The sequence below is a fragment of the Convolutriloba macropyga genome, chromosome 2 (genome assembly GCF_964194025.1).
Source record: "Convolutriloba macropyga chromosome 2, txConMacr16.3, whole genome shotgun sequence".
Taxonomy (NCBI): Eukaryota; Metazoa; Xenacoelomorpha; order Acoela; family Convolutidae; genus Convolutriloba; species Convolutriloba macropyga.
This window is the reverse complement of record NC_134469.1, coordinates 10168629-10312807: the sequence shown is the minus strand read 5'-3', so window position 1 is coordinate 10312807 and position 144179 is coordinate 10168629. Positions and strand designations below refer to the sequence as shown.

Below are 144179 nucleotides of genomic sequence, written 5' to 3'. Positions count from 1 at the left end.
AGTGCAATAAATCTAAAAAAAAGGGGCAGTGTAATTTTTTGTGCCCGTGCAATTGAACGTAAGGATTTAAACCTGTTTGATCACTCAAAATACTACCCATAGTGGTTTAAATGTTGATGCAATTTTCACACCACTGCAGGTTTAAAATGTTTTTGAAAAATACAAATGATCCCTTCAAGTTATATCAGAATGAGTGCCTTGCAATTTTTGTCTAATATAGACAATCAATCTTATCGATAATAGAAGATCAATACACAATAGTATACCGAGTGTTTACCCTATAGATTTAACTACTACAATAGAGGGCTCTGATGGAAAAAAAATTTAGTCTCTAAAAGTGAGATTTGTATCAATAATTCTAAAATTTTCAACCTAAATGCTTCCTCAAATGTTTGTATCAATTTGTTAAACTTGAATGCAAAAAATGTATTTATTACGCTCGGGCGCAAATAAGATAACAGGCCCAAAGATTCTTAGACTGTAGTTTTTGGATCAGCAGTAGTAAAAAAATTAAACAAGTCCTATTATTTAGGTGTTACCATAGGCAGTCATTTTTTTCAAACAACAGGTAAAAAGTTTAAAAAAGTACATTTGTTGGCATCAAAACTATTAAGGCTCTACAACAAAAACTTCCCACATGCTGTTCCACGCACCTGCCATTAGTCTTTTAGGGTACATTTGTCAATTAGAGTCAATAGCAATTCCTACCCAATGGAACATGAGATGAGAGTCTCAATGATTCTGAGACTGTAGTTGTCAGAACAACAATAGTAGAAAAATCAAATCGAGGTAAACATTTAGGTGCTACAACAGGCAGTCACCTTTTTTTCAAACAAAAGGGAGAAAAGTTTTGAAAATTAGGTAATCAAAATTGTTGAAAATATTCAACACCAGAGTGTTGCTCATGCTTTTCGACTCAAATGTCATTAGTCATTTAGAGTACTCTGCATTATTTCTCTTCAAAATCAGGTTTTGGTGATTCTTTTGGCGAAACTGATGAATTGAGCTTTGAAGTGTGTGTTCTTTTGTTCGAGTATCAAGTTTTCAAATGCATTAAGAAAACGTAAAAAAATATTGGTCTAAAAGAGCTGACCGAGTATGAAGCTTTAACGTACAAATTCTAATACGTTAAGGACATGAATTGATCCTTGCATCAACATTTTTACTTAACTACGACCAGCTAAAGTAATAAACAGCATACTGAACAAATAATTTTTGTAGGGAATAATTGCTCTGTTTTTTCTTCTAAATCATTGTTTAATCATGTATTGTTGAAGTGGAACTCACTACTATTGTTCTTGCGAGGTAAAAGTGGAAGTTTACAGGTTTTCAAAAGTCGATAAACAAAAATCTGACAGAAGAGGCGATAGCAGTTCCTTGCCAAAAAGCCGGCACATGGCCTGAAGTCGGCTTCAAATGATCTGTGACCATTTAAATTTAAAAAAAATATTTTTATTCTATATAAATCATTTACACTTAATCTATACTTAGCGGCAGCTATCACAATGCAACAATTTAGTGCTCTCACTGTAAACAGGACAAAAGATATTAGCTGGTTCTCTTCCATTGCTTATTAGAACTCACGAGACATATTTTCGAAGTTAATAGTAGAACAAGAAAATGGTGTTTTAACAAAAAATTAGCAGTTTCGTTAATGGCTTTTTGTTCACATGCGGCTATTTGACATTGATTTTCCGTGTTTTTTTTTTGGTTTTAAATAAAAATTTTTTCTAAATGGTTTTCTCATTTCATTTATATATTCCCTTCTAGGTCCAATTTTTGTTTAGTCAACCAAAAATCATTGAATTGTACGGTAGGACTTTTGCTGCAGTTTTTTCCCGAATTCGTATCCATTGAAAATTTTTTTGTGAAAATTTCGTTTTTAATTTCAATAATTTCTAATGTTTTGCTGTTAAAATTTATATGCGTCACGTCATTTGTTCTGCTTTTAGGGCGAATGCGGGACTTACTTCATTAAACAACAGGAATCTGAATTCACGTAAAGAACATCGAATTCCTTGAGCATTTACTAGTTAAAGATCAATAGTGTGCATTTAAGTAGTGACAAATGTCTACACTCGAATTCTTGAGTATTAGATTCTTGATTTTTTGAATTCAAAAGTTAATTTTTAAAGAATTCTTAGGTCCTTTCCCTATAGAGCGTGTGTGTCTCAAAAAAATGACAAAAAATCTTAAACATGTGCAATATATAGCCTATGAGATAGAAATGTACAATCTGTTAGTGCTGTTGTTCACTAAAGTGGAAACGTTCACAGAATTTGAAGCACTCATCGAAACTACCTCGATTAAATAGCACACACGAAAATTTTTTCCGCAGAACAGAACTGCTGTATAACTAATCGATAAGTGTACTTTTGAATTATCCTCAATAAGTCGACCTTTCAAAGGATTCACTGAAAACATTACTCCTTTACACATTTCTTCCCTAAACATTAATATGAGGAAAAAAATGTACCTGGAGAGTGACAAGCATCTGTGGCAATGATAAGCTTCTAAACAATGCTTGACAGGTCCTGACGCACAATTCAAAGAATTTTCATTGACCACACAAAAATGGACATAGAACGGAGTATGAAAGAAATGGGGATACCCACTGAGAAAAACAGCCAGAAAAAAGAAAAAAAGCGAGAAAACGAATTTCTGTTCAAACACCAGTTTCTCACTCAACTCTAGTTTTGGGTAAAAAAATTAACGCAGCAAAATTATTTGCCTTTTCGCTCCATTTCTTATTTTGAGTGACCAAAATCACTTCTCCAATTTGACCTAAAAAACATGAAAATGTGTGAAAAGACCCTAAAAAGTACAGCGTCCCATAAGAATTTAAAAATATTGAATTTTAAAAAACAACGAAGTCCACAAAGTAGACGTCATTGCTTCTCAGTTAAAAAAATACGATGTCCCCAATAAATGCCAACATCGCTACAAAACTACTAAAAACACTTTTTTTCCACCAAAAACACCTCTGTTAAATTATGTTAACAGGTGAAAGAGAACAAGTTTATGTCTTCTGTACTGTTATTTTAGTAGTCTCTCGAGAACAAAATTACTGCATCTCTTAGGAGTAGGGATATCCGATGGTGGTCTTGAATTTCAGTATGTAGATAGGATTGTAATGAGACATGTAGATTGCTCGTATATGGTTTGTAAAAACCCTCAAATTGAAACGAGCAGAATGAAAAAAAATGCATACAAGACAATCCTACGCAAACATGCAGAATATAGTGTTGACTTTTAACATTTTTTTAAGTTTTGCAGCTTCTGGCACTCATTTTGTATCTTCTATTTCATTTTCCAAAATCCAGAAGCCATTTACTAATATTTCGGAATTTTTATTTCAATGGTGCTGACTGGTAAACCAATTTTGAATCCTGAAAAAAACAACACTAGGTGTCGTCATACGAGGTATACCAGAAACAAACTCAAATTCAGCAAACGACAGATAACATGCTGACAGAGGCGAAGCAGAAAAACTTTGTCAACATCTCACAATAAAAAGCTAACAAGGCTGGTTAAAAATGAAGTTATTAAACAGCATCCTAGAACACGGTTGATTAACAACAAAGACCGACTTAGCCGGGATTTTAAACTTCGAGCTGCGCACAAATTTTGAATCTTGGACTTCAAATTCTACGTCAAATCTTTTAAAGAGCTGAAAAATCTGAAAACATTTATAAACTGGGAAATTGATCAGCTTTTTAAGAAATCAAATATGAGCCTGAAACAAATCTGACAGAAAAAGATAAACAGGTTTAAAGAAAAAAACTTTCAGTAAAATAAACAGAGCATCGACAGTTGAACTGAACACGTTGAACTGTTGGATCAATACTTCGCATCGGATTCCAATAATTCTTGTTTACCCGACGAGAATTAAAGTACGAGTGACATAAACACCGTTAATTGTAGAGATGAAACTGTTAATGATTTACTACGCGTACTCAATCCCGACATATTAACCGACCGACAAACTAGGTAGCACGTTTTGGACATAATTCAACAAAGCGATGTGCAAATCAATAAAACTGCTGTCTCTAACGTATTTTCAACAAACAATATTTCCAAAACTAACGGAAGAAAAGGCAAGTAAAACCAACACTCATCGAAAATAAAAAAGTTGATGTAGATTGCTACCGTCCTATTAGCCTCTTCGGGTGGTGCTTAAAATTTCTGCTTGATAAAATTTGCTGCTTTTCTCGATCAACGTTTCAACCAGCTAAATACTGCTTCAGAAAAAGACAGTTGGTAACGCTACAAGTGATATCTTTCCTGAACAAATTATATAAACAGAACAATCTATACTCGAATCAGGGAATAATCGTCCTATATCTCGAATTTACTAAAGCGCTTGACAGTGTGTGATATAATACGCTGTTAACCAAACTTAGATCTCCAGGATTTGGGGATAGTGTCTTAGGAATCTTAAAATCATAGTATTCGCAAGCAATTTGTACGAAAAAATGGCGGAAAGTTAACCCTAAGATTTGTTACCGGTGGTGCTCCTCAAGATTCAATCTTCTGCCCCCCCCCTCGTATTTTTTGTTCATAATTGATCATTCTCATTTCTTGTCTGAAAAAAATAGCTTTGGGTTTGCTGACGATTTCAAAATAGTCGTTGCAGGTCAGTAAGAAATGAATAAGTCTACTGAAAAGGTAGCTAAGACCGCATGAAGTGCAACCAAACGCCAAGACGTCACTGTGGCTGAACATAAAAAGCGATCTTGATTCACATTTATATATAGTTAATCTTAAAAATGTACAATATACAGCCTATGAGATGGAAATGTACGATCTGTTAGTGTTGGTATTCACTAAAGTGGAAATTTTCACTTGAAGGTAATCACAGAATTTGAAGCACTCAATGAAACTACCTCGATTAAATAGCACAAAAGCAATTTTTTTTCGAAGACCAAAACTGCTGTACAACTACTCGATAAGTATACTTTTGAGTTATCATCAATAAGTCGACCTTTCACAGGATTTACTGAAAACTTTACTCCCTTACACATTTCTTTCCTAAACATTAATCCGATAACTAAAAATGTAATTGGAGAGTGACATGCATCTGTGGCAATGATAACCATCTAAACAAAGCTGGACAGGTCCTGACGCACAACTCAAAGAGTTTTCATTGACCACACAAAAATCTGGACCTAGAACGAAATATGAATGAAATGGGGATACCATCTGAGAAAAGCAACCAGAAAATATAAAACTAGCGAGAAAACAATTTTTTGTCCAAACACCAATTTCTCAATTTCTCACGCAACTCTAATTTCGAGTAAAAAAAATTAACGCAGCAAAATTATTTACTTTTTCGCTCCATTTCTTGTTTTGAGTGACCAAAATCACTTCTCTAATTTGACCTAAAAAACATGGAAATGTGTGAACAGACCCTAAGAAAACAGCGTCCCATTACAAATTAAATACTTTGAATCTTAAAAAACAACGATTACCACAAAGTAGACGCCATGGCTTCTCAGTTAAAAAAATTACGATGTCCCCAATAAAGGCCAACATTGCTACGAACTTATTAAAAACAATTTTATTCCACCAAAAATTACGTCTGTTAAATTATGTAAACAGATGAAAGAGAACAATTTTATGTCTTCTGTACTGTTTATTCAGTAGTCTCTCGAGAACAAATTTACCGTATCTCTTAGGAGTAAGCATATCCAATGGTGCTCCGTTATTGCACAGACCTGAATTTCAGTATGTTGATAGGATTGTAAAGAGGCATGTAGATCGCTCGTGTATCGGTTTGTAAAAAAGCTCAAATTGAAACGAGCAGAATGAAAAAATGCCTAAACGACAATCCTACATAAACATGCAGAATCTAGTGTTGACTTTTAACATTTTCTTAAGTTTGGCAGCTTCTGGCACTCAATTTGTATCTTCTATTTCATTTTCCAAAATTCAGAATCCATTTAACAATATTTTGGAATTTTGATTGAGATCTCAATGAGTTAGATCTCTCAGTTTTAAATCATCAACAGATTCAACCAGTCTGAGTCAAGCTCTGCCTGAGGACGCATGAAGTGTAGTCATACATATAGACTTGTTTTAAGCTGTACCAAACTTCCCAAAACATCAATGTTTCAATTTATCTTTCTTAATTGTTTATTCATATTTTTCATCGGGATTTTGTTTTAAACTGAGCCTAAAAAGAGCTATTGCTTGAATTGAATTGACTGAATTGGTAGAATTTCTAATAAAAAACGAATCGAATTTATTCAGTTTGATGCCTAGTGTGATATAAAAAAATATTTAAATTTACTCTACAGAACCTCTGGTTAAGACATTTAATGTAGGGTTTCACAATAAACAAGATATGAGCCTTAATTTATTATTATTGGGAAATACCGTTGTAGATAGTGTTAAAACTGTTTGGTTGAAGCTCGTTTAGATTAGAGAAAGTTCATTTTCTCAATTGCCCTACAGAGATGTCACCATTGCTGACACAGATCATAGATCTTTGTGATTTGATTATGGGATAGATTAGAAATGAAAATTGCCTTTAGATAGTGATGGCAGCCCGTAAAATTTCCATCAACATGCGCATGTGGAAAATTTTTAATCTAGCGCTTGTTCTTCAGTTTCCAAATGACACCCTCAAGAAAATGATATCATTGACTCTTTTGCAAACCTGCTCAATATCTGCGATGATGTCGAAGTGGACCCCTGTCCTAAGACTTTGCAAGGTGAAAACTTTGCAAACTGACGACGTTCGATTGGATATCAAAGCTAATGGCTTCCTCTATTCACATTTCAGAAGATTGTTTTTAGTGAAAATGTTCAATACTTATGCAAAGAGTTGCCCATGAAGCATACCGAATTCCTAAAAATATCACGCGTCCGTCAAGAAGCTGAAACACGAGCAAAGGATAGTCAAAGTCCAGAAAACCACATTCTGTCCTTTGATCTTCTCATGTACAGAAAGAATTGGTCCCTCAGCTTCAGAGGTTTGCCATACAGAGTTTCGATCTTTTTCTTAGCTTCAAACTCTGCCTAAGTGTCGCAGGCTTCATGCGAGGGCGACATGCAATAGAAGCGTCAATAGGAACCATTGTAGAGGAAAGGAGTTTGCTGTCGTAAATGTTTCTATATAATCTCTTCCAATCTTGATTTAAAATCACTACACGTTGCATTTTGACTGATAAATATCATATCTATTTCGAGTATAATTCTGAAGCTTCTGATCTTTTGCATCTGATGCTTTAACTTTTGACTACTCTCAGGATATATAAATATACATAGGAGTTGACTTGCTGCCCCTGAGTTGACCTCCTAACCTTTTAGAGCAGGTGCTTTCTTCCATTTGGCATTTTTTGTTCCAAAAATGCAAAAGACTAAGATTTGAGAATTTGAGAAGAAAAATAAGACAAAGCTTGATTTCGACAGTTTGAATTTGTTGATGACTTAAAACTGATAGCTCTATTCCTTGTGACCTTGATAAAAATTCAAAAATTTTTGATAACTGGCTTCCGGGTTATGGATAATGAGACAAAAATTGTAGAAACGTTGAAACTCAACACTATATTGTGCATGCTTGCAGAGGACTGTCCTCTAGTAATTTTCATTCAATCTGCTTGTTACAACCTTTGAATTTTTACAATGGGATCTACAAGCGATCTGCATGTCTCATATCAACCCAATCTACACACACAAATTCAAGGCTGTGCATCAAGAAACAGTAGCTTATATGCTGCTCCCGGATAGCTTGAAAAAAGATACAGTAATCTTTTTTCTCAGAGACTATTGAATAAAGAACCATCACATACAGCTTATTATAGCTATATTAAATATAGCCTAATTGTTGTGATAAATTTATTAATTAGCTTCTCTTGTTTAATAAGTCCCTTTGGATAAGCTGAAATTAAAACATCTAAAGAGATGGGTCACACTAAAAACTCTGCAATCAGTTTGGGCAGGAAGGAGGAGGGCAGCAATCTTGTGAAGTGTACTAGACCAGGGGTTGATGGGACTGAATGAATCATCTGGACAAACATCTGGGTGCCCACACTCATTCCCTAAAATTATCCTGACAAAGCCCTTCATATGTGGTTTCTGTGTTGTCCAGGAACTGGAAAAAAAGATGCTGTGCTCTGTAGGATCTGTCTTGAGTCAAAGAGTGTGACAGCATTGAGCAGTATGGGCGCAGGGAAATTGTGGTTATCTTTGGTGTGGATGAGAAGCCAGGTGAAGATGTCTTTGCAAAGGTGGTGATTGCAGCTGAGAAGGACGTTGTTATAATCACTTCAAATGATGTTCGTGCATGTGATCGCTGACGAAGTGGGGGGAGGGGAGGAATTTAAGGCACACTTACATATTTGTTAATGACGACCTCACCCCAAATCGTGACAAGATAACTAGTGTATTTTATTATTATTATTATTATTAGTTTCAACACCTTTTACAAACTCAAAAGTGCACAGCGAATTAAAACAGATAGGTTTTAAGAGCTTTACGGAAGCAAAGTTCAGTGGGGATTGACTTCAAAGAGGCTGGTAGTTTATTCCATTCCGTTGGTCCTATGTATCTGAAACTACGTCTACCATAAGCACTGCGGGTCTTCGGAACTTCCAAGTTGTACACATAGTTCATTCTCGTAACGCGAGTATTTCGTTTCAATAGCTCCTGTAGATATAATGGACTGTCCGATGGCTTGTGGATAGCTCTGTGAACAAAAAGCAACAGCTTGAAAAGACATCTTTGCTTGATTGGAAGCCAGTGCAATTGTCGAATATATGCTGACGTTGGTGTTCTGGCGTGTAAACAGAAAATACAGCGGGCCGCAACATTCATTACACGCTGGAGTTTTGAAATGAGCTTAGTCGGAAGAGATACATAAAGGATATTGCAATAATCAAGGCGTGAGATCACCTGCATTCTAATCAGCTCAATTAAAATGGTCCTTTCAAGGTGGTGTTTGACAGAGAAAATCTTGCGAAGGTTAAAAAAGCAGGAAGACACAACACGATTGATCTGCTTCTCCATCAAGAGATTCTGATCGAATTGAACACCCAGGAGTTTAACAGACGAAGATAATCCAGTTTCACAAGGTATAGAAAGCGGTGGTACAGTCACGGTTCCTTTGTCAGGTTTTTTAAGCCATAAAAACTCACTCTTGTCTTTATTTAACTTCAGACGGAAACTTGAAAAGAAAGTAGTAATTTGGTTCATGGTATCGTCAAAATTTTGTTGACTAGTGAACAGAAAATATAGAACTGTGTCATCGGCATACATGTGGAAACCGATGTTCCTTTGTAACAATAGATCTTCAAGTGGCAGCAGATAGCAACAAAACAAAACGGGTCCTAGGATGGAACCTTGGAGAACACCATACAAAACATCGGATTCGTCAGAAAAGACACCATCAAGGTAAACACACTGAGTACGTCCTATCAGGTAACTCTCTAGCATCTTCAAGGCGTCAGATCGGACACCGAGACGCATCTCCAAAACACGAAGTAACAAATGATGGTCAATCGAATCAAAAGCTGCAGAAAGATCTAGACCCATGTAAAGAGGAGAAAACCCCGAGTCCAAGTAGCCCAATAAATCATTAGAGATTCTAGTCAGGGCTGTCTCAGTAGAGTGTCTTCGGCGATAAGCGCTCTGAAACTTGCCATACAAAGAATTAACCTCCAAGTATGTTTTCAACTGCTCGAATAAAACTAATTCTAACACTTTGGACAGAAATAGGAGATTAGTAACTGGTCGATAATTGTTCAAGTTCTCCGGATCCAGCGAAGGTTTTTTATCAAAGGGACAACGAAGCCTTTTTCCAGGTTCTCGGGGAAACGCGCTGATCTAACCGTCATATTAATAAGAGATAACAAAGAGTCGCAAAAATGCAAAGAAGCTGTCTTGAATAGCGATGGTGGCATCGGCTCTTTTGGACAACTAGAATTCGATACTTGGTTGACATAATGAAGTAGAGTTTGGCTGCTTATTGTCATAAAAGAATCAAGTTGAGAAGTAGGCGACAGAAAATAAGAGGGAAAGTCTGACGTAGGAATTGATTCAACCAACTTCTTAACCTTGGCTAGAAAGAAACTATTGAAACAATTCGCCAATTCCTTCGCTGATCCATGAGTTTTCGGTAAACAACGGTGATTCTCTCCAAGCAAAGAAGCGAGCGCTTTAAACTTGAGCTTCTTGCACGTGCTGGAAATGGTTGAGCTAATGTACTCGCATTTTTTGACTAATAACAGGCGATAGTACTCATCAGTTGCAAGCGTAAATGACAAAAGTGAGTCACTACTTTTAGTCTTCCTAAATGCGCGCTCACATTTCCTCTTCTGTCTCTTCTGAAATTTCAACTCGTCGTCAAAATAGGGACAATTGTGTGACGTGAACCACTTGGTGCGTTTCGGGATTACTTGATCTAAAGCTTTTTCGATAGCAAATAGAAACGCACTCCAAGCAGAATCTACAGCCTGGAACGTGTCTTCAAAATGCAGAAATTGAATAAATGAATCAATGCAAAACAATTTCCAACGCCGAAACGCAATAAGTTGCCTCCACTTCTCCGCAACCCAGGGCACAGAGACACAGAACGATATGACATAATGGTCTGATGTTAGCAAGTTATCAGCAACAAGATTGCTTACTGTAAGTGATGATGTCGCTGCTACATGATCGAGGATATTTCCTGCAGTGTGTGTGGGAACGTTCACAAACTGTTCAAGACAGTGTTCCTCTAGCCATGACAACCAGAGTCTTTCTGATGGAGCGCCAGTGCCGAGATGAATGTTGATATCTCCCAAGACAATAACTTTCTCGTACAACACAATAATGTCTTCCATGAACACAGAAATGGTGTCCAAAAACACAGTGATGTTAGACCAAGGCACTCTGTAAACACCAACAGCAGCAATACTTGTGTTGTTAAGGCTTAGTTCAAAAAGAACAAGTTCACATGCATCGTTGAATACATCTTTCTTCAGAGTACATACAATGTCTTCATGATAAAATAAGCAAATGCCGCCACCTGGTCTAGCCAGACGGGGACAACTACAGTACAGGTACTTTGGAGGACAGCATTGTTGTAATAGAAAGCAATCAGAACTGTTATCAATAATCCAAGTTTCAGTGACTAACATTGCCTGACAGTCCTTCGCAAGAATGGAAGAATGTAATTGACTTGTTTGGTTACGGATTGATCGCGAATTAACTAGAGAGAGAGTGAGAAAGCTTTTCACAGAGACATGGGCCGCTTTCACGATGGTCGTAGATAGTCAATGTATTCTTAAGGATCGCAGCCAGGATCTACCTTCTTCATTTAGACGGTACCGATCAACTATCACATTTTCTGGCCAGAAATCAGGAGAGTCGACGGCTGAGTATTGGAAATCAAAAACGCAGTGATACGATCTAGTTTTGGCTTCGTGACCACTTAGCTCTCGAATATGCAGTAGTGGAGTATTATTTTCATCGCAGAATGCTCTAATCCGTTCAGCATCAACTTCTTTGTTGAGTCGACCAATGTATACATGTCGCCGCGGAGGAGGCTTCGGGGGTGCAAAAGCAGTTCCGCCAGACTTGTTAGTGCCAAAAACAGGTTTCTTCTTTCTCGGAATAACAACTTGAAACTCGGATAGTTCAGGCTGAGTGCCTGGGTCCACATGAGCAGCATTGCTAGCTTGCAAATCTTCAGAATCAGTACGCGATCGCTTGACTCGACTCGACGATTCAGATGAGGTACTTTCCGATTGTTTGTCATCAACCAACTGGGGAGGCCCACCTCCAGTTCTCGTTTTTCTAGAAACGTTTGCAAAATTTCGCGGTTTAATGGTTTTCTTGACAACCGACTTCAAATCTGCCACATCCGCGCATAGTGTGTCCAGTCTCTTCAGCCTTTCCAAGACATTGGCAAGCATATCAGTAACAGACAGAGAAGCACACGATTTGCATTTCCAATGGATGCCGCACGAAATGGGGTCGCCATCAATCTTTACGGTGAGACAGTCATAGTGAACAGATTTGACGCCACAAATGTCACAGTCAAAGTATTTACTATCGTCTATCACAATAGTGCATAAGTCACAAGATTTGGACATCGCAATCAAAAATAAAACTGCTCAATATGAATTGGGTGGAGGGGAATTGGAAAATAATTGCCTCAATCTAATCGTACACCTATGAATCCGTTTACCACTGTAAACGGTAGCTTAGTAACTCTGACAATAACAAATGAGAGCTGTAGACGATAATCCAAGTTTGTTCGTCTTAGATACCAATTTATTATCATAAACCAGATCACTAAAATCCCTTCGTAGACAAGGGCTACCCAAGAATAAAATCTGGTTCGTCGATCAAATTAACTGAAACACTACTTATTAAATAGCAGAGAATGCTATTTAATAAGTTTATCACAACAATTAGGCTAAGGAAAATGTTTAGGAAGAGGAAAATGTTGGTAATGTTCATACTCTTAATAAGAAAATTATTGTCTTTGTGCAGGACAACGAAATGATTGTTTTAGAGAATCTGTATAAGTTCCAAAAGTGGGATAATGAGCTGTTCTCTTAGGTTTGTAAAAAGTTTTTCTTCTTGAAACATTGGAATATCTGACGCTTCAATTCGCTCATCGCCATTTTTCTTGAAAGCTAATTTTTTTGAACCACTGTGGTGACGTCGAGGGAAATCCGGGCCCTAAAAAGGAATACAAAAAGTTTTTTCAAAATTTCGGAGAAACATAAAACAATTTAAGCGTCGCTCATATGAATTTATAAAACGTCTGAAATTAATGTTGCTCGCAAAACTCATGAAGTATTTATATGTGACTGAAGTGCAATAAATATAAAAAAGAAAGGGGGGTAGTGTAATTTTTTGTGCCCGTGCAATTGAACGTAAGGATTTAAACCTGTTTAGTTACTCAAAATACTACCCATAGTGGGTTAAAATGTTTGTGCAATTTTTCAAACCACTGCAGGTTCAAAAAGATTTTTTAGAAATACATATATTCCCCTCAAGTTATATCAGAATGATTGCCTTGCAATGATTGTCTAATATAGACAATCAATCTTATCGTTAATAGAAGATCAATACACAATAGTATGCCGAGTGTTTACCCTATAGATTTAAACACTACTATAGAGGGCTCTGATGGAAAAAACTTAGTTTCTAAAAGTGGGATTTGTATCAATAATTCTAACATTTTCAACCTAAATGCTTCCTCAGATGTTCGTATCATTTTGTTAAGCTTGAATGCAAAAAATGTATTTATTACGCTCGGGCGCAAAAAAGATAAGAGGCCCAATGATTCTTAGACTGTAGTTTTTGAATCAGCAATAGTAAAAAAATTAAACTAGGCCTATTATTTAGGTGTTACCATAGGCAATCTTTTTTTTCAAACAAAAGGGAAAAAAATTAAAAAAGTACACCTGTTGGCATCAAAACTATTAAGACTGTACAACAAAAACTTCTCACATGCTGTTCCACGCACTTGCCATTAGTCTTTTAGGGTACATTTGTCAATTAGAGTCAGAAGCATTTCCTACCCAATGGAACATGAGATGAGAATCTCAATGATTCTCAGACTGTAGTTGTTAGAACAACAATAGTAGAAAAATCAAACCGAGGTAAACATTTAGGTGCTACAACAGGCAGTCACCTTTTTTCCAAACAAAAGTGAGAAAAGTTTTGAAAAATAGGTAATCAAAATTGTTGAAAATATTCAACACCAGAGTGTTGCTCATGCTTTTCGACGCAAGTGTCATTAGTCATTTAGAGTACTCTGAATTTTTATCTACAAAATCAGTTTTTGATGCTTCCTTTGGCGAAACTGATGAACTGTGCTTTGAAGTGTCCATTTTTTCGAGCGAGTATCAAGTTTTCAAATGCGTTAAAAAAAGTAAAAACATTAGTATAAAACAGCTGACCGAGTATGAAGTTTTAACCTACGACTTTTAATACATAACGGATATGAAATGAGCCTGAAATCAACAGCTTTACTTAACAATGGCCAGCTAAATTAATAACAAGCGCACTGAACAAATAATTTTTGAAGGGAATAATTGCTCTGTTTTTTCCTCTAAATCATTTTTTAATCATGTATCGTTGAAGTTGAACTCACTACTATTGTACTTGCGAGATAAAAATGGGAGTTTACAGGTATTCAAGAGTCGTAAAGAAAAATCTGATAGAAGAGGCGATAGCAGTTCCTTTCCAAAAAGCCGGTACTTGGACTGAATTCTGCTTCAAGTGACATTTGACCAATTAAATTAAACAAAAAACTTTTTTATTTCTATAGAAATAATTTGCACTTAATCTATTCTTTGCGGCAGTCATCCCAATGCAACAATGCAGTGCCCTTTCTGTAAACAGGACAAAAGATATTAGCTGGTTCTCTTTCATTGGTTATTACAACTCACGAGACATATTTTCGAAGTTAATAAGAGAACGAAAAAATGGTGTTTTAACAAAAAATTCGCATACTCGTTAATGGTTTTTTGATCACATGCGGCAATTTGACTTTTATTTTCGTTTTTTTATGGAAATTTTTTCTAAACGTTTTTTTTTCATTTCATTTAAAGTCCATTCTAGGTCCAGGTTTTGTTGAGTCAACCAAAATTCATTGAATTGTACGGTAGGAGTTTTGCTGCAGTTTTTTCCGGAATTCGTAGCCATTTAAGATTTTTGTGGCCATTTTAATTTCAAGTTCGATAACTTCTAATGTTTTGCTGTTAAAAATTATCTGCGTCACGTTATTTGTTCTGCTTTTAGGTCGATTGCGTGACTTACTTCACTAAATAAAAGGATTTCTGAAGTCACGCGAAGAACATTGAATTCCTTGAACATTTACTAAATAAATATCAATAGTGCGCATCGAAGTTTTGACAAATGTCTATGCCCTAATTCTTGAGTGTTAGAGTCTTGATTTTTTGAATTCATAAATTAACTTTTAAAAAGCTCTTAGAGCTTTTTCCCCATAGAGCGTATGTGTCTCATAAAACTGACAGTCGAATCTAACACAAAGTCTAGTGGTCCGTTGAAAGACTTGTGCTCAATACAAGACTTGCGGACAAGTGTCTACCGGCTATGTTAGTTGTTGTTGTATTCACACTACATCTTTTGCTTGATAAATAACATGGCTATTGCAGTCGCCGGTAGTTCTATCGGCAATGGGAAGAACGTTACACGTTTCACCCAACGGAGTCCGCAAAAAATTCTCAATTGACTTCAGCCATAGATTTATCTTCAATAGTGTTATCAATGCATCCGAACATAAGCTGTCTGATTGCATACGCAATTGTTTTTCTGTTTAACCTGTTCAAATACCGGATTTCATCGATAATTTTGCTCATATGTATCTTGAGGCCATAAAATTCTGCTTACTGTGATTTCGTATTTCTCAGTCTCTTACAATTTTTATTTTATCCTATTCCTGATTGATTAATTGTATAAACTGTGAGTTATCTGTCTTTCCGTTATTTTTGTCAGCTCCTCAGTTTTTGTTGGTTCAGAGGTCTCTGATTGCCTTGATTTAACATGATATTATCTAGTTTGTCAATATATGTCCATTTCATAACACAAAACAAAACTATTTATCAAATTGTTAGGCCAATAGTTTTTACACACAGCTTTTTGCGAACATTTTTGATGTATCATATTGACGTAAAGGTTGTTTTGTCAGCAGCGTTGCTTTGGCTTCACACTAACAAGTCTGTCGACATTCGCCAAATGTTAGATTTGTTCAACTTATCCCTGACGAAATGCTTTGCACCTGAAGATAGTACGTCCTCTACAAACTTTGTAGATCCACGCCGCCGTCAAAATCAATCCTGAGAACCATTCCCCATTGGTCTGTCTTGTCTTTATCAGCTTTTCTAACCTTCTCTTGGAAAACATTGGGACCTTCGCAGCATAGCCCCCTCCTCCAGCTTAGATTTATTTGTCGAATAACCTATTTCACCAATCATTGTAATTATACCATAATGAGGAGGCTATAATATGAAAGACCCAAGGAATCTCTACATCTATAATCAAAATGGTAGAGAACTGTATAAAATTGTGTCACTACGGGCAAAGTTAAAGCGTGGATGAGACTAATATGTGGCCAACATGAATTTAATAGGCCGAGTCGTTACCCTAGTCTTAACTACTACGATAGCGAGCTCTGATGGAAAAAACGTAGCTTCTTCCTAAAGTGGGAGTTGTTTTGATAATTTGGTTTTTCAGACTAAATGTTTTCTCAAAGGTCAGCTGGTTTAGAAACGAGGTGCTGTCGAAAAGCCGAACATTTGGGTTATCTTAACCCAGATGCTAAATTGAGAGCTCACGACTGTCATGACGAACACGGACACGTTTGCTCGATCAAGTCAGAAAACGGAAAAAAATAAGAGAACGTGTCGCGAATATTAAAAGAAGATTTTGGTTGAGATAACCGTCACCGCCAATATTGTCTTCTGAGTCTGAAAGTGAAATGCAGTAAGTGATTATGCTGAATAAGAGGTGGCGGGGCGCTCCATTATCAAATTTTATATGAGATTTTTTTTCCATGCAAGATGCATTACCGTTGCCAAAACCACAACTGGAGCCGTCTTGATGGAAAAACTGTAGTTTCTGTCTAAAATTGATATTTGTGAGACAGTTTGCAAACGAAAAATAGATGTTGTCAAAAAGCCGGACACTTTGGATTATCTTACACCAGATGTTAAATTGAGAATTTATAACAGTCAAATGGAATACAAAATAATGATTTCAATGATTCTGAGACCGTAGTTGTTGGTACAACAAAATTAAACACAACAATCCAGTTTCAACATTTAGTTGTTACCATATGCGGTCACTTTTTTTTCAAACAAAAACATAATAAATATGTCTGCTGGTATCAAAACGATTGATACTGTACAACATAAGATTCCCACCACAATTTCCCTATAGAGCGTATGTGTCTCATAAAAAAGACAATCCAATCTAACACAAAAAGTCTAGTGTTCCGTTGAAGGACTTGTGATCAATACAAGCCTTGTGGACAGGCGTCTACCGGCTATGTTTGTTGTTGTTGTGTTCACACCACATCTTTTGCTTGATAACTAACATGGCAATTGCAGCCGCCGGAAATTCTATTGGCAGTTGGAACGACGTTACCCGTTTCAACCAGCGGAATCCGCAAAAACTTCTCAATTGACTTCAACCATAAATTTTCCTTCAATAGTGCTAACAGTGCATCCAAACATAAGCTGTCTGATTGCATACTCAATTGTTTTTCTGTTCGACCTGTTAAAATACTGGAATTCATCGACAATTTTGCTCATATGTGTTTTGAGGCCATAAAATTCTGCTTGCTGTGATTCCGTATTTCTCAGTCTCTCACACTTTTTATTGTATCCTGTTCCTGATTGATTAATTGTATAAATTTTTAGTTTTCAGTCTTTCCGTTTTAGTTGTCAACTCCTCAGTTTTTGTTGGTTCAGAAGTCTCTGATTGCCTTGAATTAACATAACATTATCTAGTTTGTCAATATACGACCATTTCATAGCACAAAACGAAATCGTTTATCAAACCGTAAGGCCAATAATTTTTTCGCGCAGTTTCTTGCGAACGATTTTGATGTATCATAATGCCGTAAAGGTATTTTTGCCATCAGCGTTGTTCTCGCTTTACACTAACAAGTCTTTCGATATTCGCCAAAAGTGAGAATTGTTGAACGTATCCATGACCGAATGCATTAGACCTGAAGATAGTACGTCCTGTAATAACTTTGTAGATCCACGCTGCCGTCAAATTCATTACTGAGAACCATTCGGCATTGGTCTGTCTTGTTCTTATCAGCTTTTCTAACCTTCTCTTGGAAAAGATTGGGACCTTTGCAGCATAGCCCCATCCTCCAGCTTAGGCTTATTTGTCAGATAACCTATTGCCCCCAATCATTGTAATTATACCATAATGAGGAGTCTATAATATGAAAGACCCAAGGCATCTCTACATCTATAATCAAGCTGGTAGGGAACTGTGTAAAAATGTGTCACCACAATAACGGGTAAAATTAAAGCGTGGATGAGTCTAATATGAGTCCAATATGAGTTTAATAGCCCAAGTGATTACCCTAGTCTTAACTACTACGATAGCGGGCTCTGATAGAAAAAACGTAGTTTCTGTATAAAAGTGGGATTTGTATTGATTATTTTGACTTTTCAGACTAAATGTTTCCTCAAAGGTGAGCCGGTTTAGAAACGAAATATGGGTGCTGTCGAAAAGTCGAACACTTGGGATTATCTTACCCCCGATGCTAAATTGAGAACTCACGACAGTCAAGACGAACATGGACGGTTGCTCGATCAAATCAGCAAACGGAGAGAAATCAGAGAATGTGTCGCGGATTTTAAAAGAAGATTTTGGTTGAGATCACCGTCACCGCCAATATTATCTTCTGAGTCTGAAAGTGAAATGCAGTAAGTGATTATGCTGAATAAGAGTTGGGGGGGCGCTCTGTTATCAAATTTTATATGAGATTTTTTTCCCATGCAAGATGCATTGTCGTTGCCAAAACCACAACTGGAGCCGTCTTGATGGAAAAACTTTAGTTCTGTCTAAAACTGGTATTTGTAAGACAGTTTGCAAAGGAAACATAGATGCTGTCAAAAAGTATCTAAACACTTGGGACTATCTTACACCAGATGCTAAATTGAGAACTCAAAACAGTCAAATAGAACAGAAAATAAAAATCTCAATGATTCTGATACCGTAGTTGTTTGTACAACAATAGTAAACAAAAAACTGCTGTATAAACATTTAGTTGTTACCACAGTCGGTCACCTTTTTTTCAAACGCAAGAAGATATGAAAAATATGCATGCTGGTATCAAAACGATTGATACTGTACAACATAGATTTTCTACCACAGTTTCGCTAATGCTTTTCAAACCACTTATCTTATATCATTTAAAGAACCCTTCTTTATTTCTCTTTCAAATGATTTCAACGTTGGTGCTTTCTTAGGCCAAACAGATGAACTGGCATTTGAAAACTTTATTCTTTTGTTCGGGTATCTAGTCGTCAAAAGAAGTAAGAAAACGTAAACAATTTATCGGTAAAAGAAAGCTGATTGAGTTTAAATCTTTAACTTACTACTTCATATACACTAGGAAATTGAAAAGAACCTTTCATCAACAGCTTAATTAAACTACGGCTAGCTACAAAACAAATAAGCACAAAATACAAATATTTTTGGTAGAGAATACTCCATCTGTTTCGTCCCCGTATCATTATGAAATCATTTATCGTTGAAATGGAACTCACTTCCATCGTATTTGCGAGATAAAAGTGCAAGTTCACAGGTATTCAAAAGTCGATAAACAAAACACTGGTAGAAGGGTCGATAGCAGTTCCTATCCAAACAACTAGCAGATGGCGTGACTTCTGCTTCAAATGACCTGTGACAAGCTAAACTTGAATAAAAATTATTTCTGTTTCAACATAATTTTACATTTATTTTATATTTATCGACAGCTATCCCTCTATAATATTATAGTGCTCTCTCATTAAAAATGCAAAAGGCGCTTGCTTCTTTTTTTCCATCTCTTATTATAATTTACCATGGGTATTTTGGAAGTTTAGAATAGAGTAATTAATATCGCTTTCTAGCTAAAGGATTTTGTTCACATACGGCTATTTGACATTGATTTTTCGTTTTTTTTTTACTTTTTTCATGTAATTTTTCTCTAGATGGTTTAACCATGTCAATCATAGCCTTTTCTAGGTGTCATTTTTGTTTAGTTTACAAAACTTGTGTAATTTTACGCCAGGACTCTTGCTGCTGTTTTTTACGATTTCGCATTTATCGATGACTCATGCGGCCATTCTACGTCAATGATCCAGCTAGTAGAGAACCGTGTAAAATTATACCACTGCAAAAGGAGCCAAAACTAATGCGTGGATTTTCAATACGAGTCTATCAGATCAATTGATTACCGTACGGTATTAATTACTACGATAGTGGGATCTGATAGAATAAAATTTAGTTTTTGCTTAAAGTGGGATTTGTATTGATAGTTCTGACTTTTCAGAACAAATGTTTCCTCAAATGTTTGTCTTAATAGGTTAAACATGATTGCAAAAAAACTGAGTCTATTACGTTCTAAAATCACAACAGGCTCAATGATTCTGAGACTGTCGCTTTTGGAAAAGCAATAATAAAAATCACACCATTGTAAACATTTATGTGTTATCATAGGCAGTCATCTTTTTTCAAACACGATTGAAAAAAGTTATGAAAAATATGGCTGTTGGTGTTGAAACTGTTGAAACTACACATCATATTTTAGCCACAGTTCCGCTCATGCTTTTCCAAGCAATTGCCATTAGTCATTTAAAGTACTCTGCCTGATTTCTCTTCAAAATCAGTTCATTTTTTAGCTTCCTTTGGCTAAATTGATGAACTGTGCTTTAAAGGGTGTATTCTTTGGTTCGAGTATCATGTCCTCAAATGCATTCGAAAAATGCAAAAAAAAATTGGTATAAGACAGCTCACAGAGAATGATGCTTTAACGTATTACCTCTAATACGTTAAGGATTTGAAGGAACCTTGCATCAACAGCTTAAGTTAACCACGGCCAGCTAGACTATTAACAGGCGCACCAAACAAATAATTTTTTATAGGAAATATTGCATCTGTTTCTTCCTGTTAAACTTTCTACAATCAGGTATTGTTGAAGTGGAAGTCACTACCATTGTACTTATTCAAAAATCGATTGAGAAAACTTTTGATAGAAGAGTCAATAGCAGTTGCTATCCAATAAACTAGCACATGGCGTGACTTCCGCATCAAATGACCTGTGACAACTGAAAGTTTAAGAGAAATTATTGGTGTTTCTGCATAAATTTGCACTTACTGTATATTTATCGAAAGCTTTCCCTATACAATATTATAGTGCTCTCTCAGTAAACATTACAAAAAGGCATTTGCTTGTTCTTTTTCATCTGTTAGTATATTTTACCAGAGGTGTTTTGGAAATTTAAAGTAGAGTTAAAAAAGGTGTTTAAACAAAAATTCGTTTTCTTGCAAGTGATTTTTTTGTTCAGATACGGCAACTTGATATTCATTTTTTGTTTTTTTTTTCATGTAATTTTTTTAAATAACTTTACGCATGTCAATCATAGTCCACGTTAGGTTTTATTTTTGTCTAGTCATCGATAAACTTTTGAATTGTTCGTCAGGACTTGTCCTTCTGTTTTAGCCGAATTCGTATTCATCGATGATTCTTGTGGCTATTCTATGTCAAAAATCAAGCTGCTAGAGAACTGTGTAAAAACATGTCACTGCAAAACGGGCAAAATTAAAGTGAGAACTTCCAATAAGAGTCTAATAGGCCAAGTGATTACCCTAGTCAACTACTACGATAGACGTCTCTGATGGAAAACCCTTAGTTTCTGTGTAAAAGTGATATTTGTGAGATGGTTTGCAAACGAAATATAGGTGCTGTCGAAAAATTGAACACCTGGGAATATCTTACCCCGGATGCTCAATTGAGAACTCATAACAATCAAGTGGAACATCAGATGATAATCTCAATGATTCTGATACCGTAGTTGTTGGTACAAAAATAGTAAACAAAGCAATCCAGCGTAAAGATTTAGTTGTTACCATAGGCGGTCACCTTTTGTTTCAAGCACAAAACAGTTATGAAAAATATGCATGCTGGTATCAAAACGATTGATACTGTACAACATAGATTTTCTACCACAGTTTCGCTAATGCTTTTCAAACCACTTATCTTATATCATTTAAAGAACCCTTCTTTATTTCTCTTTCAAATGATTTCAACGTTGGTGCTTTCTTAGGCCAAACAGATGAACTGGCATTTGAAAACTTTATTCTTTTGTTCGGGTATCTAGTCGTCAAAAGAAGTAAGAAAACGTAAACAATTTATCGGTAAAAGAAAGCTGATTGAGTTTAAATCTTTAACTTACTACTTCATATACACTAGGAAATTGAAAAGAACCTTTCATCAACAGCTTAATTAAACTACGGCTAGCTACAAAACAAATAAGCACAAAATACAAATATTTTTGGTAGAGAATACTCCATCTGTTTCGTCCCCGTATCATTATGAAATCATTTATCGTTGAAATGGAACTCACTTCCATCGTATTTGCGAGATAAAAGTGCAAGTTCACAGGTATTCAAAAGTCGATAAACAAAACACTGATAGAAGGGTCGATAGCAGTTCCTATCCAAACAACTAGCAGATGGCGTGACTTCTGCTTCAAATGACCTGTGACAAGCTAAACTTGAATAAAAATTATTTCTGTTTCAACATAATTTTACATTTATTTTATATTTATCGACAGCTATCCCTCTATAATATTATAGTGCTCTCTCATTAAAAATGCAAAAGGCGCTTGCTTCTTTTTTTCCATCTCTTATTATAATTTACCATGGGTATTTTGGAAGTTTAGAATAGAGTAATAAATATCGCTTTCTAGCTAAAGGATTTTGTTCACATACGGCTATTTGACATTGATTTTTCGTTTTTTTTTTACTTTTTTCATGTAATTTTTCTCTAGATGGTTTAACCATGTCAATCATAGCCTTTTCTAGGTGTCATTTTTGTTTAGTTTACAAAACTTGTGTAATTTTACGCCAGGACTCTTGCTGCTGTTTTTTACGATTTCGCATTTATCGATGACTCATGCGGCCATTCTACGTCAATGATCCAGCTAGTAGAGAACCGTGTAAAATTATACCACTGCAAAAGGAGCCAAAACTAATGCGTGGATTTTCAATACGAGTCTATCAGATCAATTGATTACCGTACGGTATTAATTACTACGATAGTGGGATCTGATAGAATAAAATTTAGTTTTTGCTTAAAGTGGGATTTGTATTGATAGTTCTGACTTTTCAGAACAAATGTTTCCTCAAATGTTTGTCTTAATAGGTTAAACATGATTGCAAAAAAACTGAGTCTATTACGTTCTAAAATCACAACAGGCTCAATGATTCTGAGACTGTCGCTTTTGGAAAAGCAATAATAAAAATCACACCATTGTAAACATTTATGTGTTATCATAGGCAGTCATCTTTTTTCAAACACGATTGAAAAAAGTTATGAAAAATATGGCTGTTGGTGTTGAAACTGTTGAAACTACACATCATATTTTAGCCACAGTTCCGCTCATGCTTTTCCAAGCAATTGCCATTAGTCATTTAAAGTACTCTGCCTGATTTCTCTTCAAAATCAGTTCATTTTTTAGCTTCCTTTGGCTAAATTGATGAACTGTGCTTTAAAGGGTGTATTCTTTGGTTCGAGTATCATGTCCTCAAATGCATTCGAAAAATGCAAAAAAAAATTGGTATAAGACAGCTCACAGAGAATGATGCTTTAACGTATTACCTCTAATACGTTAAGGATTTGAAGGAACCTTGCATCAACAGCTTAAGTTAACCACGGCCAGCTAGACTATTAACAGGCGCACCAAACAAATAATTTTTATAGGAAATATTGCATCTGTTTCTTCCTGTTAAACTTTCTACAATCAGGTATTGTTGAAGTGGAAGTCACTACCATTGTACTTATTCAAAAATCGATTGAGAAAACTTTTGATAGAAGAGTCAATAGCAGTTGCTATCCAATAAACTAGCACATGGCGTGACTTCCGCATCAAATGACCTGTGACAACTGAAAGTTTAAGAGAAATTATTGGTGTTTCTGCATAAATTTGCACTTACTGTATATTTATCGAAAGCTTTCCCTATACAATATTATAGTGCTCTCTCAGTAAACATTACAAAAAGGCATTTGCTTGTTCTTTTTCATCTGTTAGTATATTTTACCAGAGGTGTTTTGGAAATTTAAAGTAGAGTTAAAAAAGGTGTTTAAACAAAAATTCGTTTTCTTGCAAGTGATTTTTTTGTTCAGATACGGCAACTTGATATTCATTTTTTGTTTTTTTTTTCATGTAATTTTTTTAAATAACTTTACGCATGTCAATCATAGTCCACGTTAGGTTTTATTTTTGTCTAGTCATCGATAAACTTTTGAATTGTTCGTCAGGACTTGTCCTTCTGTTTTAGCCGAATTCGTATTCATCGATGATTCTTGTGGCTATTCTATGTCAAAAATCAAGCTGCTAGAGAACTGTGTAAAAACATGTCACTGCAAAACGGGCAAAATTAAAGTGAGAACTTCCAATAAGAGTCTAATAGGCCAAGTGATTACCCTAGTCAACTACTACGATAGACGTCTCTGATGGAAAACCCTGAGTTTCTGTGTAAAAGTGATATTTGTGAGATGGTTTGCAAACGAAATATAGGTGCTGTCGAAAAATTGAACACCTGGGAATATCTTACCCCGGATGCTCAATTGAGAACTCATAACAATCAAGTGGAACATCAGATGATAATCTCAATGATTCTGATACCGTAGTTGTTGGTACAAAAATAGTAAACAAAGCAATCCAGCGTAAAGATTTAGTTGTTACCATAGGCGGTCACCTTTTGTTTCAAGCACAAAACAGTTATGAAAAATATGCCTGCTGGTATCAAAACGATTGATACTGTACAACATAGATTTCCCACTACAGTTTCGCTAATTTTTTTAAAAGCACTTGTCAGATGTCATTTAGAGTTAAAACTTCAATAGAAAATATGGTTTTTCTGCATAAATTTGAACTAGTTGTATATTTAACGACAGCTACCCCTATGCAATATTATAGTGCTCTCTCAGTAATCATTACAAAAGGCACTAGCTCGTTCTCTTTAATCTGTTACTATAATTTACCAGACGTATTTTAAATTCAAAGTTTAGAGTAGAGTGAGAAAATTGTGGTTTTTCTCAAAAGTTCGCTTTATCGCTAGTGCGTTTTTGTTCACATACGGCAATTCGACATTGATTCTTCGTGTTATTTAGGTTTTGTGATGTATTATTTTTAAATGGTTTTCCCATTTCATTCATAGTCCGTTCTAGGTCAAGTTTTTGGTCAGTCAACGAAAATTCTTCGAATTTTACGTCAGGACTTGTCCTTGCTTTTTTCCGAATTCGTATCCCTCGATGATTCTTGTGGCCATTCTTTTCATTTTCAGTGACTACTGCTTTGCTGTTAAAATTTGTGTGCGTGACGTCATTTGTTCTGCTTTTAGGTCGATGACGTGACTTACTTTAGTCAATAAAAGATTTCTGAACTCACGTAATGGACATTAAATTTTTTGAACATTTACTAGTTAAAGATCAATAGTGTGCATCGAAGTAGTGCCAAATGTCAATGCCCTAATTCTTGAGTGTTAGAGTCTTGAATTTTTGAATTCAAAAATTAACTTTTAAAAAGCTCTTAGGGCTTTTTCCCCATAGAGCGTCTGTGTCTCATAATAATGACAGTCGAAGGTAACCCAAAAAGTCTAGTGGTCTATTGAAAGACTGGTGGTCAATCTGTCTATCTTATTTCTTAAGTTGTTTTAATGCCATGGAAGGCCACAAGCGTTAATCGTGGCTATTTTCCGGCAATCTGCCGGCTATGTTGGTTGTTGTTGTATGCACACCACATCTTTTGCTTGATAACTGACATGGCAATTGCAGTCGCCGGTAGTTCTATTGGCAGTGGAAACGACGCTAACCGTTTCTCCCAATGGACTCTGCAAAACATCCTCAAGTGATTTCATCCATAGGTCTGCACGTACTACTGCTAACGATGCATCCAAGCATAAGCTGTCAGATTGCGTGCGCGATTGATTTTCTAGTTGATCGGGGAAAGTACGGGACTTCATCGATAGCTTTGCTCATATGTATTTTGACATGTGGCCTTTTTCACGCTGAGAGACTGTTTACTGGACAGCTTCTACAGCGTTTCTCGCATATTGTGTGCTAGTTTTAATGTTTGTACAGGATAACTTTTGAAAAGAGCGAGACGTACCTATTGACTTTCTGGGTCTTTCCCATTATAGCGCCCTCATGAAAATATAGCCCCCCATTACGGTATATTTTCCATGATGGGGGGGCTATAGGTTAACTGACCACTAAGCTGGGGCGCTATAATGGGAAAGACCCGACTTTCTTATTCAGAAAACGTATTCAGTTTCTCAGAGATGCTTGAGGGAATCGATAGGATAGGCCTGAGAGGAGTGAGGTCCTTATACCAGGGCTCTTTTACCAGGCCATAATGTTCTGCTGGCTGTGATCACGTTTTTCTCAATCTCTTAAAATTTTTTGCTTATCTTCGCCCTGTTTGATTAGTTGATATAAACAGTTAGTTATCTGTCTTTCTATTTTGGTTGTCGGCTCCTCAGTTTTTGTTGGTTCAGAAGTCTCTGATTGCCTTGAATTACCATGATATCACCTAATTTTTCATCATATGTCCATTTCGTAGCACAAAACAAAACCCTTTATCAAACCGTAGGGCCAATAGTTTTTACGCACTGCTTTTTGCGCACATTTTTGATGTATCATATTGCCGTAAAGGTTGTTTTGTCATCAGCGTTGTTTTCGCTTCACACTAACAAGTCTGTCGACATTCGCCAAATGTTAGATTTGTTGAACTTATCCCTGACGAAATGCTTTGCACCTGAAGATAGTACGTCCTCTACAACTTTGTAGATCCACGACGCCGTCAAATTCAATCCTAAGAACCATTCCCCATTGGTCTGTCTAGTCTTTATCAGCTTTTCTAACCTTCTCTTGGAAAACATTGGGACCTTTGCAGCATAGCCCCATCCTCCAGCTTAGGCTTATTTGTCAGATAACCTATTGCCCCCAATCATTGTAATTATACCATAATGAGGAGGCTATAATATGAAAGACCCAAGGCATCTCTACATCTATAATCAAGCTGGTAGAGAACTGTGTAAAAATGTGTCACCACAATAACGGGTAAAATTAAAGCGTGGATGAGTCTAATATGAGTCCAATATGAGTTTAATAGGCCAAGTGATTACCCTAGTCTTAACTACTACGATAGCGGGCTCTGATAGAAAAAACGTAGTTTCTGTATAAAAGTGGGATTTGTATTGATTATTTTGACTTTTCAGACTAAATGTTTCCTCAAAGGTGAGCCGGTTTAGAAACGAAATATGGGTGCTGTCGAAAAGTCGAACACTTGGGATTATCTTACCCCAGATGCTAAATTGAGAACTCACGACAGTCAAGACGAACATGGACGGTTGCTCGATCAAATCAGCAAACGGAGAAAAATCAGAGAATGTGTCGCGGATTTTAAAAGAAGATTTTGGTTGAGATCACCGTCACCGCCAATATTATCTTCTGAGTCTGAAAGTGAAATGCAGTAAGTGATTATTGTGAATAAGAAGTGGCGAGGCGCTCCGTTGTCAAATTTCAGATGAGCTTTTGCTTTCATTGCAGGATGCATTACCGGTGGCAAAATCGGTTTTTGAAAAAAAAAACGGTTTCATCTAGTTACTCAACCTTTTTCGAAATAAGATAAATAGTTTTACTTCAAAAACTGCAAATGTTTTGAAAGTAGATTGTAAAAATAAATTTGCAGAAAATTGCATTCAATTTGAGCTAAAAATTGATCCAAATAAGTTCCACAGACAAAACTGATTGTCAAAGCAATAGTGTCAGATCAAAATGGCGTCAATGATCGTCTAAGGTTTAGCTTTTAATTATTGGTGATTTAGGACTTGTAAGTTCCTCCAGGGAAAGTTTCTGAATTTACTGTATTTCCGTATGAGCCTTGTTTCTGCGAGAAAAATTAAATCAATAGCTTCATCTTGTAACAACTTGTCGTTTAATTAATGGCTTTTAATCAATGTTCAGTTTCTTATTTGCAAAATTAGCCCTCTATTGTCAAATTCGCAGCTTTTTTTTTATCCAGCGACAAAGCACGATCACCCAATTATTGTCCCATTTTGATGCCCTCTGCAATAGCCATGGCCAAAACATTTTTTGTATTAGCATTTATGTTGACATAAGGAGAGATTTTGATTTCATACCGCATCCCAAATTACTGAAAAGGCTTGTACGTCTTGTTTTTGATCGACAATTCATTCTCCTGTGTTCAAATTAACTTAATGGTTGACAACAAATGGTTCGAATAGGATGTTCCTGTTTCTCAGCCTTCTGTTTTAACCTCGGCTTTCCTTAAGGTAATGTCCTCGGGGCACTTCTGTTTATCTAATACACGAATAATGTTATTAAATCATGGAATTATCTGTATGCCGCCAATGTGAAGTGCCAAATTTTGAAGGACTGCAATGTGACCTTAAACCTCTTTTCGGTTGACCGAAAGGGAATTTATTCAAGATCCATCCGGATAACTGTGTTGAACTTTGTCAAATCATATTCAAATACCTCTTCAGTGGGTTTTGGAACGTCAAACAAATCGTTTACCGGAGGAATTTTAGTGTACTTGTCATTGAAGATTTAAGCTGAATTACCCATTTTACTTAAAGATTTTAAATATACTAAATTTGTCAATTTCCTGAGAATGAATTTTCCTTTCCAGGTTTTGATGCCTTGGAAGAAAGCTATATTGCTCTATGATACAGTCGGTTCTACTTAGCGGTTCCCGCTCCTTGGTGTATTACGATCGGTGTTCTCAAAGGTTTGGAAAAATATCCACTGAAAATGTTGCGCATCGTTACGGCTTAAAACTAATGAATCACTCCAAAAAGTCAAACATGTATTCGGTTTGCTATCAAGTTGAGCGTTTGGTTATAATTCTCTTACGGTAGATTTGTCATGGAATGGACGAAAGCGATATCACGCGTGTGTGTGTTTGCAAAAATGCTGTTAAAAATGAGGATCGGGTAAAACAACCGGAGAGCAAGAAGTTCAAAACAAATAACTGTTTTCTAAGTTGAACTATTGGCTAAACTTAACTTCTGTCAGTGATATGATATTACCTCTTATTTGAATGTTTTAATCAAGATTTTAGTGTATTTTAGAATAGTTAAGCTTTGTATTTTGACTAAACTCGACAATGTACATATATTATAAGATCATATTTGTCACTTTGCTGTGTGATTTTCTACTTGTCCTGTCCTACTTTTATTACTATGCATCCAGTTTGTATGGAAGTCAAGTCTATCACTACGTGACGACTTCTAGTACTACTATACTACTAATAATAATTTAATCTTCACCTTGTAGTTTTTCTCGATAGAAAGTCTTGCTCGGTCTTCCTGTTTAGCCGACCAAATATGACAATTAAGATTCTGACTCAGGCAGTATCAGTTCTCAATGAATTGCGTGGCAGTTGATCTAATTTTTGTTTGGCGGTTGTTGGTTGTACGGGTCTGTTTCATGCACAATAATTTATTTGGATATATTTTGGTAACTTTATTTTAATTGAGAATTTCAGATGCATCACAGAGGATTAAAAGGTCTTAGTTTCTTCAATTGCAGTGGTAAGAAATTGAAAAGCCTTCCTTCTGGAATTTCGATGCCTATATTAAAATTGTCTTATGTCCTTAAATTTAGCCATCTTATGCAGTTGTCTTGTTTTTCCCTCAGAAGTATAACTATTTTCTGTTTCGTTTAATGATACGATTCTTAATTTTTCATTTACTTTTGTCAGTAAAACAAGCCTTTAACTCAGTCAGACTCAGCTATTGTAGTATTGTCTCTGCAGTTATTTGAACATGAGGATTGATTCGCTGTTATATTAGTCCTGCTGACCTTTTTGCAATTTTTTGTATTACCAATTTTTTGTCGTAGCCACCGAATTTTTGTGACTTTTCGTCTTGAGGAAATATATTAACTGGCAAAGACCGAGTGAATTAAATTACCTAGCAGCTCTCTTGAAGTCTTACTAAGTATACGAGTCACGGAAACTGTTGGAAAGATAGTGTGATCAGCCACTCCTGAAAATTGTGGAACGTCCCTCATGTCTTCCCGCCTCCCACTACATCCCTTCATCACTCCATTAAGAACAAAATTTGTGCATCGAAGCAGACAATTGCCGCAAAAAATGCAAAATTTTTGTTTAGTCTAACCGTTCACTGAGCAGAGAATTCTTTTCAAAAATAGTAGTTCTGAATCGTTTTTGCATCTGTTTTTAAAAAATCAAACAATCTTGTTTCTATATAAAACTTTGAACGTGAGACTAGATCTCGTTTAAGATCTGTAAGTAATATTAGATTGTTTTTTTGTTAAAGACATGAATGTTGATAAAAAATCTGAAATTTTGAAATAAGGCGCATTTTTATCTTGAAAACAAACGGAAACCTTTTCCAAAAATGGTCAAATTTGCCACAAGGCCTATTGAAGAAAATGAAGCTTAATTTCTGTTCTGGCGACACTTAGGGTGGGAAATACCTTTTGCTCAGCTGGTTTGCTACTCTCAAACAAAATTTGTAACAGTTAGGCCAGGTCCTGTTGGTTATCGTCATTCGTTTTTTGGTTTGACGTTTTTTTGCTTGATCGATTTGACTTTTCTTCCTCAAAAACATTATCAACTGGTGAAGTTTTGGGGCAGTAAGTTTCTTCGCAGTTCACCTACCTCTTATCAAGTGAGGCTGTCAACCTCAGTTTAAGCTTACGAGTCATGTAGAGGAATTTTTGTTTTCTGTTCAACAAATATTGTTTTCTGATCAGTCGAATAGGTCGATTGTATATTTGTTTTAAAAGTTGTTAGTGTATCAATAGAAATCTCATTTAACATTGCTTATTTTCGAAGGTTGTAATGAGTTTCGTCTTCAAGGAGTAATCGAGCTTTGGACGTCACATGTCCCTAATTTTTGTATCGAAGCGGACGATGCAAAACGTAAAAAATGCAAAAGTTTTGTTTAGTCTAACCTGGAGGTCTGTAAGTATTAGAATGTTTTTTTTTGTTAAAGACATTAATGTTGATAAAAAATCTGAAATTTTGAATTAAGGCGCATTTTTATCTTGAAGACAAACGGAAACCTTTTCCAAAAATGGTCAAATTTGCCACAAGGCCTATTGAAGAAAATGAAGCTTAATTTCTGTTCTGGCGACACTTAGGGTGGGAAATACCTTTTGCTCAGCTGGTTTGTTACTCTCAAACAAAATTTGTAACAGTTAGGCCAGGTCCTGTTGGTTATTGTCATTCATTTTTTGGTTTGACCGTTTTTTGCCTGATTGATTTGACTTTTCTTTCTCTAAAACATTTTCAACTGGTGTAGTAGTCCTGGGGTAGTAAGTTTCTTCGCAGTTCCTCTACTTCTTATCAGGTGAGGCTGTCAACCTCAGCGTACCAGTCATGTCGAAAATTTTTGTTTTCTGTCCAAAATATTTTGATTTTTGCTCAGTCGAATTGGTCGATTGGTATATTTGTTTTAAGAAGTTGTTAGTGGTATCAATAGAAATCTCATTTAACTTTGATTATAAAGGATACTAGTTAGAAGGTTGTCATGAGTTTCGTCTTCCTCGAGGAGTAATCGAGCTTTGAACTTCACGTGTCCCTAATTTACACTTTTTCAATTGCAACGCTCGTTGTGGAACCTCTTCGTTATAACTTAATAACTTCGAAGAGGGCAAAATCCTCAACACCCGCTTGTTAGAGCACGATAAGATCGATACGTTGTCTGTTCACGTAAAATGGATTTCTAAGGTGTCGAGGGACTATAGATGCTATGAACCACAAAATAACATTTAGTTTATATACCTACTGACTTTCAACTACAATTCAAAAACTTAATTCTCATGTTTACTTTTCTGTTTTAGATCCAAAACAAAATCCCAAAAAGGTGCTTCAGAGAAAATAAAATTGTAAGTTACTATATATTTTCTTGTATAAAGTGAAAGATAACTTCTTGACACAAATTTTGATGTTTTATTCTAGATCTTCTAAGAAAAAGAGTAAAAAATCAAAAAAGCGGAAGAAAAAATCGAAACGGAAAAGAAGAAAATCAAGTTCATCATCGTCGTCAGAGTCATCGAGTAGTAGCAGTTGTGACGAATGGGTTGAGAAAGACGTTGCCAGTGTGAACAAAAATAAGAATGGCGAAGATAATGAAACAGGAGCACCAATCATTGGCCCTGTAATTCCAGAGTCGATCCAGTTAGGAGCCCTAGCTGCCAAGTCAGACGCTAAATTAGAGTAAGCCCTTGCTCATTTTGATCTATTCTGAGTTTGGAGCCAAGAAAAGGGTCTGTCCAGGTCTTTTGTAGCTGTAAGCTGTGCTATACTGCGCTGATCTTGGTTTTTTACAATAGGAAAGATCTGGATTGTATAATGGCTCTGTCTTTTTTAAAGAACAGTTCACGCATAATTTAGAGTAGGGATTTTAATGACCCTGAAGTAGTAGCAGGCGCAAGAAAAATCGAAGAGTTTAAGGGCTTGAAATTTGTTCAAACTCTTTAAAAGTGGTGTGAGAAATTGATATTTGACCAAATTTTTGATTTCCGAGTTATTCACGTGCGTCTAGTTTAGAAATTTCAGTTTTTTTCTTGTTTCAACCTTATTTGTTCTTTTACACGCATTTGTTCTTTTACTCGTACTTGTTTTGTTGTCACCTGGTATCACTGTTCGGTTCTCATTGAACTTTTTATGCGGCAAAACTTATTGCATTTAGTGTTTTTGTTTCTAGCTAGTGTTTATTGACTTGAGTGCCATTTTTTAAAGTAATTTTTGAATCTGGATTTCAGTTGTATCTTTTTCTCAGTGGAAATAATAAAAAGAGATTGAATGCTTTCTCAGTGTTTAATACTATGATGTTGTCCAGGATTAAAAATTATGAATGTGGTCTAAATCATTTTGATGTCACTATTTTAAAAAAAAAAATTGTACATTTTGCCAACTTCAGTTTTTGTAGCTTTGTTTCTCATTGGGTTTCATTGACCTAAATATCAGAAATTTACGCTTTTGGTGAATGCCCTCTTAGGATCCGTAGCTTAAAAGTTTTTAATAGCGCTCTCCATTTTATTCAGGCGCTTTCCTTTTTTACAATTCAAAGAATTTGAATTGTATTGGGGCGCTGTCTTTTTTTAAGATCTGTTCACACATTTTCACGATCTCTTCTCACATTATCAGTAGTGATTTTGGTCACGCCCAAACAGGAAGTGGAGCGAAAAAGCGAGTGTTTTTGCGGCGTGAATTTTTTCACTCGAATATTCAAGTAGAGTAAGAAATTCGTGTTTGAACAAAAATTGGCGTTCTCGCTAGTGGTTTTTGTTCACATACGGCCTTTTGACTGATTTTCTGTTTTTTTTATCTAATTTTTTCAGGAAATGGTTTTACCAATTCATTCATAGTTCGTTCTAGGTTATTTTTTTGTTTTGTCAATAAAAATTATTTGAATTGTACGTCAGGACTTGTCCTGCTATGTTTTTTTTAAAAAAATTCGCTTTACCTTTTGATCACGTTTTTCGTTTTACATAAGTCGCGATTTTCACGCTTGACTTCTGACTTAGTTCACTCAGTGTTTCAACTGAGTGGATTTTAAATTTTTTCACGCATTGGTTTACGCAATGTAGTGAATACGATCAAAGTCAAAAGATCAAAATGCAAAGATCAAAGAAACAGGATATACATATAAAGCCAGGCCAGTAAGTCATAGTGCATTAGGTTATCAAAGTTCATTAAAGCGATTGCTAGCGGGCATTAGTATTATGCTGAATATCGTTCAATTTAAAAGCTGAATTAAGTGTAATTTTAGAATCTAACCGAATATGCAGAATTGTTCACCAAATAAAAAAATTAGCGCTTAGAAAAATTCTGTCAATTTCAATCTCTTATTATTTTTTTTGTTTGAATCTCAATGTGCCTCAAGCGGGTGAACGACGGCTATTGAAACAGATTTGAAACTTTATTCTTGAAACAGATTCATTCTTTTATTATGTATATATGCTGAATATTTGAAGCTTTTTTTCGTCATAATCGCTGATGGTAGGATTGTTAGTGTACTCAATTCTTTGTTTGTAATTCAGGTCTTGTCCTGCTGTTTTTAAAACTTGTGCTACCAAGTTTTTTTCCATTGCACTCACAAAAAATTCTCTCTAATACACCAACTTCAAATTAAATTACCAAGCCTAGAGGCGAAAATATTTCACTTTTTCTCTACCTGTTTCTGTATTTTACGGTTTATAAGTTTCCGCAATCTGGCGACTATGTTAAGGAAATGCACTTTTTACAGCTTTGGAGACGCTCTTCTTCCTGGCGAAGGTGCAGCCATGGCCGAGTTTGTCAAAGCGGGCAAAAGAATTCCGAGGAGGGGTGAAATTGGGCTTACGAGTGGAGAGATCGAGGGTTTTGAGGCAAGTGGTTACGTCATGAGTGGCAGTCGCCATCGTAGAATGGAAGCGGTCCGATTGAGAAAAGAGAACCAGATTTACAGCGCCGACGAGAAAGCAGCTCTGGCCAGTTTCAACAGAGATGAAAGGTTGAAAAAGGAAGAACAGATTATGGGCGAGTTTCACAAAATTATCAACTCCAAGAAAAAGTAATTATTTTTCCTATTTTTTTCATTGCTCCACCGAAAAATTTTAAAATTGGCTTGCTCTCGACAGGTTTAATTTAGTACTCAAGCTCTTATGAATTTGAAAACCTTAGATTTTGGATTTTCCCTCAACCCTCAAAACTAATAAATTTCAGGATAATTATGAATTAAATGGGCGTTGGACGAGGTTTGGGCTTACCTTTTTAGCGGATGGCGAAAAAGTACTTTCGCGTTCGATCTAAAAAGTATTTACCATTATTTCATACGGTTCTCAAAAAATATTTCGGTGGCGCTTTGACTTTGGTTAAAGTTTTTATCCTAACTCGAGCCGTATCATTTTTATTAAAAACTAATTTCTTGCTACTCATCAAAATTTATGACTGAAGATTTGGAATTTTGTATAGTTCATTGTAAAAATGCTCAAATACTTGTGTTTGGTGAGTTAAATATTCCTTCAGCTCAATTTAATTCAGTTTTGTCTCAATGGATTTTCTTTGAATATGTAGCGAACAGGAAAACTCTTGTTTCGTTCCAACTTTTTGCTATCTTGCAAATCCACAATGTAGTACGGTGGATCATTGTCTGGACCAACTGGCTCTGGCGAGTCGTTGATTCGTTTTGTGTACTTTTTCATGGTTGATGGAGGTACAATTCGGCCCATTAAATCGACGGGGGGTCGCCGACCTTCGCTCTTGAGTTTGAGTCGTTTGAACTCTTTAAGGTCACTTAGATGACGGATGATTTGACCTTGGTTCTTTCGATTGTTGGGGATGACTGATACTTCGCTGAGGAATTTGGCAAATGTGTAGCGACCTAAACATCTAAGTTATCCATTACGAGCCAGCGCGCCTTGCTTTTATTAATTGCTCTCGAACGAAGTTCGTTGGAATTATTGTAAACGTGTTGGTCTTTTTTATAGCTGCGAAGCTGTAAACTGAGCGTAGCTATATTGCGGTGCTCTTGGTTTTTTTTACAATTCAAAGAATTTGAATTGTATTGGGGCGCTGTCTTTTTAAGATCTGTTCACACATTTTCATGATTTTTGAAGTCAAATTGGAGTAGTGATTTTGGTCAGGAAATGGAGCGAAAAAGCGAGTGGTTTTGCGGCGTGAAATTTTTTCGCTCTAAATTTAAAGTAGAGTGAGAAAACGGTGTTTGAACAAAAATTAGCTTTCTCGCTAGTGGTTTTTTCACATGCGGCAATTTCACTTTGATTTTTACTGTTTTTTCGATTTTTTGGATCGGATTTTTTTTCTAAATGGTTTTTCCAATCCATTCATAGTCCGTTTTAGGTCTACTTTTTTTAGTCAATGAGAATTCTTTGAATTGTACGTCAGGACTTGTCCTGCTATGTTTTTTGTTTCGTTGTCTGATACTCTTTTTTCGTTTTACATTTGTTCACACAGCAAAGCTGAAAAAGTCAAATTTTCTGAATGACTTCTTCCTTTCACTAACGGTATTTGCGCGCGTGACGTCATTTCTCACTCGCTTTAGCGAAAGTGTTTAGGTTATTTGCGTGATAAGATTTTGATCATACGTGACTTACCTCACTCAATAAAATGATTTTTGCACTTTAAAACTTAAGTTTAATTTGAATTTGTTGAAGGTCAAAGGAACTCATTTGTGCAGTAAAGGTCCCTAATAAGAGGCTTCTGTGGAATGAATTTTAACCAGCTTTATTAATTTATCGCTGAATGTTTTTTAGCCTAGTTTTTTGAGCGGCGTCGATTTATTTTTCAATTTAGATCTGTATCTGTTTCTATCTCTATTATATGGCACGCAGGTCTATTCTTTCGCAGCTATTCCGGCAATCTGCCGGCTGTTATGCAAATTTTTTGCTTGATCCTTTTTGCGGTTTTCTAGAACATTCTTTGACTTCTCAAGTGACTTTTTCACGCTGTCGTTCTTCATTTTTGGGTGATCTCTATTGCTCTCACTCCGAAGCAAAGCTTGTTGCTAATATAAACTCTATTGCAGCAAAGCAAAAAAAGGGGACCGTCACAAGAGGCATAGCTGAGTGGGCTGTGCTTCTGGTGAGGGATCGGGAGGTCCATGGTTGAATCCCGGAGTGTTCAACTATTTTTGCACCCATAAAGAAAAATTTATCTTGGCTACAGCCCCTTAATTAAATTGCCTCGCCTGTCGTTCGAGAGCAATTCTTCCGATATTAGTCGGTTTATGTTTAATAAATATTGCTCTAAATTGTGGAATTTGGCGACAAGGGATAAATACATAGTCTAACTAGCATTTAGTGTAATCTCTCATTTTCTTCTTATTTCATACTGTGAGACCCTTTTATATATGAATAAAAATACTTGGTACAGTTTATTTGGCAGGGGCGCTGGCTTGTAATAGCGTTTAGTCTAGGTTTTGTCTAGATTTTTTGATCTAGGTAAATACAATAGGCTGGTAGAATTCGCACCCTTGTTATGAAACAGTTATATTGTAGTAGTGGAAATACTGAATGTACACCTCCAACCAATCAGAGACTGAGAAGACACTATTCTCTTTTATATAGAGAGAACTGAACTAACTGTAGTCAGTCGTTAGTTAGATACACCATGTGTATACCATTGACTCCTGTGCTATACTTCTTAACCACCGTAATAATAGAAGTTTACTATCAGTGTTTTATAGAGTCGGTTAGTCTTAGAGATATAGGTAAGTCTACTTCGCGCGCAGAAATAAGTAGCCCTAGCTCTTTATACTTTAAGGCTGTAAAGGAGCCCACATTGGGTCAGCCTTAATATCTGTTGACCAAATTGTATAAAAGATTTAAGGTGATAGAGGGTCGAAGTCATCGGGTGAAAAAACGGGACAGGACACCGTTTTATGAGATACGGACATTAGTTATAGCTTGCTGGACAGAAGAATAGCTGGCAAGACTGTTTAAGACGATTTGTTGATTAATTGCTCTCGTAGAGAAGCAATTATTGTAAACGTGTGTGTGTCTTTTTTATGCAAAATTTTCGCGTGACCGTTTTGACTTTTCGAATGACTTTTACGCCCTTGTCCTTTTGAGTTTCGTGTGATCTAAAATTCTCTCTCAATCACAATTTCAAGCAGCTGAACTCAATTGGCGGCAATTTAATACTAAAAGTCAAATGAAAAGTGCGCCGAAATTGGTACTATTTTTCACTTTAAATCTTAATAGTGGTATATGTTAACCTCTAATGTGGTTATTTTGAAGCTCACTGTTGAACTTCTTAGTCCCATTTCGGCTCCCCTCCCCCTCCCCCCCACGACTGAAGCAGGCTACACTTGATTAGAGCTCCCACTAGTCGTTCGAGGGCAATTTTTCCGACTTTTAGTCGGTTATGTTTTTGAGAGCCGACAAGTTGTACTGTTAGGATTAATACGTATTTAAGAAAGTTGAAAGCTAACGCGAAGTCATTCTAGTGATCTGCTGGCCTAAATATGCCCCCGTACCCCACGTAGAGGCTATCTAAACCCCAGACATGCATTGGTTTTATCGCTTGTAAAAAGAATGGAAGTGTTACCGGAGGTGTGGGGCAATTATCAAGTTCGGGTACCAGATTGGAAGATCTATGAGTATTGGATTCGGCTCCAAGTTTAATAAGTAACCTAGTCTGTTGTAAGGTGGAATTGGCAAAGGGTGCATTTTGGCAATTGATTCACTGACTCTCCCGCGACTGGACAGAGATATAACGCCAGATTCCCGGGCGAAATTGCGCCACACATTGCTGTTGTACTCTGGGTCGTAGTGGTCTGGGTAGGGTGGGTCATTCTCAGAAGCTTCCTTCCAGAGTTCAAACTCACGTGATTTATTTCTGCTCAGTCTGAGGTCAACCTGCGCAAAAGTAGGCGTACTAGAGTCATTATTAATAACTCTCGAACATATTTCTGAAGCATTATATTAGTCCTGTCGGCCTTTTTACTGTGAATTTTTGTCGTACCGATTTTTCTTGTCTGACCTAAAACGGGAAAGCCCGAGGGAAATAGGTCGCTAAGCAGTTCTCTAAAAAATTTGTTGCCTATTAGTAGTATGTATGCGATCCACCAAAATCGATTTAAATTCATGATGTGAAGATCAATTAATGGATTTCTACAATAGAATCGAGCCCCTGCCTTCTGTTCGAGAGCAAGTAGTCAGACATTAGTTGTTACGTGTTTTCGTGGAACATCTGAGAGGTCTCATGAAAAAATCTACTGACAAAAATTTTGAAGTACACTTAAATTTGTGTCAAAGAGTATCCTAGAATTTAGATCTAAAAATATACGCTTGATGGTAATGAGCGATAAAAACTGACCCTTGAGAAGACCCTAGGTGTGGATAGGCCAGCTTGCGAATAAACCATGCTCCGCCGACATTGGCTACGAAAAAGATTTTTGGTCGAAATCAAATATGAGTGTTTACAGATATCAAAAAAATGTTTCTTCTATCCCCTCGAAGTGCGCCACAGTTTTTATTTGAATTAAACATTGGTTTCCAAAGAATTTGGTGTTCTCAAACGACTTAGTAAATATGTAAGTTTTCATGGTATTCATTTAAAGGTTAAATTTTCATCGATAACTTATGCCTAGAGAAATGAATGCCACAAATGGCAGTTAAAAATTCACTATCCTAAATTAGGCAATAATCAATTGAGTTTAACAGAAAATCACCTATATATCATCTTAAAATGAACCAAAAGATTTCCTCACAGCCGAGAAAAAATTGTCGGAGAAATCTGACCTGATCATATTCCATTGGATTTCGGACCCATCTGTTAGCCTCAATCTTGCTCCTTGAAGTTAGAATCGGGGCTGAAATTCTGTTTCGAAATGGCTGTCTGTCAAACCCAATGCTGGGCAGCTGAGTCAAGCTGACATTTTCCAAGTTCTGAGGTTTTCCCTGACCGCCATAATTGCTCCCGTTTTCATCATTTTGGGCAACTATTAAACTGTAATCCATTCTCAATTTTATAAAAACTTGATGTCGAGTGAACTAACTACGTTACATTTGAAAAGTTGGAGAAAAATTGCTTTCTGTCAAAATTTTGCACAGAATAATCAGAATTTATTTTTTATGTTTGTAATACATTAAGCTTAAACGACTATACCATTTTGTTGTACAATGCTTACATATTGATAAATACTGTAAAAACGCATGTGTACAAGACTGCTCTGTCTTTATAAGAGCTGTTTGTGTTTTTGATAAATGAATATGATAAAAACCACCTGGTATTTTAGTCTGAAGTCTCTGTTCTTTTGTTCCTTGGATTTTATTGGGTTGAAAAAATTGGAGAACTATTTTTATACAGCAACAACAAAACAAACCAAAAAGTTTACGACAAGCAAGACGTGTGAATATGCAAAACTTGTTTCAGAGAACAAATTCTAGTGTAAAACTGCTTAATTCAACCAAGAGAAGTTGAAATGTTTATGATCGTTTTTCACGACCCTCTTAAGTGCGTCAATAAGCTTTTATGGATATTATTTGTATTTTTTCTGCTCACTTTGTTGCATAATTCGATCGAAATACACTAACGCCGGTCGGAGGATTTTCAATTTATCATATTTTAAGAAGTTTGCGATTTTAAAACAAAGCTCAAAACGAGGATAGCTTTGAAAAACTGTATAAATAATCCAACGCACATTCCATTGTGTATAAGATGACGGCGTTTGTTATTGTTCCGACCCCACTTGTGGGGGGAGGTAACTATATACTCAAATGGTTTTTTGTTCAGACAATTTTGGCCGATCGATATATTCATCGTAGAGAAATGTGAGTGGTATCATTAAAAAGCTCGCCCAGCGTAGAATTCGAAATTTAAAAGATATTTCTTTCAATTTCGTATTTTTGGAGGAGTTATCGATGATTGAAGTTTTGTGTGAACACCACATATTTGGCATGATTTTGTTCACTTTTTGTGCAATTTTTCTTCAAATTATCAATTTTCTATAGAAATAAATTCAAAATTATATTTCAATTCACAAAATGAATCAGTTTTGTGTTCCTAATAGACAAAAGGCAATAAAAAGATTAGTTTTGGTCTCATAGGGAAGTTTACTATCAAAAAATTTCTACTTCTATTTGAGAGCTGTTTTTTTTTAGAAAACTTCATTTTTTTCTTTTTAAGTCACCTAGAGACTAGTCACTTTTCATATCGAGTTCCGCTAATGACAAACCTCATTTACAGTCAAGTGAAGCCGAAGGAGCAAAAGATTCGTTTTCAGGGAACAGCTCATGTTTTTTTTTGGCTTTGACCCCGAGTTTTTGTAATTTATATGAAGTGTTCTTTTTTTGAGATCCTACTAATTTTTTCGAGTCCAATGGCACACTCTCGTTTTCTAAAAGTGCAATAAGTTTCGCAATTAGCATTAAATGATCCTTTCTACTGCTTTGAGTTGACAGCTAATGGATTTTAAGACTTTGAAAATAATTTTTCGAAAATTTTTTTGAACAATTACCAATCTTAAACTTATTTTTGTGAACTGTAAGTCAGTATCAGTAATGACGGGACCTCTTTCCTTTCTATTGCAACCTGCAACCAAGACTACTCAGTATAGTGGTTTTATTTTCCAACTATTGATTTTATGACTTCGATGCCACAAGATTTCAAGAAAAATTAAAAATTTTTGGATATTTTTGTATTTTGGTTTCTGTTGAAATCTTATATCATTATCCTAATATTGATAACTCATTTTTACTGAAAAAAACGTTCAATTGAATGAAGATAAAGTTTTCAGATAGAATTTTCGGGTTTAAATGGCTTCCCCACTTTCTCGCTCTTTTCTACTAAATTTTTTGTTTTTGCCTGCATTTGATGTTGTTTTCAAAGACAAAAGTCTTATTGTAGTGTCCTATTGATTACCTATGCATGACAAACATCCTTGTCTTCTCATTGAGACATATTTGAGCGTATTTAATGACTTCCGTTGAAAGCTATTGATTTTAATGGCTGTTAAGACTTTGAACATAATTTTTCGAAATATTTTTTTTAACATTAACTGATCTTGAACTTATTTTAGTGAACTGTGATTCAGTCTCAGTAATGACAAGACCCCTTTACTTTCTACTGCAACCAACATCAAAACGATTGGCAGTTTCATCTTCTAACTATTTGTTTTATGAATTTGATGCAAGATTTCAAAAATATTAAAATTTTTTGCATGATTTCGTGTTTTTGGTTCTTGTTGAAATCCTCTCATATTATCTTAGTTTTGATAGCTTCAACTGGCTTAGAAAACACCTTTAAATGATCTTAGATAAACGCACTTCTGATAAAAATTTATGGTTTAAATGGCTCCAACACTTTCTTCTCGCACTTTTCTACTGAACTTTTGGTTTTTGCTTTTATTTGTGTTTGTTCTCATAATCGATGACTTACTGTAATGAATTAATGATGACTTATAAATGACAAAGATCCTTGTTGTTGCATTGACACAAAGCTTTGCGAGTTTATTGGAATCCGTTGAAAGCTATTGAGTTTAATGGCGTTGATACTACGGGTTTTCTAAAAAAAATTCGTGGTTTTAATGTATTTGTTCATAATTGTTGATTTTTTGAAGTCATATTGTTTTATAAAGAAGGCTTTGCTTGCTATTAAAAAATTGGTTTGAATAAGAGAATTTTCTACTGAAAAGTTCATTTTTTGATGTCTTCGAAACTTTTCTTGCCCAACTTTTTTTTAGATTTTGCAGTTTTTGACTGTTTTAAGTTCTTTAGGTAGCCAAAAATTGCTGGCCGGTCGCATAACATTGTAATGGAGGATTGAGTGAGCAATGTAACCCATAGAAGTCAGCTTAAAGCGAATAGTCTTAATGTTTATGATAGAGATTTTCAAAGATTTTTTAAACTTTTTTTATCATTTTCTTTTTGTCAACTTGTAACTTATTCCCATCATTGAGAAGTCCGATCCGATTCCTTGTATTTACAATTTTTTCATGTCTACTGATGTTTTGATGTTTTGTTTATTTGACAATATGCGTTTTCATAAACTTTTGAGAGTGCTGTATTTGTGTTTCTCTCTTCTTATAGAACATTCGCTTAATATCAAATCCAAATGACTTTCAATTTTGGTCCAAATGAAGTTTATAAATCTTTCAGACTAGCTCTAGCTGAATCAATATAATTAAAAATTGAAATAAAAATACATAATATTTGGATAATAGCTAAGGATTTTATTGGCTTCAATAATTTGTGTTTTCGCAAATTGTTTGTAATTTTTTGAGTCTTTTCCTATGGCTTAGTCTAACTAAAGACAGGCCGCATTGGTTTTATAATGAATTCATAGAAAATTTATTAAGAATTTTTTTGTTGAAAATCAATGTTTTTTTTAAGACTTCAGAAGTTAATTGATTTTCAAAATTTTGATTGATTTTTGAATTTGGCCTCATTATTTCTTCTTTTGTCGATTTGTTATCTAGTCTCATTAAGAAAAATTTCCTGTATAGTTGAGAAAAATGAAATTTGTGTAGTTAAGGTTTTATCCGATCAAACTTTGACGTTGTTACTAGGTGCTTTTAAATTTAGGTATTTAGTTTTTGCCGTGAAAATTTTCTTGGTTATTTTGATGTTTGTTTTTTTCTCTTAGTTTTTTTTATTACAGATCTCGTGACCGCTGTAATGAGGTCTGGCATTATTTAATTCAATTATTAGTTAGGTTTTGTAACGATTTTTTTAACCTCAAACATCTATTTTTGTTCGCTTCTTTTGGTTGACAATTAAGGCAAAAATGTAGATGAGCTCGAGTCGGAACATCAAGTCTGAACGCACATTAGAGAGCCTCCTTGTTTGGTTGATCACTTGTCTAATTGCCTGTTCTAACGATATCCAAAACCATGCGAAATGCCAGAACGCTATCCAAGTCATGTCCTAAGATTTGACGAGTTATACATGACACTGAGCAGACACTCCTACCAAATTGTTGCTGGATCGGTTTTTCTGAACTGCGATGCTTAAAATATTCGGTCACTATCAACTTAACTGTGAGCTTCAGTGACTACGATATATCATAATAAATTAAAATCAAGTTATACTGTTTAAAAGCAGTTTTTGTACTGAAGCATCCGTATCTCATCTTCAAAAAGCAATAAAAAGCAATAAAATTACAAATTATACATGTTTCAGTTACAAAAATCGAAAAAAATATGGGGGTAATGAACAATTTATGGGAGGAGTTCTTTATATTGTTGAAAAATAATCAATTTATTGGCTAACTAAATACATCCATAAACATTATACCTTCACTCAAGCAGTATGTTAGTTGAACCTCACTGAACAAAGGAAGCTGTCAATGCTAACTTTGAAATTAATGGCTGCAATAGCAAAACTCCAAAAAATCATTTCTAGAAATTTAAATTTTTCGTAAAAATTCTCTCAGAACGATTGTATTAAACAACTTTGTGCTAACATTTGGATTGTCCTTTTTCCGAGAGAATGACTTAATGAAGAAAAATTAAATAGGCATTTAAATTTAATGTTTTTGAAAACTGACCCAAAATTTTTTAAAGGATTCAAAACACCATACTGAAACTGATTTGTCTTATCTTATTATTTTATTAGGTTTAGTTCGATGCCTGCAGGCACTTCTACAAAACAATTATATTCTGAAAAATTTCAAACTTTCGTTTTGTTTTTAAAAGTGCTGCTTGAAATCTTGAATTTGTTGCTTCTTATGGATAAATCATGCTTGAAAGTATTCAAACTTATACTAGTTATGTTCTGTGTCCTTTGTGATGGAGATCAAATTTGTGTTATATCGTATCGAGAATTACGAGTTTAAGGAAGTACGGATAGCATTTGAGAGTTAAGTCAGTTTCTATTGCATTTGTGAAGCGATGTGGATGGATGTAATATTCGTTCACACAATGTTCCAAACCCGTCAGTTGTAAAAGAATTTGTCAAAACTTGTTGGACTCAGATGCCTATCAAAAAAACTTTATACTGCAACATTTTCAATAATTACACGGTCAGATTGACAAGTGACTATATACTCATTTCAATGTCCGCTTTCCCACTGATTTATGTACTGCAAGAAAATGAAACTGCTATTTTAAAAACAAAAAACTTAATTATTTTGCCTTTTTGCTGTCTACGCTGTTTTTAAGTTGGAGCTTTTGAAAACATTTTCTCCAGATTGTAAGACAACCAGAGACAAATCTTCGGCTTAAAAATCAGGCGTTGAGGAGGAACTATCTACTCAAATGTATTTTTTCAGTCAATTTTGGCCGATTAACAATTTTGGCATCCTTTTTTCACCAAAAATAGCACGAGATGAGCTTCTGTCCATTGTTTTAATCTGCCGGATTAACACAACTGAAAGCTGATTACACAATTTTCGTCGACTCGAAAGAAGGCTTGTTTTACTGGTGCATCCTTTGAGAGTGTTCTCAAATTAAATTTTTTTTCTGATTTAACACTTCGATGATAATGCAAAATGCATCATTTATTTGTGATATATTGACTTTTTTTCTGAAATTATCAATATCCGTAACAATTTTCGGAACAACTACGGTTTCTTAGTGGACGAACGGCAATAAAAATGCTATTTTGGTCTAGTCGTTGTTTCTTAAAGCCCAAAAAATGAGATTTCCCATTAGTTGATTTATCGCATTTTTTGCTTTTTTAAGGTTAATTACGGAAAAGAACAATTCAAATCAACTCGTACTGATGATAGGCGCAATTGACTTCCTGAGGAGTTTCAAGGAAAACTATCTAGTTCTTTAGTCGAAACCTTATGGTAGTTTTGTCATTTAATAGTACAGATTTTCAAAGTAAACAATGGACTGAGCTTTGCGACTTTCTCTTTTATTGGTCAACTTATAGCTTAAGGTCAGCAAACATGGTGGCTTCGTCTTTTCAATGGATTAAAATTTACTACTTATTGCGGTTTTATGGTGTTAGTAATGGTTTTTCTGCATTCAGTTTTCAAAAACTGATACTTGGATATTTTCCGCCTTTGAGGTTTCCTTTCGTGTCTTGCCATATTATTGACAGGTCAGATATCACATTATTGGTGTTTACAAAAAGGCACAGGTGAACACATCAGTTGTTCAGTGGACAGAATAAGGTTCAAATCATGCTAAAAGGCTTGAAACGTGTATAATGTTATTTTTTTGTGTCCACTGTAATCAAATTTGTGTTATGGTATCGTGAATTAAGTCAGTTTCTAATGCATTTTTAGTGAAACAATGTGGATGCGTTCGCACATAAAGTTCCAACACAAAAATTGTGAAAAAATTTATCAAAACGTGTTGTCTCAGATGCATATCACAAACTTTGTACTGTGACAGTTTTCTTAGAATACATGGGCAGATTGAAAACCGGCTATATAACCATTTCAAAGTCCGCTTTCCCATTCATTTATGTGATGCAAGAGAATGACACCGATAATTTAAAAATGTAAAGGTTAATTACTTTGTCTTTTTGTGGTCTACGTTGTTTTTAAGTTGGAGCTTTCGAAAACATTTTCTCCAGATTGTGAGAGAACCAGAGAGAAATGTTTGACTACAAAATCAATTGTTTTTCTGACCCACTTTAGTGGGGGACGAACTATATAATCAAATGGATTTTTCAGTCAATTTCGGCCGATCGATATGTACCTCGTAAAGGGTTCTGAGTTGTGTCATTATAAAGCCCGTCCAGCGTACAGTATATGACAAAAAAACTGAATTGGAATTTCTTTTTGTTTCTTCACGGAGATATTGAGGTTTAAGGTTTTGTGAATATTTGACTAATTTTCCTTGTTATTAACCGCGTTTGCCGCATTTTTACGCAATTTTTTTGTCAATTTTGCCATAAATGCCAAAATTTCTAATAATAGTGTTGCTGTTTTTACCTCGGAAACAACAAAGTGTTGTTCAACTTTTTTGGTTCAAATTTTTTAGGTAAAAATGTTGCTCCAATTTTCAAAATGCATGTTTTTCTCATCAAAAATAGCACGAAATGAGCTCCTCTTGTTCTCTTAGAGCTGCTGACGCAAATGTTGTCAACTCTGGAAAAGGTTTTTTTTACTTGTGCATCGATTGAGAGTGTTCTCAGATTAAAAATTTTGTTTTTTTTTTCGAATTCAACTCTTCGATACTAATGCAAAATGCACCATTCATTTTGATATAATGACATTTCTTTTGTCAAATTATTCATATCCATATTATTGGGAAGAATTACGATTTCTTAGTTGAAGAACATCAATGAAAAGGTTATTTTGGTCTAGTCGTTGTATCTTAAAGCCCAAGAAATGAGATTCCAATCAGTCGATTTTTCGCATTTTTTGCTTTATTTTAGTTATTTACAGAAAAGAACAATGCAAATCAACAAATACTAAAGAAAGGTGCAATTGACTTCCCAAGGGGTTTCAATGAAGACTATCTTGTCCTTCAATTGAATGCTTATGGTCGTTTTGTCTTTTAATAATACATATTTTCAAAGTAAACAAGGGATTGTTGAGCTTTTCAACCTTCACTTTTATTTGTCAAGTTTTATTTTGAGGACAGCAAACATGGTGGAATCGTCTTTCCAATGGATTATATTTTACTAATTATTGCAGTTTTTAGTTGTGAGAAATGTTTTTTCTCCTTGATACTTTGAGTTTCTACAAAAAGATCTTTGGACATTTTCTCGTATTTGAGGTTGTTTATCTTTTCTTGTCACATTATTGAACTTTCAGATATCACATTTTGGCGTTCAAAAAGAAGCATAATTCAACACATCAGTTTTTCGGTGAGCATATTATAGATTGAATTGTTTCGACGCCGTCTTTAACAGAATTTAACTGAGTTTTTATTTTTGTTTTTAGTTGTCGTTCTTTTCGTTGACGTTAGACAAGTTCTGATCGATTGCATGTCTTAGTGGCTTATTAAGGAAAAACAATGGAACTTATTCACTGATTTCAGTTGATAGCTAAATTTTTTCATGATTCAAATGTTTGGAAAAATATAGAGGTATTGTTTAATTTCACATTTTTACTTGTAACCTAGTCTCTTTAATTACAGGTCGCATATCAATTTACTGATTTTTTAATTGCAGAACTGAAAATATCTAACGTTTTGAGTGCATTGTTTTTGTCTCTCATGTACCGAATTTTTGCAGGTTTTTAATTTACTTTCTGATTTTTTTGAACTCAATGGATTTTTTGACAAACAAAAGAAACTGTTTAATGACTTCAGTGGATAGATATTCTCGTCTTCCTAATTGATAAATTTTTCTAATTTTTCCCATTTTGCTCATTTTTGTTTCAGTGCTTGTTACCTTGTCTCATTGTTCATTGGTCACATCTCTCAAGTTTGTTGTTCAAAGAACCCGCAATTGATTACATCTTTTTCAAAGAATAGATAATGATTTTAACGGCTCCGACACCGTTTTCGTGTAATAGTTAATGTACTTTTTTTCTGAATTTGTCGTTTGTGTTCAATGTGTTCTTATTGGGTTACAAATGAAGATAAACCTATTTGAAGATTTCAATACATATCTTGATATTTATTTTTTGAAATTATCCGTTTTCAAAAGTAACTAATTTTTTTTGCCGTTTCGCTCTTTTTTGTCCACTTGTTACCGAGTGTCATCCTGTACCCGTCCTTTGTTTTTTTCCGAGTGAAACACAAACTAGTTTTTTGTTTTAGGTTGTATCTGACGTTATGTTGACTTGTTATTAGGTAATTATTTTTCAGAAAACAAACATTGAGTTTTGGATGTGAATGATTGTTTTTGCTATTTGACTTTTTGCTTGTCTTATCTCGTAGCGTTATTAATAGCCGGTCCACTAGTGTAGTACTATTTACCTTTCTAAGTGATTTCATGATTTCACTTAGATTATTTTTTTCATTTATAGACCAATTGTTTTTGGTCAGTTTGTGAGATTTTTTGAAACGTGAGTTTTGTATCTCTTCCTCGTTTGGTAGACAATTAAGCCGAATTTTTGGATGAGCAAGGTCAGAACGTTATGTACGAACGCACTTTACCATTCCTCCTTGTTTTTGTACAAGGATAAAATTGACGGTAAAATTATGAAGTAATTGAAAAAAATTAATCGTTCATCAGTAACTTTGAGCATGCAGCTGCAATTTGATTTAGCTTTGACCGTTATTGTTTTGGAAGTGATCGCTGTTCATTTTTAAAATTGAGGAAGCTATTCAAAAGGAAGATTTTTTTGTGAGGCATGCTGTCAATAATTTTGCAGCGCTAACCTTAATAATTAGAAAAAAGTTTGAAAAATTTGTTTGCTTGCCAACTTTATTTTTCTATGATTTAATTAGTTATGCATTATTTCCATTAAGAGTTTGCTTAACGTTTAAATCGACCACAGTTCGTCAACCTTGTATAAAAAGATTGCATTAGTTGATTTATCATCTGTTGAGTATGAGGGCATAGCAAAGAAAATGGATCTTTGGGTGAATTTTCAAGGAAAACTGTTTAATTTTTTCATAAAATTGCCAAATAATTTTATGCTTCACCAAATGAATTAGAATTTTTTGCTGCTAACTGAACCAATTTACTGAAACCGATATTTGTAATCTCTAGGCATCTAAAAATAATTCATTTGGACATGATTGTAAAGTGAAAACTCTCGTGCAGCAAAAAAAAATTGAAAAATTCAAACCAGACATAAGAAACTTTTTTGTATCCGCAAGCTACATCGTTCAATCCAAATGGGTCAATACAAATTTTGTACTGGTATGAAAATATTAACCCCAACTTCAGGGAGTTGCAAGTAATTTGTTTCTTTTCGTTTAATCCGCTATTTGAGTTTGGATTGTTTTTCTATCCATTTAGACTTCAAAAAATTGTACATTATAGATGTACTTTGAATACCTTCAATTTAAATCGTAACAAGGCGGCTCGTTAATGTGCGTTCGCACATGATGTTCCGACCCGAGCTCATCTACATTTTTGACTTAATTGTCAACCAAATGAAGAGATAACAAAAATAGATGTTTGACTTTAAAAAACACGTTACAAAACGTAAATACTAATTGAGTTAGATAATGCCATTTCTCATTACAGCTCTCACGAGATCTACCAATAAAAAGACTACGAGAAAAACAGCAAACAACAAAATATGCAAAAACAAAATTTTCACGGCAGAAACCGAATATGTAATTTTAAAAGCACCTAGTAACAACGTCAAAATGCAATCAGATAAAACCTTAACTCCACAAATTTAGTTTTTGCTAACTATACAGCAGATGTATGTTTTTCATAATGAGACTAGGTAAAAAATTGACATAGAGAAAAAAAACGAGGTTAAAGTCAAAGATCAATCAACATTTCTTGAAACAAATAATTTCAAAAGTCTAAAAAAATCTTTAGCTTTTTAACAAAATAATTCTTGATAAATTTACTAAAAAGTCAATATGAAACTAATGGGACCTGTCTTTGCTGAGACTAAACCATAGAAGTAAACTAAATACGCAGAAAGTCTAAAAAAACGAACAATTTACACAAAGACGCAGAAAATCTCAAAAAATTAAGAACATTAACATAAATTATTGAAGCCATTAAAATCATCAGCTATTATCTGAACTTTATTTATTTTTATTTCGGTTTACATTTATACTCATTCAGCTAAAATTATACTAAAATAGAAAAGAAGTTCGTTCTTTTGGGCCACATTTGAAAATCATTGGGATCTGTTATTACCTCAATAAGCTAAAAGAAGAGAAAAAAGAAACACAAATACACCACTCACAATGTTTTTTATGAAAACGCATAATGTCCACCAAACAAAACATCATTTACGACATAATATTAGTAGAGAAGTTGTTTTTTGAAGTTCAAGGAATTGGAGTGGACTTCTCAATGACGAGAATAAGTTGACGAAAAGAACAAAAAAACTGAAAAGTTTGAAAAAAGATGTATAATATCATAATTTTTAAGACTATTGGCTTCAAACTGACTGCTTCGGGTAACATCACTCATTACAGTTTTATGGGCAACATGACAGGCAGCATTAAAGGTTAAAGAGAGCGATCAGAATTTTACGGCTACCTAAAAATAAAAGAAAAAGCAAAAACAGCAAACTCACAAAAATTAAGCGAGAAAAGTTTCAAAGCCATTAGAGAATGAAATTTTCAGTATAAACTCTTCTATTTTCAATTATATTTTTTAACAGCAGGTTGATTGTTCCTATTGTTAGAAAATGACTTGAAAAACAACAAATATAGACAAAGATATTAAAACCACGAAGTTTTTGAGAAAAGCCCTAGTATCAAAGACATTAAATTCAATTTTTTTTCAACGCAGTTAATCAAATCAAACACTAAATTCTGCCTCAATGAAATAGCAATCATAGGTTTCATTCATGTGACATCAATAACTCATCACAATAAGTCGTATGGCAAAAAAAATACATCAAAACCACGAAACTTTTGAGAAAACCCATAGTATCAAAGTCATAAAATTCTACAGCTTTCAACAGAAGGCCTTTAATACGCTACATTATGCCTAGATGATGTAACGAAAAGGATGTTTGTCATTTAAAATTTATCAATAAGACCTTACAACAAGTCATTGACTATGAAAACAACAACAACAAAAACAGGCAAAATCCAAAAGTTCGGTAGAAAATTGAGAGAAGAAAGTGTCGAAGCTATTTAACCATAAGCTTTTTTCTCTGAAAACTTTTTCAACGATCCACTGAACGGCTTCATTAAGCCAATGGGATTTATCAATATTAGGATAATGTAATACGATTTCAAAAGGAACCAAAGTTACTAAAAAAAATCCAAAAATTATAAAAATTATGAAAACTCGTGCACCGAAGTAAAAAAAACCAATAGTTAGAAGACAAAACCGCTAACTAGATAAATTGTTGTTGATGCAAAAAAATGCGGTTCTGTCATTACCGAGACTAACTTACAATCCACGAAAATAAGCTTAAGATTGATTTATGTTCAAAAAAAATTCAAAAAAAAATATTTTTTTTTAAGTATTAACAGGCATTAATCTCAAAAGCTTTCATAGGAATTCAATGAATACGCTCAGCTATGCCACGATGTGAATACAAAGATGATTATCATGCCTAGGTTATCAATAAGACATCACAATATGTCTTATGACTATGAAAAAAAAACAACAAATACTGGCAAAAACCAAAATTTCTTTAGAAAAATGGGAGAAGAAAGTGTTGAAGCCAATTAAACCATATTTTTTTCTCAGAAAGTTTTATATATGATCCTTTGGACATCTTCACTAAAGGAAGATATAGCCATCAAATTTAGGATGACGTGATAAGATTTCAAAATGAACCAATAAAACGAAATGTCCAAAAAATTTTTAAAAAAGTTTGAAATCTTCTGGCATTGAAGACGTATAACCAATAGTTATTTGATAGAGCCGCCAATGAGATTAACGTATGCTGCACTGGTATGAAGGAGATCAATCCTGTTTTACTGAGATGAACTTACAGTTCACCAAAATAAGTTTATGATTTACTAATTTTAAAAAAATTTCGAAAATTTATTTTCAAAGTCTTAACAGCCATTAGCTGTCCACTCACAGCACTAGATAGGTTCACTTATTGCTCATTAGCAAATCTATTACACGTTTAGTCAAAAAGTTTATGCCATAGGATTATAAAACTTTAGTAAAACCTCAAAAAATAAATCAAAATTTCATTTGAAATTACGAAATTTGAGATACGAATAAAAAAAAACATGAGCGATCCCTTCGAAACAAATTTTTTGTTCATTGGGCTTCATTTGATCGTAAAAGAGGTTTGTCATTAATGGAACTTTGGTATTAAAAGTGTCTAGTAGTCTCCAGGTGACTTGAAAAAACAAAGAATTGCAAAATTTTCTGAAAAAAAAAAGAGCTCTTTATATATTGAACTTCCCTCGAAGACTAGAACTAATCTTTATTATCACCTTTCGTCTATTAAAAACCTAAAATTGATTTACTTTTTGGCGTGAAATCTAGTTTTGAATTAAATTTTTCGTAGAAAAAACGTTAATCCGAACGAAAATTACGGTAAAAGTGAACAAAAGTGAACCAAATATCCAGTGTTCACATGAAACTTTAAACCTCAATACCTCCTCGAAAAAAACGAAATTCAAAAAAATCTTTTTAATTTCGAATTCTACGCCGGACTAGCTTTTTAATGATACCACTCACATTTCTCTACGATGAATATATCGGTCGGCCAAAATTCACGGAACAAAAAAAAACCCATTTGAGTATATAGTTCCTCACCCCCACAAGTGGGGTCGGAACAAAAAGGCGAGAAAAGCAAACATGTTCAGAGACATTTAAGCCCAAATTTCTCCTCGAATAATTGAAATGTTCATCATAAAACAGCTGCTATTAGAAAGCACACCGAAGGTTGTATACGTTAAACGAAAAATTAACTCATCACTTTAAAAAATCTTAAATGAAATCTAGTTTATTCTGAAACTAAGAATGCTTTCAAAGTATAATAGGTCAACTACAAACTTTAACCATTAGAAATTAAACGACATCTGTCAATGGTAAGGCGCAGAGACAATTAAAAAAAATAGATTAACCGGCTCATTTCAATCTAATACTGCCTTTTGTATAGAAAAAAATGCACTGAAACTACACTTGTTAGTTACTAACTTGAAATGTGAATTAGTGTGTGCGTTTTGCTCTGACTCTCTGTGACGCATGTCATTACTGAGACTAACTAGGAGAACAGCAAAAATGACAGCATGGAAAACTAAAACAAATCACTGCTCTCTCACAAAAAATGAACTGGAATTAACCGTGCCTCTTCAGAGCGCCATGGAGACTTTCTTTAACGATTAAAAAACGGCGGATAACCAAGAAGTTACAAATACGGTCCAACTTCGAAAAATCACCGGTATTTTTTATCGACGAGAATTAGCCTCAAACTCGTTGAAAATGATAGAAGTGAATTGCAACCATTAAAGATCTTTAATTATGCCTCATTAATGAGCTGGGGAGATAGCCATTAAAACATATAAGACGCATGACAAAAAAAAAAGATTTGGAGCCGAATCAAAAATTTAATAATATAAAACATGTAATGACAAAGTAGTTGAAATCTTGAGATATTCAGTTGAAACTATTTTAAGAGAACCGCCAATACAAAAAGCATCATTAAAGAGCCAATGAGGCCATCCATTGCTACGAATAAGAAAAAGGACTTTAATAGAGCTACAAAAATTATACAAAACTAAAAAACATCTTATAGTTATTAATACAAAGTTAATTGCCCTTCAAAAATACAATTAAATATTGATTAAGAACACAAGTAAGGAGTCAGAATACACTACGAGAAATTCTTTCCAAACCGATTATCTGGTCAAACACGATTTGCCATTCCTCTCTTTTAACAGCAGTTCGAAACAGTCGACAAAAAGTGCAAACAGAATTTGAAAAAGAGGCAGCGCACATTTTCTTTAAATTGCGATACTTACGCAGAGCATGAACGTTAGAAATTTTTGTCTATTGGCGTTAGTTAATGCTGCACAACAAACCAATGATTGAGAAATGTTTTTTTTTACAAATTGGCATCGAATTTTCCTCATATTGCTTTATGAAACAAACAACTTTCTGAAACTCGTTTTGATTAGTGGCCACAAACTTTTTATCAAAGGATTCTTGCTGTTTTCCGATTTTGTGTTAAAATTTCTTTAAAGTCGAAATAAAATTCCTCACGTCCTTGATCCTGCAACAACGGTTTACGGCACTGTCAAAAACATTTGCTCAAAGTTGACCATCTTCCAGGCGAGCTCAGTGTGTATTTTGCTCAGACTCTCTATGACGCATGTCATTACTGAGTTTGTCGGAATTTGTCGTTTGTGTTCAATATGTTCAAATTGGGGTATAAATGATCATAAACTTATTTGAAGATTTCAATACATATCTCGGTTTTTTTTAAATTATCCGTTAAAAAAACTATTTTTTTGCCCTTTTGCTCTTTTTTGTTCACTTGTTACCAAGTCTCGTCCTGGACCCGTCCTTTGTTTTTTTTTCGAGTGAAACACAAACTGTTTTTTTGTTTTAGTTTGTATCTGACGCTAGGTTGACTTGTTATTGCGTTTTTTTTTCAGAAAACAAACATTGACTTTTGGATGTGAGTGATTGTTTTTGCTATTTGACATTTTGCTTTTCTTGTCTCGTAGCCTTAATAATAGCGGGTAGTAATACTATTTACTTTTCTAAGTGATTTCACTTAGAAACATTTTTTTCATTTATAGACCAATTATCTTTGATCAGTTTGTGAGGTTTTTTGAACTGTGAGTTTTGTATCTCTTCCTCATTTGATAGACAATTAAGCCGAAATTTTGGATGAGCGTGGTCGGAATGTTATGTAAAACGCACATTACTATGCCTCCTTGTTTTTGTACAAGGTTAAAATTAACGACAAAATTATGGAGTAATTGAAAAAAATTAATTTTTCATCAGTAACGTTGAGCATGCAGCAGTAATTTGATTTAGCTTGGACCGTTATTTTTTTGGAACTGATCGCTCTTCATTTTTAAAATTGAGGAAGCTATTCATCAGGAAGATTTTTTTGTGAGGCATGCTTTCATTAACTTTGCAGCGGTAACAAAAATAATTTTTAGAAAATTTTCAAAAATTTGTTTGCTTGCCAACTTTATTTTTCTTTGATTTAATTAGTTATGCATTGTTTCCATTAAGAGTTTGCTTAAGATTTAAATCGTCAACAGTTCATCACCATTGTATAAAAAGATTGCATTAGTTGATCGTTCAATCCATATGGGTCAATACAAATTTCGTACTGGTATGAAAATATTAATCCCAACTTCAAAGAGTTTCGAAACAAAAAGGAATTTGTTTCTTCTCGTTTTTAAGACGCTAATTGAGATTTAATTGTTTTTCAATCCATTTAGGCTTCAAAAAATTTTACATTATAGATGTACTTTGAACACCTTCAATTTAAAACGTAAAAAGGCGAGAAAAGCGATCAAGTTTAGATACATTTAAGCCTAAATTTCTCCTCGAATAATTGAAATGTTATTCACCATAAAACAGCTGCTATTAGAAAGCACACCGAGGGTTATATGCGTTAAACGAAAAGTTAACTAATCACTTTAAAAGATCTTAAATGAAATCTAGTTTATTGCGAAACTACGAATGCTTTTAAATTATAATAGGTCAACTACAAACTTTAACCATTGAAAGAATTTAATCCTTCTCATGTACAGAAACAACGACATCTGTGAATGGTAAGGCTCAGAGACCATTAAAAAAATAGATTAACCGGCTCATTTCAATCTAATACTGCCTTTTTTATAGAGAAAAATGCACTGAAACTACACTTGTTAGTTACAAACTTGAAATGTGAATTAGTGTGTGCGTTTTGCTCTGACTCTTTTATGTCATTACTGAGACTAACTAGCTGGAGAACAGCAAAAACGACAGCTAAACTAAAAACAAATCACTGCTGTCTTACAAAAAATAAACTGGAATTAACGATGCCTCTTCAGAACGCCATGGAGACTTTCTTTAACGATTAAAAAACGGCGGATAACCAAGTAGTTACAAATACGACCCAACTTCGAAAAATCACCGGTATTTTTTATCGACAAGAATTAGTCTCAAACTCGTTGAAAATGATAGAGGTGAATTGCAACCATTAAAGATCTTCAATTATGCCTCATTAATGAGCTGGGGAGATAACTATTAAAACATATAAGACGCATGACAAAAAAAGATTTGGAGCCGACTCGAAAATTTAATAATATAAAACATGTAATGACAAAGTAGTTGAAATCTTGAGATATTCAATTGAAACTATTTTAAAAGAACCGCCAATACAAAATCTTCCTTAAAGAGGCAATGAGGCCATCCATTGCTACGAATAAGAGAAAGGACTTCAAAAGAGCTACAAAAAATATACAAAACTAAAAAACATCTTATAGTTATTAATACAAGTTAATTGCCCTTCAAAAATACAATTAAATATTGATTAAGAACACAAGTAAGGAGTCAGAATGCATTACGAGAAAGTCTTTTCAAAACCGATTATCTGGTCGAACACGATTTTCCATTCCTCTCTTTTAACAGCAGTTCGAAACAGTCGACAAAAAGTGCAAACAGAATTTGAAAAAGAGGCAGCGCACAAATTCTTTAAATTGCGATACTTACGCAGAGCATGAACGTTAGAAGTTTTTATCCATTGGCGTTAGTTGATGCTGCACAACAAACCAATGATTGAGAAATGTTTTTTTTTACAAATTGGCATCGAATTTTCCTCATATTGCTTTATGAAACAAACAACTTTTCGAAACTCGTTTTGATTAGTGGCCACAAACTTTTTATCAAAGGCTTTTTACTGTTTTCCGATTTTGTGTTAAAAGTTCTTTGAAGTCGAAAAAAATTCCACATGTCCATGATCCTGTAACAATGGATCACTGGACTGTCAAAAAAGATTTCGTCAATATTGGCCATCATCTAGTCGAGTTCAGAGTTTGGAATCTGCGCTTTAAATTTACCAGATCCTAAAAATCTGTCTGACCTCATAAAGTTTTGATATATTTTTACACGGTTCAATTTGGAGGCTAAGAGTAAACTGTACTGGCTGTGTAAAAAAATTTTATCCAATTAAATTCTTAACTCATTTTTTTAAGATTCAGCGGTTTGCAGCGCATTCCTTGCAAAGTTTCAGCGCGTTTCATCACATGTCAGCGCATATTTATGTGAGGTTTTTGCGCTGAATTTTATGAAAAATCAGCGCATTTCTTATATAACTTTTAAAGTTTCTCGACCCGGATTCAAACTTTGATTTATGCTTGAAAAAATGAAATCTTATCTTTGCCAATATTTTTTCAGTCATTAATTAAAAATTAAGAATACTTTTCAAAATGAATTAAAAAAGATAAAATTTTTAAAATTGTTTCCAGATTTTTAATCTCTTCGCCAACATTTTTGATATTTGCAAATCGGGTTCAGTGACATTCTCGGTGAGACCAAATTTAGATTTACGTTTTAATAAGACTGTTATCGATAGCAAAGGCCATATAAGAAGCAAGCTTTTTTGCCTTCTTGAGTCATTGTAAATATTTAAAATAAATGATATGCTGTGCACCAGAAAACAAAATTTATTATGAATATTATTCATTAATATGAGATATTTGTTTCTACTATGTTCATAAGCTCAATAATAAGAAAAAAACTGCGACACTTCACTGAAAAGTTTTGAGTTATCAGATGAGTCATATGTAATTATTGTTCCGACCCCTCTTGAGGGGGGAGGAACTATATACTCAAATGGGTTTCTTTTTTTTGTTCAGTCAATTTTGGCCGATCGATGTATTCATCGTAGAGAGTTGAGACTGGTACCATAAGAAAGCCTGTCCAGCGTAGAAAATGGAATTAAAGAGATTTTTTTGATTTTGTTTTTAACAGGGAGATATCGAGGTTTAAACTTTCGAGAAAATAAAGTGAATTCCTTTGATTTTATTTCCAAAATTTCCAAAATTTTTGACTAAAATTTCGCTAATTTTGCTAAAACTCATTAAACTTTAAAAAAAAGTGTTGTTGGTTTCCTTTTTATTGACAAAAATATTGTCGGCGATGTTTATTTAATTTTTTTGTCAAAAATACTGGCTAAATATTTCAAAGTTCAGACTTTTTCATCAAAAACAGCACGAAATAAGTTTCTTTAGTCCACTTTGATTAAATTTGAAGGAAGTACACACGCAAAATCCACTAACAAAATCCTTGTACACTCAAAAAGTGTCTATTTTTGCTTCAACCTCCGTTGCAAGTGCTCCGTAATTAAAACTTTGCCGTTTTTTGCTAACTTTACTCGTTGATTATCAAAAACGCAGCATTTATTTTTGATTTTTTTTACTAACAAAATATCTATATCTACCTCATTCAAAATTTTAATTGTTTTTAATGGACGAGCAAAACTAGCAGAGTTAGTTTTGGACCAATTTTGGACTGTTACAGTTCAAAAAATTCGGATTGTAATCAGTCTGTTTTTTTATTAAAAAATTTCGATCTTTTTTATATATTATTTTTTCACGTTTTCTAGTTTTGTCACATTATCAAGTTATTGAAAGTTCATATTTCACATTATTAGCGTTCAAAATAAAGCAGAATCGAAAATATTAAAATCCCTAAGGATATAGACTATGGGTTTGACGGCTTCGACAGTACTTTCTCGAAGAATTTAATAGAATTTTCAAATTTTGTCTTAAACTGTCGCTTTTACTTTGTCTTTTTAGTCGTATTAAATTTCCTGTACAATGACCCGGTTTCATTGGTTTTTCATGGGAGAATAGATGGGCCGAATTTCTGATATTAGTAGATAGCTAATGGCTCTCATGACTCTGAAGACAACTCTTTTCCAAAATTAAAAAAAACTTTTTAACTTCGCAATTTTGCTCCCTCTATTTTCTATTTGTTACCCAATCTCATTGATTACAGGCCCAAAATGACCATTTTTTAAAGGGGAGGCGTCAAAAAGATTGTTGTTACAAAATCTAATGTTTTTAAAGAGTTCGTTATAATTTTACTGGCTCCGACACGGGTTTTTCAAAGAAAGTAATTTAATTTTTGTCATATTCTACGTTCTTTTTGTAGACGTAGGATATTTTCGGGATAAATGCAGGTCTCAAGAGCTTCCTTTGGAACAATAAACAAACCTATTTAATTAATTCATTTTGTAATTAATTTTTTTCATGTCTTTCGAAATTTTTATTTTTTGTGTTCTTGTTACCTGGTTTCATTAATGAGAGGTCACATAATAAATTATCGGTGTTCGTAGAAGGTGCAATGGAACATATTTTGAGGGCCAAAGTATGGCTTTACGGCTTCGAATGCGTTTTTTGGCACAAATTAACTGATTTTTTGTTTGTTGTCTATTTTTTGTTCTTTTTGAAACCGCATGAAAATTGAAACCCGACAGTTCTTATTTCCCATCTTTGGAAACACTGGTATTCGTAAACCTGTGGGATATTTTAGTTGATTTCCAATGGTTTTCATTTCTTTGAATTTGTTTTTTAATAAAATCTGCGAGTTTTTCAAATTTACTGTTTTTGTTTCCTATTTTCTAATTGTTTTCAAGCCTTGTTATGGACTGGTCCAATATCTTTTATGAATAAGTAGAAGTTTTTTGTTTGTTTTCAGTTTTGTGTGACGTTATTTTGACTTCGTAATTAAGTATTTTTTCTTAGAACGGACATAATTTTTATGATGTAATTAATGTTTTTTGTTGTTGCTTTTTTTTGCTGTTCGTCTTGACTCGTTTTTTGCCTTCTTGGGTCATTGTAATTTTTTTAGTTTATAATGATATGCTGTGCGCCAGAAAACAAAATTTATTATGAATATTATTCAGTAATATGAGATTCTTTTTCTACTATATTCATAAGCTCAATAATAAGAAAAAAGTGCGGCGCTTAACTTAGAAGTTTTGAATTATCAGGTGAGTCATATGTAATTAGCCACTTAAAAAGTGATATTGCAACGTTTACTTTCTTAATGGATATCACTTTAGTGGCGAAGTTAAAAACGACCATTTAACAGCTGTAAAGCAATTTGATTTTCAAGGACAGAAAATAGAACTTCAAACTTCGAAAACGCTTTTCTGTCGCAAAACATTGATAAGTTGTAACCCATTTTATTCCACATTTCAGTACCTGCTTAACATTTTTTAACGGAATTGCTTTAGTTATAATTCGAAAAAATTGCTCATTTTTTCTATATTGCCGTGCTTTTATGTTTCTTGATCAGTTCATTACACTTAAATTACACTTATGGCACGTGTTGATGCTGACAGGGAGCTAAGTGGCTCATTTGCTGATAATTTCTTGGATCCAAATCAATCAGAGGTCAAAGAAACAGTTGAACAATCAGATAAAATAAACCAACAAGAAGCAGATGTTTACACGTACGAAACTGGATCTCTTACAAATGGTTTGGACATTTTGAAGACATCAGATTTCATTCTGTCAGCTAGCGTTTTCAAGACACCCAATAGCAAATTCCAGGTACATTTCTTAATTAAACAAGGAGGATCGGTAATGTGCGTAAGCACGTAATGTTCCGATCCCGCTCAACAATTTTTTTTGGCATAATTGTCTACCAACTGAGGAGGAGATAGAACGAAGCGAAATGAAGCTTGATAGGCTTGATAAGAAAAACACTTAATAATGGAAAATCTTGCAAAGATCTTGCCATGTTACATGGCAAGATAAAATCAAGATATAAACAAACTTGCAAGATCTTTGCATTGGTGTACAAAACAAGCTTGGCAGAGATTTCCAGGAAAAATTAACCACATCATGGCAAGACAAACCAATTATTAAAAATTCAAACGCAACCAAAAACAAGAATTCGCTCGAAATCATAAGATTAAGCAAAAATTATCAAGATTCATCAAGAATTAGAAAGAGTTATCAAAAATGTCGGAAAATTCAGCTCCCATTAGTTTATTAACTAACGAATGAGCCCATTTTTCCAGTTTGTTAAAATTTTTGAGTGGATGCTAGCTCGGTATGTACATTTTACACTCCCTAAACAGGACTCCACATAGAAGCCCACGGCGTATTTGGGTTTTCTAATTGGAATGAAGGTGTCTTGGGTTCTATTTTTGCTCAATTTATATTAGAAGACAATTATGAGTTGATTTTATATCGATAAATGTTTTTGATCCACCATGACCTCATTGTGTATAGATTTTTCCGAATCTCAAATTTTTTAATGTTTGTGCCCGAATTGACACTATAAGCGAATTGAAGAAAACCAAAGCCGTTGTCTGGAAAGGTGTGAAAGGTTTGAATGGAGTTTTTTGTTTACGTATAATCAACAGAAACGGATTCACGAACCCGAGGACAAAAATGTAAATTTGTTTGCGAAAAATCTTAAAACGAGCAATTTAAAAAAGTAATTTTGATGAAAAGAGCAAATTACATTCTGATTCCTTAACACTCCCCTCCCTCTTTTAGAACAGTTTTTGTTCAGCAGGGTAGTAAACCATTTATTTGCAATGAAAGAAAGCAGGGGACAAATGAATTTAAAACATTTTTCTCAGAATTGACAACGGAAAAATACTGATTTTAAAAACTAAGTCTGCAGTTTTATCGAAAGAATTGAACTCGGTTTTCGTCATGGAGGTGCCTTGGGAGTAATGCTTGCTCAGTGTATATTAAAAAACAATTGTGATATGCATTTATGTCGAAAAGCGTCTTTGGTCCACTTTACCATCACTTATTTGTAGATTTTTACACATCAAAATTTTTTCAAATCTTGGGCCAAAATTAATAATAAAAATGAGTTGAAATGAAATCAATTTAGTTGTCTGTGGGGTTTAAAAGGCATTTTTGTTGATATTTGAACAACAGAAATAGATTCAAGAACCCGAGGTCAAAAATGTTTGTTTAATTGCTCCAAATCTTGAAGAGAGCAAACTAAAATTATAATGTTGTGGAAAAGATTAATTATTAGGTTCCTATTACCTATTATCCCTCTCATTAAAGTCAATTTTTATTTTTGTCAAGAACTCTCTTTTCTGCAGAGAAAACTATTTTCAGCAGCGTCAATTTTTTGTTTGTTAATTTTACTTAAAAAGAGCAATTATATACTGCAGAATGGTACAAAAAGTTTCAAAGTAATTTTAAGTAGTTTTACATTAACCAAGTGAAGGGAAATCTCTATCCTAACTCAAAATAAGGTAGAGTTGAGTTAAAGGTTACCTTAACTTTATCTCAATAAAAATTTATCTTAACACAGTTAAGGTAAGTTTACCTTAACTTTTTTTGGTGTGTTGAGTTTTCTGAGGAGTTTTGATTTTTTTTCTGAGGACGAGATACCATGAGCAGTGTCCAGAAACGATAATACGTGTTATCAAGATTAATCAAGATTTTGTCAAGAGCTGTCGAGAAATTTTAACCAGATCTTATCAAGATTTACCATGAAATGTCAGTATTTCAAGATCTTGGCAAGATGTTTCAAGTTTTGCAAGAAAATTCAAGATCATGCATGTTTTATCAGGGTGTATCAAGTTTCAATTCACTGGGCAAACTTTCAAAAAATCCAATATTGGTCAAAACTAATTGATGCATAGATTTAAAAATTGCTTCCAAATCAAGTCACTTAGTAAAGTAAATAATGCCACATTAAAGGGCCGATTAGAACTGCCATCATTAAGACTACGAGAGACTACATTATTTTATGCTACGAACATGTATCGATGACAGTCGTTGTGTGCTTAATATGGGAAGAAGACAGCCCCTTCATAAGTCGTGGAGTCGATTGGGGCTCGCTTACGTCAAATGGAGAAACTATAGAAGGGACAGCAGGCCGGGATATTCTAATGTGATAATAATTTTTTTGGCAATTATAATGAGAACGAAAGGTGCGTTGATTAGAGTAAATCTGGGGTTTAAAAAAACTGAAAGAAAACTACTCAATTTGTGTTCAGCTGACAAGTATGGTGTTGCGCCACGAGTATGTGGTGTTTGAGACAGAATACTACTGGTGGTCTATTGAGAAGTCGTCTGACAAAAATGGCGCCATCATTATTCAACGCAGTTCTGCTTTCGATGCTGTTGCTTCCAAGTTTCGGGGCAAAGATCGCATGCTATTCTGGTGGAAAATTGGTGAGTGATTTATGAAAATCAGTTTACAATGCGGAAATACGCCATGAAATTTGAGGTCGTGAGTTCCGGCAAGGGACAAGCGGAATTCCTTAAGTCACAAAGTTTTCCAAAGCAAAAACATGCGGATTTTTTTTTGGGCAGAAAGACGCATTATTTGTTCCTTTTTTTAGATCGTAATCATGAACTCAGATTTTCTTTGTGAAACCGAAACCTGGTCGGGTCATTTTGGTTTGCCCCACACTTCTCGACAGTGTAGTCTTTAGCGTTAAATTGAGGTTAGATGCCAAGTTTGCTGTAAATTACCAAAATGCTAATTCCGTTCCGAATTCTGTTAGGTAATACATGAGAAATATAACCGTCATAATCATAGTCTCCATTTAATACATTGTTTTTGTTTCGCCCTCCGCTTTAGTGGGGAGGGAGGAACTATATACTCAAATGGGTTTTTATCGATATAGAGAGTTGGCCATCGTAGAGAGTTGTGAGTGGTATCATTAGAAAGCACGTTCATCCTAGAATATGGAATTAAAAAAAAATTTCGTTTTTTTAAAGGGAGATATCGAAGTTTAAAGTTTTGTGAATATTCGACAGTTTTTATTCACATTTGCGTAATTTTCGGTAAAAATTGGCTCAATTTTGTTAATAGGATTTAAAATTTTTGTTTTAAATTTTTTTAAAATAGAGTGTTATTGTTTTCTTGAAAAATAGAAGAGCATCGGTGAACTGTTGAATTGTTTTATAGAAAATGTTCTGGTAAAATTTTTGATAAAATTTTCAAAATTCGAAACTTTTCATCAAAAATGGCACAAAATACGCTTTTCTGGTCCATTTTATTTAAGTCTGCCAAAGCTAAAGTCGTAAAAACCGCTAACACAATCTACGTAAACTCCTAAAGTGAGTTAGCTTATATTCGGCGCCCTACAAAACTCTTCTAGTATTAAAATTTTGCCGTTTTCTACCAATTTAATTCTATAATTATACGAAACGCATCATTTTTTTTTTATTTTTGAAAAATTTAGCTTAAAGTGATCTAATTAACAAACATTTGGAATATCTGGTTGGTTTTTTCAGCGCGCTGCAAAATCAGGGATAGGTTTGATCTCATAAATCCTTACAACCCAAATTTTTTAAACTTTATTTGAGTGCTTCTTTTTTTTCAAAACATGTCGCCTTTATTGTTTTTAATGTTAATTACTGACTCAATTTTATTTTCACGGTATCTCCAAATTCACAGCTCCAATTAAAGTAAAAATGAGGCTGGATGTAGATATTGATTGTGTTCAGAGAAAACCAAATGGTTTTTATGGCTTTAACGATGAGTTTTAGTAAACTTTAACTGAATTCTTATGTTTTGCCTTCATTTGTTATTCTTTTTGCAGTCTGATTGCTCAGTCTCAGAGATCAAAGATCGAACTGATCTTTTTAAGTTAACCAAAGCAATGCATTCGGGTGTTATCTAGTGTCCCTTATGGCATTTAATATAATTTTTTTAAAGAAAATTTTAGTGATTTTTTGAGCATGTCAAATATTCAATCCCAATTCTGTCAATATTTAGGTTTTTCTCAAAAAATCCAGTACAAATCTTTTTTATGTAAGACACAAACTAACCTTTGGGCTGTTTTTCTTAAAAACGGCTTCTTGGTTCTGGTACTACGGGTTTCATACGACATTTTGTGCTTTTTTTGCAAAATTGTCCATTTTTCTGTACTATTTTTTGGTTTCTTCGGTTAATTATCAAACTACTGAAAAATTCAATCAGAAAAAGGTCCCGCAAATACACAATTAATTCTTTTGCTTTTGCTTTTTTTACTTATGTTTTTAAGGGCTGCGACATCCTTCTCTTTTGGTAGAGGTTTTTTTATTTTTGCCCTTTCTTGTTGTTACTTTTTGTTCTCGTAAGCAATATATTGGGTAATAAAGGGTCTCAATAGCCAACTATAGATAAATAAATGAGTTGAACAACTGATATCGCCATATTGCTAATGATTTATTTGATTTTCAAATTAATTTTCTTTCAGTGTTCTTCAACTTTTAAATTTTTGTTCTTGTTTTCGTCAAAATTTCGTATTTTACAATTTTGTATCTTTGTCGTAACATAGCCTCAATTTTAAGAGATCTCGTTGATTTTCGTTGAACCAATAAATACTTTTTCTGCTCGTTAAAAGTTTTGACTGATGTCTTTAGGGCTTAGTCAATTTGTTTCAGAAGAATTTTTTGAGTTTTACACAATTTTCAACGTATGTAATTCTTTTTGATGCCATTTTGAGCTATCTTTTTTATAAATAAGTGTTCATCAAATTTAATGGAGACGCAAATGAAAACCTAAGTTTTTCGACGCTAATATCTGATAAAATTAATGGTTTCAGCATTGTGGTTTCCTGAAGTTGTTTGTGATTTTTTTTTGGTTTTGCGTGTATTTATTGTTTTTTATATCCCTGTTAATTAGTGTCAATAATAATTGGCGCAGTTAATTTCGAGGAAACAGCAAGAATGTTTGTTTTTTTTTGTTGAAAGCTTATGTTTGTTATGAATTTTGAAAATAATTTTTTTTTAAAAAAGACAATTTTTTTTGAGCTTTGCCCTTCTTTTTTCTGTTAAGTTGTTGCTTAGTTTCAATAGTCAAGTCACATCCATTAACTAATGAAATAAAATTTTTTTTTCTTAACTGTTTAATTTTTTTCAAATGGTCTTTGTTCCCGGTACTACGAGTTTTCACTTTATATTCGTGATTTTTGCGTATTTGCCCACATTTTTTTATTTGTCTTTTTTACAGTATCACAAAAACAGGCGGTTCTGTTGCCGTTTGAAAAAAAGATAACTAGAAAATTTGTTTGTTTTTGGTAAATAGACTAATGTTTAATTGGCTGAGACACCGTTTTCGAGCAAATTTTAAATGTTTTGCCTTTTTTCTTTCGTTCTTTTTGTAGTCGTATGATATATCCGGGATAATAAAAGGTCTTAATTTTTTTCTATGGAGGCTTAAATGCAACTAATGATTTCAGTTAATACATAATGTATTTATTCTTTTACACTATTTTTTTTCCGACAAAGGCAACGTTTTTTTAAACTTTGCCCCTTCTGCACTTTTCTTGTCGACTTGTTATCAAGTCGCATTGAGGAAAAGTCCCACATTTTTTCTAATATAGTACATTTTTTTTTGGTTTCAGTTTTTAGGAATAGGGTATAGGTTTTATCTGGAGCCACTTTGATTTGTTAAAATCTGTTGTAAGAAAATGGACAACGAGTTTTGGTTGTAAATAAAATTTGTAATTATTCGATATTTATCGCCGTCTTTTCTAATAGTGACATTAATGACGGGTCGCGTCGGCCCTTTAATGTATATTTTTATCATAAATATAGGTGTTTGTGGAGCTATATGTTGATTTTTTATCGCTTGCACTTTTGGTAGACAATTAAGTCTAAAATGTAGATGAGCGGGTTCAGAACGTTATGTGCGTACACACCTTACCGAGCCTCCTTGTCAGAAACAAACTATGATCATGTCACTTTTTACACTTGGCAGTCTAAATCAAAGTCTGGGCTGAGGCTTGGCAATTCTAATCCAAATCTGATTTAAGACTTGGCAATTCTAAACTCATGTCTGATTTAAGACCTGGAAAGTCTAATCCAAGTCTGATTTTTGACTTGACAATTCCAACTCCAAGTCTGATTTAAGACTTGACAATTCTATATCCAAACCTGATTTAGGACGTGACAATTCTTCATCCAAGTCTCGGCAAGTCAAAATTAGCCAAAAAACACCTATAATAGCCAAAAAAACGTCTAAATTAGCCGAAAAAACGTCAAAAATAGCCGAAAAAACGTCAAGAATAGCCGAAAAAAACCAAGGTGGAAAATAGCCGGAAAAAAGTCAAAAAAGCCGAAAAACATGTCAAAAATAGGCTAAAAAAACGTCAAAAATAACCGGGGAAACGTCAAAAAATCGGCTTCAAACGGCTGAGAAATGGCTGAAAACGGCCCAGAAGCAGTTGAAAACGGTCCAAATTGACCTTCCCGGTTCCCCTGGCATCAGTTGGAATGAGTTGGCATCAGTCTGCATCAGTTTTCAGGGGCCCCCGAGAAAGTGCCTCTGAGAAAGTGCCCCGTTGAGAATTTTTTTCAATTCGAAATTTTTTACTCGAAATATTTTGAAAAGTTGGTTTTGAATTCCTTGGTTAAGAATTGCCAGATTTGTAAGACTTGTATATAGACTTGCCCAGTACTGGGAAACGAAATAAGACTTGGAATTAGGCTTGAACAGTACTGATATAGACTTGGAGTTCGGTCCGGGGAATTTATCAAATACAGGATCATCAAGTTGCTTTAAATATTGGAACAAAATTCATCCTGCATGCAGCTAACAGACAGTGAGTATCTGATACAGAATACTAACTCAGAGAATTCTCGGATATTTTTTTCAGATTTTGAAATACTGATTCAGAAAATTTTGAGGAAATATGCTCTGCACTGAATCTAAATTTCTCTGAGTCAGAGCGAAATTCAGAGTCATTGTTCTCCAAGTTTTCTGTGAAAGATTCCAGAACAAAACATAAATCTCAACCACGGCTTTTCACTAAATTCAACTAAGTTTCAACTAAGAACTCCTCAAACTGAAAACAGAATGCTATCTAGCTTCTTTTACTGAGTAATTGTATTTCAAGAATATACCGCTATTTTAAAATCATCATATGCTTAAACGTCTCATAATTGCATCTCTTGAGAGAGTTTGCTGGAAAACCATGAATGTTGAAATTTGTTAGAAAGTTGAGCGAGCACAACCTAATGTAATTTGCGCAAAAGCTTGACAACAAGCATTGTGGAAAAGTCCCACGTTTTTTCTAATGAAGTACATTTTTTTATTTGTTCGGGTTTTATTTTAGGTATAGGGTATAGGTTTTATCTGAAGCCACTTTGATTTGGTAGATAATTGTTTTAAGAAAATGGACATCGAGTTTTGGATGTAAAATAAAGTTTTTATTTATTTGATTTCTATCGCCGTGTTTTCTGATAGTCACAATAATGACGGGTTTCGTCGGCCCTCCAATGTATATTTTTTCATAAATTTAGTGGTTTGTGGAGCGATATGTTGATTTTTTATCGCTTGCTCATTTGGTAGACAACTAAGTGGAAAATGTAGATGAGCGGGTTCAGAACATTATGTGCGTACGCACCTTACCGAGCCTCTTTGTTATAAAACAATTAATTGAAAATAATCAACGATTTACTGTTAAAATTCTCTTCTCTCATGTATTATTTCAACCAAGCAGATTTTGCTTATGAACTCAAAAACTAAACCGCATCGCATTTTTTTAAACTAAAAAGCATCGCATTTTTTAAAAATTTTAGTTTGGGCTCAATTCGAAATAAAATATTTCATTGTAATTATAGGACCAGAAAAACATTAAAGTTAATTTAAAAGTTAACAAGACGACCAGGGTTTGTAAAGATTGTTTGCTTTAAGGTAAGGGGTATTATCGATCTGATTCAGTTTCGATTCCTTCTGACCCTGGTTTTGTTTGCTCTAGCCCTGTATCGACCTAAAGTCTCTTCTGTTCCGTCTTCCCAGTGAATACATAATCTGTTCGGTCTGGCATAAGATATTCGTGGTCTGGCCAAGGGCTTCTTTGCTCGATCTGACGTGACCTTTGAGTTAAGCGAAGGGTCTGGTTGGTTTTTGCCATGGTGGGTTAATGTTGAGTCTGGATCATAACTGATTTTTGGCTGCGTGGTCGCTAACCCCCATTAATGAAGTCTGTCCATGCCTGTCCTCAGATGCGCACCTCATCAACATTTTTTGAGTGTAAAATAAACAAATGCTTGAAAATTCCGACCAAAAGAATGAAAAGTCTTCGAAACCTGTGAAATATGTTTTGCTAAATCTCTTCGACGTTTCCTTTGCTCTGACATCAAAACGGTTTCATGGATAGACACAAACTTACAATTTGCTAAATAATAGCCCAACGCATTGATCGAAATAAAAATAATTTGTTTTACATTTAATCGTTTGAGAATCAATCTTGGAAAACAGTATTCCTTATATTTAGGCCAATAAAATTATCACAGATTATTTCCATTATTTCTGTTTATATATTTACGTATTTATCCTATTTACCTGTTAATCCTTGATCGGCTTTATCTTGTTTATTGGGGGGGGGGGGGGGGGGGGGGGGGGTTATTTGATAACATTATGTTTTTTTGACACTATTCAACAGGTGGTCTGCGATGTGTGAAGAAACACCAGCTCTTGCCCTACTCACTCACCCTCCTCAACCTCTTCACTCACCTGAACAACAGCAACGAGGCACTGAAATCCGAACACTGGGTCGGATCTAGCTCATCAAACTTTGCCAGCAGAGTTTTTTCCTATTTATCTCAATACTGAATTGTATGCTTTCTTTTGTTGGCTGGAGTCAGCGCAGAATAAGTTAATAATTGTGCATAAAATATGCTGAATCTGATGTTATAATGCGTTTATGAGCTAAAGAATATGAATAGATTTACCGAAATTAAATAAATCTAAAGATTTAAATATTAATATAATGTAGAAAAAACTATATATCATTCCGAGTCATTGCCAATAATTTGATAATCAAAATGTTTTTTGTAAGATCAATCGCAAAACTTGCAATGGTTGCAGTTCTATAACGTAAAACATTACGTTGCAAAAAGTACTCTTTTGTCGAGAAAAATCTCGTAAATTTTTCTAGGAAGTTTCAGCAATTTAAACGATCTGTGTTTTAAGATTAGATATGCATGCGTGCGGGGAAACGAGCGGCAGTAAGCAAAACTAATTCAGATTTTCTTCAAAATTTGAAATTTCTGTCAAAATTGTCCACTTTGCCTTTTTGTACCAACGTGAAAAACAAGGTTTCATTCAAGTGAACCACGCTCTCAGTCCACGCTCTCAGTCCACGCTCTCAGTCCACGCCGCCATAGCCGTCCTGTCCTGTCCACGCTTGAAATGAACAATATGTCAAGTCAATTAGACCGAACTGAAAGAAAATCCAATTAAAATTATTGACAGAAAATGCCCTCAAAAAACTAATAGCGAAGAAAGAAAACCACTAAATAGTTTTGCAACTAGCTAGCTCTTAAGAGAAATAAACTCTTTGAATTGGGACTCAAATAATGAATAAAAGTTCAAGAAATGAAGTCTTTGGCTAATTTAAAAACTGTGTCAAGAATTATGTGCTAAAATGTATCAGATTGCGTTTGTTATCTAAGAATGCGAGTGACAAATCCATGAACTTTTTTTTTCATTGTTGTCCACGATTAACACATCGATTGTTCACAAAGAGAAGTATTGACGTAAAATGAAAGCATATGACGATTTTTTTTCGACTGTTGTCCACAGTAGAAACGTTATTAGAGCAACGGATCTTCGTGAATCGGTTTGTTAACTGAATTGGATTCATTAATCATTAGGTTGAAGTTTCTACAAGTTAAATTAGCATAAAACTATTTATGAAAACCTTGAATGATTTAACATAAATTGTTATTTTAAACATATTGATGTTTCTTCGACAAAATTGATATTCCAATTGCCTGCTTGGTGAAGCCAGGGCAATTTTTCATTTTGCTGTAGCTTCAAGTCAACGGGATTTGTCATGGCTGCAATGGTGATAACAGTTAAATTAGTGAAATGCAGTAATTTAACGAAACTTGAGAAGAAACCAAATATATGGCCTAATGATGTTACACTCTATCTGAGATATCTTTATTACAAGAGATAACCATAACAAAAAGTTACTAAATTTGATCAATTTATCAATCTATTCCGCGTTAATTATGGTTCACAGCAAAATTATCTAAAAATACGGCCCAACTAATGACTGTCCGTCACTGCTTTGTCACATACCCAAAATTATTTTATATCGACAACATCAGGAACTACAAAATTTGACCAGTTTATCTTCAATAATTCAACAAAAATGTCAAACCTATTAAATGGTTTATTCTACAGTTAAATTGTCCCTCATAACATTATAAAATTACAATTAATTTTCGATCTCAATTAGCGTCAACTATAGATTTATGCTTATGCAAAAGACAAGTAGTGCAATTGCTTTGAAATCTGTTTAACATGGAATGCTAATTCTAAGATTACTTTGTCTTGGAAATCATTACAAAAAATTGACTTTTGAGTTTAGCAAGAAATTCAACTTTGTTAGCGGCAATGTGCAGTGTTTAAAATTAATGTAATTGAGGCTGTGACGAGAAGGGACAGTGGGCCCGTATGGATAGTCAGCCTGAGTTCATGCTGAGGTGTTTCTTAATGGAGTCTGGACAAACTGACAAAAGTTTTTATTCTTCTATTTGTCTGGTACAGTGTAATGGTTACTATAAAAGTCAATGGTACAGCGCTGAAACGCACTGTGACCAAAGTCCAGGGAGTCATTTGCTTGTTTTTTTAAGAACATGCAAGATCAGGTACTCTTTTAATTTAGATATTTTTGAAGGCTAACTAATCCCAAAGGGGCAAAAAAATTTGCTTATAAAAGTTTCTTATGACTTGCTTTAATAGTTGCAAGCATGATCCAGCAAATATTTGTTTTTTTTTACAAATGGAAAAAAAGTTTCATTCTGAATTTTGTCTACATGAGTGAATGTCTTGAAATGTCCTGAATGAAATTAGGTTTTGCTGGGATTCAAAATTAAATTTGTTATTGAAGAGTTAACTGTGAACATAATTAAAAATTGGTTATTGAAGATTTAGTTCATTCAACTGTGTTGCTCATAATTTGGTAATTTAAAACAATTGCTTCATTTTAAAGGAAGTTGTTTTGTGATGTCTGAAAAATTAGACGTCCGGAAATACAGAATTTTCACTGAATCTGATTTGTTAAAAAGTTTTCACCGAGCAGCTCAGTTTACGCTATCTAGAATACGGCTATGTCAAGTTTCGGCTACTTGAACGCATAAAGTTAAGGTTCAAACTTTATGCGTTCAAGTAGCCGAAACTTGACATAGCCGTATTCTAGATTGCGTTCAATTTCAAGTTGCTTCACTAAACTGAGCTGCTTCTCATTCAGAGGCTTACAGATTCAAGGTTAAATATTTTACTCCTAAGTTTTGTTTTGAGAGCGGTCGTTGGCCTTTGAAACTTGATTCTATTAGAGTTTAAGAGCCTTTCAATGAAAGTTACGCGAGCGGTAGAAAATAATTGTATAATGCAAATAATTAAATTTCTGATGTAAATTATCAAGTAAAACAGTGACAGTAAAGAAACAGTTCGATAACAAAAATGCTTGAAGTTTATCAAACCATTATTGCGAGTCTTTGTTGATGTCTGTCTATTATTTTTTGTTGAGGTAAAAAATTGCATTGTCGTCCAAACGTCTGTCGTTCGAGGTCAGAATACTTGGTTTTTGGTCACGCTTCCAGGAATTAGTGCATTCTGTTAATTGGGTACTGCCATGGGTAGTCACGTGGGTAGTCACGTGGGTAGTCACGTGGGTAAGCACGAGGGTAATCCTGGGGGTAAGTCCATGGGTAATCCATTGGGTAGTTGACAGGGTAGTTCATTGGGTATTCGACGGTGGTGTCGAGGCACTTATCGGAAGAGTAGGCCTTGATGAATGTTTCCAAATCGGGGGCTACTTCCTGGTTTGGCAATTTGAGCTCAGCGACCTTTTCTGTGTTGAAGTCTCCGCAGAGGCCACAGATTTTGTTCTTGTACCAGAAGGGAACCTGAACACAGCACAACCAGTTATGATAAGGCAATTATGAAACAATAGTTTGAGCATGGATATTATTTGAATCGTTCAAATTTCGTGAATTTAGCTTTGAGTGCATTTGTGAATTGAACAATGTGTGATCGTTTATGAAAAAGAGCTAAATCGCATCTAACGTAAGCGCGTTGTTATCGTTCATATATACCATTTTTCTAGATTTTCCGAATTGTTGTAAAAATATGCATATAAATGGACATAACCTAGTCGAAACTTTTTATATTAATTGACTATCAACTTACACATTGCTAGTCGGTCTAATTTTGCTACTTTTGTTTTTCTCAACATGCAGCTTTCATTCGTAAAACTTTACATGAGACAAATTTGTTCAAAAGCTTTTGTTAGTCTTTGTTCTAAGTCTAATTCATTCACTAAAATTCTAGAATATTCTCACCATGATTTTGACGTAATCCTCAACCACCACAATCTGTGTCAAGATGTCGTTCAAGTACAATTCGAGGCTCTTGATGGTAGTGTCTGTCTCTGGGGTTCGGATGTCAGCCACGATTCCAGAGATGCCCTCAGTTGAGAAGAGATCGTATTTGAATTCGTTCACAGTCTCGTGTACCCATTCGACCTCTTCAGAGTCCACTGTGACCTTGATGGTGGCCTTGGTTGGGACGATCTTCACTTTTCTGTCTCCGACTGTGATCCAAACAATCTATAAACAACAACAAATTGTTTTTATAAATGATGATTAGTTTGGACGAAAAAAATAGGAAAATCTAGAAAAATTAAACGATTTCTTATTTATTGAAAGCTGTAGTCGTAGTTTGATATGTGTTGCTGAACCGTTTTTCGTTTTATCTCCATTTGTCATTTGTAACTTCCTCAGATTTTCATAGGATCAATATATTTACAACTTCTCGAGCTTTTCTTTTACAATTTCCATTTAATCACTGAAATAATTCCGATTTAAATGATATTAAGACAAATTTCTTACGCTTGATGCCTTGTCGTCGACTGAAGCTGTGATCTCGAAGGTCTTGTTATCCGAACAATCCTTGGCCAAGATTCGCTCACAGTTGGTGTCAAACGTCGGGATCTTGAAGATGACCTCATCCATGGTTTTCAAAGTGTTGGTGGCGTCAAGTTGACAGATACCCTGGTACTCGAGATCCCGTCTCTGTTCCCAGACGTCGGTCAATCTGTGCAGAGGGAGGTTGTCAAGTCGTCGTTCGGATGGTGTTACTGGAACGTGAACAAATCTGAGGTGCTTGTTCTCGACTTCGGTGGTGATGTTTCGCTCGGTGTTGTATGGATGCCAGTCCTCGACTCTTCGGAAAGCTTTGATTTGATCGACGTTGGTGAGGTCTCGCATGTATTCGTCAATGAGGGTTGAGTATTCCTCGAGGAGCTTGGGAGTGACGTCTTTCTGGTAGTTGGACTGGATGTGACTGAGGAATCGTTCGTTTCCGAAATCCCAGAATTCCCAGATTTTCAAAAGGATGTCACTGGCGATCTAAAACCAAATTAGGTTGAATATACCATGCCAATATATCATTTTTTGTTTGAAGTAAATTATAATGTCATCAGAAATTATGATCAAACTTTTCTGTGATTATTTTTTTAAAATAAATAAAAATAACAGGTACGATCTTATCAATGTACCCCAAGTTTTTTTCCAAAATTTTGATCGCGCATATTTTTCTTATTTTGAATTTTTCACTGTTGAATTTTAAACCAATTTCGAAGGCACGATAATCCCGGCAGTCTTATTTTACTTAAAAGGCCGACAGCCGAAAAAAACGACAACAGTGTAGTTTTTGTAATTATGAGGATGAATGATGATAATTTACCTTGTCCTTGTTGATGAAAAGTGTGAACTCTTTCCTGGAAGAGGTCTGCCTCTTGAACAAACACCTCTCGCAGTGGACATTCCTCCATTCTTTGTTGTTCTTCACCCACCATTCACACTTGTTGCACTCGCTGTTCTCGAACTTGGCGTCTTCTCTCTCGAACAGTTTCTGCAGTTCTGATTTGCCCTGTCTGTATTGTAAGACAAAGTCCTGTTTGGTCTTTGAGGGTTCAATGTTCCAGCCGTATTGCATGGTCCACAGGGTTTCAAGCCAGTTGTCTTCCGCAGCTTCCAGCCTAAAATGGAGGAAAAAATAGAGTACATGCTATGTGAAGCAGACCACAATTTGGATTGAATATTTTTTTCGAAAGTAATCCCTAGCAGTTATTTAGACAAGGAAAGAGCTTTTTAAACTCCTTTTTAGCGACCAAAAATATCGATTAATAATTTTCGCTGTTTTTTATCACAATTTTAATTCCATTTCAACATGTTCAAATTAGGATTCAAAGCCGTCAATTAGTTGTCGCTATTGTGAAAATGCTTCAAAATAACGGCTCAATTACATTAAAATTTTGAGTTAACTTTCGGGAATATTTATCGATCAAAAATGATGCCAGTGCAATATCGAAATGTTCGTACCAAAAAAGGGTTCTGAATTGATTCTGACTTTTACTGAATCAGAGATGTTTTAGAAGCGGTACAGTAACTATTTTGAAAACTTTCTGAATCAGTGCTGAAAGTTGATTTTGTACGGGTTTCAATATCAACCAAAATTATAAAGCAATCAACAATATAAGTGATCCTTACCAAGAGAGGGTTTCGATATCCCAAGTCCACCTGCCCATGAGCTGTTGTGTCTGGAGGAACCACCTGAATGTGCCATTGTTAACCCACTTGGGTGTCATTTCCCAGGACCAGTGGGTGATAGGGAAGCTGTCCTCCACCTCCTCTGTCTCCCAAGTCGTCTTCAGCTCCACTTTCTTGGTGTCTGTGGGTACTCGTGGGTGCAGAGTGACGTCCAACTCGACTGGAACGGAAAGAGATTTTAAAATTGAAATAAATTTATTCAACAAGAGGGGTGTTTGTTTCGCTGAATTAATATTTATGACCAAATTTTTTGGTGTCAGAAATTATAAGCAGAAACGACAAAATTTTGAGCCCAAATGAAATTCTTCTGGGGGTAAGCTATGCTACGTTAAAAAAGCGACCAGATTTAACCGCAACAACTAATAGGGCTCAGTCTTTAATGATAAATGGAATATTTTTGATAAAACCTTATTAAATTGTTTTTTTTTTGCAAATTTTCTTGATTTTCCTTTTTTTTCAATCGTGCGTTTGTAGTTGCGCTTCTTTTTTCATTATTTCAAAACCTGATTTTTGACCTGAAAAAATGATCTCAAACAAGAAAAGCAGTTCAGCTCACTTTCAAACTTGTCGGCTTCAATCCATGACCAGCTGATGATATCCATAATCGTCTTGTAGTCCATTTCCAACTTCACTCCGAAAGGCTTCACGATTGTATCGAAGAACGACAGAGTCAGAATGTGTCGACCGTCCCAGGGTTTCACGGGTAGAGCCAGAGTGTTGTCATCGGTGTGCTGAATAGAGGTCAAGTTGAGACCCAGAACATCCCACTGGTATCTGATTTCGGGTGTCTTGACAAGAGGGTGAAGTCTCATTCGCTCGTAGGTGAGGAGAACATCTTTTTTGTCAAAGTCAACGCTCAGGTAGTAGGTAATTGGTGACTGAAGCATATTGCTATGTTTTTATGTGTATTAGTGTCTGCTTTTGTTTACATAATTAATTTAACTACGATATGATGCAATTAAAAAGCAAAGTTCGTACACCACCTCTAACTGTTATATCATTTATTTACCAACATTTCAGGAAATTCAGTGTTCCTTTTTTGTAGTATAAATCGAAATTGGTCGATATTTACATTCACACTTTAAAAGACTTTGTATGAATTAAAATGTAGGCTGTTTGGTAAGATTTTGAACTTTTAGCTCAAAACTGACACAAAGTTTGACAATGGGCTGGTTTGATTTCATAGTGTATAACAAAGTGCAAATAAATCTGCTTGAAATTATGGTACATTTTTGTAGCCATCAAAAAGGTGATTTAAATTTTAAGATTCCGTTACAATACTTTTGATGCTATCAATTTGCTATACTGAAATTAGTAACCAAAAGGTAACAATTTCTAATTCATCAAGTTTTCTCTTTGCATAATGCACCATAAAAAAATAGCAAAATAATTCATGCTTTTCAAATTTGAACTCCAATAGCAAAGTGTTCACCTGTTCAAGTTGGACCAGCTCCCAGTTCTCAACATTCTTGGGGTTGTTGTAAGAGGGATCCCACACATTCCAGAACATCTCAACTCCCACTTTGTGGGTGGTGGTATCCAGGGTAACTTCCCAGGTGGTGGGCAGGATGGTCTTCAAGTGTTGACAGTTGCCAATGGCCGCTTCCCAGGGACCCAAGTTCACACCCCACATGTATCGTCGCTTCATTAGGTTTCTACGAAAAAGAACAATTTGTTAATTTCAACATGAGTGAAAAGAGTTGCTACAATTACTAGCCTTGTAAGCTCAAGTGTTGACAAGGCGAGCATTTATTGATCAGTTAGTTTTTTTTGCAAAATTGATCAAATTATATTTTTCTAGTTTGGAAAATAAGCGTCGTTTGAATTTTTATGCAGTATTTAAAACTCAATTCATGCTATGAAGTATTTTAATTTTTCGAACGAGTTTTAGAATTTTTCGTATTGTTTTCATATCTTTTTTTAGCATATTACGGTTAAAAAATTTTTCCCCGATTTTTTTTTTGAATTTTTTTTGTCTATATAATTTTGACTTAAGTTTCCCATTGGGAAAATGAGGGGTGGTAGAAACCCAATCATTGTACCTGATGGTGATGTTTTTGGACCACAGAAGATCTTCTCGCTCAATCTCAGAGTCATCAATGTGCACACTGGTCATCACATCCATACCCCAGTCGCTCCACACCGGCAGTCCCATCAGAGTCTGGGCAGTCAAAGTGGCGGGCACCTGAGCAAAGATGCTGAACCATCGGGTGTTCTCGTCGATTTTCTTCACTGTTTCCCACATTTCCTTAGGCAGGTTGGCCAGGGTTTTGTCTCCGACTCTGATCATGCCCATCTCGGTTCCCAAGACTCTCCAGAAAAAGTATCCTTTGGTTCGCTCAGTGGTTCGGGTCATAATTTCTTCATCGGTCAAGATTTTGTGGATTTTTCCCAGGTCTCGCATGAAGTTGGTAGCATGGATTGAGGTAGAGTGGGTTGTGGTCCAGAGCTCTGAGGTGAAGTATTTGGTCCAGAGTTCCTGGAACCAGGTATCAACACCTTCCATTCTCCATCCGAAGTCGAGGTCGTTGAGGAAGAACCCGCAGTATTCCCGGGTGAGTCGAACCATGAATGATCGTGGCCAGGTTTGTTGGTCGTTGACGAGGGTTCGGGTTTCGAGGTGTTGGAAGACCTTGAGTCCGAGTTGTTCGATGAACCATTGCAGATTCATAGAATACCACCAGTTGTCTTCGAAGTGTTTCACTGTTGGCAACAAGTTCTGGGCGGCGATGGTCCTGGAGCAAAACAAGTGAGTGCTTCGATTAATCTCTTTGGCATCGAGAAATTTAAGATTCTTTGAGTGCACTTGTATAATATTTATAATGTATTTATGCGTCAAACGTGCTGAAGAGGCCACTCTGGTCGCGTAAATTTACATTTACGCCAGTTACAAATTCGCTAATGATTTTTTTTCAATGATAATCATTCTATTTTCCCCCAAATGAACAAAATGTTAAAAATGGATAGAAAATTGATGAATTTTTGCTGACTTATGAAAACGTTCTTTCGTCTTGATTCTTAACCGTTATGCACACCTTTCATATATTTTTTAAAGTTTACAGTATACAGAATTTGTTCAAATTTTGTGCTGTGAAATAATTGTCGGCAAACTTACAAGTTTCGTGTGGGCGAGAAGATAGTGGGGATCTCAATTAGGGACTTCATGTAGGTGTGAACATAGTTGCCCAATTGCTTGTTCTTTTCCAAGTTCAAGTGGCTGACCAAAGTTGTCAACATCCATTCAGTGGACTCAATCTCCAACAACACATTGAAGGCTTCAATTCTGAGTTCGACCGGTGTGGACTGGAGTCGGAACAGAGGCAGAAGAGTATCGAGGACAAGCTTAACGTCACGGAGTCGTCTCATGGCTCGGATTGAGTTGACTCGGAGTTCCATGGTTGATGTGGTATCGGCAATGATCTGGTTCAGGTTTGTCATCCAGTCAAGTCCGCTGTTGCCGACTGATTTGAGCACAATCAGTTTTCGGATTTTGTCACCTCGGGTGTATTCTTGTCGGAAGAACTGAAATAAAAATGAAGAGTGCGTTAGTCACTATTGTTTTTTAAACCCTTAGGATGTTTTTTAAAAAAAGTGGTCCTTTCTATAAATCTGAGTTTTTTTTCAATAGTTATTTCAGGATCTTTCAAATGGGCTTAATAATGTTAAAAGTGAATTTTTTGTTTGTTTTAAAGCTAAGGTTTCTATTTTTCATGTGCCTTTTTAAATGTTTGTCCCTGATTTTAAGAATTTTCGATGCTGTTTGCGTCAAGTTGATATATTGAAATCAATTCTATAAAATCAGCTTTGAAAGGTTCAAAACTTTTCGATAAATTGTCCAATTCATACTAACGTTGGTGAATTCGGTCTTGATTCCATCAGTGCATTCCCAGTTCCACACAATTTTCTCTAATCCATACACTCTGTGAGGTCTGCACAACTCGTGCAACTGAGCTCCGATGGCCAACAAGGTCTGCTCTTTGATCATGTCATCATTAATGGTCACGTACACCTTCTTCAACTCATGGAGCAGATCCGAAGTCGGGATTCCATTGATTGACAACCCTGAGATGATCTCAGCTAGTTCCCATGTCTTCAGTTTGGGTTCGATGGACGTCAGGGATTCTACAAGAGCCCAGGACCTGCAGTTGGTGAGGGCCATCACGATCATGTTCCTCATTCGCTTGTTCTGGTTGTTGGTTGCCATGTCGACTATCTGTTTGAATGAGGTTGTCTCGTTCAGGTGGTTCATCAACTTAACAGCTAAGTTGAATTTCTCAGTGACGTCTGGCTTGAATGTCGGCTCGTCGGACAGTTCGGTTTCCTGAACGATCTCTGTGAAAAGAGTCTTGATGATGTCAAGGATGGTCTGTTCCTCCTGGCCCCAGATGGCGTCCAGGGTTCCGCGTGTCCAGCTCCAAGTCCAAGTTGCTGGGGTGATGCTGGTTCGCCTCACGACAGGAGTTGGGATTGTCTTAGAGATTGGGGTGTCAACAGTGTCCACGTATGTCATCTCTTGCCTGTAGTAAAAAGCAAAATACCAAACTTTTATTCTTGATATCGATGTTCTTAAAGGATTTCGAAGATGTCATGATAATCTGTGAAATTATAAACAGAGGGAACAACTTTTATTTTAAAAATTTTGAGCTTAAAAACGACAAATTAGAGCCTAGATCTGTTGCTTGTTTTAATGCAACTGAACGGAATCGGTGCTGAATTCGGTAAAAGAATGTTATTCTTAAAAAAAAAATTTCCATTAAAAACCCTTTTTGTTTTTGTTCTATAATATTTTTTCAGGCTGTTTTATTTCACAAGTTTCTATGCTCTTGGAAATGGATTTGCGAATCTTTTTCGCCATTATATTGCAGAACTTGTTTTTTTTCTACGATACTTTAATTTTTTCAGGCTGTTTTAAATTATTTTTTAAGATCTCTGTTTTTGTAGAAATGGATTTCGCAGATCTTTGTGCGTGATCACAATCAGGTGGGAATATTTACCTGGTGTACATGATGGCCTCTCCGTGGTCGGGTGTGAATGCTGTGAATGTGAATCTGCCCTCTGAGATGAGTTCCAAGACGAAAGGAGTAGTGGTTGTGGGGAGGGTGGTGGTGTCCACATCTGTCACGTTCATCATCGTCACAAAGGAAGACCTACAATCAACCAAATTCATAACTATAACCAATTATAAATTAGTGTCTACATACTATAATACTATATTATTATAACTGTAGTTAGAAGAATTAGAGTTTTTTTTTGGTGAGATAATCCGTGATCCGGAACTCTTTGATTTGTTAACACAAAATGAAACCTCAACCAATCAACAATCTAAGGCTTGTCACTTTCCTTAAATTTTAAAATACTCTTCAATTTTAGTATAAGAACTGATTTGAAATTTTTTAAAACCTAAATCTCTAAAAATTGTTCATCGTTTTTAATCCCGAATTCGCGAATATTTTCCATAGAAGAACTATGAACTCAAAATATTCTAACTTAAGTTCCAGAGATTTTTCGATGTTTTTCTTTTCAAAACTACAATGCTTTCAGATAAACAATAAATTTGACCAAGAAATCAATCTTGAGTTTATTAAACACAAGAAGAAATCAAATTGTAAACCTTAAGTTTCTCTCAGCAGAATCTCTCCTTGGCTCGTTGGCGAATCGGAGCAAGTCGTCTCTGATGAGAGGAGTCCAGCAAGAGTCCAGACTCCACTGTTTGGTAAGCCACAGGGTTCCAGTGGTGTCGTTGGGTCGCACAATGTCGTAATCGACTTCACATCCATGGCCTACGATCGTGTCCTGAAAAACAGATCATTGTTTATTCCTGCTTCCTAAAAGTTGAATTGAAATATCAGCGGTCATTTTTTCAGTAACTTATTTGACCAAATTATTGATCTCTTTACTTTTTATACGTTCATATAACTTAAAATTTTGCATGGCATGAGGAATATCTTAAAGGGTTGAGTATAATTTTGTTCGAGTATTCAAAGTTATCGCCATGCTTAGGCTATTTTTTTTTTCAAAAGAAATCTGTGAAATTCAGTTCTCAGTGGTTAGTATGGGCTCTACCGACGGGGTCAGAAATCGCTATATGAGTTCTATATTTTTCTTTTGTATAATTTAGATTTTTTCATTCGTATATGCTTGATTTTCCCCCCGTATTAGCTAAGTTGAAAATTCAAAAAATCATAGAAAATCATACTTCGATGACTCGTTCAGTGGTCTTGGTCCATTTGTGCACTTGGAGGTACTGGAAGATTCCGGATTTGAGAGACAGAATCCATTCTGGCTCTTCTTTGTCCGCAATAACTTCTGTGATGACTCCGTCCACGATGGTCAATGTCACTGGTGTCTCGATGTGTTTGATCAACAGGTCCTGGACGTTTGTTGGGAGCAGTCGGAACTCTTCTGTGTTATTCAGCACCATCTCAACTCGGGGAACCCTGAAACGATCAAAAATTGGAGCCTTAATTTGGAGTTTTTAAAGACGTTTCTCTTAAATGTTGTTTCTATGATAACGTAATGTCTCCTTAGACATTTTCATTGTCTCTCAATAGCGCAAAATTGGCTGTAAAGATGAAATGAGCAATATGAAGAAAACAAAAACCTAGAAGTTCAAATTTTTAAAATTCGTTTAAGTTTCTAGCAGATGCAAGCAGTTTTCTGTCTTCGGTTTTACAATCAAAGTTTCAAACTATTAGTGGTCTAAGATATTAACAATAATGAGATCTATAAACACTAAGTTTTGAGAGGTCACTCATAATTCAAAAGTACTAAAAAACCTGAAGAGCTTCAGGCTTATTGCTTTAATTCTCCTAGATTTTTAAATCAGTTTCTTTTAAGGTCTCGAAAATTTAACATCGATTAGAAAATTTTGATTTTTGTCTTGGTTCGAAAATGTAGAAGACAAAGACAGTAGTGAAAACATTTGTATACCTGTCAACAGGCAATCGAGAGTCAGTGTCGAGGTAGATGTGTCGGATGGTCGAGTTCCTCAGCTGGATTGTGACTCTGGTCTCCGATTCCAGTCGGGTGAGGAGTTTGGTCCAGACGTAAAGTCCAGTTCGCTCGTTGTTCAGGAGAGGGAACCCTGCCACTGTGTATGCCCTGTACTCCGAGAGGTAAGTTTTGCCCACTTCGGGTTTGGGCCATGTCCATGTGGTGGTAGTGGTTCTGTCCCTTCCAGTCCAAGATTCTGTGAACAAAACAAAGACATTTTAAACTTGTGTTTTTCAAAATAAATCAAACAGAAATAAAAAAATCCCCTTTTTTCTAGGTAAAGTTAAGACATAAACTCAGGTCTTTGAAAAACTCAGATCATTTTATTTGATAGATATTGGCCGAAATTTTCACCAGTAAATTAAAATACCAATGTAATATAAACAAATTTGGTTAAGGGCTTAGCTAATTTTCAAAAGTATTGAAGGCTTTTACATAACTAGAACCAAAAGCGAATATTAACTCAAATTTTTAGCTTGAAATGATTCGGAAAAATTATTCATATAGAAGAAAATCGAAGTTATTCTCAGATAATTGTAAAGTCTTAATAATTTCATCTCAATTTTGCAATAAAATAATTTAATTTTTGTAAATTTCGATTCAGTTTGTTATCTAAATCAAATTTAAGTTAGCAACTTTCTAGTCTCAGCTAAATTCCTAAATTCGGAGTATTTTAATTTCGAAAGTATGAAAATGTTTGTAAATTAATGAACAGATGTTATACTCACGTGTGCCAATGACGGCCAGTGCCAAAAGGCACAATCCCGCTAACTTCATCCCGTTCAAACAGCCGAACTGCTCACTAACACGAAACAAAAAGACAAAGAGAAATTCCACCGAAAGTTAAACTGAAGATCTCACTCTAAATGAGATGATTTGATTATTGTTTAGAGGTAAACCTCTGAATAATTGAAAACTTTGGGCTAAATTGTCCCTTTTTATACTGTTTATCTAATCAAAAGCAAACATACCTGGGCTAAATTAAGCCCTCCTCCGACTAGAATCGCGGGAACCCGAAGGAGTAAACCTGTCAACAATGTAAACAATAGTTAAACTTCTTCAGTTTATTACTAACTTGGTTAAATATATTAACTTTTAATGTATGTGAATATGATAACACGGACGGTTTTAGTAATTTATAAACATAGGTTATAAAGTATAATTTGATCTCATTCGAGAAAACTTTACCGTTTTATCACGTTATGCAATATAAGTTATTTACCTATTGTCACATAAAAAGTTGAATGATCAATTTTGACCGCCCTTGACTGTTTGGGTTCATAAATTGTATTCACGCTTTATCTAGTGATAACAGATTTAGTAACTCGAAATTCTGAAATTAAATTAATTTTATATTCAATTTGGTTGGTTTGAAAATCAAATCAAGATCGAAGATATTTTGTTCGGAGTTTTAAAAGCTGAGCTGCGGTTTTACCCTTAATAAGGTAAGCGAAAAATCTTGTCGCAAATTTTCATAAGTTTTCTCCGAAATATTGGTTTAAGAGAAAACTCGATTTCAAAATTGACATTATTACTAAACTCTTTTCATCAAGCTTGAACTATGCGAAAGTCACAAGGGATGTGTTTTAAATCAGTCGTCGAGCTATTTGACCAACTATTGTTCATGATGAACTTTCTATTTTGACCTGAATTTGATCTTTTTCAAGTTAAGTAATTGTTTTTTTATAATAAATATCTATACTTCGGTACTCTGTTTAAAGTTAAAATTGATGCCGACCAGACTCGTGTTCGTGATGTGACATTGGTTTCGTAAACGAATTGAATTTTGGAAATTTTAAGGTTTTTTAGAAAGAAGTTGAAATTTCACTGCTCAAATTGGTGAACCATATAAGCACAATGATAATGGTTCAAAGATAAACCAAGATATAGAATTATAGAAATACGAGAAAAAGGGGCTAAAATATAATGGCCCATATGCGCTAAAATTATACTCTGATCGCGAACGAGCACCTAACTTGTTCAGTATTTTCAACTTGCTTAGTAGGTTTATGGAAGTTCTACGACGACCTTTGTCCACTTAGGAATAAGCTAGTTATAGTAAATTGGAAAGTTATGATAAATTTGATCTAACCAAAATTATGGGCCAATAACTTTTCGATGTCATTTAATAATTGGTTAGTAACTGTCAAACGCACATCATAAATAGTTCCATATTTTCCTTTTCGAATATTTTTTCCTATTTTTGATGGATAATTTTTAATTCCTTAAATTATTTTTTCGTTTCTTTTAACCAGAGCAATTTAAATTATATTTTTGCTCTATGTTTGAGTAATTTGACCTTATCAATTGTGTATCACCTTAGCACCAACCCTTGATGAACACCCTAAAAGAACTTTAGTAATCATCTCGAGTCGGAAAAAAAGTTAATCTTGCAAGATCTTACAAGATTAACTTTTTTTGCAAGATTCTTGCAAGATCTTGCAAGATTAACTTTTGTTCAAAATTCGGACCTAATATAATCTTTGTTTTTCTGTTCTTAACATCATAAATTCAACAACTACGATATAACTAAACAAAACCAGTTTACTCGCTTATATATTAAAGTTTTCTGTTGCTTTTGAGGATTAATATTTCCATCCGCTGTCAAAATATCAGCCATTGTATCAGCAAAATATGCATCGAATTCTTCATCATTGCCGTTGCTTTTTAATCCCACAAGAATTATAACCAATATATTTTTGTCCCAATAAGATTAAAATTTGAAAATTGTTGTAATTAGGTAATCTCGGTTGATACGCACTGAGGCTATAAATCTGGACTATCTTCTAGAATATTTGATCTGCCTACAGTATTCAACATCAACATATTCAGTGCTGATTTTATGGGCTGAGATGATCTTGAGCTAATGGGCGATCTTGCATTTGAAAAGTAGTTGCTCCAGCCAAAATAATTTGCAGCTTTCAAAGACGGCAATTGTGTATATGATTTTAATAAAAATTTAAACACTAAACTTTAATACTGTCTGCCTACACTTGTGCCAGTAAAGGAAGGCGCTCGCTACTTAAAAAAAATTAGTATTTTTTTTATAGTTTGGAGGATTCTACACTCTTTTGTCTTCAGAAGCAAAAATAGATAAATCGAAAAAACACTCGAAAAGAATCACTCGCAATAGAAACAAGCAAACAGTGTAAAGAACCACATAATATGACTAAGAACATGTTGCATCTCATGACATCTTTTAACACTAAATATACGTTATTTAGTTACAAAATACAGTCAGCAAGTATTCAGAGGCTTTATTTTTGTCCATACATAGCAGCCATTTTGTACATTGCAGCAGTCAATGACATAACTTTTAGGCAACCGCTTATTGCGATACTTTTTGCCTAATTTTTAGAAGTTCTCCGGTGTTTTTCTATTATTTCTGACAGTATATAAAAACAAATTCGAGAAACTTACCAAAATTAGCAAGTTAAATCCAGAAACTGAAAAATCTGGAAATTTTTACCATTCAGGTTTAAGAAGTAATTTATAATTGTCCTGATGTCCATTTTTCCCATCACTCAATACCACTACTAAAAAGTAGCTAACCCCAATTTAGATGCTTTAATTGTCGCAATTATTGTGTTTTCATGCAGACCTTAACCATTTTCCTTGGTAGTTTTTTTGCCACACTTTGATGACAATCTGAATTATATTTTTAAAATTCTTTTTTGATATATCATTGATGGGTGGTTTGATGAAAATTTTTTTAATAGAAAAGGAAATAAGACGTCTTGTTTCTGTTTCGACTGCTACATAACGAATGTCTGAATTGTTAATTGTTAATTTATAAAATTGTATTTTTAACCTTCTTTATAAATTGAGAAAAACAGCAATACCTTACTTCCTTCGCTATGGTTGTTATTTTTGTCAGTTTCTTTTTGTATTGGACGTATATATTAGTTTTGCAACAAAAAAGTCTTTAAGAGAAAAAAGGAAAAGGATAATGTTTCTCGTTTACTTTTTGTCAAACTTTGGATCTAGGGCGTTGATAATATTATCTTCAGTAAAAGTGGAAGAACAAGTAAGTTTCTTTAAATTATGTTTCTCTTTCAGTCAAATCGGGAATAAATTTTCAAAAAGACTTTTAAGCAATTGGTTAATTCAGTTTATATTCTAAAAAGCTTAATACAAAATCAGTTCTTATTTCATTAGTTTTCTGCAAAGAGATTTTTTGTAGGATGTTTTGAAGAATCTTTTTTGAGTTGAATTGTAAATATAGATTATTTTTATTTCGTGGCCATTATCCAAAATAAGAAATTTCAATAAATCTGGCATTTCGTAGCCATTTTCTGAGTTGAAAATAAGCTAATCAGGTAAAAATAAGTTGCGTAAAATTTGAAAAATAGGTACACTTTTTTACAAGTGTTCACAAGATTTGATTTTGAGCAAGTAATTTGTTTAAAAAGTAATTGCCCAAATTTTATTAGTAATTTCTTCGGACCGAACTTAAGGATTTTTTGTTCTTGTGACTTGTGATATGTGTGAAGGCAAAAGTGCAAATTGACTTCCTAATCCACAATTATTATCGAGAGAGAAAATTCTGATTTTGATCACTGATTAGGCTTCTGTCATTCATATTTTTGGTAATTAATTAACTATATTTATTTTCATTTTTGTCGCCCATGATTGTAATGATAGAAAACTAAAGACTGAATAGTGATGATTGCTCTGCTTGAGTATGTTTATACGTTTAACTTACTATCTTACTATGTTGCTTTGTATAACGAAAGTTTTTTTTAATTTCATTTTTAATACACTAAGTTTGAATATATAATGATTTTGTACCGAGGCAACTGAAAATGTAATTTAAAACTATTTAATAACTTTAATTTTTAAGAGGTATATAAACAGGGCAGTGTTTATGAGTACGTTTTGAAAAATCTGTTGCTATTGCCTTGTTTACTGTTTTCCTTCAGTAAACAAGGCAATAGCAGCTGTTTTCCTTCTCAGCTGTTTTCCTTCTCATTTCTCCTTCGTGTTTGTCTTGTAAAAGTGATTGGTATTTCAGATTTTCATATAATAACGTTGTTTTTAATTAAAATCACATATCTGTTAAGTGTAAAACAGTAATGAAACTATATCTTATTAACAAGTTGTGCTAAGATTTATTAAAACACAAAAAAAGAACTTGGGAAGACTTGATTTAATTATTTCGACTTCGTAGTTATAAGCAGAATATGTAGGCTTGAAATCAACTTCAAAAATGAAAAAATTCATGTTTTGTGGTTGGATGATTGTTGGTTCTCCTCGTGCTTCGGATAGCAGAATCAATTTGAGAAATTTCTTTGATGTAATTTGTTGGAAATACATTTTTCACGTGACGAGGTTTGACAGAAAACAAAATTATTATTTCGTACTTACATTTGGCTTGCTACTTAGTGTAGTTTTTTGTGTTCTCTTTTTAGCTGCTTGTCTAGAAATTTTTTTACAAAAAGTTCAGTTGTGGTTTCATTTTGTTAAATATTGGCAGGCACAAAAGCGGTAACTCACAAAAACGCTAATTGCTGGCAATTTTTTTATCAATACTTTTTTGCATTTCCAAATAAAAAATAATCACAAATCTCAAATGGAAAATCATGATAATTTTAAGTAATTCTTTGTTAATGGGATTTGTCCCTGTTGCAAGTTTTTAATGCTCAAAAGTCCAGCGAAAACCAAAATCTATAGAAACAATGTGAAAGGGATTAATTAACAGTTTTGTTTGTTTGTTTTCACTGTTTTTAAAGCTTTGCCAAAACGTGCAATTCTCAAAAACATCAAAATGATTTCTAGGCTTTTAGAGAAGTATTTAAACAACGTATAGTTTATCTTTTTTTCATTTTTCAAAATCTTATTGATTTGTTTTCAATTGTTGTGCTTTTAAATTCCCGAATTTTGATTGAAAATGTGCAATCAATCAAAATAAAAAAAAATTCTGAAGAAAGTAGGATGCCTTATTTTTGACGGGATTTCAAAGTTTAACACAAGCTTTGTATTTTCATTTAAAAACTCTGTTTTTCTCTTGGAACTTTAGCACTCAAATTTTATGATAATTGAAATTTTTTTACATTAGAAAATAATCAATTACTATGACTATGACTTCACGTGCTAAAAATGTCAGAGATATTAAGTTATAACTATGTTCTCAAAGAATGAACAGTTGAGAAGTTTGTCTAAGATTCAAAGAAAAGGATACAAAGATTCAGAAAATATTCAAGCTGTCTTTCATGAAAATTTTTCTCTATTATATTTTCCAAAATTAGATGCTTCTTGACAAAGGGAGAGCGAGCGTTGTTTTCTCAGTAACTATGCAAAAAGACAAGGACCCTGCCAACTTCAAACGATACCTTAAGGTGATGAAATTATAGCTAGTTCATTGAAACAGATTTAATTAATCTGCAAAAAAGCTATCAAACTCATTTTAATCAATATCAGATTTTTTGTTTTTTTCCCTTTTCTCAACCTCTTCTTCAAATCGCAAAAAACCCTCCGCAAATTTGAAAAAGCATCAGCTTGGGCCAAGATGTCAACGCTAAAAGACGCAAAACTATGTCAGATTGTTGGCAAATGCGTTGAATTTATGTCGAATCTACGATCAAGCGTACATATTACATAAATTCAACCCATTCACCGCTAATCTTACATATTTGGCGTTGATCTTACATAATTTTGCGTTTAATGTAGCGTAGGCTCTACATAATTGTGCGTTGATTTTAGCGTAGATCTTACATATTTTTGCATAAATGCACCACATTCACCACCAATCTCACACAATTCTGCCTTTTTAAGCGTAGATCGTACATAATTTTGGAATTAAAATAACATAGACCCTACATAACTTTTGCGTTTCCAAGCACATATCTTACATAAAATTAACTTACATGCGTAGACATTTCATAATATTGCGTTCAAAGCGTAGATTTTACATATTTTGTGTTTAACTTTTCGTTTATTTTTTAAAATTTTGATGAACTAGATATGGTTTTGTGTACGTGTGTTCGAATTCGAAGTGAGTGGGGGTGGGGGTTGGCCTTAGGTGGGGGGGGGGGTAGTTGGGTACGTGGGGGATGGGGGTTAGGGATGGGTTACTGATTTTAGAATATCATAAGTGAGCTTTTGTCAGATTCATGTTAGAAAACTCGTTTACAACTCAGGTTTTAATTTTTTGAAACTCAACAATTATCCACGAAAACCCAAGATTTGACGAAGTGTTGAATAATTGTACTGAATGTTGAATAATAAGTACTGAATAATTGTAAGAACTACGCTTAGAAACGCTAAATTAATTATTATAAACTGCAAAACTTTGTAAGATCTGCGTTTAGAAACGCAAAAAAATGTGCAACGCGATGCTACAGTCGGATTTATGAAGATTTGTTACATAATGTTGCGTTGAGTGCGTAGAATTTGCGTCTCTAACTTCAACGCATTTAACTCAAAATTATATAAGAATTTTGCTGTGAATTTTTCGACTTGTCAACGCTAGTTACCACTTATCATGTATAATTTTGACAAAAATTCCCGACCTGGGAGTGTTGAAGTAAAACTAAAATAATTTGAACTTTATGTATAGAGCTCTTTAAAAATATTAAGCTGGCAACAATTTAGGTGTTTGACAAACCATGGTAATACAATCATAATGTCGAGAGGGTTTTACAGAAAAAATGTGTGCTTTTTCAGAAAAACGTGATCTCACTCCATTCCAGCCACCTCATCTGATAATGTTTAAAAATTTTGTTTGGTGTTTGTGAAAATCGCCGACGGAAGATTGAAAAAGTTTTCAGTCGTTCTCAGCAATTTCTGCAAGTCGACGCACGCATCATTCGACTTTTGATTGTATGTGATCCGGCCAAAGAAATTGATGTTAGAAATGATTGTTAGAAAGGTTTCTTGTCTATCAGTTTTCCAGCACGGTTTTTAAAATTAAAATTCTTTTAACATTTTAGGAAGATCAATTACACTTGTAATTTGTTGTGAGCAGATTCAGAAAGATATTTTTTCAGATAATTTTTAAATCATATTTTCTTGTCTTTACTTTAACTATTTTAGTAAAAACAAAAGTAAGACTATTTTTTGACTTCGAGGAAAAAACTGGTATTTTTGGTTCCTGTTTTCGTAAAACCTTCGTGCTTTTAATAGTTAATTAAGCAGACAAATTACAGACTAACGCTTATACTCATTTGAAGGATTTTGCGAAAACTTGGTCTCTGAATTGATCTTACGCACTTATTGAAATTATTCGGGAAATTACCTTTTAATTTTATAACGAGGAACAGTAATGTGCAATTGCACATAATGTGCCGACCAAGTTCAACCATATTTTTGCTTAATTGTCTCTCGAACGAGGAAGAGATAGTAAACTCTAAAAATTTCATATATTAATGGAAAATGTTTGGTGTATCATTTTAAAAATTGCTTTAATTTCCAAACATTAAATAAAATAAATAAAGCCACAAAAGAGGGCCAAACATACATACCCTTAAGGACCTTGAGAGACAAGACAAACAACAAAATTGAACAGAAAACCGCAAGCATGAATAACGACTAAAGATCAATGAGTATCTATTTTTTTAAAAAAGAAAATAATAACAGAAATCAAAATAGCATCAGTTTAGTGATAGTTAAACTCAAACCACTCAACAAACAAAATAAAGCCTCAATAGACGGCCTAACATATGTGCCATTAGGGAGATTAAGAGACAAAACCAACAACAAAAATGAACAAAAACAACAAGCATTAATAACGACTACAACTCAATGTGTATCTACTTGTTCAAAAATAACCTAATAAAAAGAGGCAAAATGGCATCAGTTAATAAAACTCATTATCATCAGTTAATAAAACTTATTATCTATGACTATAAAACTCAAACCTCTAAACAAAATTAAAAAAGCCTCTATAGAGGGCCGAACATAACTGCCATTACGGAGGTTAAGAGACAAACAATTTTTGGTACCTAACATTATTGAGTAAAAAAACGTGTGGACAAAAACATAAAGTGGGACATTAAAAATACGTTTATACATTCTGGAAAAAATTCTGTTCATTGTCATCAAAAAAAGTTAGCTATCGGCCAACAAATAAATAGCTTCATTTACACCCTCATAGGAAGCTCATTGTGACCTCTCATTAATGAAAAAATGTAAAGCAAGTACAAAAAAAGCAAATACAGGCAACAATCAAAGATTCGTTTTTCGAAAGAAATGGTATCGGGTCGTTCAAAGTCATAGTAAAATCAATAAAGACAAAAAATATAATCACACGGGCTTTTTCTCAGCGCTATTAATGTCACATGTGGCTCAAAACATATAACTTGTTCTGGCAAAATTCGTCCAATTTAATAATCTTTTCGACAATTTTTATTCAAGACACTTCATTCCTGTTGTCTTGTTTTCATGAGAATGTTGTACAGTTTATAGCTGATTAAGACAAATTACAGATTATGGGTTATAATCATTTCAAGGATTTTGCAAAAATTTGATATATGAATTGATCTTAAGCGCTTATTGACAATATTCGGGAAATTACATTCTAAGCTAACATGAAGGCTCAGTAATGTAAGTTGGCCCATAAACAATTTAAGTAATGCCACAATAGAGGGCTGAACATATCTGCCATTAAGGAGGCTAGGAGGGAAGACAAACAACAAAATTGAGCAAATGACTAAATCTGAATGTCTGTCTATTTTTTTTAAAAATATATATTAATAACAAATGTCAAATAAGCGTAAGAAATATATAGTAAGAAACTGCCTTCCATTTCAGACAGAAAGTTTTGGCACCTAACATTATTGAGTAGAGTAAACGTGTAAAACGCCATCACAGTTTTGAAGGAAAAACAACCCTGGTTATTCGGCGAAATCATAATGATTTTTTCACTGACCTTCACTGCTGGTAAGCTTGATTAATCAACAATTAAGCTTTGATTTGAAATCTTTCTGGTCTGTAATTAACATGAAAAATACAAAAATTAATATAGACAAAATATTTTTAAAAAATGAAAAACGAACTGATTTATATTAGCCAAAAACCGTTAAATAACATTTGAAAAATTAAAATATTCTCTTTGATAGGCTTGTCCATAAGACTAAAACGAACAACAAATATTGGCGAAGTTCAAGCATTCATTTATAATTCAGGAAATCATTTTTCGGAACAGAACAAATTTTATTCAGAAAGCACAGTTTTTCTTCATTTATTTTTTTCCAAGGGGCTTTGGAAAGAATAGCAAACAGATTTGTTTGTTATCGGGACGAAAAATGCAAACAAAATAATTTAATTGATGACACGGCAAAACTACAATCCGTATTTACTTGCAAAAAAAACCGATGAGACCACAACTGGATTTGCTATCGCTGTGTGACTGTTGAAAATCGTCATTGTTACAATTAATTGCTTAATAGATATTTTGGCAAACGAAAAGTTTGATACTTCAAGAACGAATTGTGACATTTTAGATTTTGATAGAAATCGATTTAAGTTATGGAAAGGCCGCCAATTTTTTTTCCAGAACACTTTCTTAGGAATTGGAAGTATAAATAGCCCGTATCTAAGTCAAAAATGGCCGTGTCAGCAGTTTTTGTCTGCATTACAGGTCAATAGAGTTTGTTCAAGCAATTCAGCAACCTTTTCATCTCTAAACGTAAAACCAATGATTATTTGGTTAACAATTTTATCACATATATATGAAAAAAATCTACAAAATTTTAAAACTCCATGACTTAATTCAAAAGTTTTTTTTTTTTGGTATTCGACGCTTGACTTACTTTCTATTGATACATCCCCCAATTCTGCAAGAAGAAGACAGCTATCGGCAAAAAATGATTGACCAAAAAAACCTGCTCAGCATATAGTTCCTCTGCCACTTAAGTGGGTCGGAGCAATTAAAGAAATTTTCTGTGTAGGGAGTAATTTAGCTGTTATAATATATATATATATATATATATATATATATATATATATTTGAAGGTTGATCTAGAGCAAGAAGATAAGTTGCATAAGATAAGATAACCAAGAAGTTATTTTTATTTAAAGAGCACTTGGTTTGCGAGATGAAGCCTTGAGGAACAAGAAAAAATGTGAGAAGGAATCATAAGAGACGCCCAATTTTTAGAATTCATCACCAGGAGGTATAATGGTTAGCAAACAAGGCTTGTCATTTAGAGATTCTGGTTCAAATCCATTACTGGTCCGTTTTCACAGTAGTGGCGCCTGCTTAAGTTCCTTAACATTTATGATGCATACTACTTGCGGACTTTTGCAAAAAGACATGCAAATTGACTAAAAATAGTTTGTTTAGAGAATTTAAGAAAAAAATCTCCAAAAAATCATTTTTAAACATTTTGAGGTAAAGTTGAGAAAATGATCAATTCTCGAAAAACGACAGCAATTAATTAGTTGTATTTTTTGTCCAAATCGAACAGCGAAGCGGCTTGAATGAACTTTTATTACGGCGTTCAGTTTCTTTCATTATAAATTATACTATTATAATGCCTTGCGGTGTCTCAAACATATAACTTTACAAAGAGTTCATTGTTATTCAAACTAAATAATTCATGACTGATTACTGATATTTAACTAATTCTTTTTAATTTGGTGAAAAATGAGTAGGTGTATTGAACTGTATTTACAAGAGAACATTTATAGTTCATGTGTGTACGCTTCATACAAGCAATTCAGATTAAGTTCAAATTCAAGCATTACTAAAAGTTAGCAAAGGTCATCTCTAGTCAAAGTAGGTTAAAAACTGATTTTCTCAAAAAATTCTCTCATTTTCAGTATCAAATTTTTCTGTCAATATAAAAATGAGATGATCTTTCTTGGGGAATTACTCCAATTTCAGATAAGTTTGTTTGTTAAAATGTTTGCATCTAAGCTAACGTGCAGAAATTATTGATATGATAAATATAAGAAGAATTGACAAGTAAGAAACATGTTCACACGCGAAGAATTATATATTTATCGTTACAAATTGACAGAAATATTAAGATTTGAAGAGCAAAATAGTATATTTTGCATCTACAGAAGAATTAAATTTAAATTCGTTTGAACTAAATGAGTGCATTATATGTACATTGTAGGTTTTGAGGTTAGGTTTATCTATGACCCCCCCCCCCCCCCCCCCCCTCCCAACTATCCCTAGAAGTGATCACAGTCCCAAATATTAGAATATTATTTAATGATGACATACAATTGATAAAACTAATTTAGTAGTAAAATTGTTCTATGATAATCAAAAAATGTTATGATTATTTAATCAGTACCAAATTTTTTGTATATGACGTTTTCACGCTGTCATGATACATGAGTTAAATCTTTTGTACCATTGTCAGACACTCTATATAAGAAGAACATCAACCTCAAAAAGAAAATGACAAACCAGCAAATAATCAAACTCGTGTGCCAGAACCCTTCCGGTTGAACCCACGCGCCAACTTTGTCCGCTAATATTATCTGATCACCTTGAGCACCTCTATTATTAGCACATAATGTTTACTATCTTATGTAATGGCACGTGTTTCACAATCGGGGTGGGGGATAGGGTACGGGGGGGGGGGGGGGGGGGCGGCTTGGATAACGGAAAAGGTGACACTGATCGGAACAAGATGTTAGAACGGTATCTACTGTTTCAAATTCATGTTGCAAAACTCAACAATTCTATCACACGCTTCGCTTAACACATCGCGAGGTACTGTAAGCACAATCCGGAACGAATTTGGGTATGTGAAGCCACTTCCGGGTAAACAGAATACATTCTGATACTTTAACAGGTTCTGGGTGAATGCCACGTCATCCGGTTGATCCCAAAGCGTATCAACGTCAACTCCAGTCATCATATACATAGCACCCTCTGGCATAACTGGCTTCAAACTTGGACAAGCTGCCAGTTTCGAAAAAGCCAGTTTTGCATTTTCTTCAATATCCGCCATCACAGACTTGAAAAACTCTGGTGGCGTATCCCTCAGAATCCCAGGAATCGCGAACTGACAAATCGTGTTCGGGTGCAGGATTCTTTGCGAAAGATTGATCAATCCTTCGCGAACTGAAGATAACTGATCATGTCTGTCGTGAAGGATAATCCAGCCGACACGCCAGCCAGGAGCGAGCCAGCGCTTAGCCAGGCCTCCGGTAACCAAAACTGGAACATTCTCAGACAGATCTCCGAATGACTCGAACTCGACGTTGTTGAACACCATATGACTGTAGACCTCATCAGCTATGATTGGTAAATTGTGATCTTCAGCTGTCTGAATGATATCTCGAATGTGTTTTGGAGAAAAAACAGAACCGCACGGGTTCGAAGGGTTGCACACAACAATTGCGGACGTATTGGAATCAATAACGGATTCCAACTGGTTCAAATCAACTTCCCAGTTTTTTTCAGGAAGCAAATTGTAGTACTTCACGTTTACATTGTACAGTCCGGTCAATGTTTCGTAGAGAGGGAATCCGGGACTGGGAAGCAAAATGTTTGACTTCTCTTCGGCTATAGCGCCAATCGCCAGATCTAAGGCCGAGCTACATGATGGCGTCAGAAGGACGTCATTTTCGGTTAAATGAACGTGTCGGCTACTGTGAAAATCAGCCACAGCTTTCCTGGCAAACGGGAACCCAATAGAAGGTCCATATCCGTGACAATTCCCACCCTCAATTGCCTCAATCAGTGATCTTTTTGCCCCCTCGCTGATAGGAAAGTTGCCGAATGTTGTGGGGTCCCCGATTGATAGAGGAATGAAACTTTTGGTTGCATCTTTGTCTATTTTAAGAGCATCCACTATGTTTCGCAATAAGTTGACAGTATTGAGCGATCTTTCAGAAGCTGGGAACTTCCTAATTTGGTAATCCACTGACGGCTTCCCCTAAAAATAGAAATGTTGAGTGAGATTTAACTAATTTCGCCGCATAGTCACTGGTTTCCACGAAATTTGGTAACAATGTGTTTAACAGATAGAAATGAAAAGAAATCTAATTGATAAATAATTGAATAGAAGTCCCTTGGAGTGCTAATTGCGGATTAAAAAATATCGTTTGCCGATTAGCACTTACTCATATGTCGGCTCATAAGAAAGTTATGTATCTAAAAATAGACATTGAGTAATTTATAGCAAAACTTACCTAGACGAATTTTATCTTAGGGTTAATGAGCTGGATTAGCAGGAAAAGTGACAAATAATGGTTTTTAATACTGAGCAGCAGTTTTTTGTACTGAGCAGCAGTTTTGACAGAGGAAAACGAATACGTGGATCATTAGTTTTTTGGCTTCGGTTTTGGTTCAAGTAATTCAAGTTTGAATGCCTTACCGCTGTCATAATGTGATTCTGATGTAAACAAAATTTTGCTGGAACGACAGTAAATATATATACTTATTGACTCACAACCATTACAGCAAATATTTGAGCATCATCGCGACTTCTAAAGCTGCAAATAATACTTAGATGTGAAATTTGAGTGGATGAAATTTTCGAAAATCTTTTTAAAAATTAATTTTGCATTTGCACTTGAACTTTTGAAAAGAGCTGAACCTTAAACAAATTATATTACGTATATACAGCGTTTTAAGGATGCTTAGTTCCTTATTCAGAGCCCACTTTTTTAAATATACTTTATACTTTAGCATTTGTTGATGATATTCCAAGTCCGAAAAATAAATATACGCAACCCAAATCTCGCTTTAAACCAAACATACGACAATTTTTATTTACAACAAACGTTTAAAAATCGAGCATACCAAAAAAGAAAAAAGGTTATGCCAAAGCTAACTTATGCATTCTTGTCATTTGTGTGAAACAAAAACCAAAAAGATCTGCAATTTTTTAATGTTTGAAATCAGTTATTTCTGAAATAGTGTTAGTTGGCGAGAGAATGAGGTTTATAAGCATTATGCAGCTTATCAAATTTTTGAAAATCTACTCCAGTTAAGTACTCGGAATTCTAATTTTCTGCAATAGTGTTTAATTAATTTTCATTTTTCCAGTTTTGCAAAATTTTTCATTCTGTAGTTGATAGACCAAATGATTTTCACACTGATAAGATTTTGTTGTTATGCTTATGAGTAGTGCGATGTTGAAGCCTGGAGTTAACCTCTGTTGGAGCTGAGCTCGCTAAGCTTGCGTAGGAAGAAAACTATTACTGTATCCTATTTTTATCCAGATTATCCATCCCCCTAGCGAGGAAATTGTGTATAGCAAATCAGAAACAGCCGCATATGCCACGTCAGCAGAAAAATTGTTAATAAACTGAACAAAAAATAAGAACTCATTACAACTCCAATTGTCTTGTCAGCCTAGCAACTCGAGCTAGCAAATAAACTCAGCAATAAAATTGTTGAAATAATATAGTCTTGAGCAGTATATTTGTTACTGCGTCTTGCTAAAATCCAAACACTTGAGCAGTATATTCGTTAAATTGATACTGCGTCTTGATAACAAAAATTTATCTTGAGCAATATTCTATCAAATATTGTGTCTTGTATCAAAACGTCTCGAGCAGTGAATTCAATTTTCTGTGTCCTGATTTTCAGTCTTCAACTCGTGAGTACTCTGCGAAAATCGCAACACACACATCAACGATTAAGTTAGAAACAAATTTTTCATAAAACTTCTCAGGCATATAATTTTGCTTTAGATTTGTTTCATCAAAACGATAGAACTGGTAAACATAAAGAGATCCCGTATTGTGTGATCTGTGGACCCAGTTCGATTGAGAAAAAATCCAAGACTATGTTAGTTAAATTAGTTAATGCAACGGTAAGTACTGCGGAGCGGATATAGAGTTACAAAAGTGAACTGCATAAACGAAGTATCCGGACAAAATTTGTAACCACTCAGAACGAACTGGGCGGTGTAAAACTTTCTTTGCGAAGCACAAGGAGAGCAGCCGTTACATTTGGTCCGCCGACCCGGACAGTGAAATACAAACTGCTGTCCAACTCAACAAGTGAAGTGCTAAAGGCATCAACGAATAAAGCAAAACTCAACAGGCAATTCAACGACTTAAAGCCAATTAGGCAAAGTGCATTAGAAGTTGAATATCAAAGCTTAATTAAAGCAAATAAACAAAAGTACTGTAGGGATTCAAGCTGCAGTCCCAAAGTACAAACGAAGTGACTCCGTCACAGAGTCCAGACATTTTGCAAAGACAGATTAGCAACATTAAAAAAACGACTCGACGAAAAAACTCAGGAGGGCCAGGAGCTAATCAGAAACAACGATAGATCAAGCAAACTCAAGACCATTTATCAACAGATACTGAAGGTTGACGACTCTTATTACAATCTTTCTCGGAAGCGAGCAAACACTCTTCGTGATCCCGAATTGATTGAACGTTACGAAGAACAACGACTAAATTTCTTACAAATATTAAACGCAGATTCGTTACCATACATTCACGGAGAAACAAATATGACGGATCAACAGAATCAGACCGTTCAATTGACTAGCGATGCAGAACCAACTGTCGCTAAGAATTCACAGTCTGTTGTAGGAGTTTCTCAACGAACTGTTGAAAATGGAAACCCAAACAAAGGCAACGATTCAATGGCCTCCTCTGAAAAACCAGCTAAAAAGGCAGAAAAGCTTGCGGCTTTAGAGAAAGACTTTGATTCAAAAATGAGGTTGGAGAAAATTGAATTCGAATTGAAAAGGAAAGAGCTTGAAATGGAGATGCAATTTTTTGAAGAAGAAGGTGCACTGAAACTGGAATACGAGAAAGAAGCTCTTCACGCAAGAGCACCAGATTCTGATGAATATGCAGCCCCTAGTATTCGAAGTAGATCACCATTCAATTGGAAAACCCCTAAGAACAAAGATGTTTCCGGTTGGCTCGATAACTCGGATAAATTCTCCAACTTGCACGATTTTAGTTTAGAGCGTGCGAAAACCAGGATCGACAACAATTAACCCAGGGTAAGCTTCAATCGCGAATGTGTACTTAAGCCACGGTCACCAAGCGGAGAGCGTGCCAGCGCAGCCTGGGAACAAGACAAGTATAAGCGCGATAAACCAAGCAGTAGTAGTCAACTACCTAATTTGAAGTTGAGTTCATTCGACGGAAACCCCCTAGAGTGCCCGGAGTGGTCGAATATGTTCAAAGCAACGGTTCACCATCGCGATATACCTGACTCAGAGAAAATGAGCCACTTGAAAACTTTGTTGACAGGTAAAGCGAAGTCAGCTATATCAGGAATGGGCTATTCGGGAGAGTTCTACGCTCAAGCGTGGGAACTCATGGGACGGAAGTTTGGGCGACCTTACCTAATTGTCGACGCTCAGCTTAACATATTGCGCAAACAACAACTAATTCGAATGCCCGACTCAACGGCTATAATTAATTACTCAATAACAATCAGCGACGTAGTCAATGTACTGAAGCAATACAATTATGAGGGCGATCTGCGTTCAAGTTCAACACTGCAAGTGGCAATTGAAAAACTGCCCCCAAACTTGAAAGAAAAGTGGTTCTTCTTCGTTGACGAGTGTCAAGAAGATAGAGCCGACCACACTCTCCTTGAAAAGTGGTTAGCTCAAATGGCTTTTGTCCACGAAGGAATGCCATCAACAAAGAGCGAACGAAAGGAAGATGATCGACCAAACGCTAACAAGTGAAAACGATTCTTAAAATAGTCAAATATTAGTGCGAGTTCGAATGCGAACGAAACGAAGCAAATGCAAAACAACAACTGTCCACTAGCGGATGGCACTCATAAAATATGGAACTGCCCATTATTTAAGAGTGTGAATGTCACCAATCGCTTTGCGGCAGTGAGAAAAGAGCGCTTATGTTATGATTGTCTAGGGAAAGGGCATGCAATCAAAGAATGCAAAGTCCACCCGTGCGGTATAAATGGATGTACCAAAAAGCACAACAGACTGCTACACTCAGAAAACCCAATGGACGAGGGTAGTCACGCAGTTAATGTAAGCGCAGCAACAATCAACCAGAGTAACCAAGTTACTAGTTTTCTTCAAATCGTTCCGGTATCGGTTCAGAATGGTGGTAACAGGTTGACTACCTACGCTTTCCTCGATAGTGGGTCAACAGTATCATTCATCGATCAAAGTGTTAAGGATCAACTACAAGCCAAAGGCACGGACGTTACCTTGAACATAGCTGGCAAACATTGGACGCAAGATTTGAGGACAGAAAAGGTTCCTATCACAATAAAGGGACTACATTCAACGGTGCATTCGATTGAAGCGTTTGCACACCCATCAATCTCGTTGGGAAACAAAACTTATGATTACAAGGAACTGAAGAACAAATTCAGACACCTGAATGTTCTCACTAACTGAGCATTCATCCTGATGGAAGTAGGCATCATACTTGGACAGGATGCCTACGAAATTCAACGTCCATTGGACTATAAGATTGGAACACGAAGTGAGTCTTTTGCCGTCTTAACAGAATTAGGATGGGTAGTCAGTGGTCCCATGACAGGCAAGAAAAGTCAAAATGTTTGTCATTTTGCCTTCACAGAAGATGTGAAAGTGGCAAAAAACATCCAATCATGGTGGGACATTGAAACCTATGCTTCCCAAATAAAAGTTGTAAGTCAATCACAGAAAGAGTAGCAAGCTCAGAAGTTTCTAGAGAGCACGACAAAGTTTACAGGCGAGCGGTACGAAGTGGGCATGCATGCTCTTGAGTGAACCAAAACCCAATCTCCCAAACAACTACAGCTCAGCTCTTGGTCAGCTCTACTCACTGGAACGAAGATTCCAACGTGACCCAAATTTAAAAGAATTGTATCAACAGTCAATTGATACAGATGTGGAAAAGGGATTTGTGAAGATCCTTGGTAAATCGGAAGTCAAAGGCACTTTTGGAAGGGAATGGTATTTGCCACACCATCCAGTACTAAACCCGAACAAACCGGGTAAAGTTCGCCGTGATTGCGACGCTGCGGCAAAATACAAGGATGTATGCCTAAATGACAAGCTGTTAGCCGGACCCGATCTACTACACGGATTGATGTTCAGACACGGAACAATATTGACTACACGGAACAATATTCAGATTTCGAGAAGGACCAAAAGCCCTTACCGCAGATATTGAATCATTGTTTCTGCAAGTGCAAATTCCTGAACGGGATAAAAGCTGCTTGAGATTCTTGTGGCGACCAACAATGAACGAACCTGTGCAAATTTAGGAGTATCAACATCATGTATTCGGAGCAAAGAGTTCACCATCATGTGCCAACTACGCTCTGAAGCGAGTAGCCGTCGATAACGAGGACGAGTTCCCAATTGCAGCAAAAACAATCCAAAACAGCTTCTACATGGACGATTTCATCAAGTCAGTCGAAACAACTGGGGAAGCAATCAAGGTTTTAAAACAACTACAACCTCTTCTCTCAAAACATGGATTTGAATAAGTGGATCACCAACAGCGACGTGGTAACCAAAGCAATCCCAGAGGACTTAAGATCAATCAACAAAACCAAGCAGGTTGAAGTAGAACCCAGCAAAGAAGGTTCATCTGTGCTTGGGCTACAGTGGACGATTATCGATGATAGTCTACAGGTTTGTAGAGGTACAAGCAAAGAAGTTGAGACCCCAATCACCCAAAGGAAGATCTTATCTCTAGTTTCTTAAGTGTTTGATCCTCTTGGACTGTTTGCACCATTCAGTGTTCATATGAGACGACTCCTGCAGAGCATCTGGACAAAAAATGGACAACATTGGTACAAGTCAGTGGAACCTAACGAAGAAGCGGAGTTTCTGAAAGGGAAAGACCAGCTCCCAGAAGTAGCAGAAACCAGCATTGATAGAAGATACTTCAGCGCAGCCAAGGACAAATGGGAACTTCATGTGTTTGTCGACGCATCTGAAGACACAATGTGCGCAGTGGCATACCTACGTTCAAAGCCCAAAGAATACTCTGCAGACTTAGCATTTGTAATCGGAAAGTGCAGAGTTGCAACGATGCGACACCTTTCCATACCACGCTTGGAACTAAAACCTGCAGTGATGGCGGTGAGTTTTAAAGAACAGATAGTGAAAGAACACGAAACGAAGATTCACAGTTGCAACTTTTGGTCAGACTCCACTACTCTTCTGCAATGGATTCATAGCTCCCACCGTAAGCAACAGGTGTTTGTTGCAAACAGAGTGGCTGAGATTTTGGACACAACTAATGTTTCACAGTGGAGTCATGTGAGTGGCATTAACAATCCAGCTGACATGGGGACACGAGCGATTGACGAACTTAAGAGAAGCGAATGGCTCACTGGCCCGGCCTGGTTGAAGCAACGAAAGAACGAATGGCCTGAAAAGGTGAATTTAACATTTGCTTCAGACGAACAAAACGATCAATTGGTCTTCTCAGCAAAGGTTGAAGAGAAGAAGTTGATGATTCAGTGGGAACGATTAAGCAATTTCAATCGACTTGTAAATACAATGGCCTACGTACAGCGCGTATTTAGATAACACAAACCGGCAACAAAAACACTAAGTGTTGAAGAAAAAGAGGGTGCACAAGCAAGCATCTTCAGACTACTGCAGCAAGAACAGTTTGCTGAAGAGATGAAATCTCTCAAGGCTGAAAAGGAAATTCTAAAAAACAGCAAAACTCTCCAGTTTTTACCATTCATAGACCAGCAAGGACTTATTCGTGCTCAAGGCAGAATAGTTAAAAGTTAATTGAACTTCAAAACCAAGCATCCAATACTGTTACTTTGGAAGCACCATGTAGTTGAATTATTCTTGCGAAATGAACATAAGAATAGTCTTCACGAAGGTACTGAACATGTCAGAAACATAGTTCAGCAGAACTTCTGGATCCTAGGCATACGAAATGCTTTGAGATCGATCAAAAACACATGCATTAGATGTCGAAAGGGAAGAGCCCAAACAAAGGCATCAGTAATGGCAGATCTACCTGAAGAACGATTAGTCGCATCAACAGTGTTCTCGAATGTGGGCGTAGACTATTTCGGACCATTCACGGTAAAGATTGGTCGAAGAAACGAAAAGCGTTGGTGCCGTCTATTCACATGCCTTACTGTACGAGCGGTACACATAGAGATTGTACCAAAACTAGACACTAATTGTTGTCTGAACGCAATTATGCGATTCATTGCTCGAAGAGGCAAACCCGTCAAAATGATTAGCGATAACGGGACAAACTTCATTGGAGCTGAAAAAGAACTGGCAGAGTATATAGCAGCATGGAACAAGGTGCGAATTGAAGAGCATCTGATTCAACAAGGAATCAGATGGAATTTCAACCCATCTGCAGCACCACACTTTGGAGGAGTTTGGGAAAGACTGGTTAGGAGTTGCAAGAAGGCAATGTATGCAGTGCTGGGCAATCGATCAGGCACGGAAGATGTTCTGTCGACCACGATGTGTCTTGTTGAACAGACGTTGAATGCTAGACCGCTGACGCCGGTCAGTTCTGATGCTACGGATTTAGAAGCTATTACTCCGAACCATTTTCTACTTGGCAACAAGAACCTTTGTTTACCGTATCTATCAGGTGCAGAGCAATTTCTTGATCATAGAAAGCTCTTCCGACAAACACAAGCTTATGCAGACCTCATCTGGGATAGATTCCGTAAAGAGTACTTGCCAACGTTGAACAGTCGAAGGAAATGGCAGAACACAACGGACAGAAGTCTTCAGCAGGGTGATCTTGTGTGGTTAGTGGAAGACAGTGACAAACGTGGATATTACGATCTGGGTCGAATAACCGAAACCTTTGAAGGTTCCGACGGAATGATTTAATCAGCGAAAATCCGAACGAAATATGGATACTACAAGAGACCAGTAGTGAAGCTCGCTCCAGTGCTATCAAAGGACGAAGACGTTTTCACGAAGGAAAACAGGGCCGGCGATGTAGGAGCTGAGCTCGCTAAGCTTGCGTAAGACAAAAACTATTACTGTATCCGATTTTTATTTGGATTATCCATCCCCCTAGCGAGGAAATTCTGTATAGCAAATCAAAAACAGCCGCGTATGCCACGTCAGCAGAAAAATTGTTAGCAAACTGAACAAAAAATAAGAACTCATAACAACTCCAATTGTCTTGTCAGCCTAGCAACTCGAGCTAGCAAATAAACTCAGAAATAAAACTGTTGAAATAATATAGTCTTGAGCAGTATATTTGTTACTGGGTCTTGCTAAAACCCAAATACTTGAGCAGTATGTTTGTTAAATTGATACTGTGTCTTGATAACAAAAAATTGTCTTGAGCAATATTCTCTCAAATATTGTGTTTTGTATCAAAACGTCTCGATCAGTGAATTCCATTTTCTGTGTCCTAATTTCTAGTCTTCAACTCTTGAGTACTCTGCGAAAATCGCAGCACACACATCAAGGATTAGGTTAGAAATAAATTTTCCACAACACTTCTCAGGCATATAATTTTGCCTCAGATTTGTTTCATCAAAACGATTGAACTGGTAAACATAAAGAGATCCCGCATTGTGTGATCTGTGGACCCAGTTCGATTGAGGAAAAATCCAGGACTATGTTAGTTAAATTAGTTAATGCAACGGTAAGTACTGCGGAGCGGATATAGAGTTACAAAAGTGAACTGCATAAACGAAGTATCCGGACAAAATTTGTAACCACTCAGAACGAACTGGGCGGTGTAAAACTTTCTTTGTGAAACACAAGGAGAGCAGCCGTTACAACCTCAAACAAATTCATTTGTCGAAAAAAAAATACCAGCACTGTTCTTGGTGTGAAGACCAATGTTATTCCTAACACAGGAGATGGAATTTATAGGGTCATAACTGTTGGATATTTAAATTGAGTGTAAATTTTTAACGTGAGTTCTATAGAATTCACCTCATAAAAGTTAATATTTTAAATGTTAACAAGAAAAAGACTTTTGCTTAAAATGCTGATTATTTTTAAAGCAAAATACACAATATTGTCAAGTTTCCTTTTTAATATTTGGAAACAAGCAGCTAAGGATTTGTAGCTTTGATATTAATTAACGGAGAAGTCTAACAAAAATTGTGCCATTAATTAGGATCGTAATCTACAGGATATGACAAAAAGAAAAACTGCAATTTACAATAATGAAAAATGGGTTTTCCAACAAGAGATCAATTGACTATTAACAGATATCCAATTTCTTCCAGGAAAAAAACAGAGCTGTTTTGGTAGAGTGAATTTTTTGTCCTTGTTTATTCTATTTTTGTTGGTTAATGATCTTAACTGCAAATAAAATTACAAATATTGATAATTTTTAAGGCATATGAATGTAGACAGATGACAATACTATTCTTAAAGTTAAACTGTTTGTAAAAATTTCTTATTCTTGGATGTCTTCAAGTTTTGGCGCAATCTCAATCTAGATATTCATAGTGATAAGGTTCAAAATAGTCTGATCAAAATTTGTTCACAATAATCTGATCCATTTTTTCTCTAGATATGCTGTAAGATAAGGTTAAACGGAAAAACATGGTACGGTACTGTTTAGCAAGACAAAGTTCAAAAAATTTTGAAAATTCTTGTGTTATCCAACCAAATATAGTTGAGTGCAGATTAATTCCTCTCAGATCATGCTTTATCCTCCTACTTTTCCAACTAAAAACTAATTAGCAGATTAAATTCAACTTTTTTTGAAGCGATCTTTGCCATTCACTATTTCTCAAAAAAATTCCTTTCATAGTCAAATATCAGCAAAAGTTATGCGCACAGTCGAATAATTATTGCAAATATGACAAAGTTATAATCGAAGCTGCCAAAAATTGCGTTATAGTATTTAATTAAAATTGATTTAATTGTTTTAATTGTATTTTGGCTAAAGTTGATCAAAAAATTTGGAATAGGCATAGAAGTTTCTGAGGGAATAATAATAATAGTTTTCTGTCAATTAGATCTAGAACTTGTATTACTCTATTTGCATTAGGTCAAACTCGTAGAAATTGACCTAATATTCTCTGAAACGAGAACTCTAATTACCATTATTTTAATCAACAATATACACAAGCGTGTAAAATTAACATAATTTTATTTAACATAATTTTTGCCTGCAGATATATAGACGACAGTTCAAAATCTGCGATTTGTGGTCAATTTAGCAGCAGGATTTTTAACAAGCATCTAAATTTTATTCGTCATACGTACCAATTCCTTCATCTATTCCTTTGAACCAATGTATTAAGATACTACTTGTTATCTGTGAGTACCAATAGGGACAAATCTGTCCATATAAGGAGCGGATCGAATATGGTTTCAGCTAGGAAAAACAATATTTGAAACCAGAAAGAATTGGTTAATATCTTTCCTGGAAATTTCCATCCCGCATATAAATTTGGATGTTTCACTTTAATTTTTAATTCAAGTATTATTTTTTAAAAAAAAACCGTGCTTGTTAAATATGAAATTTAGCCATAGTTTAGCTGACCTGCAAGGGCGCTCCTACCGCAGTTGATGACTTGAGGCAACTAAAAACCAGCGAAGGTCTACTTTGCGTTAATAATCTCATTTTCCGCTATTTTATAATGTTCAGAAACTCTTGTTTATTAATAAAATTTAGGTGACACTTTGACAACAAACTTAGTAAAAGTGATATGGTACTATCCAAAGTCAAACTGCTTGAAGCTGAGAAGAGATTTACAGAACTGATTTTGACCATTGAAGTACGGCATTTAAGCTTGGTTTAACTTAATATAAGTCAACCATTAACGAACGTTTTATTTTTTGAATCTGTTCATTAAAGTTCAAAGATCACTCACCTAATGCAATTCGATCACGCAGGTATGTAGTATTCAGTAAATAGTTTAAAGTGTTCATACTTGCATTTGGTGCGAGGCCAGTGAAGTCCACTAATTCACTGATAAATGATCAAGTCTGTCAAGTGTGAAAGAACATCCTCAGCTTTTGTAATTACTTATTGTTCGCTGGTACTTTCATGTAGGTTTGGGTTTGCTTGCCAGCTATCTCTTATCTCATCTTATCTATTCTACTGTTAGTTAACTCTTTGACCTATTTGATAATTTATTCATCTTCTGAATAGGAAAATTTTCACCTGGAACTAATAGTACTAGCACTCTTCATTTGAGAAGAGTGATGTTGTCAGTTATGATGAATGTTCTGTCATTTAATATAGAAGTACTTTAGCACAGTAGTTTATTTGTCTTTATGGCGTAAAATGCGTAAGGACTGTAATAATCTACCCGTTCAGCTAAAAGCCCTAGAGTAAAAAAATTCCTCTAAAATAAAAATCCATCTTATACAACAGTTTGCAAATTGTAGCAACTACTCGTCTTTTGGTAGCATCAGCTGGCGAGCAACAAGATTTTAAAAATAGCTTAATTATTTCCTTATACATGTATTTTTGTTTGTTGTTTGTCCTTGGTCGATCTAGCCAAAAAAATACTAATCGGTCACATGATTTTAGTACATTTTGATTTGCTGTCTGTACATTCCTGGGAAGTCTTGTTACAAAAAAAATTTACATCTACTTTGAAATAAAAGTGTTTTTTTTTGGGTCATTAGCTACCTGAGTCGACATCCTAGCGGTTAAAATAGCTAAGAAACGTGTGAAGTGTGGTGAAAAGTTCATTTTTTTGCAAACTTTTTGCGGTGAAAAGCTATAAATTCGTTGAATGTGGTAACAGAAGTTTATCACCACTTAAACAATGAATTTTTAAAAATTTATTTTTAACGCTCATCTTTTACTCATTTTTTAGGAAAATTAACCGATTTCAACGCATTCGCCACTACATACGCAAGTTTTTTGCGGTGTAAATTTGTTTTTCAAAGCTTTTTTTTCGCTCAATTCTCACTTTTTGACAGCGAAATCCCGGTCAGGGTATTGGAACTCTGCAGGTATCGACGTGAGGTTTTTGAAGTCTCTACCGAAATCAAATTCAGAAAGTCAAGTTAAACAGTATCTTTTAGCGGTGAACAGTCTCTTTTAGCGGTTATCAGTCTCTTTCAGTCTCTTTTAATACAACTTTTGGGAAAGAAACAAGTTTTAACTTTTTAGCAGTTAGAGTTTTAAGTTTTGATAGCATTGAATTACAAGCTTCAAAGGAAATAGGATATAATATTAGACCAGAGGGCAGATCACATAAAATCTTGTTTATAAAAAAGTAGATGAATAAAAAACCGCTGCTAAGCCAAACGACAAACGGGTGCAGAATGTCGGTTAGGGGTCACGATATGTCAAAGGTCGCGATTTCTGTATAGTTTTAGTACGTTTTGAATTGAAGAAGTCTCAAATAAGATTGCTGTATCTGAAATGAGCAAAATGATTACTTTCAATTTTTGGATCAACCATTCTGTTATATTTGAGCTTAGCAAACAGAGTTGTAATAGTGTTGCAAATACACTATCTCAAAAGTATATCGGAATCGCGGAGCGAATACGAAAATTAGTGTGCGTTACTAATTTTACTTATTGGAATTGCGGAGCAAATCCACGCTAGAATTTGGCTTGCGTAAATTAGAAGCGTTTGCAGAGCAACTTGAATTCAGAATGATAAATGAGATTATGATTACTTATAATTAAATACCGTGAACAAACTATGAAATAATTTAGTAGACTAGCGGGAACATATTTATACGTGAGTAATAACAAATCATAACCTTAGTTATGATATATTTATGATTTGAAAATAAAATAGAGGATAGATTGATAATTAAGTACACATACAGATTTCGATATATATATATATATATATATATATATATATATATGTTTATATATATATATATATATATATATATATATGTATATATATATATATATATATATATATATATAGGTATTCATATTTATCACATTTCCCCCATGACAGAAAAATTGAAATATATTTACAATTTTTAAAAAAAAACAACACGAAGAATTAAGAGATTGAAACACAACATAAATTAGGCTGGAGAGGCGTCGCAAATGCTAAATTTAAAGGACAATAAGATTAAACTTGTGTATATGCAAAGCATATGTAATGAATTATTGTAATGAGGAATTGAAGTGACAATTACTGCACATTAAATTGGAAAACCCGAATAAAGTTGGATTTGCAAAACAGATACATTGTAAAGTGAAAATGTGTAAACGAACAAGTTGAGAAGCATAAATTAAATTGCTCATACATATTTGAGTGGATTCGCGGAGCAAATACATGAGCTAATAAGAAATTGGATTGAAACAGCAAATGAAATAAATTAAGTTTGGTATACGCATTGCAAATTGGAAATGCAGGGCAAATACATAAATAAATGATGAAATTGTAGTTTATCAGAGTTTGCAATGTTTTAATTTCTCATTATATTTCATTCTCCGCATCCCACACTGACATTTCTCGTTCTTGCTCGTATTCATAGTATCTAGTTCCGGGATAAGATGGTGAAACTTGTCCCAATTGCAAATCGGTTCGGGGTGGTGACGGGATTCTTGACTGTTTGGCATCATGAATGAGGGCTACTACAGAATTTTCAGTCGCAGAAGTTTTCTTATCTTTCTTATTTTTACGTTTCTTGGTTTCGCTGAGCCTGAAGAGGCCAAAGAACTTGTTGGGGATATATCCGCATCGGTGAAACCATAGAATTGAGGTCGTTTACGCTTGCGGCCTTCGGTTTGATCTTCATGTGCAGGGTCTTCATGTGCAGGGGGTATGATGATGTTTGCGGAGCTTGTGAGGTGGGTGCAGGTGGAGGCGGTACAATTGAGATCACTGGTTGGACTTACCGATTCTGGAGATTAAATCAGGAAAATCAGTTGCAATCTGTTTTTTGAGTGGACAGTATTCTTGTTCTACCTGGTTAATTGTCGTTTGATTATTTGCCTGTTGAATTGAGAGTCCGAGAGCAGGAAACAAATCTCTACCCAACAGTGGGCGGTGACCATCCGTCACGTCTTGAATTTCTATTGGATTCGGGTACCAATTGTTGCTTTGAATTGAAATTTGAAGAATGCCTAGCTTATGAATAGGCTCGTTGGAGAAAGTTTTCAATTTTTTGGGGTTCGCCTCGCGTATCCACTTGGAATTTGAGTCTTGGGAAACAATTGAAGCTGCCAATGATTCGTTTATTATTGTGCATACGCTGCCCGAATCCACCAAGACAGTCGTTGCTGTATTTCCGAACGTTACAGGGAGATTGATTGCTTCCACACAAATTGTGAATTCCGTTGAAGATACTGCAGCCACGCAATTATCTTCATCTAATGAATAGTTCGATTCCCAATCGGGATCTAAATCAACCGAAATTTGATTGACGTCCTCAGCTTGGTCATCTTTTTTCGACATTATTAACCCGTGGCCTAGGTTTTGGGTACGAATTGGGGTCTTTAGGTTTTCGACAGACTTTTGCGAAATGATTTTCAATACCACAATTATTGCATTTCTTTCCTCGAGCAGGACATCTATTGCGATGCTAAGAAGTTCAGTTTATTCCACAAAAATGACAAGTTGTGGGCTTCTTCCGTGCAGTAGTGTTCATAGTAGAGAAAGGGGTAGCATTCGCGATGCGCATCCGCTGCACTTGATTAACGGTTGGGGTCTTTTTACGAATTACGAATTGGGGTCTTTAGGTTTTCGACAGACTTTTGCGAAATGATTTTCAATACCACAATTATTGCATTTCTTTCCTCGAGCCGGACATCTATTGCGATGCTCAGAAGTCCAGATCATTCCACGAAAATGACAAGTTGTGGGCTTCTTCCGTGCAGTAATGTTCATAGTAGAGAAAGGGGTAGCATTCGCGATGCGCATCCGCTGCACTTGATTAACGGTTGAATTGAGCTCAATTTTGTTTGCATTCATTTTGAGTTGATTGAGGGTACCCATTTCGATGTTGATTGCTATTGCCAATGCTTTGTCAGGTTCTACCGTTTCTTTCAGAAGTTCTTTTTGGATATCCTCATTCTGCATGTTTGCGATAAAAACGTCTCTGATGATAGTGTCCCCTTTTTCTCCTAAATCACGATTCTCCGAAAGTTCTTTGAGATGACCATTAAATTTCTCAATTGGTTCTCCCTTTTGCTGTTTCCGTGTAAGAAAGAGATATCGATCGAAAGTGATGTTATGAATTCGGGTGAAGGTTGTGTTCAAAACATCCCAAAGACTTTTTGTTGAAATTTCATCCAGATTAACAGTCGAGTTTTTTGAATTGAATACTCGCCGCCCTTCTGTTCCCAGACTCAAGTACATCAATGACGATGCTTTTAGGTCGCAGAGTTTCCACGGTTTATCTCCGCATAGTATGCCTACCACTACAATGCGTTGACAATTATTCTTCTATGCTGTTTTTGCCTGTTCGTTACGGGTGCGTCGGTCTCGCTCCGATTGTGCTGTCGGGTTTTCAACTTCGTCTTCATAAGCTAGTTCAGGAGGCAGAATAACATTTTCTGGGGGATCGGCTAATAGTAGATCCACTTCAATTCCTTCACGAGCAAGGATTGCAAGTTTGAGCTGCGTCCTCCAATATTCCCATCGAAGTGGGGGCTCGAGAGTTGCCTTTTCCCAGAAGGGTTGAATTCCGAGTGGAGATTTGCCACTGTCATTTAGTGCTGACTGCGCCATGTTATATTTGAGCTTAGCAAAAAGAGTTGTAATAGTGTTGCAAATACACTATCTCAAAAGTATATCGGAATCGCGGAGCGAATACGAAAATTAGTGTGCGTTACTAATTTTACTTATTGGAATTGCGGAGCAAATCCACGCTAGAATTTGGCTTGCGTAAATTAGAAGCGTTTGCAGAGCAATTTGAATTCAGAATGATAAATGAGATTATGATTACTTATAATTAAATACTGTGAACAAACTATGAAATAATTTAGTAGACTAGCGGGAACATATTTATACGTGAATAATAAAAAATCATAACCTTAGTTATGATATATTTATGATATGAATATAAAATAAATGATAGATTGATAATTAAGTACACATACAGATTTCGATATATTTATATATATTTATATATATAGGTATTCATATGTATCACACATTTTTTGGAAGAAAGGGAATTATAACAAGTTTTGTCGAGTGAGACAGTGACGTCAAGTACTTATTCGATTTCTTATGCTTCAAAAAAGCACTAAGGTGTTCAACACTTTTCATGGATTAACGTTCACTCTAAATTATAGGATCTGTTCTGTTTTGCCTGCAACCCCAGTTTTGTTCACGTCACCCAGTTAACAAATTTTGTTATATATCACGTTATTATGTAAAAACAACAGCACGTGTGCCTGGGGAGCGTAAAATATATAAGTCCACTAAGCTGCGGGGGGGGGGGGGGGGGGCAAAGCAGAATAGATCGAAATTATAATGTATCAGCTCTTTTAACTTTCTTTTGGAGCAAGATTAGCTTAAAAGCATCAAAAGAATTCAAAAATCGTAAAAGCTATTTTGAAGTTTCCAGACGAGGTTGCAAAGGAGAATTTTGTTGACGAGTGGATTTTTTTCTCCTCGTTCACAATGAAGGAGTTAAAATTACGAAAATGTCAAATAAAATGCTCTGTTGGGAAATGGTTTTAAGCAACCAATTCCTATTGTTTTTTAAATATCTACGTTAGTTTTATCCGAATGTAGCATTTTTGGCGTTTTTTAGTTTTTGATACAATTAGGAAAACCTGAATCGTTTCGTGGTGCTGTTATTTGTAAAGCTTTTTGCGCTGAAAAACTAGAAATTTTTTGATTGTGGTAAAAGATGTTGAGAACCACTCAAGCAATATTTTTTTAATAATTTGTTTTTAACATTGATTTTTTACTAAATTTTTAGGAAATTTAACCAATTTCAACCCATTCACCACTCGAAATGTAAGAGTTTTCCTGTAGAAATTTTTTTTTCAAAGCTTCTTTTTCTCAACTCTCCCGTTTTCCCAGTGAATTTGCGGTCAAGGTAATTAAACTCTACCAGTGTCGACGTAGCAGTTAGAGTTTTAGGTTTTGATACCATTGACTTCTAAGCTTCAAGGCAATAGTATATGACATTAGACCAGAGGGCAGATCACATAAACTACGTTTAATAAAAATCTCACAAATAAAAAAAATCACAGTAGATGGAAAAAAACAGCTGATAAGCCAAACATCAAACGAGTGTTGAAGATCGGTTAGGGGTCTCGATATGTCACGGGTCACGATTTCTGTATTTTTGTAATTTTTTTTCGGGTTTTGAAGACATCTGAATTGAGATTGCGGTATCTGAAATAAACAAAAAGGTTCATATCAATTTTTGAATCAGCTGTTGTTTGGTAGAAAACAAAAAATAACAAATTTTATCGAGTGAGACGATGACGTTACGTGTTTATTCAGTTTCTTACGCTTCAAAAAAGCAATAGGTTATTCGATACCTCTCATCGATTGACGTTCACTCTAAATTGGGATCTATTCTGTTTTTCCCGCAATCCCAGTGTTCTTCACGTCCTGAATGAGCCATTTTTGGCGTTTTCTTAGTTTTTGACCCAAAGCAGAAATCTCGAATCGTTTTTTGGCGCTGTTATAATCTGTTCAGACTTTTTCTGATTCTCCTCTCTTGTCAGAACAATTTTAAATTTCAATAGTGTTTTCAGTCACACTAGAGCAGTGAGGCGACCAAAAAAAGAGTTGGTTTAAGGGTTCAAAACTTTCTCACACTGATTTTGAAATAATGCGAAAAATTACATTTTTTGAATAGCATTTTTGTCACCCTCCGGAATTTGAATTCTACTTGCACTGTTTCTCTCTTAATTTCATGCAAAAAAAGTTTATAAGAAGTTATATCTGTGCTCGAAGATGGATATTTCGGGCAGTTAAAACCCTTCAAAAGCAATTAATGGTTTCTAAATCTCAGACGATATTTAATTTCTTATAATGTTTTATAAAATGTTACCAGATTTTTTTGGCTTATTGAATGTTAAATTGCACCCTGAAAAAAATATATTAAAACTCAATTAAAAATTTTGATAAAAATCAAAAAATTTTATCGACTTTGATAAAAACCTTTTCTCAAAAGACGATTTTTGGGGTGAGAGTTTATTTTTCTAAGCTTTTTTGCTCAATTCTCACTTTTCGCCAGCGAAATCCCGGTCAGCGTATTGAAGCTCTGCAGGTATCTACGTGAGCTTTTTGTAATCCCTACCGAATCTAAATGCTGAAAGTCAAGTTAATCAGTCTCTTTTAGAGGTGAACTTCTTTTAATATAGTTTTCGGGAAAGAAGACAAGCTTAAACATTTTATTTTTTGCTAGCATTACTTACAAGATTCAAAGGGAATAGACAATAACATTCGATGCCTCTCATATTTTAACATTCACTATGAAATATTGGAACTATTCTGTATGCTACCAGTGTGTTTTACGCCATCCAGTTACAAATTTTATGGTGTTATTTAGCACGTTAAAATGATAAAAAAGGCACCTGCGCTTGGGAGCGTTTAAGCTATAAGCCCAATAAGATGGGGCGGAAACAAAATAGATCCAAAATATGATATAGCAGCTCTTTGCATTTTCATTTGCTTTGAAGATTGGAGCAAGATCAGCTTATAAAGATTAAAAATAATTTAGAAATGATAAAAAGTATTTTGATTCAAAACTGATTGAAAAAGAGATTTTTGTTAACGGTTGGATTTTTTCTCCCCGTTCCCAATCATTGAGTTAAACTTACAAAAATATCAGTCAAATTGCTAAAGCGGGAAAAGGGGTTAAGCAACCAATTTTTATTGTTCTTTTTTAAGTTTCTGCAAAAATGGTATCTAACTCTAGCTGTTTTTTGGCGTTTTTTTCGTTTTCGATACAATGCAGAAAACTTCAATCCATTTGTGGTGCTTTTATAATCTGTTCAGACTTATTATGATTTTCCTCTGTTGTCAGTAGGAATTTAAAGTTCAATTGTGGTTTCACTCATGCTAAAGCAGTGAGATGACTAAAAAAAGAGTAGGTTTATGGGTTCAAATTTTTTCAGAATGATTTTGAATTTAAAAATTTTCGAAAATTTTCTTTTCTGATGGAGGATTTTTGGTCACCTTCGACGATTTGTATTCTGCTTCGACTGTTTTTCTCTTACCTTTATGCAATAAAAGGTTCATAAGATGTGATAAGTATACTCAAAAATGGATTCTTGAGGTAGTTAAATCACTTCAAAAGCAATTAATGGTTTCTAAATCTCAGACGAAATTTAATTTTAAATAATAACTTCTTTTAAATGTTATCGGATGTTTTTTTACATTTATGAAAGTACGAAAGTGAAATTGCTACCTGAATGAAACATAAATAAAGTTAATTATTAGTTTCAAAAAAAGTCAAAAAGTTATTAACAATTTTGACTAAAAAATTTGTCAAATGACGATTTTCGTGTTGAACGTTTGTTTTTCTAAGATTTTTTGCTCAGTTCTCACTTTTCGCCAGCGAAATCTGGGTCAGGGTATTGAAACTTTGCAGGTCTCGACGTGAGGCCTTTGTAATTCTACCGAAAGTAAATTCAGAAAGTCAAGTTAATCAGTCCCTTTAGTGGTGAACTTTTTTTAATATAATTTTTGGGAAAAATTCAATTTTAAATTTTTAGGAAATAGATTTTTTAAGTTCTGATAACAATGACTTGCAAGCTTCAAAAGGAATAGAAGCAAACATTAGACGAGAGGCACAATACTTTCCGTTTTTTAAAAAAAGTAGTTGAAAAAAAGCTGATAAGCCAAACGCCAAGTTCGTGATGTAAAGTAGTTAGGGGTCACAATATATCAAGTGTCACAATTTCTATAAGTTTTCAGTATGTTCTGGGTTGAAGACGTCTGAAATAATATTTCTTTTTTTGAATAAGCAAACTAATCCATATCGCTTTTTGGTACAATCGTTCTTTGCAAGAAAACAAATAAAAGAAATTTTTGTTGGGCGAGGTTGTGACGTTTAGTATATATTTGGTTTTTACGGTTCAAAAAAGCATTAAGTTATTCAATATCTCTCTTGGATTAACTTTCAGCAGTTCCTTATAGCAGTTCCTTTAACTTTCATTTGATTTCAAGTTTGGTGCAATATCAGCTTAAAAACTTCAGAAAATTTCAATTATGGTAAAAGCTATTCTGAGGTATACAAAATTGAAATTTTTGTTGAAAGGTAGAGATTTTCCCCTCGTTCACAATCATTGCGTTAAACTTACAAAAATTCTAAGAAAAAAGCTCTGTTTGGAAATGGTCTGAAGCAGCCAATTCTTTTTGTTTTTTCAAATATCTACAATAGTGGTATCTGAATTTAACTATTTTTGGCGTTTTCCTAATTTTTGATACAATTCAGAAGACGTGATTCGTTTTGTGGCGCTTTTATAGTCTGTTCAAACTTCCTCTGAATTTCCTCTCTTTTTAGTAGCAATTAAACTTCCAATGGAGCCAGCTGAATGCTCCAATGGGAATCAATTAAAAAATTTCACTAAAAATAATATCATAGAATTAATCGTAGCCCCAGCAGATGATCAGAGCACTATTGGTCTTGAAAGGTTAATTCAAACGGTAAAATAAAAATTAGCGTGCAATAAAAAACCTGAATCACTGAGAATTTTCACTATCACTCAGCAATCGATAATATAGTTTTCCAGTTACAATTATACAAGCAATAATAAACTGACTATTCGACTTTCAAATTTTTTCTTTTCTCGAAAATGTTAATTGTAGAATTAGCATTTTTAAAAGTTTTTCTCAATTATAATTCATCTCTCTTAATTTGTCCATATTTTAGCACATTGTAAATTTAATACGATTTTAAACTTTCACAATATGTGACGTTTGTTTCATTTATACTTCTTAACACTACATTGCCTTCAAACTATGTTCTGTATTTTATAGTTCATACTCAAAGGAATTAACAATGTTTTTCTTTTTTCTTGCGATAGTATAATATAATACTATTGAGAAAAAATCAGGATGATTTCCTTCCTGAGTCGGGATGGAATGATGTCTGCAGAAGTGACATCGAAGAAGAAAATGGATGGACAAAGGCACGAACGATACCGGGAAGGGAAAACGAGGAGGAAGATGGAAAATCTGGTTTTGATGCGTTCGAAATTTTCTACAAATAAAAGAAAAAGAAAAAAATGTACTACCAGAGAACATAAAAAGAAGGGACCCACGATTGGCAGAAAAAAACCTTGAAACACAAAGCAAAATTGGGTTATAATTTTACAAGAAAAATTAAAGCAGACAAAAATGAATTCAAAAAGTCATATGAACTTAGTACAGTTTTGTCTACAAAATCTACTATGGCACAAGCAATGCACATTGGATTTCCCAAACTACCAAAAAAATAGGCAGCGAAAAAATTACAGACGGGTATGCCCAAGGAACAAGTTGGCGCTAAACAACCAAATAAATGGAACGATCTAACCGTATATATTGAGTCCTTTTTCTAGCTTCAAAGTGTTTTTCCACCCCAAAACAACATTCAGGAATCAAAAAATAAAGCTTTCTCGTTCTAGAATTTTTGATAATTTTTTGATATGTCAATTTTTTTCTCAACGCTTTTCTTTAGTAAGGCAAAGCTTAGCGCTCCTTGAGGCCAGCCCTCAACTCCAGACACAACATATGTTAGAAATGCTTACGAGAACGTCGCTATCCTGCCAGCAACACTTAGTAGAATTGTGAGACAGACAATTTTTCAAACTCCTCAACTACTTGTTCCAGTGGCTCACAACAAGTTAATACTCAATTATACGGATTTGAAACGTCTTCTTCAAGCTATTCAAATACATCTAAATAAGCTGCTGCTCTTTTTTTCAAAGACACTTGAGAGAAGTGCTGGAGATATAGCAAGTTTTTAACTTCCATCATTGTGAGAGAAGAAATTTACAATTAGAAAATCTTGGTTCATAAACGATCAACGATCATTGTTATCAGTTCAACCCATGCAATCACCCATGCAATCAAAATAGTTTCCTTTTTGGAAAAATTGTAGGAGGTAAAACTTCCTGTTCTGGGCAATCACATTTCACCCGCCACTGAGGTACAACTAGTATGATAATTCATAAACTTGGGTTCCCCACTCATTGGGTGAGTCAAAAACTTATCACTATAGATTGTCCCCGCTCATGGATGACACACTATTCAAGGCCGACTCGCCTTTTAACTTCTGCAACAAGGATTCAAAGATCTGCTCCCGAGTACTGAAAATTGTCCATATCGCCAGCAATCACTCTCGATACACAGTCACTTCCGTCTTCTGCCATTGGTTGTGCATCACCTATGTCCCCAAATACATCTGTGATGCCAGTCCCCTCAATTATGGGAAAGACAATGCAGAGATTAGCAGTGCAATAGATGTTGAAATCTAATAGAACCTCATTTCTATCTCCGCTCTGCAGTTAATTTAACAATTTATCACTCGCTTTTTTTCCATAAGCAAGTATGTTTTATTTGATATATAAACATGAATAAATATCAAATTTCTATCATATATTACTATTAAAGTTTCGTCCTTGAGCCTCCGCTGATTTTTTCAGTACCAGAGGAGAATGGGGTGGCCAAATCACCTTCATTAGGTTGAATTTAGTTCAATTTATTAGGTGCAATAAATTAATCATTAAATGTGGTGAAACTATAAATAAGTTAACTTGAGTGTGAAACCTAATTTTTTATTTTTTTTGCATCAATTGTGCTCTTCCTGCTCACTTGATTTGACTTTTTTCTGCCTGGAGCAATGCTTATTTGTTAAGACTTCGCTTACAGGCGTATAGTTCATTCACTTTGTTTTCACCTCATGTACAGTTGCGAAAGTACACAATTTTTCTTGCTGCGCGTTTGCGTCTTTGTGAATTGAATTCAGTAGTCATTGCACTTCGCGCGGCTCGATTGCAAAATATCTGAGGTGATTTTGAATAGCAAAAATATTATTCAGAGGTAATACAAGACATGGCCCAGCCAGCAGCTAAACAAACAAACCTCACTAGGAACCTACACTTTTGAGAGAAGCCTCTCCTTACCCTCGACAAGAAAAAAAGTTCTTTTTTCTTGTAAGCTTATATTGATCACTTTTAAGAGCATCCAGAAAACGTTAACGAAAACAGCATAATTTTTTATCTATAAATATTGCTGATACGGATCTTTTGCGATAAATTTTATTAACCTGGCTTTTAAAATGAAAATCAGATGGTCACTATTCACACAATATCCGTGCTTTTTCAAATAAATTGTGCAAAAAATACTTATCATTTTGAGTATTTTAGTGGTCGCATTAGACCAAATATATGTAATTGAATTCAAATTGGGTGCTTATGTTGCTCCGCGCAGCTATATAACAAATTTAGTAAAGTGATTTTGCACCAAAGATTGAGCTTCAAAGATACGCAAGACATAATGCAGCCAGCAACTAAACGAAACCCCCTAAGAATCGGCCCTTTATAGGACCACGCCTCCCTTGATACTCCATTACCATGGGAAAAACTGTCTGTAAAAATTATGATTTCTTTATCTTCAAGAAAAAAATTTCAACTCGTACATCATCTCTTTCGATGAAATCTGAATATGCATTCGGAGTGCTGGAGTGTCGATGAAAAGGTCGCTATGCGAAATGTTTTCAGAGAGACCCCAATTGGAATCCTTCATGCCAGCCACCAAGTATCGTGGGGCTGATACATATGGCTACAGACTGCTTTTGACAATCCATTTAACAAGGCGACTCGGTAATGTGCGATGGCACATAAGGTTCCGACCCCGCCCATCCACAATTTTGACATAATTGTCTACCAAATGAGGAACAGATAGAAAAACACAAAAATTATTTTTTTGGGAATCCCAAAAAACTCAAAAAAGCACAAGTATTTTTCAAAAAAAAAAAATATGTATGAACGATAAGATAGCCTCCAAAGCAAAAAACCCAGAGGAGCAAAAATTGATGCAATTGATTGCTGTGATATGCCAATATTAAGAAAGCGAGTCAAGTTGAACAGCAAAATCAAACAACAACAACAACAAACATTAATTACATCAAAAAATTTATGTCCGTTTTGAAAAAAAGAAATTTAATAACAAATTTAACATACCATCAGATAAAACTAAAACTAAACAAAATAACTTATAAATCACCAGAAATTATAAGGGACGAGTCCATACAAAGTTTTGGTAACAATTAGACAAAAAAGAACAAAAACAGAAAAGCAAAAAAAATTCGCTTTTTTTTAAACAATTAAATTCAAATAAATAAAAAACATTAGAAATCAAACAAAATATCCCAAAGGTTTAGGATTACCAATTCTACTATAGAAGGGCATTAGGAACTGTCCTCATTCCTTTTTTTCAGCGGCTAAAAAGAACAACAAACAAAAATTCAATTGAAACTTAACAGAAAACGCTGTCCAAACCGTCTAGCCATATTTTGGCCCTCAAAAATTTTTCGATTGCGCCTTTTTCAAACAGCGACAAAGTAGTATATGGCCATTCATTAGTAAGACTAGGTAACAAGTTGACAAAAAAGCGAAACATGAAAGTAAGTAATAGTTTTGATTTTTTTTTCGAAGCAAAATTACATCCAAAATCATGAAAGACATTAATTACAAAAAGAAGTTTTTAAATAGGGTCACTTATTCATCAAAAGGAAGCCAAGAGACCTGAAAATATCCAGATTTTTTCTTGCGTGTACAAAAACAACGTCAAGTATGACATAAACCAAATTAATTTACTTTTTTTTTGTGAACAACCGGTGTCGAAGCCAGTAAGGTCATAACGAATACGAAAAAAATAGATTTTGGGACATCAATCCCTTTTGACACCTTCCCTTGTCAGCCATAATGTCATATTTGACCTGTATTTAACTAACAAGATCAGGTAACAAATAGAAATTTAAAAAGAACAAAATTGCGAAGTTAAAAAGTTTTTTTTAGTCTTGTTAAACAATTTTTTTCAAAGTCATGGAAGCCATCAGCTACGTACTAATATAAGAAGATCTGCTCATCAATTTGTCCATGAAAAACCGATGAAACCTATCCATTTACAGAAAATTTCATAGGACCCAAACGACAAAGTAAAAATGACAGTTAAAGACAAAATTTCAATTAATTTCTTCAAGAAAGAGGTGTCGGTGCTGTCAAAACGGTAATCTATGTTGTTCAGGATTTTAATAAGTGCAATTATGATATATTTTGAATGCTGTTAAGGTGATATGAGAACTGTCAATAATGTGATAAGGTGACAAAACTAGAAAACGTAAAAAACTGGCAAATATCTTAAAACAAAAAAAAAGAAATCTAGTAGTATCAAAGCCAGAAAAGAATAACTTCAGGCTTAGAATCACAACCGAGACTGAACTTCAAATCAGTAGAATGAAGAAGTATTCTTTCTTTGCTGACACTAAGCTAGAAGTTGAATAAATTCAGAAATAAAAATAGAGGAAAAGTTAATTAAGCCATTATTTATTTGAAAATCAATTATTTTTAAAGATCGAAATGACCATAAACTTTCAAGAAAAAATTTAAATGCATTAACTTGGTGCTCATTAGAAAGCCAAATAGACCTACCACTCCTGCGCTTTGATTTGATATGTTCTGTTCCTTTTAATTAAAAAAACGTCTTTTTTTTTTTAAAAAAAAATGACCGTCTGATTGCAATCCGACTTCTTTTTGGATTGTAACAGTCAAAGATTGGCCCAAAACCAGCCCTGCTAATGCTTATTGTCAGTTAGGAAAAATTGATTTTTCGAATGTTGTAGATATAGATAATTTGTTCGTTGAAAACTCAAAAATAAATTCTTCATTTCTGAAAACCAACGAGTAAAGTTAGCAAAAAACGGCGAAGTTTTAATTACAGAGCACCCTCAACGGACGCCGAAGTAGAAATAGCCCCCTTCTGAGTCTACAAAGATTGTATGAGTATTGTTTGGGGCTGTACTGCAGGCAAATTTAATCAAAGTGGACTAAAGTAGCTTATTTGGTGCCGTTTTTTGATGAGAAAGGCTGAATTTTGTAATATTTATCCAGAATTTTTTTCCAAAAAATTAAATCAAAACAATCAACAATGCTTATTTGTCTTTAAAAATATAGTCAACGACACTATTCTCAAAAATTTTATTAAATTTTAGCAAAATTGACGAAAATTTAGGCGAAAATTCCGGAAAAAGTGAATAAAAACAACGTGAATTCACTCTACTTTTCTCATAAGTTTAAACCTCGATAACTCCCTGTAAAAAACGAAAATTTAAAAAATCTTTTTAATTCCATATTCTACGTTGGACGAGCTTTCTAATGATACCAGTCTCAACTCTCTACGATGAATATATCGATCGGCGAAAATTCACGGAACAAAAAAAAACCCATTTGAGTATATAGTTCCTCCCCCCTCAAGAGGGTCGGAACAAAAATATCTGTACCGTCAATTGAATGTCAAATTTGCACATCAATAGATGAGCTTTTTAAATTTTTTATCCCCACTAAATAATATCAACCACAGAATTACTGCGTTGTCCTTAAGAAAGAATTAAACCTATACTTCAGGAGACCAATATATAATGAAGAACGAAGACCAATATATAATGAAGAATATAATGAGGAATCAATATGATGAAGTCTCAAAGTTTATGTAGCAGCAATGAAACACTGAATATATCAATTATAAGAAAAAAGCAGCTGGATCAAATGCCATGGAGTTATTGGAAAATTACACGTCAAACCACGGAGTTTTTAGAACACTCCATTTAGAGCAAGCTAAATGCTCTAACGGGAATCAAGTAAACAAAATTTACTAAAAAATTGTCATAGAATTAATCGTAGCACAGCAGATGATCAGAGCACTATTGGTCTTGAAAATTTAATTCAAACTGGAAAAAAAAATGTAATAACCTTGTTATTTACATGAAAATCATAAGATCACTATTCACAAAAATTCCCTGCTTTTTAAAATTAAATTGGGAAAAATTATGCTAATCGTTTTGCAGAATTTCGTAGTCGCACTAGACGAAATATGTGCATTAAAACGTTTTTTTAATATTCTTCATTAAAAATTAAATTGAAATTCAGATGAAATTGGAAAAAACGTTAGAAATTGAAGTGTGAATGAAAAAATTGACCAAATCGAGTATTACGTTTTCATATAGCTCTCTTTCCTAAGCGGAAAAAAGGGTTTTTTAGAGAAATCTGATATCAAAAATTCGGATATAAAACTATAGTTGAATTAGGACATTTTTTTGCGTTGCTTTTTTATCTGGCTCTTTTTGAACAAAAGTTATTTTAATTAGTTAGAAGCAATTTCTATACACACTTTTTTTTCCTTAAAGCAGTAATTTTTTGACCATTTGCGACAAAAGGGAAAAAACTTAAATTTGAATCCAAACGTTGTCAAAAAATAATTTCTATGAAGAACATCATGTTGAAGTTTAAGAGCTGGGAATTGATATGAACGTTCATACAGTCCCCTGAACTTTATCGTATTTGTACAATTTAGTCATTTTCAACAAGGTTTTTCTTTTTTTGACACAATGCGCAATCTAATAGTATAGTGTATTTTAGTAATCATTTGAAAATTATGTTCTACCAAGCATAACTGAGTGAACTTAATGCAGTCATGAATGCGTTTTGTTTTTCATCTGAAGAGTTCTTGAGCTGAGATGATCAAATGTGTTGTCTTATTATGCTAAAAATGGTTATGAAACAAAACGATTGTTATAAAAGAAAACAGCTTTTTGACATATTTTGTTCCTCTTTTTAGATAATTTTTAACACGGTTTTCTATTACCTAATTGCAGCTGTATACACCCCCCCTCCCCAAATAAAACTGCCGTCTTCGAGGCTATTTAATATCCCAAAAAGAAATTTTCCGGACATTGGAGTTGTATTTTTGCTTGTTGCTCTTTCTCCGTAGTGAAAGGTTTCATTGGTACTCTAATGAGGCATGATTAAAGATATGAATAAAAATCTAACGTTTTCAATGATTTTGAATCATTTCGCTTTATAAAAAGTTAATATGACTTTTTGAAGATTTTGGCTGCTTTACATAATTTTATGTCTTATTGACACTCAAGAAGAGGCTCACTTGCTCTTTAAAATTTTTGTTACAATCGTTTGACGTAACGTTTACTTTAAACAATCTTTTGTTTAATCAATTTTTGTTAATTTTGTTAATCAATTTTTGTGACGTCATTTTTAGTTTTTTTTTCACTTTTTTTGTTCTTTTGCGTGAATAGTTCTTTGTTTACACCTCAATCCAAATTAACTTGTATACAGTTTTCCAGTACAAAAATCACAGTAAAAAAAGATCAGGACAATTTTCAGAACAACATTTTCTTCGGAGCTTTTAAGTGGCAAATTTTCCATATTTGCTTTGAAAGTACAGGTCTATAAAGATGGCGGTTTTTGTCCAATCTGCCAGTGAGGCTTTTAATTTTAAACCTCCCCAAGTTTTAATTATAGACTTCATCTTCGTCACATACATTTTCAAGGTGTTGTTAAGTTTTTGATTTGCTTTGAAAAACGTAATGTTTTGTTTGCTATGTTTTTTTGTTTTGTTTTTTTTTTATTTTACTGCTTTTCATTTTCCTTGTACCAATTGAAATATTTTTAATAATTCTGACTAAAGTGGAGATGCTTCTACTCTTTCTGTGAGAACTAATTTTTGTGGCTACCACATTAATTTTTGTATTGATTTTTTTTGTTGCCAGCCAATGTTAGATATCTTTTGAATTTTTTGTGCTTACGAGAATAGAAAATTTTGAAACCAATTGAAAACAATTGTTAATGTAACAAAAATTAGAAAAATTTGCCTCGCTTTTATGTTCTGTCACAAAAATCTGTCAAAAATCTGTATATTTACTCGCAAACTTAAAATAATCATCAGTTTTGATCCCATTGGGAAAATGTTTGCAAAAAAATTTAGTAGCGCTTTACTGCAAAACGGTTTTTATATAAAAAACTCTTGGTTTTTAAATAAACTATTCTTTATACAAAACACTCGCCGTTATCGGTAAGTCTATTATTTTGTGATTTCGGAAAAAATGAGTCATTTTTTTCTTTAAAAACGTTAATCTGGCGTCAAAGTGTTTAACATTTCAATTGTTTGTTAACATTTTATGTTTAGTCATATTCAAAAAGAGAACAGAATACAATTTTCGCAGGAGGATTTCAGAAAGTAGTTGTCTTGTCAACTTCGAATGCTTGACAATAAGCAATCTTAACTTTTTGATATAAAAACGTGCGTTCAACTTTTAGATAAAGTTGCTCTCTTAGGCGAATTGGACAAAATAATTTGCTTGTGATTTTGTAGCTTTTTTTCTTAATGAGGACATATTCATAAGGACCTTATCATTATATTTTGTCATAACAAGAATGTATTTCTAGCAAAATTCCATGATCTAAGTGACTGTTGGAGGTAGAAATAGAACAAACATTTGTCTTCTGTTTACAAAATTGTGTTGTGGAATTGCGGGAATAATTATAAAAAATTTGACAAAAACAATAGCGGAATATTTTACCAAATGGACTAAAATTTTCCCGTATAATAATAATTTCTATAAAGAAAAAGATATTTCAGAAAACAAACGTACGTGACGACATACATATCTGAAACTTAAATAGAACATTTGAGTTTGAATGCTTTTGCCTTGAATTTTTATTTGCCGGGTGATTGTTTTTTAGCTGGAAGCAAATTGTATTTGTAATCGTAAAAGCGTTTTGATATTTATAAGTGGTTTCATTGTAAGATCTTGGCAATTGGAAAGAAAAAGTAAAGATAGCACTTTGAAAAAACCAATGGCAAGATTTGCTTTCTGTGGACAGCTTAGATAGTTTTTTAAAGGTCGATTATAAAGTTTTGGTGATATTTCGACACCGTGAAAAGAGGAAGGAAACAGCACCAAAAATATTGGAAAGTCTCAAAAATTGGGTTTTAAAACAACTGGAGTAAATTGTCGGACAATAATTGAGCTATATTATGCTCTAAATTGTTTTCTTTTCTTTTGTTTAACTTGGGGAGAAAATTTGAATAGAAAATTTTGAAACCAATTGGAATAGAAAACTTTGAAACCAATTGAAAACAATTGTTAATGTAACAAAAAATTAGAAAAATTTGCCTCGCTTTTATGTTCTGTCACAAAAATCTGTCAAAAATCTGTAAGTTTACTCGCAAACTTAAAATAATCATCAGTTTTGATCCCATTGGGAAAATGTTTGCAAAAAATTTAAGTAGCGCTTTACTGCAAAACGGTTTTTATATAAAAAACTCTTGGTTTTTAAATAAACTATTTATACAAAACACTCGCCTTTAATGGTAAGGCTATTTTTTTTGTTTTCGGAAAATGTGAGTCATTTTTTTTAAAAACGTTAAACTGGCGTCAGAGTGTTTAACATTTCAATTATTTGTTAACATTTTCTGTTCAGTCATATTCAAAAAGAGAATAGGTTATAATTTTTGCAGGAAGATTTCAGAAAGTAGTTGTCTTGTCAATTTCGAATACTTGACAATAAGCAATCTTAAATTTTTGATATAAAAACGTACGTTCAACTTTTAGATAAAGTTGCTCTCTTAGGCGAATTGGACAATATAATTTGCTTGTGATTTTGTAGCTTTTTTCTTAATGAGGACATATTCATAAGGATCTTATCATTATATTTTGTCATAACAAGAATGTATTTCTAGCAAAATTCCATGAACTAAGTGACTGTTTGAGGTAAAAATAGAACAAACGTTTGTCTTCTGTTTACAAAATTGTGTTGTGACATTGCGGGAAAAACGATAAAAAATTTGAAAAAAAAGATAGCGGAAAATTTTACCAAATGGACTAAAATTTTCCCGTATAATAATAATTTCTATAAAGAAAAAGATATTTCAGAAAACAAACGTACGTGACGACATACATATCTGAAACTTAAATAGAACATTTGAGTTTGAATGCTTTTGCCTTGAATTTTTATTTGCCGGGTGATTGTTTTTTAGCTGGAAGCAAATTGTATTTGTAATCGTAAAAGCGTTTTGATATTTATAAGTGGTTTCATTGTAAGATCTTGGCAATTGGAAAGAAAAAGTAAAGATAGCACTTTGAAAAAACCAATGGCAAGATTTGCTTTCTGTGGACAGCTTAGATAGTTTTTTAAAGGTCGATTATAAAGTTTTGGTGATATTTCGACACCGTGAAAAGAGGAAGGAAACAGCACCAAAAATATTGGAAAGTCTCAAAAATTGGGTTTTAAAACAACTGGAGTAAATTGTTGGACAATAATTGAGCTATATTATGCTCTAAATTGTTTTCTTTTCTTTTGTTTAACTTGGGGAGAAAATTTGAATAGAAAATTTTGAAACCAATTGGAATAGAAAACTTTGAAACCAATTGAAAACAATTGTTAATGTAACAAAAAATTAGAAAAATTTGCCTCGCTTTTATGTTCTGTCACAAAAATCTGTCAAAAATCTGTAAGTTTACTCGCAAACTTAAAATAATCATCAGTTTTGATCCCATTGGGAAAATGTTTGCAAAAAATTTAAGTAGCGCTTTACTGCAAAACGGTTTTTATATAAAAAACTCTTGGTTTTTAAATAAACTATTTATACAAAACACTCGCCTTTAATGGTAAGGCTATTTTTTTTGTTTTCGGAAAATGTGAGTCATTTTTTTTAAAAACGTTAAACTGGCGTCAGAGTGTTTAACATTTCAATTATTTGTTAACATTTTTTGTTCAGTCATATTCAAAAAGAGAATAGGTTATAATTTTCGCAGGAAGATTTCAGAAAGTAGTTGTCTTGTCAATTTCGAACACTTGACAATAAGCAATCTTAAATTTCTGATATAAAAACGTACGTTCAATTTTTAGATAAAGTTGCTCTCTTAGGCGAATTGGACAATATAATTTGCTTGTGATTTTGTAGCTTTTTTCTTAATGAGGACATATTCATAAGGATCTTATCATTATATTTTTTCATAACAAGAATGTATTTCTAGCAAAATTCCATGAACTACGTGACTGTTTGAGGTAGAAATAGAACAAACGTTTGTCTTCTGTTTACAAAAAAGTGTTGTGACATTGCGTGAAAATTGATAAAAAATTTGAAATAAAAGATAGCGGAAAATTTTACCAAATGGACTATAATTTTCCCGTATAATAAAAATTTCTAAAAAGAAAAAAAATTTTCAGAAAACAAACGTACGTGACGACATACATATCTGAAATTTAAATAGAACATTTGAGTTTGAATAGTTTTGCCTTGAATTTTTATTTGCCGGGTGTTTGAAAAATTGATAGTTTTTTTAGCTGGAAGCAATTTGTATTTGTAATCGTAAAATTGTTTTGATATTTATAAGGGGTTTCACTGTAAGATCTTGGCAATTGTAAAGAAAAAGTAAAGATGGCAAAATTCTCCACTATTCTTGCAAAAGCTCGCCGCACCAACTTTTTTGGCAAATTAAATAAGGAAATGGGCATTTCACTGCATTTTTGCAAAAGTTCACCACAAAATTCACCGCTTTTCTTACAAAAATTCACAGCGTTTGATTTCCTTTTATTGATTTTGATTTAGGTTCAAAAGAAAAAAAGTGAAACTAAGTGACAGATGGCAAACTGGATTTAGAATTTGAAATTATGCACGATGTGAGAGGTTCAAATCCGTGTCTGGAAGTTTCTTTTTTTTGTACGAATTCTGTTGAATGCGGTAAAAATAAATAATTCACCGCTATTCACTGCAAAGTATGTAAGAAAAACGGAGTAAAATTATTCTTTTTTTTCACTGCATTTCTTGCAAATATTTACAGCCAAAACTCGACTCGGGTGGTACCCAAATTATAGCTGACTTTGTTTGTTTCAGGTAGCAGCCATACGTTTTGTTTACTACGTCGTGATAGACCAGTCACAAAATTTTGTTAAAATCAAAGAAATCATTTCTTTTTAATAAAAAAAACAATTAAAATGTACAGAACTTTAAATACAGTCTACAAATCATGTATCTACAGAGGTATTTTTGGATAACAAGTTTTTCTTAACTGTCTCTTTTCTACATATACTATCTATTATACAGATGTAAAAATATCAATTATGGGGGTTTTTATTCTACCAGAGAGGGGGGAGAAATGGTTCAAATCTTTGCTGAAGAGTCTTCAATTTCTCTGGAGAACTAATTTTACTCCGGCTTGAAGAATAAGTTGGAAAACTCTGCCACGAGTAGACTCGCACAAGCTCTTGTTTCCAGATATGATCAAAGGAGTTATTGATACTGCTAGGAGGTTTCTTAAGTAGATTTATCGCTGACCAAATTTTTTTCTTTCTCTTTAAGTACATAAGATTTGTCAGAATTGCCTTTCACCTTGTGATACATATGGATACCTAAATATATATCGAAACCTTTATGTGTACTAAATTATTTACCCTCTATATCTATAATTATATCATGTGTTTTATAAACTAAAAGTTATGACTTCTATTTATTCACCTATATTAATATTCCCGTAGTCTACTAAATTATTTCATATTTTGTTCATATCAGTTTATTACTAGTAATCATAATCTCAGTTAGTCAATCTGAATTCAAGTTACTCTGCAGACGCTCTTCATAATCCTACGTTAATCTTAGCAGTGGATCAGCGTAGCGTTTCCAATAGACATAATTCACGATACACAAGTAGTTGTGTATTTGGCCAGCACTTGCTACTCAATTCTTAATACAAAGCATTCGCACCTTGAATCCTAAACTGTTCAGTAATAAAAGATATAACATGGCGCAGTCAGCGACAAAGGACAGCGGCAAATCCCCATTTGGAATTCAACCCTTTTGGGAAAAGGCGACGTTAGAACCCCCAATTCGCTGGGAGTTTTGGAGAATACAATTGAAACTCGCAATCCTCGCTAGAGAGGGAATTGAAGTGGACCTTCTATTGGTAGACCCTCCAGAACATGTTCTCTTACCTCCTGAACCAGTATATGAGGATGCAGTGGACAACCCGACGGCACAATCAGAACGAGATCGACGTACCCGCAATGAGCAGGCAAAAACAGCGTGGAAAAAAAAAATGTCAACGTGTCATGACAGTCGGCGTACTTTGTGGTGACAAACCATGGAAGTTATGTGACCGAAAAGCATCCTCATTGATGTATTTGAGCTTAGGCATGGAAGGGCGTCGTGTATTCAACTCAAAAATTTCAACCATCAACCTCGAAACAATCTCAACGAAGGACCTTTGGGACGTTCTAAATACAACCTTCATTCGGCTCCATAATATAACTTTCGATAGATACCTCTCCCTCACACGAAAACAACAAAAGGGAGAACCTATTGAGAAGTTCTATGGACATCTCAAAGAACTTTCGGAAAACTGTGATCTAGGAGATAAAGGGGACACTATCATCCGGGATGTCTTTATCGCGAATATGCAAAATGAAGAATTTCAGAAGGAACTTCTTAAAGAAACAGTAGACCCGGAGAAAGCATTGGCAATAGCAATTAATATTGAGATGGGTACACTCAACCAACTAAAAATGAACGCAAGCAAAACCGAGTCACAGTCAACTGTTAACCAAGTACAACGGACACGTATCGCGAATGCTACCCCTTTCTCCAATATGAATACAACCGCACGGAAAAAGCCTACGACCTGTCATTTCTGTGGATCTAATTGGACCTCCGACCACCGTAATAAATATCCCGCTCGGGGAAAAAGATGCAATAACTGTGGTATTGAGAACCATTTCGCAAAGGTTTGTCGCAAACCTAAAGATCCCAATTCGTACCCAAAACCTAGACCGCGGGTCAATAACGTAGAAAAAGACGATCAAAATGAAGATGTCAATCAAATTTCGGCCAATTTTGATCCCGATTTGGAGTCAAACCATTCTTCAGATGAAGATAACTGTGTAGCAGTAATATCTTCAACAGATTCTGCAACTTCGGTGGACGCAACCAATCTTCCTGTAACTCTCGGCAATACACCAACAAAGGTTTTGGTGGATTCGGGCAGCGTGTGAACAATAATAAATGAATCCTTGGCGAACTCAATCATTTCTCATGACCCAAAATCAAAGTGGATACGCGAAGCGAATCCTAAACAATTGAAAACATTTTCAAATGAACCTATTCATACGGTGGGCATCCTCCAAACTTCCATTCAAAGCAGCAATTGGTACGCGAATCCAATCGAAATTCAAGTAGTGGCAGACGGACATCGTTCTCTATTGGGTAGAGATTTGTTTCCAGCTCTTGGACTTTCAATACATCAATCAAGTAATCAAGTAACAATCAATCAGGTAGATCAAGAATATTGCCCCATCAAAAAACAGATTGCTATTGATTACCCCGACTTAATCTCCAAAATTGGTAAGTCCAAAGAACATACAGTTCGTTCAAAATTCCACAAACATTATACTTCTTCACATCAAAAGGCCGCCGTGTTCCTATAAATTTATTAGACAAAGTCTCCGCTGAACTAAAGAAACTTTCTGAACAAGGACACATTGAAAAATTACAAGAATGTTCGGATAAAAACTTCATTTCTCCCATTGTAATTACGGTCAAAAAGGACAAATCTGTAAAATTAGCTCTTGATTCGAAAATATTAAACAAAGCGATTCACAAAAACAAGTATCAAATGCCAAACATAGATAGTCTCATCGATTCAATTTCACAACATATTAATAACTCAAATCTGGGAGATAATGTCTATTTTTCAACAATCGATCTAAAATATGCCTATAGCCAATTAAAGCTGCATCCAGATACTGCACGTCATTGTAATTTTAATATCATCTGTGGCGAAGCAACGGGTACGTATCGTTTTAAAACGGGATTTTATGGCTTTACAGATATGCCGGCCGAGTTTCAAAAGGCAATGGATTATACATTGGTTGGGCTGCCTAATACATACTGTTTTCTGGATGACATAATCGTAGTTAGCAAAGGCACCCAGGAATCGCACCTCAAATACGTATACAAATGTCTCCAAAAACTTGAAGCAGATAACCTTAAAAATAATTTAAGCAAATGCCACTTCGCAAAACATCAAATAATTTGGCTTGGCTTTACATTCTCACAAAGTGGTGTTAAACCTATCGAATCTAAAACTGCGGCAATTGCGGAAATTAAAGCCCCAAAAACATTGAAACAATTACGGTCATTTTTAGGTAGCGTTCATCATCTAAGCAAATTTATACCTAATCTTGCCAAAATATGCCACCCTCTTCGACCTTTACTAAAGAAAAACGAAAAATTTATTTGGAATGAGAATCATCAATTACATTTTGAACATATCAAAACTATTATTGCAAACGCTACGGAAAATACTCATTTTAATCCAACACTGGAAACGCGCATCAAATGTGACGCATCCCGCCAAGGTTTAGGCGCTGCACTCGAACAATTAGACTGCGAAGGGTGGAAAACAATAGCTTTTGCATCTCGTTTTCTTAATAGCAATGAGGAACGTTATAGTGTAAATGAACTCGAATTACTTGGGGTGGTTTGGGCCATTGAATATTTTAAATATTATCTATTTGGGAAAACTTTCACATTTTTAACAGATCACAAAGCACTTCTTTCAGTCTTAAAATCACACCGCTCTAATAAATCTTACAACAGTAGATTAACACGATGGATTGACCGTTTGCTACCATTTGATTTTAACATTGAACATATTCCTGGTACCCGAATGGGCTTGGTTGATTATATTTCGCGACAACCAAATCAGAACGCTAAAAGTGTCAATCAATACGATGAGGAATTTATGGTAGCAACAATTTCCCGTATCCGCGACGCGATTACATCTTTATTTAGTAACGGAAATAAAATTCCTTTCCAAAAGCGGCACATAACTAGTAATTATAAGCAACAAGTACACCCGACACGAGTCCACTCTTGCAAACCTGCTAAAATTAGCGCGCATAATTCAAATGCCTCAATTAGTCCATTCATTCCTCGAGCACAAGTAAACAATTACAATTCTGAATTCATTTCTAACTTTAATTGCCGTGCAAATCAATTGCTTCAATCTGATACCACACTCGCATCGCGAATCCAGTCGCAAAATTCTAATTGCCATTTGATAGCTAGCTCCACACAGCAAGTACTTCATATCAACATGTCAGCAAAAGAGGCACCACAAAACAATCCATCAACTTCACCACACACCCCAAGAGTGACATTTCGCACCCAATCCACCCCCATCTCATCTACTATAGCCGGACCCAGCAACACCCAAGCATCATCATCACCCGATGAATATGACATCGAGCTCTCTCGGGAAGAGGTATTTGAAAACAACCTCAACCAGCTCTTCACTAAATCTTTCCTGGCGGTACTCACGAGCAAAGACGCGGTGTTGAAAGAGATCCGCGATTGTGTAATGCAGGATGACGAGGCCCGCTGTAAAGAAGTGAGCACATACATCCACTCCTTTTGGAAGGATCTACACGTGAAATCTGGGTGTCTGTGTGTTGACCAACGCGTGGCCATTCCGAACTCAATTAAGGAGGCGGTGCTCGAATCCATCCACATGACGCACCCGGGTAGTTGGGGGATGATATCTTTCTCCCAATATGCATGGTGGCCCTACATGCATAGGGAAATTTTAGCAAAAACATCCGATTGCGTCCCGTGTACAGATATTGGTAAGAATCTGAAACCTATTATACCAAAATCTAAACGGCACCCACACAAAGCTTGTCAAGAACCAAACGAAGAAATACAGATTGATTTTGGGGGTCCGATAATTAATGATAAAGACAAAGACATTTATTTCTTAACATGTATTGACCGTTATTCAAAATATCCAACTGTTAGAATATTCGAAAATGCTAATGGGGTAAACGTAGTAAAATTTCTTCGTGATTATGCATATACTCATGGAATCCCGCGAGCAATACGCTTAGACCAAGCAACTTGTCTTGTAGGTAAACAAGTTACAAACTATTGTAACGAAAATAATATCGACATTCTCGACGCTCCGGTTGGTGATCATAGAGCTATTGGATTGGTGGAGCGAATGATCCAAACAATTAAAAGACGTTTAGCTTGCATGAAAGCCGAAAATAAAGACACATTTTCCACAGCTATAGCAAAAAAACAAATAGTCTCTGATCTACGATTAACTAAGCAGAAAACAACAAAGATAACACCTTTTGAAGCTCATTTCGGTCGCCCTGCAGATACTCCTTTAAGGAATATTAGCACACTTCCATCGAGTCAAAATCTAACTTATGAAAAAATTGTTAATCACTATTTAGAAGCTGAGACAGTTTCTGCGGAGGATTTGCTGGACGAAAATGGATGGATCAGTGCCAACAGAAGTGACATTGAAATAGAGCAGAAGATGTGCCAGGCCTCCTTAGACGCAGGACAACGCTATCGGGAGTCCGACATTAGAGAGTCCCGTTTTATAACTCATCCGCAGATCACAGACCCTATCCCCAGGACAGAACAGTCCCTTAATGTCAAACTGGCTCAAAAATTACCACAAAAGAAACGAGCAAAAAGACAACTGGCGGGTCTGTATGAAGTGCTAAAGCCTGGATCCTTCGTCACCAAGTCGTCACCAACAACGACGATAATCAATGAGCCTGACAGATCCCCAGTGAAAGTCCGAGATAGTGATCTCGCAAAATTTGGGACTAAAGCAGAAAGATCCACCAACTTGTGGGTATATGCCCAGCGACGCCCTGCCCATTACGAAAAAACCACAGAATTTAAGATCGCGAAGCATAGTAACGATCTTAAGAAACAAAAGAGGGGCGAAATCAAAATCAGACATCGCCAACGTGATACTACATCAGTAGTATCATCTGTGAATTCGAACGTATCGCGTGCACTAACGGTCCGCAAGCCGAATAAACCACAATTCAAAAGACGCCTTAATGTCCCCACAGCTGATATCCAAGAAGACGTCTCAACTCAAAACCAGCCCCTCATTTCGATTGTACCGGCCCCACCTACAACTGCATCACAAGTACCCTCCGCACAGACACAGGACGACCAAACAAAAGGCCGCAAGCGCAATCGACCCCAATTCTATGGCTTCACAGATGCCGACGTTTCTCCCACAAGTTCTCTGGCTTCAACAAGTTCTGCTCAACCAAAGAAGCGCAAGAATAAAAAAGAGAAGAAACGACCAAAACAGTCAGATTCGGTGGTAGCCCTCATCCAAACGGCGGAACAATCTAGAATCCCGTCACCTCCCCGACCCGACTTACAATTGGGACAAGTTTCACCACCGGACCCCAGAGTTCGATATTTTGAATATGAGCAAGAACGAGAAATGTCGGTTTGGGATGCCGAAAATGAAATTTAAATCCAAAAACTTAGCAAAACTGTTTTAAACTACATTCATTTATTTAGTCTTGTTCCCGCTCTGCTGATCCAAATATAATGTTAATTTTACTTTTAATTCATTACAATTCATCCTCATTTGTGAGCCTTTAATTTCTTTCAGTATTCGCCCTGCGAATACATTTATTTCTGTGTGGTCATTTAAATTATTCAGTACAATGTATTCACTTCACATGCTTAAATTATGACGCGTATTCGCCTTACATTTACACAATTATTTAACAATAGTAGTACCTCTACATTTTGAGTTAAGTTATGTTCATCTCATTCAATTTCATGCTTTGTGTTGATACTAACAAATTGTAAAAACATTAAAAATTTTTTTTGTCACGAGGGAAATGTGATACATATGGATACCTAAATATATATCGAAACCTTTATGTGTACTAAATTATTTACCCTCTATATCTATAATTATATCATGTGTTTTATAAACTAAAAGTTATGACTTCTATTTATTCACCTATATTAATATTCCCGTAGTCTACTAAATTATTTCATATTTTGTTCATATCAGTTTATTACTAGTAATCATAATCTCAGTTAGTCAATCTGAATTCAAGTTACTCTGCAGACGCTCTTCATAATCCTACGTTAATCTTAGCAGTGGATCCGGGTAGCGTTTCCAATAGACATAATTCACGATACACAAGTAGTTGTGTATTTGGCCAGCACTTGCTACTCAATTCTTAATACAAAGCATTCGCACCGCGAATCCTAAACTGTTCAGTAATAAAAGATATAACACACCTCCACCCGAGGGGTAACCAATTTTTAGTTGACTTTGTTTCAGGTAGCAGCCATACATTTTGTTTGCTACCTCGTGATATACCAATTACATAATGTTGTTAAAATCAAAGACATGACTTCTTTTTGATGAAAAAATAAACAAAATGTACAGAACTTTTTACAATCTGTAAATCTTGTATCTATCGAGGTTTTTTTGTATAATGAATTTTTCTTAGTTCTTTTTCCCCACCAAATTAGTTTTTGTTTTAACATTTTTGAGCTAACTCAAATGTGTTTACGCACTGATATGTGTAGTGAAAAAATTACCGTTCACATATACCATTATTGTGAAAGTGTAAAAATATCCATTATGGAGGGTTTTATTCTACCGGAGAGGGGGAAGAAACATTTCCAATCTTTGTTGAAGAGAACTCATTTTCTCTGAAATCTATTTTCTTGCCAGACTTGAAAACTGAGTTGGAAAATTTTTCCAAGGATAGACTCAAACAAGCCCTCTTGTTTGCAAACATCAGATCAAAGGAGTTTCCGTTACTGCTACGGAAATTCTTAAGCAGATTATTTATCACTGATCATTTGGTTTCTTTCTTTTTAAGTACGTCATATTTGTCAGAATTGCCTTTATCGGATTCTATTTGCGGCTCTGCAAGAACTTTTGTTGATTAAAAAACTGTTCTAAAGTGTGATTTAGGACTGTCAAAAACTCAACTGGATAAGATGGAAATTTTCATTTCAATAGATTGATATAATTAATATAATTAAAAATCAGTTGAAATCGAGAATTGAACACGCGTGAACAAATTTTGGTGCACAAAATAGCCCATTTTGATAAAGCACAGCAAGCAAGCCAAATTTTGAAAACGCGGTCAAGAAAGCCAAGAATTTTGGCATTGCCGTGTTATAATTTGACCCTGATGGGGCGGTGGGCGCGCTTCGGCCCGCGATTTCCGGACTACAGCCCAGAGCGGATGAGAGGCATGGGCATTGACAGCGGTCCGCAGGTGCTCGCATTCACTTGATCTCTAAAAAATCACTAGATCTCTAAATTAAACCTTTTTTTTTCTCAGGTCCACGGGAATACATTTTTAAATTTCAAATACTTCCGCTGTCTTGATTGTAATGGTTAACAATGTAATATTTCTGAAAGATTACACAACTTAAATAACATTCGACTTGCTTGTATGTCGGTTTACTTTAACTTCGGCTTAGTTTGTGTTCACCTTCAACTCATTTCTTCACGGCGTGAACAAATATATAAATGTTCATAATTTATCTTTATCATAATTTTGTGAATAGTTTAGATAATTCAACACATTTTGACATGTTGATGATTGCTGATATAACTCAAAATTGTCCCACGTTTTGACATGGTCAATTGAGTTCTTCATTTTGGTGCTGTATCCATTTTCAGATGAATTACTGATTTCTGTTCTTGATAAGTTTCTCGAACTGTTGAACATCATGTTTGAGTTTATCCAGCTTTTGGTTCTGGACGATAACTGTCCAAACTTGAGAAAGTTTGAGATGTTCTGGATTGTTTCAAAAGGGTGTAATGCAATGTCTTCGTACTTCAGCACAAAAACTCGTTTTGAGAAATGAGTGTGTTTCAGATGCTCAACTGAAAACAAAAAAAGAAATGATATATAAGTTTATAAATTTTATATCGTATTATTATATTATATTATAAATGCCAACCGAAAATGTATAGATGGCAAGTAAAACCGATGCAGCGCTAAAATACACCACTAAAAATTGCAGAAAAAAATTTCTCCTCGTTGGAAATAGAAGTGCAGCAGACGGAAATCTATTCCATGAGTAAAATGAACTTACCATCAGATACTCAGAATTCTGTAATTAGTTTTAAATAGCTAATTCTCAGTACGGGTGTCCTTTAGATACCTGTATTTACGTAATTGTATGACTATGGCATATTATTATTATACTGTCATCACAATTCAAGTCTTTTTAGCTCAAGGCTGAGTCGGTTAGTGATAGTAATAAAATGCTAGGTATGTCTACTTCACGCGCAGAAATAAGTACCACTCTCACCTTAACGCTTACGGTTGTAAAAATAGCCTTTGGGTCTGCTTTACAAGTAACGAAGAAAGCTGTCACTTATTAGGAAGCAAAAATAGCCAAGATTTTTAATATAAAAATCTAAAAACTACACAATCTTTTTTTGAGAGAAAGGTGGTGGAATTGATTATGCCTTGGTTATTATTAGCCTAATTTAGCCGACAATGGACCCGAGTACGGTTCACATAAACCCAAAATTAAGCTAGGAACTTTATAACCCAGACTGAAAATTTGTTCGAAAAAATTCCTGAGACTCTTATTTTGAAATCATCAAAAAATTAAGCCCCCAGCCCTATATAGCTGAAGTGTTTGCCCACTTAAAATTTGAATTATGCCCCAATATTAACGCCCTGCTTATTTTTCTTTGCTAGCCTACAGACCGAGTAAATTGAATTCATTCTTACAATAGTTTGCCCGGTAAATTAACTTGATCAACCAGATTCTTGGATCTAAAAAATTCAAAGATTGTGGTAAATAGAAGTTTCATTCAAATTTATATGTAAAATATTATTTCCATGTTCTTATTTGATGCCTTGGATCTTTTCAACAATTGCCCCTTTTTGCATAAGGTGCCATTCTTGAATAGGAAATAACCGATTTATTTATTATCTAATCAGAGACGACCAATAACTTTCCACGTATGCGCATACTATGTTAAACTGGGTGGCCGCCGTATTGGCCGACAGGGTGTTTAGCCGACAACCAAAAAATGAGAAAATTAACCGACAATTTAAGTAAAATGAGCAATAAAACTTATTCTGAAGCTGTGATTCCTCCATTTAAACTTTATGTATCAGTTTGCTTAAATACAAATACGTGGCTTGCGCAAAAAAAATGTTTTGGGGTTAAATTCACGTCTATAGTCTAACATTTTGTAGAATTTTGTATTTTTGTCGTTAGAAGGCTTCTAGCTGGGGACTGGCTAGCGCCCAAAACTCTATCAAAATTCCGAAAGATTTGTTTGGTAGTTCCTCTTGTTGTAAGGAGTGTACTGTGTTGTCCCCAAAAATTGTTGCTCTTTCGGCTGCTGAAAACTTCCCTCTAGATAATTGAATTAATAATCAAAATATGTAATACCAGCAACAAATAATGTTATAGACAGAGACAGTTAATTGAGTAAGTTCAACAATCAAAAGGATTTTTTCTATCAAAACTAATTAATGATCCACACTAAATCAAACCAATTCAATCAATCTCTCCGCAAGTATCCACAAATCCGTCACTCTACTTCTTTTCACCGATAACTGAAATAAGTTCTGCCTCCCAGTAGCTATGTTACTGGCCAGAAACTTATAATCTTCGCAATCAACAATTTTGAAAAACGTTGCAGTTTCACTCACTGCAACTGCCAAACTATGTTCTTTCGCAAATAACTCACTAAACAACTACAATTTTCTCCCTCTGAGAATCAACTGCTCCACTTGAGCTTTCTCTCTCACGCTTTTACTGACGAACTGCTGTTTCTCAGCCTCGTCAGTCTTTCTCTCAGGCTCGCTCTCTCGCGTCTGATGGTTTTTCTTGTTCTTAAGGGTACTCAACCTTATCAGTTTTTATCAGCAAAACGTAACGTGTCGTTCCTTTTCGAACACTTTGACCTAACGTATAAGTGCAATATTGGGCGTAGGATATTGTCTATGCGCTGTAGTTTATCTAAAGTAAATGTTTGCCTAAAATGACCGGAAATTTGTGAACAACTCGCTTTGATAAGTTCAAGATGCAACAAAACTTATATTCAACTTATGTTCAAGAGTTCTTATACAAGTACATACACTCTGTTTTATCCTTTTTCATGTTGCTAAAACTTGCCTGATTTAACCCAAGAATACGTTTGCTCCCTGTGGTTCTGAGAATTTTCTGTTTTAATGATCTGTCAATCATTTAAAAATCAGGGAAAACATAGTTCTTTCTGCCTTTTTCTTTGTTTACTTTAAATGCCAAAAGAGCTGTTTCGGGTACCGGAAAAAGCCCGTTGTTTTTCTCAACGTGTAGGGAATTGCCCTGGGAGTGATCAGTTAAAATTTCATGGTGATCAGACTTGAGGAAGTAGGGTTTTCAGGACTTGCGGGGGGGGTCGCAAAAATATGGACGCTTGGTTTTGCAAATTTTGAGTTTCTCTCTATCAGAAAGTCCTTCAAACAGCCATTGTGCTCTTTTGGACTTATCAATCTATTCTCTAGAACACTTCAGGGCAATAATTAGTCCCATCTCATACATTGAACTCACTTCATAACTCGTTTTTTCCTCCAAAAATTCTCTTTTGCAAATGTTTAGACCTTTTCAACCTCTAATACTTTAGTTACCGCTTTTTCTTGACAACAATGATTTCCTACAATGTGTATTTACCAAACCGATAGTAGTGTTACTTTTTCCGAGCTCTGATTTTAACTAGACACTTTGATTTAACCGTAAATCCCCTGATGAATTCAAACTGACTGACAAAATTTGAATATAAGAACTCAAACCAATAAATGCGTTAGTTCCCAAGATCTCTTCCAATTTTCTCCTACAAATACAAAAACACTACTGAAATAATACTCAAATTAGTTCACCTAATAAGGATTACCGGGCTTGTATCCAACAATGTATTGCAAAAATAAGTAAACAGTTTTCAATTAATTCTCATTTTTTTTCTTCATGCTTGTCCCTTCAACCATCTTTTTATTTTACTTAATTTTGTCAGGCAACCTAACTCGTTTAGTTTGGTTCACAGAAGCCAAATACCTGCTCAATTACATCATAAAAGTGTCAGTTTTTAACGATTAAAAGTCTCTTTTCTGCCGTTCGAAAAACCAATTATTGCTAATTCCTTTTTCTTTCACATATAATTAGCTTTGTTTTTTCACACCGTATGATTTGTGACAACAAATTTACTTCTCTGTCTTTACTTTGTATTCCCCCTGCTGTGGGTAATCGTTGGAGGCTAATAAACATGTTTTTAGTTGGAAAATTACAATAAATTTGGCCGACAAACCCTTCAAAGCATATCTTTTGTTTGTTTGCTTTTTTATGCACTAATTTTTCCTAGTAAACACACCCATTATATCTTTACTGGAAACCTTAAACAATAACCCCCAAACTTGTAGCTACTTATAGTTAATAAATACCCGTTTTTATTATACAAAAAAAGGCTTTTCGGGGTGCATTTTGGGACTCGGGGGAATTCATTCATTAAAAAATCATTGCTTTTCCCAAGCCGTTCCATTTTTTTCCCTGGTGTTTCCATACTTAGTTTCTTCCGTTTAATGACCTCTGAGTTTGATTCCGACTATTTCTGACAACTTGATCACTTTGCAAAGCTAATTGTGTTTTGTTTACATAAGATTTCACACCGACTTCATGTGTGCTTCTTTTGTTTACTTATCAAATATGCTCAAGATCGGCCTCGAAACTTTGCAAATTAATTAGTATTTCAAACGCCAAGTTTCTCTCTTAACTAGGGGTTAAGGACCCATGATTTATCAATTCCACACTCCTCCCTTCTAGACTATTATTCTCCCGAATAATAAAAATCCGTTGTTCACTGAGGACTAGCACACCCTCTCCTTTGCACAGAGCGTTTCTCAGTAAAATAGTGAACCTAAGTTAGTGTGAACCATTTAAATAGAGCTCCAAGTAAATGAATATTAGGAAATGCCCAGAGCACCGATTAGTGGTTAGATAATAACTAGAAGATATAAGCATGATCATATATATGAGTCCCTCAGTCAACCAATCGTTTTGAACACAAAAACTGGCCAAAAAGAAGCTCACCATCAAAATAATCCTGTACAAAAAACCCCAACTCTGTCTAATTTTAACCCAATTCCGAACATTGCAATCCAACAGGCCATATTTTTCCAATAGTTTTTTTTTTCTTTAGAGCATATGCACTTGAGTATTAACAGCAGACTTATTGATTCTATTATGAGCTTCTAATTTAATGTACGGCATAATAACTCACATTCGTAAAAGCTGCAGATTTGACTAACTAGTTCTCACCAAAGACAGTTCAACTTTACCAACTTTGTCAACTCTACTTTCTTCCTCCGATGCTTGAATGGATGACCGCCTCCATTCTCATTCTTCGACTTTTTCATTCGTTTGCGCAAGAATCCCCTGGACGAATAACATCCCGTTTTCAGTTTGTTCCACTTCTCCTTTCGACTGACTTTTTGTTTTCTAAACAACAGCTTGTACAACTCAGGGTACTCCAAATCCACGCTTCTCTGATCGTCACTCGCCCTCAACAAGTTCGGAGAAGAACTATACGACACCTCCCTCTTATTTTGTACTATCTCTTCTCGGCCAAATACGCCCATTGAAAACTGTTTTAGACCGGTTTTCACTGCTTTCTTGACTTCAAAATCCGAGGACTGCTCCCGTTTATTATCTTGCTTCGAAAAAGAACTCTCGAATTGTACTGGCACTACATTCTCTCCAAAATCAAACGGAAAACTGTTTTCTCCGTCAATTAGCAATTTCAGCTCCAGATCAATTTCCTTTGAAAGCGACACTGACTTGTCGTCACCAAACTTTCCCTTCTGGATTTGCAACACTTCACAATCTGATTCGCTAGTTGAATATTTTCGGAATAAGATTTCTTCTGGAGTAGAAACACTGCCTTGCCCCAACATCAGTGACTGCTCAACTGCGCTTCTTTCAAACTGATGGTTCTGAGGAGTCCCATCATTGGCAGCATAGGAGAAACTCAGTTCCAACTTTTTCTCATCCGACTGGAGTAATTGAGTCTCCGAGCTTAACGAACATTTTTTCTTGCGATCTGGCTCTTCCAACTTCATCTGAACTAAACCACAAACCACATCACCCGAGCCATCACCACTTCCATCTTGCTCATTAATGAAGGCGTAAGACTTTACTAATTCTTCAGCAGTTGAATGTTCAAGAACATCACCAAAAACTGATTCATCAGCCACTGCAATTTCTGCATCGAAGCTCCGATTCTCCAACATTTTGAAATTTTCAGGCGCTAGCTGCTGACGCAAAGTTTCAAAAACAAGTTCATCTTCCTGTATAGTATCACCGCTGCCTCCAACAGTTGCGTTTCTTTTTGAGTCCTCGTTTTCAAATTTGACTTTTTCATCAACTTCGTTTTCTTTCCAAATCTTGGAGAAATAATTTTCACCGGATTTTGCTGGTGTAGTCGATTTTTCTTCTTTGCCTTCTTCTAGAAATCCATCCGTGTTTGCTTTTGCAGCCTTGCTACCACAACTTTTAGTCGCTTCGCAATCGGCACCGTCTGTTGGGAAAGATACAAAACTCCCTTGTAATTTCTCAGAGTTATCCTCAGACGTTCGGGTCACACTAATGTGGTCAAAGTGATGCGACCCAGTACTGACTATACCCTGGCGTGAACTATTAGCAATCAAAATTCCACTAAAAATATTTTCTGCTGCTGTGGCCAATTCACCTTTTTGAGCAACACTAAAATGCGGCATAGCTGTTTCTCCAACATCTATCCATTTGCCAAAGTGCCACGGCACGCCAGGACCGGACGAGATTTCTTCAAGAGTTATCAAACTTTTGGAGCACCTCTTTCCAACTGTCAATTCGTTTCCTGGTGTCGACGCCAAAGAACCAGAACTACTGTGCTGCCCACGAATGTTTGGTAGGAACACATCATCGTCCATGCAATAAACCTTGTCTTCATCATCACTTTCAAAGAAGCTGTCATCATCACTAAAATCGTCGTGAATAAAAATTGCATCATCCCCCAACTCACGGAAAACAATTTCCTCGAGTGCTTCGTTCCTCTGCTCTGCAATTTTCATCTTCTCACTATTGTCCCACCGTGCAATGCATCGATCCATCATTTTCTTGAACTGTTCATCTTCAGATATTGTCTTTGTCGTAATCTGCTCCTCCATCTCTCCGTAAAAATTGAAGTTGCGAATGCCACCAATGACATTCGAATCAGCAACAATCTCCACACCAGACAAACTGTCAGCCAATTTTGAAAAGCTTCTTTTCGTACCGTCTCTGAACTTCGGGTTCTCTTCCAGCACTGCTTTTACCCCAAAACCAACAGCTTT

At 34.8% G+C, this 144179-nt stretch overlaps 7 protein-coding genes across 8 annotated transcripts in view; 2 read left to right on the top strand and 5 right to left on the bottom strand.

Annotated features, from left to right (window-relative positions):
* LOC142356344 (long-chain-fatty-acid--CoA ligase 4-like) overlaps positions 1 to 12406 on the bottom strand; it is a 71337-nt gene extending 58931 nt beyond the window's left edge. Inside the window, exon 1 of the mRNA XM_075408273.1 lies at positions 12379 to 12406. The gene's annotated coding sequence lies outside the window, so the exon portion shown is untranslated. The remainder of the gene's footprint in view (positions 1 to 12378) is intronic.
* Positions 12407 to 26949: 14543 nt separating this feature from the next.
* On the top strand, positions 26950 to 34808 carry LOC142356342 (uncharacterized). Its single transcript, XM_075408271.1, has 4 exons — positions 26950 to 27239; positions 31607 to 31651; positions 31725 to 31982; positions 34018 to 34808. The coding sequence occupies exons 1-4, from the start codon at positions 27028 to 27030 to the stop codon at positions 34325 to 34327; spliced, it is 825 nt and encodes a 274-aa protein (XP_075264386.1). The 5' UTR covers positions 26950 to 27027; the 3' UTR covers positions 34328 to 34808.
* On the bottom strand, positions 34694 to 39433 carry LOC142356343 (uncharacterized). Its single transcript, XM_075408272.1, has 3 exons — positions 39017 to 39433; positions 37906 to 38131; positions 34694 to 35133 (listed from the first exon to the last, which is right to left on the bottom strand). Exons 1-3 carry the CDS (start codon positions 39233 to 39235, stop codon positions 34790 to 34792), a joined length of 789 nt encoding a protein of 262 aa, XP_075264387.1. The 5' UTR covers positions 39236 to 39433; the 3' UTR covers positions 34694 to 34789.
* Positions 39434 to 59631: 20198 nt separating this feature from the next.
* Positions 59632 to 69399, top strand: LOC142335113 (uncharacterized). The gene is made up of 3 exons (XM_075383469.1): positions 59632 to 60210; positions 62643 to 62820; positions 69033 to 69399. Exons 1-3 carry the CDS (start codon positions 59977 to 59979, stop codon positions 69200 to 69202), a joined length of 582 nt encoding a protein of 193 aa, XP_075239584.1. The 5' UTR covers positions 59632 to 59976; the 3' UTR covers positions 69203 to 69399.
* A 2584-nt stretch (positions 69400 to 71983) lies between these two features.
* On the bottom strand, positions 71984 to 83121 carry LOC142356341 (vitellogenin-2-like). Its single transcript, XM_075408270.1, has 15 exons — positions 82938 to 83121; positions 82147 to 82405; positions 81413 to 81653; positions 80828 to 81009; positions 80211 to 80363; positions 79067 to 79733; positions 78332 to 78738; positions 77259 to 77951; positions 76649 to 76871; positions 75773 to 76094; positions 75157 to 75376; positions 74351 to 74645; positions 73495 to 74013; positions 72946 to 73212; positions 71984 to 72510 (listed from the first exon to the last, which is right to left on the bottom strand). The coding sequence occupies exons 1-15, from the start codon at positions 82984 to 82986 to the stop codon at positions 72208 to 72210; spliced, it is 4800 nt and encodes a 1599-aa protein (XP_075264385.1). The 5' UTR covers positions 82987 to 83121; the 3' UTR covers positions 71984 to 72207.
* An 11632-nt stretch (positions 83122 to 94753) lies between these two features.
* Positions 94754 to 106969, bottom strand: LOC142335112 (tyrosine aminotransferase-like). Of its 2 annotated transcripts, none has more exons than XM_075383468.1 (2): positions 106949 to 106969; positions 94754 to 96053 (listed from the first exon to the last, which is right to left on the bottom strand). In XM_075383468.1, exons 1-2 carry the CDS (start codon positions 106952 to 106954, stop codon positions 94815 to 94817), a joined length of 1245 nt encoding a protein of 414 aa, XP_075239583.1. In that variant the 5' UTR covers positions 106955 to 106969; the 3' UTR covers positions 94754 to 94814. The 2 variants fall into 2 exon arrangements, with proteins under 2 accessions (XP_075239583.1, XP_075239582.1); XM_075383467.1 differs by lacking the exon at positions 106949 to 106969 and adding an exon at positions 106558 to 106807.
* Positions 106970 to 137282: 30313 nt separating this feature from the next.
* The window catches only part of LOC142335111 (carbohydrate sulfotransferase 3-like), a 20444-nt gene continuing 13547 nt past the window's right edge, over positions 137283 to 144179 (bottom strand). The window contains exon 3 of the mRNA XM_075383466.1: positions 137283 to 137692. Coding sequence (XP_075239581.1) covers positions 137337 to 137692 — 356 coding nt within the window. The 3' untranslated portion in view covers positions 137283 to 137336. The remainder of the gene's footprint in view (positions 137693 to 144179) is intronic.

What these genes read in the sequence shown, in the direction of transcription:
- LOC142356342 (XM_075408271.1), top strand. Translation starts at nt 27,028, where the DNA reads ATGGGTGCTGTCGAAAAGTCGAACACTTGGGATTATCTTACCCCAGAT. An exon ending in GCTTCAGAGAAAATAAAATT is followed by an intron (nt 31,652 to 31,724) that starts GTAAGTTACTAT and finishes GTTTTATTCTAG; the next exon opens with ATCTTCTAAGAAAAAGAGTA. An exon ending in AAGTCAGACGCTAAATTAGA is followed by an intron (nt 31,983 to 34,017) that starts GTAAGCCCTTGC and finishes CACTTTTTACAG; the next exon opens with CTTTGGAGACGCTCTTCTTC.
- LOC142356343 (XM_075408272.1), bottom strand. Translation starts at nt 39,235, where the DNA reads ATGGATTACAGTTTAATAGTTGCCCAAAATGATGAAAACGGGAGCAAT. An exon ending in ATCCAATGGAATATGATCAG is followed by an intron (nt 38,132 to 39,016) that starts GTCAGATTTCTC and finishes ACTTTTGCGCAG; the next exon opens with GTTGACCTCAGACTGAGCAG. An exon ending in TCCACCTTACAACAGACTAG is followed by an intron (nt 35,134 to 37,905) that starts GTTACTTATTAA and finishes TTAGATGTTTAG; the next exon opens with GTCGCTACACATTTGCCAAA.
- LOC142335112 (XM_075383467.1), bottom strand. Translation starts at nt 106,638, where the DNA reads ATGAGATTATTAACGCAAAGTAGACCTTCGCTGGTTTTTAGTTGCCTC. An exon ending in CGGTAGGAGCGCCCTTGCAG is followed by an intron (nt 96,054 to 106,557) that starts GTCAGCTAAACT and finishes TTCTATTTTTAG; the next exon opens with GGGAAGCCGTCAGTGGATTA.
- LOC142335113 (XM_075383469.1), top strand. Translation starts at nt 59,977, where the DNA reads ATGGCACGTGTTGATGCTGACAGGGAGCTAAGTGGCTCATTTGCTGAT. An exon ending in CACCCAATAGCAAATTCCAG is followed by an intron (nt 60,211 to 62,642) that starts GTACATTTCTTA and finishes ATTTGTGTTCAG; the next exon opens with CTGACAAGTATGGTGTTGCG. An exon ending in GCTATTCTGGTGGAAAATTG is followed by an intron (nt 62,821 to 69,032) that starts GTGAGTGATTTA and finishes ACTATTCAACAG; the next exon opens with GTGGTCTGCGATGTGTGAAG.
- LOC142356341 (XM_075408270.1), bottom strand. Translation starts at nt 82,986, where the DNA reads ATGAAGTTAGCGGGATTGTGCCTTTTGGCACTGGCCGTCATTGGCACA. An exon ending in AGCTGGTCCAACTTGAACAG is followed by an intron (nt 76,095 to 76,648) that starts GTGAACACTTTG and finishes AATATGCTTCAG; the next exon opens with TCACCAATTACCTACTACCT. An exon ending in AGGATTACGTCAAAATCATG is followed by an intron (nt 72,511 to 72,945) that starts GTGAGAATATTC and finishes TGCTGTGTTCAG; the next exon opens with GTTCCCTTCTGGTACAAGAA.